The sequence below is a fragment of the Cricetulus griseus genome, chromosome 3, assembly GCF_003668045.3.
Source record: "Cricetulus griseus strain 17A/GY chromosome 3, alternate assembly CriGri-PICRH-1.0, whole genome shotgun sequence".
In the NCBI taxonomy this organism is placed as follows: Eukaryota; Metazoa; Chordata; class Mammalia; order Rodentia; family Cricetidae; genus Cricetulus; species Cricetulus griseus.
The window spans coordinates 18,024,526-18,168,704 of record NC_048596.1 but is presented as its reverse complement, the minus strand read 5'-3'; the positions used below and the strand labels follow the sequence as shown (position 1 = coordinate 18,168,704).

Here is a 144,179-nt window from a genome sequence, read left to right as displayed (position 1 = left end):
CTTTTCTCTGGTGCCCTCAAACATTCATAGCCTCATTCAACTTATGTTTATAATGGTCTTTTATGTGTTCCAGAAGTTGTTTTAAAAATCAATGTTATTTCTTTTAAAGCTTTGCTTAGAGTCTTGAAAAATCCCATAGCTGGCAAAAGGCAGCTATTAGTAACAACAGACAAGAAACAATATTGAGTTCTATTTTCCACAGAGGTTATTAAAATAGTGACAATGACACAAACACTTAAAGGCATTTTTCAAGCGTCAGGGATGTTATTCAGTTCTTGGGAAGCAGCCTAGTACACTGAATTAAATATCAGGTAGTAACTTAGATACCAGAAAAAATATTAAAATATTATTGTTATAATACTGGGAAATATTTGCAATTATAAAATAAAGTAGACATATCTGCATACAACCATTTACATTTCTAACACCTAGTTAGAATACAAGTATTAAATTATGCTCTTCTATTATCCAGTCATATTCTTTAAATTACCTGGTCAATTCTGAAATAGGACAAGGAGGAGAAGATGGATAATGACTGCCATCTTGTGGGCTTTTACCTAATTACAGGGAAAATATTTCAAACAAAAAATGACATTGTTGGAAGTTTTTTACCCTCATTTACGTAAATCAAGATATCTCCCAGAGGTAGAAATAGTATAAAGACAATCTATATATGTATGTATTTATAATATTATAAAGCCCAAATATACACATGCACACACTCATAACACTCAAGGGATACAGAGCAATTTTAATCATTTAAAAAATATGAACATATTATGAAGGAAAAATGTTCTAAGACCTGTCAGTGCTCTTTTCTTTACATGTGTGCAGATAAATTTGATGTCTTACTGAGCACTTATAATACACTGCAGAAATAAATTTTACAGTTTGTGACACAAAAGCAGACTCAGTTTCTCTTTTACTCCTTTTTATGTACAGAAGATTCATTCTAACCACACCAACATCATCAGATGATTTTCTTCCTTTATTAAGTTAAGCTACTCACTTACAGGAAACATCTCAGGATTTGTCTGAATTGTGGGTATCAATACACTTGCACTTTGAGACCACTATTAATAAAGTAAAATATGGTTACCTAACACTGTTACACCACAACCAATCTGGCAGCCCAGTGACTAAGGAGGGGGTGGCAGTGACACATGCAGCTGAGACACGCAGCTGGACAGAGGGGGACTCCGCCCTGTGTGGAACACCATTAGAACTTACTGTGCTACTCAGAACAGCATGGGATTTAAAATGGGAACTTAACCACTAGAATTTTCTGCTTAATATTTCCAGATTTGGTTAATCACAAGCAAGTGAAACCACAGAAATGGAGACCACAGATAAAGGGGCACATATGTGATATGCAAGGTAAACAATAATTAATGAAAAACAAATTAGTTGCACAAATTAGAATATCAAGAATCAAAGACAGAAAAAATAAAACAATCACTGATTTCATTTTTGGCTGTTTAATTATAAAAGAGTAAAATAAGATATTAATATCCAGTAATATAGCTAATTTTGGCCAAGAATATAATAACAGGCACTTCTCATCTATTTCTTTTTTTCATTTCTTTTTCAAGGCAGGGTTTTTTCTGTGTAGCCCTGGCTGTCTTGGAACTCATTATGTAGACCTGGCTGGCTCAAACTTACAGAGATCCACCTGCTTCTACTTCCCAAGCTGGGATTGAAGGTGTGCTTGACCACTGCCACACCTTATCAACTTCTAGTAGACAAATAAAATGATATAATCCTTATAGGAGATAAGTTATCAATATAGCTAAGGTACTACATATTCACACTTAATAAATTTTGACCAATTCCCATTAGAAAATTATTCTACAGAAATAGTGATATGTTAAGTACTTATGGACACACATAACCACCAAGCATTATTTGTAAGTTGTAAATAATCTAAACACATAAACAAAGGAAAGGTTAAATAACTCATATTATGTCCACACAGCATAGAAACAGAATCTTACCCCACTTTCACAGCTCACATCAAGAACAGTGATAAGGTAGAGACCTTCTAGGAACAGAAACTACATCAAAAAAGACCACGTTAAAAAAAAAATGTTCTGAAGACTTCTTAGCTGGAAAATGAGCTATTTAAAAAGAGCTATTTTGGAATATAAAATGATATTAAAAATAAAAATGGCAAAAAAAAGAGTTCTCATAAGATACAAGAGTGGTTCCAAACTTTATACCATATTTAACAAATCAAATATACACATATTAGTTTGTTTTTGTTTTTAATTTGGTTTGGTTTGGTTTTCTGAGACAGGACTTCTTTGTGTAGCCTCAGCTAATCCGGGACTTGCTCTGTAGACCAGGCTGGCCTCAAACTCACTCTGCCTCTGTCTGCCACCCGAATGCTGGGATTAAAGACTTGCCATCACCACCCAGTCTCCTACTAGTTCACTAATCACATACATTTACTACCTCAGAAAACAATGTGCATTTAAAATATACAAAAATATAGCTGTAGCTCAGTACCAAAATATTTGCCTAAAATTCAAAAGGCCCTGAACTTAATTCCCAGCACTGGCCATCCTACTTTCCCCCCTTCCACTCTACCCCCAAAATATATGAAAGCATGGAAGCATGAGAACAGAATTTAGATTCCCAGAACTCATGCAAATACCAGTTGAGTTTAGTAATCCACCCACAATTACAGTGCCCAGAAGGCAGAAACAGAGGAGCCCCTAAAGGGAGCTGATAACTAGACAAGCTATACTGGAAGAGTTTGGGATTCCGTTGAAGGTCCCTGTCTCAATAAACAAGGTGGAGAGTGACAGAGGGAGACTCCTGACATCAAAGGCATGCACTACCACCGCCTGGCTCTTTTCTGTATTTTTTAATGTTCTATTAAAACCACCTACTATTTGTATAACCAAATATAAATAAAAACACTGCAACAATTTTTAGAAATTTAAAGCACACAGTAACTCTAAGAAATAAAATTTAATTCATAATGTCAAAGAAGAGTAAATTAAGAACTTCAAAATTCCAATTTTATTCTAACTATTACTGCTCTAGTTTTGTATATGTTCTGTTAAGGCCTTAAGGCAGAAATAACGTTGTTAAGTTGGGTATGGTAGCTTAAGCACTTGGAAGGCCGAGGAAAGTGGATCTCTGTGAGTTTGAGGCCATCCTGGTCTACAAAGTGAGTTCCAGGATAGCCAGGGCTACACAGAGAAACCCTGTCTCAAAAAACAAAATAATAAAAATGAAAATGATGTTAATGCTATCAATCCCTTCATCTTTAGTAGATAGCTTGGCATTATTAGATTCTTTGTCTATCGCATTGTTTTTAGTGCATCATAAACTCTATGCTGGGTATGGAGGCTCACACCTATAATTTTAGCATTTGAAAGATTAGGGCAACAGAATTGCACGTCTGAAGCCTGCCTGGGTTCACAGCAATATCCTGTCTAAAAGAACTGTAAAAAAATTCCAGAAGTGGTGACCCACACCTGTAACCAACACTCAGGAAGCAAAGGCAGGAAGGTACAAGGCCAGTTTGGGCAACATAGGCAGACCTTGTCTTTAAAAAAGTCACAAGGCATTTTATTAAAAAGGAGAGGTATCTTTCTTACCAAAGACTGCTCAATAAGACTCCTTTGAAAGCTTAAAAATGCATGCTGTAAGGGCTGACAGATTTGAATTGAAGTCCTAGCTCTGCCATGTACTAGTTGATAAAATACAAATCACTTAAACTCTCTAATCTCCAGGGATTTTTTTTTTCACTAGCAAAATGGTCATGAGAACAGTAATATCTATATCCATGGAACTGTTTGAAGAAAACTTGAAAATAAAATGCTCAATCCAATGACTGCAACATAGAGATCCACCAAAGTTGCTGTCCTTTTATTTTGATATGTTTTATATTATTTAATTTACAAGATTTTGTTTGGTCTATACTGTAAATATACTTGTTACATGAAATAAGAAATACCTCTAAATATACTTTGTAGAATTTGTCTTCAGTCCATAGCCTCATGGCAACCAATGCTTCTGAAACTTTAATACTCCCACAAATAATCTTTGGATTTCCTTAAGATGAAGAATCTGATTCTAGGTGTCCACTGTTGTGCCTTATATACTGTGATTTTTATAAACTCCCAGAGACCACTAATGCTGGTCCACTCACAACACTTACCACATCTACTTTCCAAACAAGAATGAGAAAACAAAAAAGAAGAAGAAAAGACAAATTGTGACTAAGTCAATCATTTCTAATTGTGCCACCAACAATTCCTACCTCTACCTCATGATCACTCCTAGCTCATCTCCTAGCAAATCAATAGTTAGGGCCCATAAAGATGGCTCTGCTTCATCTTGGCTCAAGGTTCAAACTATTCAAAACTGCCCTTAATAAATCATAAGACCTAAAGGTCTAAGGCTTGGCTACTGTAGGATGTTTTGATCTTGGTAGAGGATGTTTTATCTAAATAACAACAGACTTGGTCTGAGGTGTGTTTACTCTTGACCCTCAAGGCGGGATAACAAGTAATTGAGTCTAAGGGGTGGTTACCAAATGCTTGGAGGATTAAGGGAAGAAAGTCTGTTCCTTAGACATGATAAAGAAGTCTTTTGCCATGTCTCCCTTTTGGTTGGGGTACTTAAGAATATTGAAGAATAAACTTGGGAGTATTCACTGGATTGCCCTCCTGACTCTAGCCTGTGTCTCTGTCTTTTTCTTAGTGTCTTTACCTGCCATTTCTCAATCCACACTCCCCCTCTCAGGTACAAATGGGGCCAGCCGGCTGGATCTGACTGAAGCCCCACAATGATAGGTTACAACAGATTGGTACTTCAACATGGGGTTACTATAGATGGCTTTGACAATAAATAAAATTGAGTTTTATCTATTAAAAAGAAAACATGGTAAATAACGGAATTACTGACCTTAGAAGTATTACTGAACAAATATGAGTTTAAATCCAAGTTCCTAGGCTGGGAGTATAGTAGTAGGGAAAGTACTTGCTTAGTATGTATAAGGTCTTAGGCTTGATAGCACCAACAGAAAAAAATAAAAATAAATAAATGCTACTATGGTAACTTTGTGACCTTGAACAAATTGCTTATACTTGCTAACCTTCTATTAGTCCATCAGTAAAAGTTAGTATTAAAATAACCACTTCAGATTAAGACTCTGTGGGACACAAAGATCCACATGCCCTCCTGGGGCTCTCTGCCCCAGGCTGGAGGAGAAACCACAGAAGTACCAGGCACCTTTTGGTGCAGGGTGGTCTATTACAATGAGCAAATACAGGGTGGGATATGGAAGAGAAAGAGACAGACAGAATGGTTCATGTCCTGTGGAGAAAGGCAGATCCACAGAGGTGAAGGTGGTAAGGAGTGGAATGATGATATCATTCCATGGGGATATCACAGTCCAGGCTGCTGCCAAGTGCCATGTCTGGGTCTGTGACTCTACCACAGCCATGGTCTGTGTTGATGTTCCTGGCTCCTGTTACCCTGAAGGCCAAGGGGATGCCACTGCACAGAGTCGGCCATGCCTCTCACTGGAGAACCAGCCCTGCCCCTCACTAGCTGCAGGGAGTCCTGTGTCTCACCTGGGCAGCAAAACAGAGCTGACCCTGTTGGAGGGGCATGGGTGAGCAGGCCCTGAGTACAGGAGAGTGGGAGAACTGGCCCTGCCTCCTTGTCTGCCATGTGGTCGAGGTAAAGATGCCCCCCTCGCCCCTCACCCCTCACACCTGAGTCAGGCAGAAGAGCTGAGCCAGCCCCTCACCACCTACAGCACTAAGGAGAAAAGGCCCTTCACCTTGCCTATGTAGCACAGTAGAGCTGACCCTTTTGACAGGGGTGCAAGTGAGTGAGCCCCTCATCTGCCATATGGTGGTATGGACACAGGAGAGAAGCTCCCCACCCATCACCACCTGTGGCAGGTGGGAGAGTAAGAGAGCTGGCCCTGCATCTTACCAGCTACCCTTGCACCTCATCTGGGTAACACAATAGTGCTGGCCCTGGTGGTGTTGGCATGGGTGAACTGGCCCTGGGGACACGAGAACAAGAGAACTGGCCCACTCCTTTGCTGCTTACTACATAGGGTGAGCTAGCCAGGGCGGTGCTGGAGAGCTCATCCTGATGTTGAGGATGAGGGAGAGCTGGTGGGCTCACCAACCCAGCACCACTCAGGACCAGAACCATGGCTATGAGTTGGCCCATCCCAACATCCACCCCATCTATGAGCTGCTGGAGCATGTGAAGGGACAGACCCAAAGTCACAGGATCTCCATGACACAGGACAACAATAGTATATCCAAGAGGAGTCCCAGTGAGGGCCCAGGATCAATAGTGTAGCAGAAACCAGAGGTCTTGAACCAGACCAATGACTCATTGCAATGAACACTTGCAAGTAAGATCTATGGACTAAAGGGTAAACTGTGTGACTCACTGTGTCACATTATAGCTTCCATGATGAGATTTTTCTTTCTTTTTCTTCTTTTCTTTTAAATTTTATTTTATGGGGGGTGGGGGGGGCAGGGAGGTTGCAAGGGCAGAGAGTGAATTCAAAATGAGAGGGAAATAAGTGGGACCAAGATGCATCATGTGAAATCCACAAAGAATCAATAAAAAGTTAAATCAGAAGAATTAACAAAAAACACTTTGTATATTGTTGAGATTAAATAAGTTAAAGTATATAAAAGTAGTTGTCACACAGCATAGTAAATATTTAATAAAAGAAAGGTTTGGCTTCTACCGGGAGTTCATTCCCAGAGAACATTCTGCAATGGAGAGAAAAAAAGAGTAATCATGAGATATTTAAAAGAGGCTGTGTTGTAGGCATATATTCCCTTTTTAAGTATATCAAACTACCACAGCTGACTAAGTGGTAAATCTGCAATTTACAAAACTATATTTCTTTCCTAGTAATTGAATTCATATGAATTCTCTAGATACTTATTTAACATCAGAAAAAATAAATATTTCAGAACATCAGACTTAAGCAATTAATTATCTTTTTAATAGATAACAGAACCAAATAGAAAAGCATAAAAAATGGCTCTTTTCCTAAAAAATTGCATTATTCCTTACTGATATCATGGAAAGCAACAGCACATTAATAAGCTATCTCAGAAAAATGATACAAGAAAATTATATTCAGAAAGACAGGGTGATTCTGGAGTTTGAGCTCAAGAACATTCTGATAGAGATTGTGTCAGCATAGAAAAAAGAGTGGGAGAGTTTAGATTCTCAGTAGGAAAAAAACAGAGGCTTTTATTCTTTGCCTAAGGGACTATACTTAGCTAAGAAAGATTTCTAATTTATAAATAAAATCCAGGATCTAATCTTATACTGTAAGTAAAAGTCTAGAATTTTATGTTGAGTATTCTGGTTCATCAGACTAGCCATGAACCCAATTTTTAAGTGGTAGGTTTTTGGAAACTTCAAATTTAATGCACAGAGTTACCTCATAAGTAAATGTGAGTGCCCAATACATGTAAAACAGAAGCATTTAATAATATCCAGCTTTGTCCCATATGGGGCTAACCCAGGACTCTTTCATTATGGGAAATCAAACTATGACAAACAAAACCCATGGGAAACTTAAAATGTGTTCCTCCCCACTAAGAGACTGGCAAGTCACCAGGGGAGGCAGACTAAATAAATTCTATATTTGCATACTGCTGTCAGGGACTACACAGAGTAAATAAAACAGACGTGACTTTCTTTAAAAATCCCATACTCTGTATATGAAAACTCACACAAGCACATATTTTAAAGCTGATGTCAGAAGAGATCCACAGGCCTCTTAGCATATCCTGTACATACTACTTCTAGCAACCCAAAACCAGGCAGAGTAGGGCTGTCTGCACACAAAGCCTCACAAGTCTAGGATATTAACTAGCATGACTTTGGACACACACAGGAGGCCTGTCCCTTTCCGAAAGGAGATGGAGGAGGAGTGGATGAGGAGGGGGTAGGTAAGAGGTGGGGAGGAGATGGGAGGGAAAGAGAGAGAGGAAACTGTGGTCAGTATGTAAAATAAATTTAAAATTTAATTAATGAAAACTAAAAACTGTGCCTGTGCATAAAAGAATGAAGCTAATATCTAAAATAAAGCTCAGTGGGTCAAGTTTTCAAACATACATGAGGTCCTAAACTCAGCCCAACACCACCAGACTACCTTATGCCACTTAAACTTAAAATTTTAACTTAAAATTTTAACTTAAAATAGTTAAAACTCATCAAAAACATAAGTGTAGGAGTTCAAAGAAATCTCTTAGAAAAAATAACGGGAAACTCTTAGAACCTTCAACTTGGCAATGCTTTCTTGATTATAACCCTAAATACTCAAGCAAAAGAAAAAGAAAATGAGTAAAATGTATTTATTTACAATGAAAAACAATTGCATAGTAGCAAGAAAGTGAAATGACAGCCTAAAGAATGGCAGAACATTTTGAAAGTCACATATCTAATAAGAGTTCACTGTCTGGAATAGTCAAGGAACTGTTACAACTCTACCCAGTGTATAAATGGATGATGGACTGTTGCCAGTACTTTTATACACTTTTTAGTCTTTTGGCTCTTTCGGGGTCTGCCACCCAGCTACCAAATAAATACACACATGGAGACTTATTATTACTTATAAATACCCATCCTTAGCTTGGTTTATTTCTAGCCAGCTTTTCTTAAGTTTTTTGTTGTTGTTGTTGTTCGTTTTTCGAGACAGGGTTTCTCTGTGGCTTTGGAGCCTATCCTGGAACTAGCTCTTCTACAAGAGGTCTGGTAGACCAGGCTGGTCTCGAACTCACAGAGATCTGCCTGCCTCTGCCTCCCAAGTGCTGGGATTAAAGGCGTGCGCCACCACTTCCCGGCTCAGCTTTTCTTAAATTATCCAGTCTAGGAAATCAGTATGGCAATTCCTCAGGAAAATGGGAATGAGTCTACCACAAGATCCAGCAATTCCACTCTTAGGCATATACCCAAAAGAAGCACATTCATACAACAAGAACATCTGTTCAACTATGTTCATAGCAGAATTATTTGTAATAGTCAGAACCTGGAAGCAACCTAGATGCCCTTCAACTGAAGAATGGATAGAGAAAATGTGGTACATTTACACAATGGAGTACTACTCAGTGGGGGAAAAAAAAACAATGGAATATTGAAATTCACAGGCAAATGGATGGAACTAGAAGAAACTATTCTGAGCGAGGTAACCCAGTCACAAAAAGACAAACATGGTATGTACTCATTCATATATGAATTTTACACATAGAACAAAGGATTACCAGTCTACAATCCACACCTCCAGAGAAGCTAGGAAACAAGGAGGACCCTAAGAGAGACATACATGGTTCCCCAGAGAAGGGGAAAGGGACAAGATCTCCTAAGCAAATTGGGAGCATGGGAGAGGGGAGAGGGAGTTAGGAGAAAGAGAAGGGGAGAAGAGAAGGGGAGAGGAGGACATGAGGGAGCAGGAAAGTTGAGTCGGGGGAAGAATAGAGGAGAGTAAGATAAGAGATACCTTAACAGAGGGAGCCATTATAGGTTTAAAGAGAAATCAGGCCTAGGGAAATATCCAGAGATCTACAAGGATGATACCAACTAACAATCTAAGCAACAGTGAAGAGGCTACCTTAAATGCCCTCCCTTGATAATGAGATTGGTGACTGACTTATATGCCATCCTAGAGCCTTCATCCCAAAGCTGATGGAAGTAGAAGCAGACACCCACAGCTAAACACTGAACTGAACTAGAATCCAGTTGCAGAGAGGGAGGAGTCATGAGCAAAGAGGTCAAGACCAGGCTGGTGAAACCCACAGAAACAGCTGACCTGAACAAGGGGGAACTCATGGACCCAGACTGATAGCTGGGAAACCAGCATGAGACTGATCCAGACCCCATGAACATGGGTGTCAGTGAGGAGGCCTTGGAAATCTATGGAGTCTCTTGTAGTAGATCAGTACTTATCCCTAGCATAGGAATGGACTTTGGGAGCCCATTCCACATAGAGGGATACTCCCTGAGCCTAGACACATGGGGGAGAGCCTAGGCCCTATCCCAAAGGATATGACTCTGAAGATCCCCCGTGGAAGGTCTCACCCTCCCTGGAGAGCAGAAAGGGTATGTATGGGTTAGGTAGGGTGTTGGGGGGGGGGACAGGGGAGGAGAGGAGGGAGAGGGAACTGGGATTGACATGTAAAACAATCTTGTTTCTAATTTAAATACAAAATGGAAAAAATAAAAGCCAAATCTAGCACAGTAAAAAAATAAAAATAAAAATAAAAATAAACTATCCAGTCAACCTTTTGTCTCTGGGCTTTTATCTTTATCCTTTACTCCTTTCTTTACTTCTTACTCCATGGCTTGCTGTGTAGTTGGGTGGCTGGCTCTTGGGAGTCCTTCTCTAGCTCCTAGTTTTTCCTACTCCCAGATTTCTCCTCCTATTTATTCTCTCTGCCAGACCCACTGAGCCTTTCTCCTGCCTTGCTATTAGCCACTCAGCTCCAATCAGGTGTTTTAAACGGGAAAAGTAACACAGTTTTACAGAGTTAAATAAATGAAACACACCTTTGCAACATGAAACAAATAGTCCACAGCATAATCAAATGTAACACATCTTAAAATAATGTTCTACAACAACAGACTTTAATTTCTCCAAAATAATAATATATAAAAGTAAAATAAGCAAGTGAAGAGATGCTCAAATTATTTATTAGAAAATACAATGTCAAGGCTGCAATGAGACACCACTTCACACCCATTAGTATGTATATAATAGCAACAATGGAACAGAAATCAAATCCTGGCAGGAATAGAGAGCAGTTATAAGCTTCAGACATTGTTGATGGGAAAGAAAAATGCAGTTATGGAAAACAATTTGTAAGTTCCTCAGAAAGTTAAACATAGAACATATGATCAACAGTTCCACTTTTATATACTGAAAATAATTGGAAACAGAGATTCAAAGGGACTGCTACACAAACGTTCACAATAGCCAAGAGGTGAAAACAAGTGTGAGATGATAGATAATTAAATGCATTCAATGGAATATTCTCAGTCACAATAAACAAGTCCTGACACTAGGGAGATAGCTAGTGGTAGACCATGTGATCAACGTGCACAAGGCTCCAACAAACCAGCTATGTGAAGAGAAACCATTCATTCAGTCAAGCTTTGGTGACCTTCACAGTTCATCGAGCTCATTGTCAGCTTGACGGGATTTAGAATTGCCATGTAAGGCTTCAGGATATATTCTTGTGAAAAACTTTCTAGACTAAGTGAATTGAGGTGGACAGCACCACCCCAAGGGCTATGGCCCCTGGATGAATGAGGAAGAGAAACCCTGCTGGGTACCAGGAATTCCCTGACTGCTGCCTGCAACCTAACTGCATATGCAGTGGAGCAAGCTGCCTCAAGCTCCCGCCATGACTTCCCCACCATAACACACTCTACTCTCTAAGTGCAAGCCCAGCATAACCCTTCCTTCCTTCCTTCCTTCCTTCCTTCCTTCCTTCCTTCCTTCCTTCCTTCCTTCCTTCTCTAAACTGCATTTTCCAGATATTTTGTCCCAACAGTAAGACATACAACTAATATTGTACTAATGTTAAATATTAATGATAAAGGAGCTTATCCCAAACATTGTCAAAGGTTTCATCTAACCTGTCCTGTAGCTCTGGGTGATAGAGTTATTGTGGAAATGTGAGACATAGGACCTGATGTCCTGAAGTTTTCTTTAGCTCCTAGCTCAACAAACCTGCAGATTCCTAATGCCTAATTAGGAAAATTGAATCCTCGGGGTGCTGTAGAAATGGTTCTACAGTTACAAGCACATACTGCTCTTGCAGAGAATCCAAGTTTGGTTCCCAGCACCCACATCACACAGCTTACAACTGCTTATAACTCCAGATCAGGTGACATGATGCCCCTTTCTATCTTCCAATGGCACCAGCAATCAAATGCACATACCCCAACAAAGACACACACAGTAGAAATAAAAATAAAACAAGGATGGGTGTGTTGGTTCACTTTTAATCCTAACAGAAGTAGATGTATCTCTCTGAGTTCTGAGTTTGGGCCCAGTCTGGTCTAAATCACAAGTTCCAAGACAGCCAATGCTACATAATAGAGAGACCCTATCTCAAAACTCAAAGTAAAATTAAACAAATCATTTTGAAAAGGAAATTAATCCTGAGAGCACTTACTTTTAGCAATCATTCAAAATGAGGTTTCAGTCTGATATAAGTGAAAAAGGCTAAAAGTAATTATTGAAAAGAAAAAGTATTTAGAGTTAGGTGAGCCCTAAAGAATCCCCTTGCTTGTGAGTATACTGTTCCCAGAACGAATACTGTGAAGAAAATGACTTTAAATATGATTAAAGGGTAAAAGAGTTCATAAGGTCAATGTTAGAACAACATGAACATAGAATCACAGAGGATGGCTCAAAACCCATAGATTTCCCAACCTGAATCCACTGTAGCCTGATACCCATTTCTGCCTTCTCTCACTAACGGCTGGAGAAGAACTGGATGCTGTTGCCAGGAAGAGCCACAGGGATCATCTAGAGTCCTGTTTCCTCATTTCCTTCAAAGCCTCAAGAGATGTTTTCTCAAAAATCCCATTCTTAGGGCTGAGACCACCACCCTGATTTTCAAAGGATCTGTGGGGCTGTGGACTCTACTTCATGGCTTGAATCCTTACTCTAGTTCTCACTATAGTATTTGGTTATGAAAGGCAATAGCCTGTAGGGGGGTTCCAATCTGTCAAGTATATCACATTACAGGAAGGCCCACTAAAAAAAAGACCTATGCAGGTGTCTGAGCAGAGACAGGAAATCTAGATTTTTTTCCACTCAGCCATTGGCAAATTCCATTCTTCTTCAGTGGAATTCAATGGAAATTATAAGGATGAACAAAAAACCTAGAAGTCAAAAATGTTTCTAAAGAAATACAAGGTTGCTAGAGTCTACATACCATTGTTGGTTTGAAGAAGTTCAAGAAATAAAGGAGTTTAGAGGGAAAGGGGTAGAAAGAAGAAAGGAAAAAGAAGAGAGAAAGAAAAGAAAGAGACAAATAGCCAGCCATATTACACTGGAAGTATCTGAAAGCCAGTGGGAACTGGCTAAGAACAGAGGAAGTAGACAGTTGGCTGGAAATTTCCATGAGAAAGCATTTTTCTTTCATTCACTCACCTAATAAATATGGATTTTTGTTTTGGTTTTTGGTTTATGGCTTTTTGAGACAGGGTTTCTCTGTGTAACAGCCCTATCTGTCCTAGAACTCGCTTTGTAGACTAGCTGGCCTTGAACTCACAGAGATCTTTCTGCCTCTGCCTCCCAAGTGCTGGAAGTAAAAAGGCATGTGCCACCACACCTGGCTGTACTAAATATGTTTTGACTGCCTATTGACTGTGTTTGTCACTCTACTAAACCTAGAACGAGACACTCAAAATATTAAACTGAGTCCCAAGTCATTAAAAGCTTCTAATCTAGTCAGAGGGAGGACAACACATGATTAAACAAGTGTTAGGGGAACACTCACTACACTCTTGGCCCTGTGCTAGACAGTACACATACAGAAACAAGTGAGACAGCCCTGCTTCCAGGAAATTAACACTTTAGACCAAAGTTAACCAAAATAAATGTGAGTGCCACAAATAAAAACCAAAGTGTAAGTTTAAACTCTCTACTAGACATTCTTTTCAGTTTTTCATTCAATGTTTTGATCATATTTCCCCTCCTCCAAGTCCTCCAGATCCTCCCCACCTCCCTCTACTTCATGTTCTCTACCTGTCTACTGATAATTAGATAGATTGATAGACGGATAGATAGATAGATAGATAGATAGATAGATAGATAGATAGATAGATAGATAGATAAGATAGATGCTAGATGTCAAAAGAAGATAAACAAAAAACAACAAAAAAAGTCAAACCATAACCAAAAAAGCACACAAAAAACACGGATTCCATTTTGTATTGATCAACTACTCCTGAGCATGAGGTCTGCCCTGGAGTTTCATTGACATACCCAGAAAATGGATTTTCCCTCTTCCAGCAGACATTGATTGCAAAGAGCATCTTAGTTAGGGGTGGAACTTTGTTCCCACTTCCCCTTCTCCATAGCAGCCATGTTAAAAATAATAATTGCTTTTAGCAATATGCTTTATTGAATATAATATGGCCAAAGTATTATTTCAATATGCAATTAATCCAAACATAAAAATAATTTGTTTTCCATTGGTTTTTTTTTCTTTTTTTTTTTAACCTGGCTGTTACTCTGACTGTCCTGGGGCTCACTCTGTAGACCGACTGTCCTTGAAATCACAGCAATCTGCCTACCTCAGCCTCCCAAGTGCTGGGATTAAAGGCGTACCCCACCACAGCCTGGCCCATTCCTTTTTCTTGTAAGTCTGAAATCCATTGTAATTGCACATCCCAATTCACTCAAGCCACATTTGAGGTGTTCAAAATTAACTATCTTGTTGGTGGAAACAAATTTAAACTTCTATTTTAGGTTTGTTTGTTCCTTAGAAAGGGTCTTAGCACTAGCATAGGCTGACCTAGAACTCACTCTGTAACCCAGGCTAGCCTCCCATTCAACGTGATCCTCCTATAGAACGCTTCAATTCCAGGTGTCATCCACCACACTCAGTTCAAACTTCTTGATAGGACTTTAGTTGTTTTTGCTGTTATACATTTCTAAGGTTTCTGACATGTATTTCTTTTCTGCTCCTGATGGCCTTCAAACTTTGTTCAAGAATAAATTCCATCTCCATTTTTACTTCTCCCTTTCTATAACCCAATCCAAATCTGTAATTTACTGCTTTTCCAGGATACAGGAGACCTTCTTCTCCTATGTCTGACAGGCTGCTCCCTGCTACCCATCTCCATTATTCACACTCAGTATGTATTTAGGAACTGTCATTAAATCTAAAGATGAATCAAATCAAAAATAAAATAGTCATATATAAAATGAATAGCTAAAAGGAAAATAGAGTACCTCTGTAGACAGTCATGATCATATATATGGTGCATGCTCAAGGTTAGAATCAAAAAACACCGTGTAAGTCAGAACTACACAGTGAGTGAGGGGCGCCTTTAATCAAACACTGAGACTTCACCTACAGCTTGAAAGAGAGTATGCACAGTGAAACAATTTTAAAGTGCTTCATATTTGCCCTCTAAAGTAAAAATCTGGATAAATCATGGCTTAAATTACATTTTAAACATTTTTCTGAAATTGAAGCTGGGAACATGGCTCAGAGAACTTAATGCCCAGTGCCACCTAAAAACAATTATTGAGTTTGTGTGCCGACTGCTAAAATAAATCTTAGAGAAAGGTATGGAAATATTTGAACTTTTTATAAAAGTGAAGAGTAAGGTCAATTAAAGGTCATGTTCAAGTGAAAACACTTTTTTTTACAACTGCCTATTGTAAAAGAAAATACAGACAATGAAACTTGTGACTTTTTAAATCTTAAAACAACTTACAGGGAAAATTACTAAAAGTCACAAAACAGAACATTATGTTTTAATCAGTAAATAATCCCAGACTATAACCAACTGGGAGCAAAGAGAAGAAAATGTGTACAAGGTTGGACCAACAGATGAAGGTATAAGTGACATTAAGTCCACCAGCCAAAATGCTTTTATAAATTTGTAGGAAAATGCTTATACTGATCCAACACTAACAGACAATGCTAATTTATACATAAATCCAAAACAGGGTGCAGTTTCTTCCTCAATCTCTACCACTTGGCAAAACTACTTAGGTCAAGAATATGCCTTCCTTTGGAATAGTTATCTCCGGGAAATACAATAGTATTATCTGATAAGAGGATTACATTTTTAAAAGCATAGTCCATAGAGCTTCACATGAAGCCAGACTTCATGCTGTGTGCCTATAACACTTGGGAAGTGTAGAAAATCAGGAGTTCTAAATCCTTCTCAGGTATATGAGGCCATTGTGAACTACATGCAACCATCTAGAGCTGCAACAGACCAGTCTAAACTATAGGATACCTTGTCTTAACCTGTTCCCCCTACAAAAAACAAACAAACAAGGAAGTATGCATTTATACATTAACAGCTTTCAAGAGTTACAATGGGGAAGTAATGAAGTTAGGAGATCTCAGCATTAGACTGTCCTTGTTTGTCTCTCAATCTGATAAAGAAAAATGTGTGTGTGTGTGTGTGTGTGTGTGTGTGTGTGTGTGTGTGTGTGTGTGTGGTGTGTTGAACCCAAACCTTCAAGCATGTTAAGCACATGCTTTGTCATTATGATACACCCCAGTCCAAAAGATTTTATTTTTAAATATGTACATATATCATTGATATTTATTACACTTCACCAACAGCACACAAAAAGAGCATAACTAGGGAAGTAAATTGTAAATCAGTAACACATTTAAAAACCAGACAGGTGCTTCAAAAGCTTTTAAAAAACATTTGATTCTGTTCCTAGAAATCTACTTAGCTAATGTATTAGTTTATTTTCCTGTTGCTTATGATAAAACACCCCAACAAAAAAAAAAAAAAAAAAACTTAAGGAGGGTCAGGGAACATTGGGAAACAGGAAGCAGAAACATTTTAAGAGCCAAAGGACCAGGAAGTCTGCTCTGAGGTTATATTTCCTAGAAATGACAAGGAAGCTAACCCCCAACACAATACCACAATACAGTTGCCTAAACAAGACCAAACAGTGACAACACTAATAGACATGCTAAAGTGTAAGGGAGAAACATGAAAGGGCCCACACTTAGACAAAGAATGGCAAATAATGACTACTGAAACAAGAATTAGTCTTTCCCAGGGAGGAGACCCCTAATTAGTAATAATATCAAGTGGCCAGACCTGAAAACATATACATACAATCAACACTGAATGAATTCAGCATGCTGTTTTTATATATTTAGATGTGTGTATGTGTGTATGCATGTATAAAAATAATAAAAGTTTCAGCTCAGGGACCTCTGAAGTACATGGTGTCTTTAGCAATGGGGACTTCCTTCCGCTTCTGAGGAGCAGCCCAGGGCAATAGCAATAGCTTGTAATGGGAGTTTTACTTAGACAACCCTGACAAACAACTCAAAAGAGAGCTTCTCATGCTTGGTGTTAGGGTTTTTGTTGGATGATCTTTGTCTTGGAAGGAGCCCAGATAGAAATGTTTCATTAAAATTTATAAATTTACACACCATTTCATAGCTATTGTGAATAGTGTGCATGGTACCAGAAGGTGTCATGCAAGCTTATAACAGTCCTACCCAGTAAGACATCTATGAACTATAGTGACAACCAGAATGGCACTGTAACCCTAATGGTACAGTCGTGGCATGCGATAACCAACAACTTTCTAATTGGACTTAAAGCCCTATCTGTCAATAAGAGTGAAATCATGAGACCTTGTTCCTGCCTTATGTACCTCCCTAATGCTGGGGTTAAAGGCATGTGAACTATAATTCTCTTTTAAACTGATTCACTCTTGTATAGATCTGGGTGTCCTTGGACTCAAAGAGATCCACCTATCTCTTAATCCTGAGTCCTAGAATTAAAGGTATGTGCCACCACCTCCTAGCTTCTGGCTGCTGGTATTGAAGGTATGTTCCTGGCTTCTATGGCTTATGGCTGACATTGTTTTCTAAATCTTCAGGCAAGCTTTAATAAACCATGAATAATATATTACTACAGGATATAAGGGCAAACATTTAGAATGCAGTTAGTGATTATGCTGGTTTAGTAAAGGAAGTAGTGGTTGTAGGCTCTCCTCCAAGATCCATGGTTTCATTAGCCATAGGTAGTTGGTGAGGTTTCTCGTGCCAGGAATAAGGGATTCATTCTCCAGTCACACTGAGAATAGGAAGACACTGAAGTCTCAGGATTCTCCAGCTATGATGAGGACATTCAGCCTGAGGTAGTGGGAAGAGCTAGAAGCCCGCTACTTTGCTTCTCTGATAGTCAGCTTGAAGTTCGAACCCCAATATCAGTCTCTGGGTCTTTTATTTATTAAGGTTAAGTTTAGTCCTCGCCCCTCATCAAGGAAACTTTCCTTTGCAACAGACAGAGACCATTAAGGAAAACTACAACCAATCAAAATGGAGAGTTGTGGAGCCCAGCCCAGATTGATATGTCTGCAATGCAGGCTCCACACCTAAGGCTGAGGAGTCTGTTAGTGGAAAGACTTAAGATCCAGAGGAACTGAACAACAACAACAATAGACATGATAACATGGAAAGCCCAGGAGGCCTCAATCCTATACAAACAACTACAGCAACTAAAGAATGCTGAGTTGGGGCTAGAGAGATAGCTCAGTGGCTGAGAACACTGGCTGCTCTTCCAGAGGACCCTCATGGCAGCTCGCAACTGTCTGTGACTCCAGCTCCAAGGGATCTGACACTTTCATACAGCAATACATGCAGGTAAAACACCAATGCACATAACATAAAATAAGTAATTGTTTAAAAAAGGAATGTTGAGAGCAGGAAAAAAATTAGTATTCCCTATTGGGAAGAGCACACTAATTGGTTACCCAGTACCAAATGGTCATCCCTGAAAACACATATAGAAGTAACAATACAGACTGAGCAGATTGTATTTATGTATTTAATGATATACATATATCTAGATAGATAGATATGTAACAACAGTTGGCCATGAGTGAAAGCAAACAAGGAGAGGTGTATGGGAGGGCTTTGATGGAGAAAGAATAAGAGGGTAATGATGTAACTATATTATATTTTCAAAAAATAATTTTTTAAAAAAGGAGTCCATGAATTTGAAAAGCAGTAAGGGAGAGAACATGGGGAGGGTTAGAGGGAAGAAAGGGAAGAGGAGAATTACATAATTGTATTGTAATTAAAATTTTAAAATAATAAAGATAAAAGCAACTTAAGATAGAAAGGGTTTACTTATTTGGGGTCACAATCCAAGGGCACAGTTCACTATAGTGAGAAAATCGAGAAAACAGGAAATTGAAGCAACTGGTCATATCACATAGGCAGTCAGGAAAAAAGACAATAATAAATGCATAGTGTTGCTCAGTTCCCTTTCTCTGTACAATCCAGGATCTTGGGCCTGGGGATTAGTGCCACCCATGGTGGATGGATCTCCCATTTCAACTCACAAAATCAAATCATTCCCACAGGCATCCTCAGAGACCCATGTCCCAAGTGATTCTCCATTCTGTCAAGTTGACACTTAACACTAATAATCATTGATAAGTAGTCAAAGTCCTACAAAATCTGTAAGAACACAGATATCTATTATACCATTACAGATAATGGTATAACCTCAATATTTACCAGTGTAAGATTGACAGTTACACAGCTTTTACTCAAATAGCAGTTACTTTCTATTAGGCAATATTCATTTGTCAACTCTCCCAGCCCTCTCATCACATAGGCACTATTTTCTCCATTTAAAAATGGAGAAGTTGGAGAAAAGGAGATCCCTCAATTTGTAAACTGCTTGCCACTCAAACATGAGGGCCTGAGTCCAGACCCCCAGGACAAATGTAAAAAGTCCTGGCACTGTGCCTGTGTCTGTAACTCATGCAAGCCAAGGAGATGAAGCTAGACAGCTCCGTGGAGAGTACTGGTTAGCTATAACTGCAGTTCCAGGGAATCTGACTGCCTTCTACTGGACTCTGTGGGTGCTGTACATACCTGGTGCATTTACATACAGGCAAAACACTCCGGCATAGACAGATGACTGATGGATGATAGATGATGGATGGATGGATGGATGGATGGATGGATGGATGGATGGATAGATAGATAGATAGATTTTAAAACATAATTTCTTTTTTAGAAAGTGAAGGGGTGGAGGGGCTGGAGAGATGCTCAGAAAGGTCAGAGCATGCCCTGCTCTTCCAGAGGACCAGAGTTCAGTTCCCAGCATCCATGTCATGGACTCATGGTCACCCATAACTCCAGCTTCAGGGGATCTGACTTTATCTTCTAGTATCAGTGAGCACTTGCACTCAAATGTACAACCCCTCCCTGCACACACACAAAAAAACTTAAAAAACAAAATAAAATAAAAAATAAGGTGAAGAACAATCCAAGAGACACTAGACATCAACCTCTTGGCTTCTCATACACAAGCCCTCACAGGAACATGTACGTACACCACATATACATATGCACAAAAAATGCTTAATTGAAATGGAAAACTTGGAGCACCTAAAATTAAGTTGTTTACAGTTATACAGATCAAAAACAGAAGAACCAGGATAAGAACACAGATAATCCGGAATCTGTGTTTTTAACTGCCATATTATACAGCATTTCAGAAGGTCAGAATAATGCCAAGGTTTATCTATACAATAACTTATTAAGTTATGTTTATGGATGCTACATTAAAACTGGAAACATTTATTATAAAAACCTGAAAGAAACTTCATCACCTCAAGAAAGATCTGTTCTCATCTATAAATGGGGATATAAATTAATCCTATGGTTAGCCTGGAGATAAATAAGATGATTGAAGTAAAAAAAATATTTGGGAAAGCAACTTGATACAATTTTCAAATTTTGGGCATTGGTCAAAATAACATTTATGTTATCATCTTAAACAAAACTGCCTCCAAAAAGTGTCCCCCAAGTCTCCAAATCTAGTTTCTTTAACGTTGGCTTAGTCTTTGCAGGTCCCTAAACACAACACATTCCTTATACTTCAGTAGTCTATTTAATTACTTTCTGTTGGAAGTAGAGCTTCAAAAGTTTGCTTACAGTATCTTCCAAAAGACTTATTCTAAAAGCACAAAGCTCCAAACATTTGCCTTCCCATGTAGAATTAAGTAATCTGAAATAGATATCCAGCACTCATAACTAAAGCTGGATAAACACCAAACAGTATTTAAAGCCACAAGAAAACTGCAAGTGCAATAAGGAATATAGGGCAAAAATCCAGAGAACAGAGATATTTTTAAGAGCACTTGCCAGTTCTGAACATGAGCTAGTTGGTGAGACCTGTAATTGGAATTAGAGAAATGACAGAATAGAGATACAGCAAACCTCAACTACAAATTTTCCCCACAAAGTTTTTTCTTAAATCTGAAATCAAAACTTTACATAAATAAAGCAGAAGTTTCTAGAATCTATTGATACACAGGATACAAGTCCTTGGTGGGACAGAGAGCCTTGAGTAAAATCAGTAAGAGGGAAACCCCTGGAGATGATACTAACTAACATCTGCTACATTTTTCTTCACATTTTCACCACAGGCACCTGAAGCCAAGGATCCACACTTACCAGGAGGCAAATAAACCAGGAGAGTTTTACCAGCTGTATGATCAGAAACTTGAGTGACCCCAACCCACAGCCATTTCCTCCTCAAAACATCTATGGACAGATGAACACAGTATAGAGTGTCTGGAGTTCCACATACTCTTGGGTTTTAGGCTCAAGAATCTTTTGATCTTAGGAATTCAAAGCTACACATCAAGGTCCCATCTCAAAATATTCTTAATTAGTGATACAGTATTAAATACATTATTTATACCCAACCTAGCTCACAGACCACCAAATTTCTAAGGTTAAGAATTCCTGGTTTAGCAACAGCCAACATCACACTAAATAGAGAGAAACTCAACATGATTCCTCTAAAATCAGGAACAAGACAAGGCTGTCCACTCTCTCCATATCTCTTCAATATGGTCTTGAAGTTCTAGCTAGAGTCTACAACAACAAAAGGAGATCAAGGGGATTCAAATTGAAAAGGAAGAAGTCAAACTTTCACTATTTGCAGATGATATGATAGTTTACATGAGTGACCCGAAAAATTCTACCAGGGAACTCTTACAGCTGATAAACACCTTCAACAAAGTGGCAGGATACAAGATTAATGCAAAAAAAAAACCAGTAGCCCTACTATATATAGACAATAAATGGGCTGAGAAAAATATCAGAGAAACATCACCCTTTACAATAGCCACAAACAACATCAAATATCTTGAGTTAACTCTAACCAAACAAGTGAAAGACCTGTATAACAAAAACTTTGAGTCTTTAAAGAAAGAAATTAAAGAAGATACCTGAAAATGAAAAGATTTCCCATGTTCTTGGATAGGTAGGATCAATATAATAAAAATGGCAATCTTGCCAAAAGCAATCTACAGATTCAATGCGATCCCCATCAAAATACCAGCAGACCTTGAAAGAACAATACTCAACTTTATATGGAAAAACAAAAAACCCAGAAGAGTCAAAACAACCCTGTATAATACAGGAACTTCTGGAGGCATCACCATCCCTGACTTCAAGCTCTAATATAGAGCTATAGTCCTGAAAGCAGCTTAGTATTGGCACAAAATAGACAGGTAAACCAATGGAATCAAATTGAAAACCATGATATTAACCCACACATCAACAAGCACCTGATTTTTGAGAAATAAGCTAAAATTATACAATGGGAAAAATAAAGCATCTTCAACAAATGGTGCTAGCATAACTGGATGCTGACATGTAGAAGACTGCCAACAGATCAATATCTATCACCATGCACAAAACTTAAGTCCAAATGGATCAAAGACCTCAACATAAACATGGCCACACTGAACCTCTTAGAAGAGAAAGTGGGAGGTGCCCTTGAATGAATTGGTACAGGAGACCGCTTCCTGAACTAGTGGCACAGACACTGAGATCCACAATTAATAGATAGACCTCCTGAAACTGAGAAGCTTCTGTAAGGCAAAGGACACAGAATGGGAAAAGATCTTCACCAACCCTACATCTGACAGAGGGCTGATTTCCAAAATATACAAAGAACTCCAGAAGCTGGTCACCAAAACACCAAATTATCCAATTAAAAAGTAGGATACAGAACTAAATAGAGAATTCTCAATAGAAGAATCTAAAATGGCTGAAAGACACATAAGAAAGTGTTCAACATCCTTATTAGCCATCAGGGAAATGCAAATCAAAACAACTCTGATATACTGTCTTGTTCCTGTCAGAATGGCTAAAATCAAAAACACCAAGGACAGTTTATCTGGAAAGGATGTGGAGAAAAGGGAACACTCCTCCACTGCTGGTGGAAGTGCCAACTCATACAGCCACTTTGGAAATCAGTATGGAAAATGGGAATCAGTCTACCACCAGATCCAGTTATTCCACTCTTAAGCATATACCCAAAAGAAGCACATTCATACAACAAAAACATCTGTTTAACTATGTTCATAACAGCATTGTTTGTAAAAGCCAGAACCTGGAAGCAACCTAGATGCCCCTCAACTGAAGAATGGGTAAAGAAAATGTGGTACATTTACACAATAGAGTACTACTCAGCAGAAAGAAAGAAAAAAAAAAAAAGGGAATCTTGAAATTCGAAGGCAAATGGATAAAACTAGAAAAAACCATCCTGAGTGAGGTAACCCAGTAACAAAAAGACAAACATGATATGTACTCACTCATATATGGATATTAGATATAGAGCAAAGGATTACCAGCCTACAATCCACATCTCCAGAGAAGCAAGGAAACAAGGAGGACCCTAAGAGAGACATACATGGTCCCCTGGAGGAAAAAGGGAAAAGATCTCCTGAGTAAATTGGGAGCATGGGGGGAGGGGAGAGGGAGTTAGGAGAAAGAGAAGGGAAGAAGAGGGGAGAGGAGGACATGAAGGAGCAGAAAGGTTGTGTTGGGGAAGAATAGAGGAGAGCAAGAAAAGATACCATAATAGAGGGAGCCATTATAGATCTAAAGAGAAATCTGGCACTAGGGAAATGTCCCAAAATCTACAAGTTTGACCCCAACTAACAATCTAAGCAGTGGTTAAGAGGCTACCTTAAATGCCCTTCCCCTATAATGAGATTGATGACTACCTTATATACCATCCTAGAGCCTTCATCCAGTAGCTGATAGAAGCAGAAACAGACACCCACAGTTAAAACGCTGAACTGAACTCCTGGAATCCAGTTACAGAGAGGGAAGAGTGATGAGAAAGGGGGTCAAGACCAGGCTGGAGAAACCCACAGAAAGAGCTGACCTGAACAAGGGGGAACTCATGGTCCTCAGACTGATAGCTGGAAAACCAGCCTAGGACCAATCCAGACCCCCTGAATGTGGGTGTCAGCAAGGAGGCCTGGGAAATCTCAGGCCTCTAGTAGTGGATCAGTATTTATCCCTAGTAAACAAATGGACTTTGGGAGCCCATTCCACATAGAGGGATACTCTCTCAGCCTAGACACACGGGGAAGAGCCTAGGCCCTGCTCCAAATGATATGACAGACTTTAAAGATTCCCCCATGGGAGGCCTCATCCTCCCTAGGGAGCAGAAAGGGGATGGGATAGGGGGTTTGCGGGGAGGGGGGAAGGGAGGAGGGGAAGGGAGAGGGAACTGGGATTGTTTATGTAAAACATGATTGTTTCTAATTTAAATTAAAAAAAAAAGAATTCCTGGTTTAGGACCAACAATATGGTAAAGGCATCTTGCCAGCAAACCCTGGTGACCCTAGTTTCACACACACCACCCACATGATAGAAGGAAGGAACTGAACCCTTCAAATTGTTCTCTGACCTCCAGAGCGCAGTGCGACACCTACCCAGAGAGAGAGGCATGCACGCACAAACACATAATTGACAAAAGAATTCCTGGAGTGAAGGAGGAGACAAAAAGGAAGGACGGGCGGGAGGAATGCAATGGTGAAGTGGAGCAAACACGGAATTAATCTGTCTGGGCTCGGGCTCAGGAAAAGGCTTGGGCTGTTTCTACGGTGACTTTATAGTACCAGTTTGTGGCCAGGTGGTTAGGTCGGGTCCTTGGCTTTCATCTACCCTCAGTTCCACAAGTCCCCTGGCTGTAGCTACTGAGGGTCCTCACAGAGGGGAGTACTCACCTACCTTCTGGCCACCTGCTCCTCTCCGCCCCTCCCAACGCCGGCATGGAAGCCCTTCGGGCTCCTCCTCTCCCAGGACTCGGGCGTCCCAACTGCCAGAAGTGGAAAACTACATTTCCTTGCTTGGAGACGGAGCCCTGGGTTTTCTCCTCCTCAGGAGGCCCCCACGGAGCAAGCACGTAGGCGGGCGCGTGGCAGGCCACTCTCCCCGGGGGCCCTGGTCAGCTGACCCCATTCCTGCACCGGCTTTGTCAGCGGTCAGGCCCGCCAGCTCCAGTCACCGAGTCAGGATGACACAGGCCCAACACGTGCTTCCAGAAGCGCTGCACATGGACGACGACCTGTGAGGAAACTCCCGGCGTGCCCTGCGGCGGCTCCGGAAGCGGAAGCTCATCTTCCGGGATGTGGGGAGGCTCCGCCAGGCACTGCCTCAGCGGGCGCTGCCCTCAGGACAACGATGTCTCCACCCTCTGGCCTCACTGTCCTCACCGCGGCCTAAGCAGTCCACCAGCGAAAGGCCACAAAGGGGAACGCCGGTGGGAGCAAAGCAGCCGAGATTCAACCAGGCCCGGAGGTCCCCGCCTCCTTCCCTGAAGTCTAGCGGTAAATCAGGGCTTTGCGTGGCTGCCACAGAGTCAAACAGGGGAAGACAAGATTCCCTCACCCACAGTTCCCTTCCCCTTCAGTTCCTGAAGACTCCATGGAGTAGAAGACCCCAGTCAGAAGTTTGGGGTCTCGTTGTTCATACAGCACGCATTTTCTCGGTGCCTAGCGCTCGTTAGGAATGTAGAGAAATAAACTGGCATCTATAATTCAGACCTGCCCCATGGCTATGAGGTTATGTCTTGTTGTTGTTGTTGTTGTTGTTGTCCTTTATTTATTTTTTATGAATTTTTATTTAAATTAGAAACAATCTTATTTGACATACCAATCCCAGTTCCCCCTCCCTCCCATCCTCCCCTGCCCCCCACAACCTCCCGTCCCACCTCCCATCCCCTCCCCAGGAAGGGTGAGGCCTTCCATGGGGGAGTCATCAAAGGCTGTAACATCATTTGGTGCAGGGCCTAGGCCCTCCCCGTGTCTTTGTTAACCCATATAAATTGAAATTTCTGTAGAGTGAGATGTGTTTAATACACTTAATCTGTGGGATATCAGTTTAGCGACATAGTACAGCCATAGTGGATGTGAATGACCAGCACGGAGAGAATCATGCTGTCACCACTAGCAAGAAATACAGCTCAGTAACACCTGAAGTCCGTCTTGCAGAGTACACCTCAGAGCATTTGGTGGCCTTCTCTCAGGTGCATATGTGTCCTCTATATCCTCCACAGAAGAGTCTCAGGAGGGTCAGGGTCTGATTTGAACCAGATGTCCCCAACTGTCTCAGGCATTTGAATACTTGGTGTCCAGTTAGTGGCACTTTTTTGGGTAGGTTTGAGAGGTGTGACCTTGCTGATGACGTATGTCACTAGGGAAATGTCCGACCGCCTGGACCAGCAAGGATGACGCAACACCGGAGCTCTTCTTGCAAGCAGTTTATTCAGAACCTTGAACAGCGATCTCTCACCTCGGGCAAGCCTCTCCCAGCCCTTAAATAGGCATGGACCACCAACCCTGGATTGCCACGTGGGCACCGACCATAGGTCCACACATACGCAAGCGCTTACGATCATCTGGCCTTAGCCATATATGGAGTTGTTTTTCGAAGAGAGCGCTCGCTTTTGGGATCGAGGAGGGTGGGAGCCAGCGCCATCTTTAAAGCGCGGCTCCACGAAGCTCTCTACGGGGAAAGGCGTTGAGGTATCAAAGCCATGCACCATTTCCAGTTTCCTCTCTCCGATTTATGCTTGTCATTCAAGATGTAAGTCTTCAGCTTCCTGCCCCTGCTGGCATGCCTTCACTCCATAATCATGGACTCTAACCCTCTGGAACCATAAGCCCAAGGTAAATATTTCTCTGTAAGTTGCCTTGGACATGGTGATTTGTCCAGCAATAGAAAAGTATCTAATACACAAAGTGAGACGATGAGTTTATTGGTCAAGGCGAAACACAAGAGGCAGTTGGAGTCAAACTGAAGTGTGGGAGAGGAAAACACAGAAATGCCTCAGGTATGGCTCGATTGATTTGGGGCTTTGAAGGTACCTAATCTAGTACTCATTTTGGATGTTATAAAGTATGTGCTGGTAGATTCTTTTTGCTCTTCATGAAGAAACATTTAAGTTCATTGTGTAGGCTTACAGATGCAGACAGGAGAGCTAGAAGAGATGAAGCTTCTCAGAGGGTTCCTTACGTGCACATGGATCATAAAGAGGGTTATATCATAGTTCATGTGGACTTAAGACATAGTTTGTTATCCATTTTAAGTCTTGTTTATAATGTTTCTCAGAAAGGAGGTGTCATACTTTTGCAGGCGGCCTGCCTAGTTATGCTGAAATTCCTGCGTGTCTGCCAATAAAGAAAATGATAATCAGAACTTTTCCACATCCCCCAGGCAACTGTCCTGCCTCAATGCCACTTATTGCTAGCCCATAAAATTAAAATTCAAAGTGTACTAAGCAAACATGATCACTATATGCCTCTAACCCCAGCACTTAGCAAACTGAGGCAGAAGGATAAGTTCAAGACCAGCATGGGCAACATAGCAAGACCCTTCTCAAAAAGAAAGAAAGAAAGAAAGAAGGGAAGGAGAGAAGGAAGGAAGGAAGGAAGGAAGGAAGGAAGGAAGTCATCCTAATGAACAAGTGTATCACCTTTCACCACCATGAAGTCAAAACACCATAAATTGAACTGGGATTAACGAATGGTAGATACCAGGAGTTGGAGGATCTGTTGTAACATAAAGCACAGGAGTTCGACTTCAACGTGAGGGAAATCACCGAAAATATCTTGTAGAAGCTACCAAGATGAGATCTAAAGGATTGTGGAAGCCCTTTTGGTTTTTATTTTTTGGAAGATTGCTTTTTTTTTAACATGAGTTCCGGATAAGTACGAGAATCGTATTTACAAACTTGTTCTTCACAACAGCAGGTAGCATGCAAATTGAGATGTAATCCCTGCTGGCTCCTTCATCAAAATATGTCTTTCTGGATTTATAACAGGGTTGTCCTTGACTCCCTTACCCTTGCTTCCACAGATAACAGACACAGAGACATTTAAATGTTCAATGAAGAAAGGCCTTGGGAAGACCAAGGATGTGGCTCAGTGACAGCTCACATGTATAGCATGCTCAAGATTTGGGTTCAATCCCCAGATTGTTTTGTAAGTCTCAATTTTTGGAAACACTGTAGTTAGTCTGTTTCTCCTAGTTAAACAAGTATTTCTCAGTTCTCACTCCAAAATAGTTATAAGGTCATGTTTGACTTCTGATAATTAAGCTCATATAAGGTGCCTGTTACCAACCTCTTTACACCAGCCCCACTATCCACTTCCTAATACACAGGAGACACAAGCCTTGTTGTTCATACCTCTCCCACAACTGTATCATACAAGCCCAACTCTTAGTCCTTCAGATGTTCTACATCTACTCTGGTTCCCATTGCTCTTGCCTCAACTATGCTGCCCCTAAATTTCCTCATCTTCCCCAATAGGAGTGATTGATGAATTCCCCAATATGGAGGGGAATTCTTTGCTTGAATTCTTCCCTGGGGGAAAGATAGTATATAACTATACAATTGAGCTTCGAACCCTGGGCAGCTCGTTCTGTCTAGACTCAATCCTAGCTCTGCCTCCTGTTTTCCATATGTCATGGCTAGCTATGTTGGAGCTAATGACAGTGCTAGTGCATAGGATTTCTGTGAGTAATAAATGGGTTGATTTATGAGAAACAGTGAATAAAAAGCAGGAACATTGTAAGAATAGAATATCAACTATTGCCACATGCTAAGCCCTGGAATCAGGAATTAGTGAGATAGGAAAGGTCTTTTCTCTCCTGGATTTTATACTCTACTAGAGAAAAGGTGACAAAGAAATAAAAGGGAACACTACACATTGTGATGGTATTACACACAGGATTGTGGAACAGAAATGGAGACTAGAAATAGGATGTGCAGTGCATGAAGAAAGATGGGAACCCACAAGGCAAGCAGCTGGCCTAGGAGGAGGAGCTTGTATGGATAAAGACCGAGTGCTTGGGGTGGAGTGATAGAAGCTAGAGGTGACATTCAGGTAAAGGCCACATTCAGCAGACCCTTCTGAGCCCCTGATAGATGGATGCATGGATTTATTTAAATGCCATAGGAAACTATTGAAGTTTCTAAACAGTTAAATAATATTAATATGATCAAATCCGTGTTTTGAGAAACTTTCTAAATGTCTGTTCAACTCATAGCCCAAGAGTAGCATGCCCTGCTAACAGAATTTTAGCCTAGGAGCTTTCAGGTCACAGAAAGTCTCTCCAAAGTCCCTCCCAGCTTCGAAACCAGTGACTCTACACTAAATTTAAAATGAAGAAGCTTCGGTTTTTCAGCCACACATGCTAAGCACAGAGCTATATTCCTTTATCCCTCTGCATCACTGGATTTGAATGGGTGAGTCACGTCTAATAAATGCTTTTAATGGTTTTTGTTTCTTTCCTCCAAATTCCCAAATGCTAATCAACAATTTTTCTCCTAATGAAGTGTCCAAAACTAAAAGCAGCGTCCCAGGCACTATCTGTCACCACGGTCAAGCAGAAAGAGCCATTATTTCCCTGTTTTATGACAAGAGGCCAGTGTCACATTTTTCTCACAATATTACACAGCAACTGTGTATCTCAATTGCTGCTCAGCATCACCCTTGGGTCTCTGCAGCCATTACTATGTTGCAGGTATTGCTCTCCCTATAAAAGTTTTTCTTTGCAGTTACTTTTCCCCCAAGTACCTGTACTTGGCATTTTTCCAAGTTGAGTATCATTCTCTTTGCCATATTGCTAATGTTTAAATTTCTTGGCTTGTCCTAGGTTCTGCAGCACGTCTTCTTTTAAAGTCATCTGAGAATTTCATTAATGTATTTGTGAACAGGATGTAGCTAAAAAAAATTGTTAAGGGATCTTTCTTCTGTTTATTAATTACATACTGTTTCTAGAAATGTTGAACAAGAAAAAAGAATGAGAAGAAAAGACAGAAGGAGCAAAGAGGGAGGGGAGAAAGAAAAGAGAGAACACTAAAATTAGAGAGAAGTTGTAAGTGCAACCATGTAAAACTATATGTCATTGAACAAAAGTATAGTAGGTAGTTGTAACATAGTATAAAGTACTGTGTGTAATGAATAAATCTTGAACAACCAAGTATTTAATCACTCTGTATCTGAACTTCCTCTGCTACAAATGGAAATTGTAATGATGCCTACCTCCAAAGATTTTTCTGAAAATTAAATGTTACTTTATACCTAATACATAGTAAGCCTCTGTCAAAGTTGCCTGGATTTACCATACCATATTCCTAACTTTAATTTGTATTTGCATTTATTTATTTCCTCCTCCCCTGCTTTGTGTGTGTGTGTCTGTGTGTGTGTGTGTGTGTGTGTGTGTGTGTGTGTGTGTGTGTGTGTGTGCACTTAAGCAACAGCTTGCATGTGAGTTCAGGGGACAACTGTCAGGAGTCAAGCCACTCCTTCCACCATGTTGATTACAGAGTTTGAACTTGGGTCTTCAGACTTAACAGGCTTGCTGCTAAGTTACCCTATCTTACTAACTTTTTATATTATGGTTTGTGCATCAGAGAAACACACATTAAAAGTACATTAAGATTCCATCTCAGCCCTGTCAAGAAGTCAAATGACAAATGGTGTTAAGGACACTTAGAGGGTTGGGTAGAAGGGTGTAGTTGGTTATTTTACCCTTTTATTCTTTAGTCTTTGTTCTTTGCTCTTTAGGGGACCCTCCACCCAACTCCCAAATAAATACACACATGGAAACTTATTCTTACTTATGAATACCTGACCTTAACTTGTCTTATTTCTAGCCAGTTGTTCTTAAATTATCCTAAGTACCTTTTGCCTCTGGGCTTTTACATTTCTCTGTTCTGTACATCTTTTCTTTCCTTCTTATTCCATGTCTGCCTGGGTGGCTAGTCCCTGGCATTCTCCTCTCCTCCTCTTCCCTTGTTCCTTGTTCCTCTCTCCCCAGATTTCTTCTCCTATTTATTATCTCCGCCTGCCATACCCGCCTACCCTTTCTCCTGCCTTACTATTAGCTGTTCAACTCTTTATTAGACAAATCAGGTGTTTTAGACAGGCAAAGTACCACAGCTTCACAGAGTTAAATGAAACATAAAAGAATGCAACACATCTTTGCATCATTAAAGAAAAGACCCATAGGATAAACAAATGCAGTGTATCTTTAATATTTTACAACTAGGAGATATGCATCTCTGGTGGGAATGTAAATGTATAGCCAAATGGAAATCTAGATATATACCCAAAGGTATCTAAGTCAGCATATCACAGAAATTCCTGAAATACCTGAAATCAATGTTTTGTCACTGTTCACAATAGCCGTGTGTAGTATCAGCCTAGATGCCCACTAGTTGATGAATAGGTAAATAAAATGTGGTATCTGTGCATAGTGGAGTATTATTGACTTATACGGAAGAAAATAATCTTGCCATATATTGCATGTGACTGGAGAGCATCATGTAAAATAAAGTAAACTAGACACAGAAAGGTAAATATCACATTTTTCTTATATGTAGAATCTAGATTTAAATATGCATGCATATGTGACATTAGAAACAGAAGGAAACTATTTGGAGTCAAGAAGAGGGAAAGGAAAAGGGTAGTCAGAGAGGTTAATGGGGAAATTAAATCTGAGCAATACACAATAATACACACATATGAAAATATACAAATAAAATTCATTATCTGTATGCTGATTTAAAAAAAATCAGGTGGAGAGATGGCACCATGGTTAAAAGCATATATGTCTCTTGCAGAGGACCTTAGTTCTGATTTCCATCACCCATCTCAGGTGGCTCATAATCACCCATAAGTGATGAGTCCCAGGGAATCCAACATCATTCTGCCTCTACAGGCACCTGCACTCAGGTGCACAGGCTCTCCACAGAAGCACACATGCACAAACACTAAATATAAAAAAGCAATAAACTGTAGGCTTGGGGGACAGATTGTCAAGATAGTTCAGCAGGTAGAGGTGTTGCCACCAAGCCTGACAGCCTGAGTTTGATGTGAGGAATCCTCACACCGCAAGTGGTTCCCTAGTGTCCATTCGAGCACCACAGCATATACATCCACCCACATACGAACACACAAAAAGATTTTTTCAACTGTAGACTCAATGCAGACTCACTAGTGATGTAATTCACAGAATCACCCAATCAAATAGTTTTTCATTTGTTATGAAGGTTGTTAAGGATAATGCACCTGGTACAGAGCAATATGTGTTACAAACTGTCATTAGGAATGTCATTAATATAATTTCACAGTTGTAAAAGTACTATAAAAAGAAATGAAAGACACAAGACAATAATTTTCTTGTTCTCCAAATGTATAAACTTCTATTTTCTCTACATCTCATTTTGAGACATCATTTCCTAGACTCTTCTCTCTAGATGGGCTAGAAATTATACAGCCTCATGTACTTTGAAGATCTCCTTAATTTAGTAGGTAAGCAGTTTCTGCTCATGACTGACTGTCTTCCTAGTAGAATCTAAGCTCCAGTGCCTGACACTTTGTCAGTTAACACATTTTCAATATGAACAAGCAATGGCAGAAGGCAAAGCATTCTGCTAAGTAGATTCTGAGAAAGCACATTTATGACATTGGAGGCAAATATTTTGTCCTCCCTCTCTCTAAGAAGTGTGGGACTGTTGTCTTATAAACTAGGAAGAGAGTGAACATTTGATTTCTGGAAGCTATTTTTGCCAGCTCTTCCTTTGGACAATCACGCTAGCTGAACCTGTCCCCAGGAATCCTTGCTGTTACAGCAGAGCTCTGGAAACCCAGTACTTTTCCAGGACCTCATGCTCAGCAAAAGGAAAAGTACTCAGTGTTTCTAGCTTATCTTCACCTGGGGTTCATTAGCCCTTACACTCTGATTCATTTCACAGATGAGACACTGGGCTCAGAAAACTAATTGATTCTCTAAGCCTTTCACTTGTTTATAGATCTGATGCAATTGAGAACATGAAGATTCTTATTCCCCCTGCCTTTCCCTTTATTCTCACTATAAACTTACTTTTATGAAGAGCTAAGATGTAACTAGGTAGAAAATCCACCCTTCATATGCCTGAGGCATTGGTGGGGAACTTGAGAACAGGGGAAGGGGTGGGTAGGAGAAATATTATTTTTGGAAGAATTTTCAGTTACACCAGAGGAAAAGATCTTGATATGTTAAGCAGCAAAGCAAGGGCATATTTTGTATATAACTAGAAAATATAGAAAATGCAGGGAGCTCGGTATGTGTGTTTTTCTTATTTATCTATATATTAATTTTAAAAAGAATATGGTATACATTTATCTCTGGTTGTCTTATAGCTTATTTTATTTATGCTCTTCTATGTTAAATTTTTATTATCATGAGTGCATAATCCTTTTTAATCAGAAATTTAGGCTTTAAATTCCTTATCTAATATTTTGGGATGATTTTTTTTACTAGTCCATTCTGCAAGATGGAGGAGCATCAGTACAGATTTCCAAAAATGTTCTACTAGCCATTTAATCTACCCTGTAAAATGGATGGAGTTATTTCTACTTCACAGGGCTCTCCTGTGCATCTAAAGCTTGGTAAAAGGTGTTAGGTGATGCTCTTGTGATAATCAAGTTCTTGGCCTAATAGAGGTGCAAGAACCCTTATGATAAACTGGTGGCTTCCTGTTGGAAGTTTCAGTTGAGAAGGAAAGAAATTTGCCTGGAGAGACATGAGGAGATTTTAGTGAAGATGTGTAACTTTGGGAACACATAGAAAGCTTGGGAAATAATCCCTCCTTGCCTCCGGGGAAACACACACACACACACACACACACACACACACACACACACACACACACACACACACACGATGAAAATAGGAGAGTTTATGAACTTGAGGAACTGGGAAATCTTTTGTCTTCTATTTCTTTTTATATTATTTTTAATTTCATATATGTGGGCTGTATTACCATCATCCCTATCTCCTTCCACCAACCCCTCCTATGGCCATCCCCATGCCCAGCCTGCTCCCTCTCAAATTTGTGGCCTCTTTTCCTTTAGTTATTATTGTTACATATGTAAACAAATAAATCTGTAAATACAACTTGCTGCATTTGTTCAATGTTGCTCTTGTGTATATATGTGTTTAGAGTTAATGGGGAGGGATTGGCTAACCTATCAGGAGGCTCATTCATGGGGAATCAACAGCCATTGATTGTCTGTTGCTCTTCATCTAAGGGTAGGGCCTTGTGAGATGTTCTCATATACACTGACATGTCAGTTGATGCTGTCATTTACAGATTTTGTTTAGACAACTATATTGTTGAGATGTCATGGGTGCAGCTTCTCTGTCATTTGTAGGACACACTAACTTGAAGCATGCTCTTGGTCTTTGGCTTTTACAATCTTTCCTTCCCCTCTTCTGTGATCTTCCCTGAACCTAAGTCAGGTGTAGGGGTTGTATTGTAGATGGGCAACCAATGCATTTTGACATTATTATTATTATTATTATTATTATTATTATTATTATCTACAAAAAATGAATTAATATCCCTAGTAATAAAATCTGTTATCAGATGTTGGTGACTTAGGCTGTACCAAGTACATTATCCCTTATAGTCCTCATCATAGTTGAAAACAATGAGACTCCAATTGGGCCCTATGATAAATGGGTGAGGGGGCCCAATTAGAAGAGGGAAGAGGGGGGCTGGAGTGGTGGCTCAGCAGTTAAGAGCACTTATTGCTCTTGCAGAGGACCAGAGTTCAGCTCCCCACACCACGCAGAGCAGCTCACACCTGTCTATAACTCCAGCTCCAAAGATCTGACTCTCTCATCTAGCCTCCAGCTACCCCATATGCATACACACAGACAAGTACACAACAGAATCATACAGAATCTAAAAACCCGCATACAATCTACAGGAAAAGTCAAACTCCTGGGAGTAGAGTGGAGTGGTGTTTATCAGTAGCTACTGAGGAGGCTGACCTCAAAGGGAGACAGTGTTCCATGGTTACAAAGTGACAGATGGGAGGAATGAGCCTGGTGCTGCATGGTGCAGCAAGCGGATGACAGCTAATATTCTGGACACCTCTACATCGCTGAGAGAGGATTTTAAATGTTTCCATTTCTACAAAGGTATTTGAGGTAACAGGTACCGATTACCTTAATGTGATCATTCCATACCTGTGGTTAATTATGATTTCATCAACTGGAAATAAAACCAGAGCTGTAGTAGATTGGCTACTTAGCACTCAAGAGTCCCTAGGTTTAATCCTCAGCATCAAAATAACTAATATAGAAACAAAACTTTAAAAATGTGATTTCAGGAGGTGGAAAGACAACTCAGTTAAAAAGGTACTTGCCAAGCAACATAAGGCTTGAATAACATCCCCAGAACCCAGATTGAAAAGAAGGGCCTGGTGACATTTGCTTGGCAACCCAGTGCTGGGGAAGTGAAGATAGGAGAATTCCAAGGGCATGCTGGCCAGAGATCCTAGCAGAATTAGGCAAGCCCATGAGAAACCTTACCTCAGAAAATAAACAAACAAAAACAAGGTGGATAGCACAGCCACACACATACATGTGTGCCCACATAGATACACACTTGCGCATGCACGTGTCTGTATGTGTGCGCGCACGCGCGCACGCGCACACACACAATGTGACTTCGGAGTATACAATTATTTAAATGATGCACAGATCTATGGTATAGTCACTTAAGGAATGAAAACTGCTAACAAATGTCTACAGTCTTTATTAGAATTGCCAAAAAGGGAAATGATCCAATTATTCCTTAACCAGATGAACAAAATGTGACTTGCTCACATAATGAAGTATACTCGTCTACAAACGGATGGGCTATTGGTAAGCGCGACTTGGGTGAATTTTCAGTATGCAGAGTAAGCTCCCAGATGCTGCGTACTTGCTATTCATATGGCATTCTGGAAAAGAAAACGACAGAGGAAAAGGAAAACGGTGAGACCACCCTCTCCCAGTGCGGGTGGAGGTGGGACCCAGGGCCTACCGCACCCTAGGCAAGCTAGCGACACCCCCGGTTCACAGACAGAACCACTGTTCATTGTGACTGGTACATGAGTATGCATCCATCAGAGTGTACACAGCATTGCAGGGTGCAGTGGTGCACATGTGTAATCCTGGAATCCAGAGTTCAAGGTCATTTCAAATTCAGTGAGTCTGGCCTGTGCTACATGAGACCCAGTCTCAAAACGCAATGAAACTTATATAGCAATATAACAAAAAAAGTGAATCTTGCTACATACATTTAAGAAATGAGGCATAAAAATAAAGCGATACTAGCAGATGGTGGACACAAATAACATGAGCGATTCGGCGGGAAACCCTCCAGATCTTGTTGGGGAAAGAGGAAGGTGTGTATCCTTACTATGGTGGTGGTGGTGGTTACATAAATTTAGATATGACAAAATGATATGAGTTCCACACCAGTGTTAGTTTCCTGATTTTGATGCAGACCGTGGAAGGAACTGGGTGAAAAGTAGAGATACTTCTGTGTATTATGTGTTGTAACTTCTTGTTAATCTATAATCAAGAGACGAATCCTGTTATTACCCTTCTTGTGCATCATTTCCTTTGAAGCCTGATCCTGGAATACACGAGCTTGTGTAGAAAATGTATTCATGAATATTTTTTAACAAGAGTGGCATATTACATCACTGTTCTGAACCTTACACATACATTGTATCTTGCACAATCTTTTCCTGGATGTATAATACTCTATTCCATAGTGGTACCCTAATGCATTTCAATTCATTGATGAACACTGGTATCTTAATCAGGTGTTGAACTCAAATTCAATTTGGGAATTTTCACAATATGAAAGGCTAGCTAGAATTGAGACCAAGATTTTTCACAGATTCGGGACTAACCACCGGAGTATCTTTTAATTAGAAGGAAGATGACAAGTGACAAGAGAAACGCTGGGAAATTTCCTGGTTCACACATGTGAAGCAGAGAGCCTGCAGTTCAGAATTACTACCCGGTAGGAGTTCGCATAAGGGCAGTGGGTGCAATGAGGGGAGGAATGACCGATGTGGGAGGCCATGCTCCAAGCCAAGCCTTCCCAGGCCTATGGCACAGATACACTTAAGCTTGTCCAGGTTAGGCACTGTGACAGTTCGTGCCCATCTCCAGCCTCCCGCAGGGGACCCCTCCCAGGCGGGTTCCGACCACCCCCTCTTCTCGCCCCCACCCCACCCCCGCCTCCAGCCCACGCGCGCAAGGGGAGCACACGTGGTGACCTGCCTGGGGCCGGATTCCCGGCTCCAGCTCCTCCTCCCTCCAGCTCGCACTCGGCTTGCTGCAGTATCACGTGCAACCGCGCCGGGTGCAGGATGGCGGCGGCGGCCGCGGCGGCAGCAGCGCTGGGTGTCAGGCTCCGGGACTATTGCAGCCGGGGCGCCGTGCTCCTGCTCTTCTTCTCCTTGTCACCTCGGCCCCCCGCCGCTGCTGCCTGGCTGCTGGGTCTGCGGCCCGAAGACACTGCTGGAGGCCGCGTGTCCCTGGAGGGGGGCACCCTGCGTGCGGCCGAAGGCACCAGCTTCCTCCTGCGGGTCTACTTCCAGCCTGGGCCGGCTGTCCCCGCGGCGCCTGTGCCCGCACCCTCCCTGGCCCCGGGGGAGAACGGCACGGGCGACTGGGCCCCGCGGCTCGTGTTCATCGAGGAGCCCCCGGGTGCGAGCGGCGTGGCGCCCAGCGCGGTCCCCACGCGTCCCCCGGGACCGCAGCGCTGCCGCGAGCAGAGCGATTGGGCGTCGGACGTGGAGGTCCTGGGGCCCTTGCGCCCCGGGGGCGTGGCGGGCTCGGCCCTGGTCCAGGTGCGGGTGCGGGAGCTGCGTAAGGGCGAGGCGGAGCGCGGCGGCGCGGGCGGCGGCGGGAAGCTCTTTTCGCTGTGCGCCTGGGACGGGCGCGCTTGGCACCACCACGGCGCGGCCGGCGGCTTCCTGCTGCGCGTCCGTCCGCGCCTCTACGGCCCGGGTGGGGACCTGCTGCCGCCCGCGTGGCTGCGAGCGCTCGGGGCGCTCCTGCTGCTGGCCCTGTCCGCCCTGTTCAGCGGCCTGCGCCTGAGCCTGCTCTCGCTGGACCCGGTGGAGTTACGGGTGCTGCGGAACAGTGGCTCGGCCGCCGAGCAGGAGCAGGCGCGCCGCGTGCAGGCCGTGCGCGGCAGGGGGACCCATCTGCTCTGCACCCTGCTCCTGGGCCAAGCCGGTGCCAATGCCGCACTGGCGGGCTGGCTGTACGCCTCGCTGCCGCCGGGCGTCGGGGGCCCCGGGGAGGACTATGGCGAGGCGGGGGTTCACTTCCCCTGGTTGCCCGCGCTCGTGTGCACCGGTGCGGTGTTCCTGGGAGCCGAGATCTGCCCCTACTCGGTGTGTTCGCGGCACGGGTTGGCCATCGCCTCGCACAGTGTGTGCCTGACCCGGCTCCTCATGGCTGCCGCCTTCCCGGTGTGCTACCCGCTGGGCCGCCTCCTGGACTGGGCGCTGCGCCAGGAGATCAGCACCTTCTACACGAGGGAGAAACTGCTGGAGACGCTGCGGGCCGCGGACCCTTACAGCGACCTGGTGAAGGAAGAGCTCAACATCATCCAGGGCGCCCTGGAGCTGCGCACCAAGGTGGTTGAGGAGGTGCTGACCCCCCTTGGGGACTGCTTCATGCTGCGCTCCGACGCTGTGCTTGACTTCGCCACTGTGTCCGAGATCCTCCGCAGTGGCTACACGCGCATCCCGGTGTATGAGGGCGACCAGAGGCACAACATTGTAGACATTCTGTTCGTCAAAGACTTGGCCTTTGTGGACCCGGACGACTGTACCCCGCTGCTCACAGTCACCCGCTTCTACAACCGGCCCCTGCATTGCGTCTTCAATGATACCCGACTGGACACGGTGCTGGAGGAGTTTAAGAAGGGTGAGCAGTGGTCTTTATCCTTCTATCCCCCTTCAAAGATACTGCCTTTCATAACCACGTGAGGCTTCAGGTACCCAAAGCAATACCTCTGATCTACCTACGGAGCCAGAAACTCCAGGAAGGCCTGCTATTGGCCCCCTAGATAGCTCATGATCGTCTGCTTCCCTTGCAGCTGGCTGAGCCCCACGCCTCTTCACTCTACTTGGCTCACCAGCTAAAGTATTCCTCATCCATTCTCTCCCACCCGTAATTCTTCCTGCGGTCTACCAGGCTCCAGGTATTGTGAGATTGAGCCCAGGAGAGCCTTGGGAATTTATTGCATACCTCCCCACCCACTACAGGGTTCCCTCGACAGAATCCCATAGCCTCCGCCTCAAACGCCTAGAGTTGGAAGCTCATCACTTCCAAAGAGAGTGAACGCCATTGCTGGACAGCTCCAGCTGCTGGCAGTGTCTTCCACATAGGGAACAGAAACCCAGGTCTCCAGAGCCTCCCAGGTCTTCAGAGCCTCCCAGTTCTGCCCTTTGAGTGAGGCAGAACAAACAAGGCCTCTTAGACATTCTTCTCCTCTGTAACTTAATAGCAGCCATTCATCTGACACACAAAATGGCGGCCAGGTTAGGGATTACCAGTTAGCTGGAGCAGTATTTCCAGGGGCTCTTGCTCCTCACAGTAGAGTAGCAGGGGGACTTAAAGAAATATTTCTTCAGAGTGAAGACCCCAGAAAACTTCCACCCAAATGAGTGGGTTTCTTTCAACACCATCACCATGTCCCCATCCCTACTACCCTGAAACACGGTACCATGGCAAGCTACATGATGGTTGACTTCATGTATGGGGTTTGTCTTTGGAGACTGCCTTCTGGGCCTACGTACAAATTCACTCAAGAAAAGTCAATTTGGATACTTTAGAGTTGGCCCCCTTGGCCTTGTGTTTGCCCTGCCCCTTGTTTACCAGATCTGCCCCTGGTTTTTGTTTTTTAATCCAATTTATTTACAGGGGTCACCATTGAGACTATTCAAAACACTGTCTTATGTTTCCCTGTCTCCCTCATAGCTGGCTGAGCCCCAGGCCTCTTCCACTCAGCTGAGCTCACAGGTTGCCATATTCTGATTCATTGTCTCCCACTTGTGCTTTTTCCCTGAGGCTTAACAAGACTTAAGTTTCTGCTGAAAGCAACTACAGTTAGTTTGAGAAAGTGTCTCATTGTCATGGCGTGCCAGAAGACATTTTTGAAAATACTTTTACTAATTCTCTGGTGATTTTATACAATATGATCATATTCACCATCATTCTTCCTCTTAACTCCTCCTGGATCCACCCCCTACTTACTCTCCCAATATCTTGTCTTCTTTTCCCCTTATCAACAAGAGTCCAGTCAACCTTCCAGAGGCTACATCCTGAAAAAAAAAAAAAACTGATTCTTCCTGCCCCCCAACCATCAATTGCCTGTGGCTCTTTGGTTTAAGATGGCGACCTTTCTGAACCCCAACCCCATCTAAGCTTGAGTGTGTTGACTGGCTTGATCTTGTGCAGGTCTTGCGCAGGCAACCACAGCTGCTGTGAACTGATGCATGCAGTGGTCCTGGCATGTCCAGGAGACACCATTTCACTCTAGTCCTCCCCAAACTCCTAGCTTTCACAGTATGGCTGCCCCCTCTTCTGTCCATGAACTTTAGGGCAGGTGACATAGATGCCCCATTTATGGCTGAGCAGTCCACTAATACTTATTCTCTGTGCTTTGACCAATTGTAAGTTTCTGTATCAACCACCCTCTATTGCACAAAGAAACTTCTCTGATAAGCTCTGAGGGCTATGCTAATCTATGGGTAGAGATACAAATTTAGAGGGCAGTTTGATATTAAGTTCATTTAGCAGAAGAATTAGTGGTAGGTTTTCTCTCCCCCACCAGGGCCTGTGAGCTCTCCAACCATGGGTTCTTGACCAGATTAATAGTACCAGACATGTTTCCTCCTGTGAAGCAGGCCTTAAGTCCAACCAGAAAGCAGTGTGTTACCCCACTAACATTCATGCCATTATTGAGGTCATGGGTATATCTTGCCGTAACAAGTCATTCTTTTGGTTCACAGTGTTCACAGCTGGGTCAGACTGTTGATGACTCTCTTCCCTCCAGCAATCTACATAGCACCTTCCACACTCTGAAAGGAACCTGCAAGGAAACCTCTTAGTCAGTACCAACTTGATTCCTCCATAACTTGAGACCAAAGTATATGGTGTCTTCAGCAATAGGATCATATCATCAAATGCTAAGGGGCAACCAGAGCAATGGTAGTAGCCTGTTATGTTTTGGGGAGGGCTCCAGGATACCTTTGAATAAAGACTCAAGGGGTGGTATCCCACTAGATGTGCTGGAATTTTTAGATTAGAAATGTTTTTAATGAGACTGTGATTTCTCTCATCCATCTGTTGATACACAGTTTTAGGTAACAGTGGAGGCAAGACTCCACTCAGGAAGTTAACTGTTTATGGAGTATATAATGTTAATAAGAGCTGTCTTAAGAAGCAAACTTTGTGTTCCAGAAAAAGTTGTTCAAAATAGTTGATATTGATTTAAAATGAGCCCATATGTAGAATTTCAAGGCTGGTCTGAAACAAGCTTGCTCATATTCTATTAATAGTCTGTTATTAGGTAGATCGTTAAAGAGAAGTGGGCCATGACAATAAGCACTAGGCCAACAAAGGTATTTCTGTCTTTTCAGAGCCTTGCCGCTTCCTTGGAATGCCATCCTTGAACCCAAGGCATTCATCTCACATGGGAGCTTATTGGCTATGCAGAATTTCATGCCCTACTATAAATTTCCTGGATGAAAGTCTGCATTTTAACAAGTCCTTGGGTGACTCGAGTTTATATTAAAATTGGAACGGAATTAAACACCCTCAGAGAACCCTTACTAACAATGCTTGGTAGACCTACTTTGGGTAGGAGACAAGGAATCATTAACAAGGAGGTTATATGCAGGCTTTAAGCCACAGAACAGTGGCCAACTTCTATGACTTATGCTTGCACCACATGTTAGGAGAAGCAAGCCAAGTTAAGTTGCTTTTCTTTATATTTAAAAACTTTTAAGCTAGTCTTTAATAGCTCTTCCATTCCACTCACTTCTTCGAATCTCAAGTAACTCAACCATCTAAACAAATCCCTTAGGAGGTGAAAGAGGAAAATGATTATATTAATAGGAGCAACAGTTGCCATTAATTGAGTGACAATTCTGCCAGGCACCACGCCAAGCCCTTTTTATATTCAGAACAGCCCTCCTGGGTAGGTATTATTAACTCCACTTTGAGGATGAAACAGCCAAAGCTTAGATCAATAGCGTGGCTTACTCAACTTCCTGTAGGTGATAACCAAACTATGATTGAAATAGGTTTGTAGATGCCCAGTGCCTGTTTGTCTGCCACCCTGACTCTGTTACTCTAATCTTGTCCCTCCAACCTGGAATTTCTGCTGCCTAGTGTGGTGGCAAAAACTGGCCTTTCTTTTTTCCTGACCGTGGCTTTGGTCTTTGTGGATTAGGAATGTATCTTTAGTAATTGTAACCACTGACATGTCTATTCCACGTTAGGATTCTACCTACCTTATCTGATTCTAGTTATATGAACCAACCCTAAAGACCCACATCATCACTGAGCCAGTGCAACCAAATTCAAATGTGGATCACATGACCCATGTAGGATACTACCCCTGAACTAATTGGCTGGTTGCAAGTCCTTAGGGATAGGGAGAAGGAAAATAGTCTTTCCAGTTGGATGCCAGCTTCACAAAGGGAATAGTATTTCTTCCCACAGGACTGAGTTCCTTGATGGTGGAGAATGAATCTTACCACTTTTCTCAGAACAAGCACAAAGACTACCATGTAATTATAAGTAAACATTGACTGAGTAAGTAGTCATAGGTCAATTTCCTATATCTGTGTTGGAGTGAAGGTGAACCCTAACAACAAAATAATTTGGGCTTGTCTACTGACCACTGCAAATATCTCTTCTTTTTCCTCCAGTAGAGACAGCATGGTCCCTGCAGTATGCTAAGGCAGTAACCTCTCCATTATTGCCATCCTTGTCATATTAACCTTTGTCTTGGTGTGTTCCTTGGGAGCTGCCATACCCAAATACTATAGACTGTGGTGATCTAAACAACAGAAATCCCTCTGCCCACTGTGCTAGATGGTAGAAGTCCCAGCTCAAGGTTCTGGCTGTCACAGTTCCTGGTGCAGGTTCTCTTCCTGGCTTGCATCTACCTGCCTCTTTCTGTGTCTGCACATGGCCTGTCCTTAGTGAGGTGTGAAGAGAGAGCAAGAGAATTCTGGACTCTCCTTAGGAAAATACTGATTATCAGCATCCAGATTCTTGAACCTACATGATTGAGCCCACTCTTTCTTCCATATAGAAGATGCGTTGATTTTATAAAACAAGTAATTACTTTGTGCCGAGGGTGTAGACATGGTGAAGAATGCTGCCAATGTGAGTCCTTGTCTATATGAGGGTTTTGAGTCCAATAGAAGAGATGGACGTTACACAAATAAGGCTGAGATTCACAGCAGAAACGTGGTGCCGGTACTGGCTTAGTATTGGTCTTGACCAAATTGCTTATCTATGTCTGTCTCATTAGCTGTACAATGGAGATGACAATAGTATTTGCTGAGAATATTAAGACCGTTACATTATCATGCTTATTTAGTACCCATCACAAGTGCTGTGTTAGCTGTGGTTACCTATTACTCATTTGTGAAAATGTCTCCTAAAAAGTTATGCTTCTTCAAATCATTGTTTCCCTACAGTCTTCCCTCTGTAGTGTCACTAAAATAACCTCTAGGTTTTCATCTTCTCTTTAAAACCCTTCAGCAGCCTCTTCCAGCCAGAGGGTACAGTCTAAGCAAAGATGGGGTTGTGGATGCCCTGGCGACTGCTGGCCGACCACCTGTACAGCCCTAGGACTCCCCACTCTCTGCCACCTGTAAAGCCCTAGCACTCCCCACTCTCTGCTGCAGCTTTAGGTGCCCAGTGTCTTGAATTCCATAGCAGCACAGTGCTATGAAATCTTTTTTTTTTTACTTGTTTTTATTGAGCTATTCATTTCCCCACTCCCTTTCCTCTCCTCCCCTCTCCCCTTTCACCCTCCCCCCCTGGTGCTCCTAATTTACTCTGGAGAGCTTGTCTTTTTCCCCTTCCTAGGTGGATCCATGAGACACGCAGTACTAGGAAATCTTATCTGTCCCCTTCTCACACTGTGTGAGAGTCTGATGGGCTGCATATGTGTGTCTTCACTAAGCCAGCATCAACTCCCTCTTCAATACTAAGGTTTCAGACCACCCTTTCTGGAATCATCTCTTGTAAACCTCAGCTGTATCCAAACCCATTGTTCTATATGAGTGTGTGTGTGTGTGTGTGTGTGTGTGTGTGTGTGTGTGTGTGTGTAGGTGAGAGACAAATTTGGATGTCATTCCTCAAGGACATTGTCCACCTTATTTTGAGGACAACATCTCTCATTGGCCTGGAGCTCGCCAATTAAGCTAGGCTAGCTAATCCATGAGGCCTGGGGATTCGTCTGCCTCCCAGCACTGGGATTACAAGTGCAGGTCACCATACTTAGTTGTTTTCTGTAGGCGTAACTATTTAAGTAGGGCCTTGGGGTAGAATTGAGGTCATCATGCTTACAAGGCAAACATGTTACCAAATGAGCCACCTCCCCAGCTCATCATATGTGTTGTTAAATGAGCAATATGAACACAGAATCTTCCTGTGTCGGCCTTCTGCATTCTGAGATTACAGGCGTTCGCCATCATGTCTGACTTAGTACATTATAAATGTTTTGAAAAGAATAGGTAACTGTGGAGCTAAGCTATAATATATAATGTAATAGATAAGTTCTGCAGAGCTCTAGTAAATGAATCTTTAATTGTCTTTAACCTAATAGCTTTGGCCTATAGAGCAGGGCATATTAAACTTTAAATAGTAGAGGAAAAATACTGCCTATATTGTTTCTCTGTCTCTTTAGAAACAACTGTCACAGTTGTTCTTAATATTCAAAATGTTGTTCTTAGGCAAGACAAGGTGATGCACTCAGAAGTAGAGGCAGGGTCTCAAGTTCTAGGCCAGTCTAGACTACGTAGACCAGGTATATGAATTACAAAATCCACTCCCAGAAGCCTAAGTCCAAGAATAATATTCCATTCCTCTCTGCAGGCTAGAAAGCAGGTTAACTTGTCTTTTACCATGCTTCCCATGACATTACAAGTCAGGAGTCATAGCTCAATATATAAATATATGTGTAAGACAAACCTATACAAAAAATATTGAGATAAAATGTTATATAGAAATGTAAGGATGCAATAAGAACATGGAAGACAGAGCAACTGATTAAATAGTATATTTTCCTTTCATAAAAATTATACTGAAGTCTATAGATTTCTATACTTTGTATAGAAAAGTTAGACATAAAACAATAAGTCCAGAACATGTGAAAACATCCAAAAAGAACCCCACTATCATGAAATAACTTTAAGATTTACTTAGTGAGGTTGAGAATGAGCTGTGAACCTTTAAATCACCAGAACAAACAATAGACAAAGCAGAGTCTGTCATGCACAGGGAGAAAATAAAGACAAACAAGAAAGATGAAAATAACTATGTAAGATGACAAAAATGTAGGTTTATTTTTCTGTCTTAATATTTTTCAGTGTGGTTATTATAATGTTTTTCTGCAGTATTCTCCCTGCCCGTGCTGCTCTCCCAAACTAGTCTGGCAAAAGAAATGGATAACATAATCGTAATCAGAGCCCAGAGGAGCATTAAAGAACCTGAGTGGAATTCTAATTCCTGGTGCTTTCTTTTTTTAGACTTAGCCTTCCTTTCCAGGCCATGCCAGCTTTCCTTGTCAAGCTGTCTTTTTATCTGATCTAAATCCCACAGGCTGCGGTTAAATTCAATTTCTTCTTTTTATCATCTCTCCTGGGTTCTCTCTTATTCGAAAGATACTGTGTATTACTGTAGCTCACCTCAGTTCCATTTTTGAACCCCCAGATGTATGTGGCCATGCTTCCAGCTTCTTTTGAGCCTTCAGGTTTCTAAGAGAAGGGTCTGCATATTCTCCTGGTATTCTCTAGGCAGACTCTTAGGAACCCCGAATCTTCAATCCTCTCATTTTCCAGTTTGTGTTCCTTGTCAAACTGAGATTCCTTCTCTTTCTTTCCTGCCCAGCTTCCATGTATTGGTGGGGCTTTGTTCTGTATGGGGACATAGTAAACAGGTAAACATCATTGTGGGCTCTTGGGGCTTGCAGTTAAACACAGGAGAGAACACTGGCTGACAAACTATTACAAAATGGGATGCAATTTGAAGAAACAGAAAGTGGCAGGCAATTTCAGCTGGTTTGTTCGTAAGGGCAGACTCCTTACTCCCCAAATATTTGAACTGAACCCTGGAGGATGAGAAGTAGTTTCTCCGGGCAAGAGGTCCCCAGAAGATGGAATCAAATCTGGAAAGGCTCTGAAGAGGGAAGGGAGTAGCAACATCCAAGGTTCCCTCTGAGTTGTGTTCCACTGGTTAAGGAAACCAGCCTTCCCTCTGCCTCCCTGTGGCTGTTGACACTAGGCAGCTCAATTCAGTACCATTCTGCATGGCACTGGGGCCATGGCAGACAGACAGAGGTGTAAATGTGGGAACACAAAGGGAGGAAGCATCATGATTAGAGGCAGCCTGGGAACAGACAAGGGCATCTGTGGGTGAAAAGAGAAAGGAGCAGTGAGTCCTTGGGTGATCTGAGAAAATTTCTCTCAGGAAATACAATTTTAACTTGGCCTTGAAAGAACTGTGATCAGCGATTATGAAAGAAAAAGGCGTTCCAGCCGAGGCAGGAGTCTGAGCTAGAAAAAGAAAGGCAGAACAGAGCCAGCAATACATCTTAATGCTGCTAAAGCAATTCTCATAAGCCTGAATCTCTTCTACCAAAATCAGAAACTAGGAAGAATGAAGTATTCGTCACATGTAATTTTTATTCCTTGTGAATGCCAAAACAGCATGTTTTATCATTTTGATGGTGGTAGTTCTAAAATCACTTGTACCCACTCTTGCCTTAACTAAGGATCCTAAACAAAACTCGATCTTTTTCTTGGTGATGCAGGATCATGGTCATGAGAATATGGTATTTTCTGCTGCATTCTAACCAACTCTCTGTCTACTTCTCATAGTTTCCTGTCAGCTGTTAGTTCTCTCTGAGTCCATCTCGGGCAAATCCTGCCCCACCACACTCCAGGCAGAACCTCCCTGGATCTGTCCATCATCTCACAGCTTTTCTGTTCAGCTGAAAATCCAAGTAAACATGTATGTTATCAAACCATCTGCCTCCGATGCAACAAGCTTTGATAAACGCTGGTTAAGCAAGTGATCAATTAGATGATGACTGTGAGCCTCATGTTCAGGTTGATGGAGAGACCTGGGATAGTTCCTTCCAGAGCCAGATTCCAAGCTGCAAACTATGCAGCATCAGACCTCCGGATAATGAACCCTTACTCTGCTATATTTGTAGTGTTGCTTAGCAAGCCAAATTGCCAACTGGCTTTGATGCCAGTGACTAACAACTGTTTTTTCATGCCCTAGTGATGTTGGTTACCATGGTACTCCGGATGACACAGTTGGCTTTTTTATAATTGCCTTTTAGTTGCTGAAGAGATTTTGTGTGCATGTGTGATAAAGGCGCTGATTATTCTTATTTCTCTAGAACAAGATGGTGACTTCAAAATGTGACTGCAGTCCCTTATTATTTTTAAGCAGGAAAAGAAATGAGTTTTATTTCTTCAAGTTGGTGTGTGGCTGGTGTAGGATTAGTGGGGGAATTTTTTGTGTTGTCTTCCAGATTTGTTAGAAGATGGATGAACATATGGAAATGATAAGAGCCCTCGGCACAGTAGTTCTTCCTTATCTCATTCCTGTGGGGTGCTCCAATATTAAGATAAAAACATTAGGTGCTCAGAGCTCACAGTTAACACGGAAGCTGTAATTGTTGGCACAATGACATTTCTGGGGTCAGTAAGATGTCTCAGCGTGTAAAGGTGCTTGCCACCGAACCTAATGGCCCGAATTCCATCCCAAGGATCCACATGGTGAAGGATGAGGCCCAACTCCCGAATGTTGTCCTTTGACTCTGCACCAGTTAACTGCACCATTGTGAATGCACACCCATGTCCCTCCCTCCCCCAGTCAAACAATCAGTAATCAACAGTCTTTAGTCTCATGAAAACAATGCACCCTGTAAAATCAAACTGTTCTTGCAGCCTGAGATTATTTAGGCCCAGTATAACATTTTAGAAGAAGACCTTGGTCCCAACTTTAATTTTTAAACCTTATTTATTTGGATTTTTTTGAGACTGGGTTTCATTGTGTTGACCAGATTGACCTTGAATTCCAAATCCCCAGTGCCTCAACCTCCTAAGTGCTAGATTTACAGACATGCACCACCATGCTTCCCCAACCTTTAATTTTAAGATAACAAAAACTGAAGCCTTGAAAGAAAAATGATAAAAATAGCAATTATACTCCTTCATAGTTGCAGAGCTTTTACATTTGTAAAAATCTTTTCAGAACAGACTCCTTTTTACTATGACCATGATGTCAGCATCTATTTTAAATCTCTATTGTGTGTATGAGGCACATGGTCCCAGACAGTCAAGTGTCTTAGTTAGGGTCAGGCCTAGGGTTAGTTTGGGCCAGTTTCTCTCATACTCAAATGTGTGTAAGAACCATCTAGGGGTCTCAGTGGAATTCAGATTCTACCTCTGAGGACTAGGGTGGGGCCTGAGCTTCTGCAGCTTGAAATGAGTCTCCAGGTGCTGCCGGCTTTGTGAGCCAAGGGCCACACATTGAGTGGCAAGTGTTCTTTTAGATTGTCTGGACCCCACCTCACCCCCAGATCCTGACTCTATGCACCAGAAGTGGGGGTGCCAGAACAAGCACCCAGGTAATGGTCATGCTGTTGCTTTATGGAACATTCACAGTGGCAGCAAGTCGCAGGGTGCCAGTACCAAAGGCTTTGGGGATGCTCGAAAGAGCCTAATGGAAGCCTCTGGGTTTTACAAGGTGAAGGTCACAAGTGCAGCAGGAGCCATGAAGTGGCTGCTGCTTTCCTATTTCTGCTCCTATTGCCAGGCAACGTGTCCTCCCCCAGCTTCTACTTCCACCTTTCCAGAGTGCTGCGGCTATTTCTGAAACAATGAGGAGTCGCATCGATTACTGGCTGTTTTCTTGTGGCTAAGAGGAAGTATGCTAACACGGTCCACGAAAGCTCGCTGAGGTCCAAGCCTAAACCGTCTAGAGCAGAGCAGAGAACCCTACCCTGAATATTGGGGTTTCTATCTCGAACCCCAGATTAGGCACAAACCCCACCCAAACATCTGTTTTCTCAGAGATCCTTGATTAAGCATGGAAGAAAAGTTAAAGTGGCTGCTTTCTGACTCAGGTAGAAAACCAGCCACAAATGACCTTGAAGGTGTGATTTTTAAGAGAAAAGGGGGAGGTCAGGGTTAGAATAGGCTAGGATGTGGTCCTATGTTTTGATTCAGCATATTAATTAGGTGAATCAAAGGGGGCTTTTGGTTGCTGGACTTTAATACCCTGATAGCTAGACCTTGGTAGTCAACCTTGGGAGGAGGGAGTGGCCAAATAAGGGAATAGACCTTGGTGGCTAGCTTTAGGAATGTAATCTAACAATTTTTAGCAAGGCAGTGGGAATGGGGGAGAAGGGCTAGGCCTTCAGTGTCCCTTCAGTTAAAGCCTATGTCAAAGCTATGTCAACTTTTTCCAATACAAATGTAATGTAATGTTTCTTTAATTACCCAGCTTCCAGTCTCAACAGTGTTGAATTCTGGGGCAGGATAAGGCTTTGTTGGCATCCAGGGAGCTGTTTTGTGCATCATAGGATGCTTAGCTTCATCCTTGGTTCTACTCACTAAATTATAACCTCTGGTTGTAACAGCCAACTTGTCTTTGAGCATTGCCAAATGTTATCTGGGGGATAGGGTATATGCAAAATTGTCCCCAGTTGACAATCAGCCTTTAAATGTACTGTCTTAATAAGTAGTCGACTGTCGATGGAATCTGCCTTGTACTTTGGATATTGATGCCAGGTGATGGTAGAAACTCATACAAAGAATTACCAGTACCCAGTGTTAGGAGCACAACTTGAGTTTCTGGGGGGGGGGGGTAGTTGACCTACAGTAGTGGGGAATTTAATTAACCTCCAACATATCAAGAGCCTAAGAGGGTGACACTTCAAGCCTGTCTCAGAGGTGACTGGCATAAAAGCCACAAAAGATGTCTTCCTAAGCCGAACATTGACGTCACAAACTACTTTCTGCTTTGTGACAACAAAAATATTGCAAGCACCCCGTGTCATGTGAGAGAATGCATTAGTTAGCCATGGCTTCAGCCATTCTCTGTTTCAGTACGTTCGTCTCTTCCTGTGAACTCAGCACCTTACGGCAGATGCACTGAAGGGGGCTAGAGTTTGCTAGACATCTCAGCAGCCACCTCCCTTTTACATAGGTGTCAGACAAATAACTATAGAGACACAAACCTTTCCCCTGAATTGGTGTTTCAGGCTGTATTAAAATAACCTATAAGGCTTATTGAACCACGGGAGTTCTGATTCAGGGGATCTGGGCCAGTACCTCATAACTTGTTCAGTGACACTGATGCTGCTTGTCCATTAATTAAACTCGGAACAAGGTTTTTATAAACAAAAATAATAGTTTTCGACTTTGGGCAAGCAGAGATCACCGGGGGAACATTTTGAGCATTGAGTCATGGTCTTTGTGTGTGAGCAGTCCTGGAGGTAGGATGTCTGGCTGTGGGTGTAAGCAGACTGGAGCTAGGATGTCTGGCTGTGGGACCCTGGGTGTGGGAACTTTTGGAGTAATTCTAATGCAGAGCCAATCAGGAAAGGCACTGAGTGAGATCAAAGGGTTCCAAGCACTGTGATCGAAGGGGTCTTACCTTCGATACTATTTAATAGAGAGAAGGCAGATCACCATAAATCCTACTTAATCCTAGAGAAGTGTGATTTAAGCTCCTTCAGCTTCATTAAGGTTTTCTTTTCCCAACAGCACCACCCTGGTGCTGTATTCCAAGTAAGGCTCAAGCTGTAGGTGCATTTCTCTACTTTGTGTCTCATTAGAAAGTGGGCTGCATTGAATCTAGAGATTGTAATGAGAGAGAGGAAAGAGGATTCGAAAAGCCATTAGGACAGGAGTAGGCTTCTGTACTGTATGGTTACCAGTTTAGAAGTAGGATACCAGTGAGCCCAGAGTAAAATGTACTCCTTAGAATCCAGGGACAGATATAGACTTTGTTTTAAGAAAGTCAAAACAATCCATTGGAGAAGCAGACAGATCTCTGTGAGTCTGAGGCCAGTCTGGTCTAGAGAGTGAGTGCCAAGCCAACCGGGGCTACATAATGAGATTTTGTCTCATGATAGATAGACAGACAGAAAGATAGATGAGAGACAGATAGATGATAGAGATAGGGAGAAGGAAGGGGAGATAAGAACATTGGCAGGACTGGGGAGATGGCTCAGTTGGTCAAGTTCTTGCTGCTCAGACATGAGGACCTGAATTTGGATCTCCATCACCCACATGAAAAGCTGTGTGTAGCTGTGGCAGAGAAGAGGATTCCTGAGGCTGGCCCCTAGGCTTACTAAATTGGTAAATCCAGGTTCAGTGAAAGACTTTGTCTCAAAAGAATAAAGTGGTCGAGAATGGAGAAAGACTCATTGTGACCTCATGAGCATGCATATTCGTGTGTACACACACACACACACACACACACACACACACACACACACACACACACACACATTGGGGGAGAACATGAATTAGCATAAAACCACTGTTTCTTTACCTTTCAGCTCAGCCTAGAGGTTTTCCATTCGTGTCACAGTTGTATGCTCTAGGGACATGTAAAAATGCTTCAAATGTCGTAACTAGCATTGGAGCTTTGTGACTGAAGGATTACTCTTGCCTCTGATGTATCATAATGAGATACAGTGTGCCCATGGTCTTAGCTGACTTAAAGACTGTTACATTTTTAGAAATGGAGGGGGTAATTGTGCCAGGCCCCATTGCTTTGAACACGGATGGCCAAGGGTGTGCGGAGCAGATCATTTAGCTTAGTTTGCTCCTCCACAGCTGCTGCTCGGCATGGTTTTGCTGTTCTGCACATGGCATCTTGTTAGCAGTCATGATTCTAAAAGAACACTGCCTGCCCTAGGAATATGGCCACCACGTGAGAGGGGGGCTTTATAATGAAAGTTGAAAGGGGAGCTAACTTGTTAAAGAATATACATAGGACACATGTGTCTCAGTGGGTTCGAAAGCAAGCTGGGGCCTATAAAATCATTTCTCACTCGCTCCTTAGGAAATCCATGAAGTTCTCAAGAGCATCTCACCCATTCTAGAAAGCCTCTTGGCAAACTGGAAAGTTCTGTATAATTGTAATCATGATTGATCTAAATTGCCTGACAGATATGCCCCTTTTCTACAAAGTTAGGAACAGACAGGAAGGAGCTTGTAATGGTGTGGAGACATTTGATAGTCAATAGAGGGTGGCTGCAGCATGATGTCTCTTTGGTCTTAATAATAAAAACTCGGAGTCAGCTATCAGGGAGGCAAAAAGTGAAGGATCAGAGAAGCAGAGCAGCCAGCCACTGGAGTTCTTACCTCTACCGATGCTCAGACCAAAGGGGCCATCCTGTCCTCAGACTGCATCCTCAGACTGCATCCTCAGACTGGCTGCTCCTTAGAATGCATCTATGAATCCTCAGACTGCGTCTCTTGTCTCCTCACGCCTTATATTCCTCTCTCCTCCCAGTCACATCACTCCTGTCTCCACATCCCTAGTTCTGGGATTAAAGGCATGGGATCCCAAGTGCTGGGATCACCGTTGTGTGAGCTCTGTTTCTCTTTTAGACAGATTCAATCTCATGTAGCCCAGGGTGGCCTTGAACTCAAAGAGATCCACTGCCTCTGTCTCCCGAGTGTTGGGATTAAAGGTGTGTGCCATCGCTGCCTGGCCTCTATGGCTAATTAGTGTGCCTGCTGGGATTAAAGGTGCTTGCCACCACTTCCTGGCGTCTGGCTAACTAGCCGCTTAGCTCTGTACTCTGATCTTGAGGCAAGCTTTATTTGTTAGATCACCAACAAAATATCACCACAGGTGACTCAGCAGAAGAGATCACAGTCCAAATTCATGGAATCTCATGGGGCAGCAGGAGAGGGAAGTAGGCAAATGTAAGCCACTCTTCCAAGTACAGCGTTGACCCACTGAAGTAGAAATAATACAGATTGAAGACCAGCATTTGTTGAGAAAAAAAAAAAATGGACACATTAGGTTATTAGAGCCCTGTTACTCCAAGCTTGCCTCAGTCTGAGTTTCAAGAACCCTTTAGTCATCTATGAGAGCCAATGAGACCTCTGATAACAGAAATGACCCTCCTGAGGCCCAGCTTTACCACTGCTTTCAAATTCTCCCCCTGCCATCTGTGACCAAGCCCATGTCCCAGTTTGTCATTCCCCCATCTACAGAAGAGCAGAGATGGCATCCCCTCCTGTCTCTAGTCTCCTATGGCCTTATTTACGTTCACTTTTGGTCACCACATCCCAGAGCACTAAATGACAAAATGCTGTCAACAACACTCACCAGCACAGTTCCCCAATCCAAGCCACCATTACTCTTTCATTTCAACGCATTCCCCTTATAAAGCCACTTCTGCCACACGCCTTCATATGGTCATATGTTTTTAGTATACCCACAGAATTGCCGGGGGCCTCTGGCAGTCAGGGCTGTGGGAAGGGCCAGTCCAGCCGGTCACTTCCCAGGGCTGAGCAGGATGGTGAGTGTCGGCTACTCAGACCCCCTCTCCTGGTCACTGGAAAGAACCACACTGAGTCATGGGGACCTGTCCAAGCAAAGTCTCAATTTATTGTAACAGGCGTGTGCTTATGTAGAGTTGAAAAAGTGGGTGGGGACCTCAGGATGGGGTAAGGTGTAAGGGCCAATAATATTTCACTATGCCAGCAGTAGCTGGGCAGAGGCAGTTTTGCTGAGTCAGGTCGCCAAACTCTAGCCAGGCTCAGGAAATTCCACTAGGCCTTGCATCTGGGCCTTTTTAGGCCCAACACAGAATTATGCATTTCCTCATCCCAGGAAGAAATCTTGAACTCAGTAGCAATTCCATTTCCTTCTTTCTACCACTTCTAGAAGTCATTAATCTATTTTCTGCAGATTTGCCTATCTTGGAAATTTCTCATGAATGGAGTCATACAGCAAGTAGCCATTTGTGCCTGGCTTCTTAGACTCACTGCGTTTCCAAGGCTTATCTGTTTTATAATTTTACTTTATTCTTTTTTGTGGCCAAACCATATTCCATTGTATAGATTTACCACATTTGTTTAGAAATGTGGGTTGTTGATACTTTGGGGCTATCATTAATAATGTTGGTCATACATTTTCATTTGTGTTGGAGTGGAATTTGCTGGGCACGTGGTAATTTATATTTAATATTTTTAACAACTTCCAGAGTACTGCAGCAGTGATAGAGGATCCCTGATTTGTGATTTGTTTTTTAATATAGCCATCCTAGTAGGTACATAGTGATAGTTCTTTCCCAGTTGATTTGAATTCCCCTAATTAGTATGATTATTTATTATATATCTTCCTTGGAGATGCACCTGTTAAAATGATTTGTAATTTTTAATGACTTGTCTTTTCATGAGATGTAATATTTCTTCATATATTCTAGAGACAGGTCATTGTAAAATGATGTATACCCAATGCCTGGCACCTACAGTGTATCTGATAAATAGTGGATTCTGTAATAGTAATATTAATAATCATTTTCCTAACTGTAGATGAGAAATATTCATAGGTTATTATGCCAGGAAGGAAGTGGGTGAGTAAGTTTTCCATGTCTACAGATTGAGACATAGGAGACCACCTACAACACTCTCTCCTGGGGGCCAAAAGGAGGATACAGAGATGGGGCTCTGAACGGCCAACTTTTGTAAGAGAGGAAGGACCTTAGGTGTGTTTCCCATGGACGCAGCTGGTTGTCTCCCTGTTGTATTAGCACAAAACAGGGTTTATGATTGTCATCCCATCTCCTACCCAAGTCTGTCCCTAAGAGAGGCTGCTTCCTTCATTTGTTTGTCAATTTCTATGACTGTGAAGGGAAATTTTTACCTTTTTATTCATGTATCTTAACTGTTCAAAAAGATGGGCTTCATTGTAACTTTTTATATAGAGACATTACACATAGTCATATCCACAACTCTGAAGAGTATCTCAGAGGATGCTTTGAAATGTTTCTAAAAGAATTACATAGGTACTGTGTCTCAGTATCTTGAATAGCATATAAATAAAGCTTAAAAGTGCTCCGTGATCCTCAGATCACCGGGGTGGCTATGCATATCTTCCTGTGTATGGAGATTATGGCATGTGCATAGAAGTCAGAGGACAACTTTGGGTGTCCATAATGTAGAAGCTATTTTTAAAATAGTAAACGCTGTTTGTTTATTTAATTCTAGCATCTGAACAAACCACATCAACTGTGGAAAGTGTGGCCATATTGTATGCATTCTGAGCTCCACAGCACAAAAGACATCCAATTATAGAAAACAATTTTAAGAAACCAGTTTTCCTAAATTATCCATGATGCTAGTCATTTGTTTTGGCATCTGCTAGCACATGCTAGTAGAAAAGTGAGAACAGGTGCCATAAGTTTAAGAAAAATGTGTTGGAAGGGTTTTTTTAATCTTTAAAGTGCACACATTCTAACAATTAGCATAATCTAATTTAAGCTACAAAACACTCAGTCCAGTTGGGTAGGATACAGTTGTTTCATAGGATAACTTTCTAGAGCACTGAGGCAGGGTTGCAATCTAAATTTAAACCTATAGTATACTATCAGAAATTAAAGGTTCCTGGTAACATCTGCCATACCAGCTTTGTGTTTTTATGTGATCTTCAGCCTAGTTCGGTTCTCAAATATTTATTTATAGGTGAAAGAACCTATTTAAAGATGTGACCCTTTGCCCTGAAGGAGCTCACCCTCTGAGAAAGTTACTCTAATGTAGGACACACGAATCACTAGTTACAAGAAGCAGAAAGCTACAATAGAGCCAAAGACTTCAGAACCGCAGGCATCAGGAGATGGGTTCCAATTCAAAATGGGGTCAGTCTGGGATGGCTTCTCCTGAAGCTGTAACCTGAAGGGCCAACAGAGATGAGGTGGGGAAGGCCTCACTGTGAGCTCTTAGGAAGGGTACCGGGCAGAAACTTAGGGGGTGGGTTTTGTCTGCCATGTCCAGAGGGTAGACTTTTGATAGCATGTAGCAGAGAAGATTGAATATTGGGAAAAGCATCAATGTACAGTCTTGATGTTACCAAACAAATTGAACTCAACTCCACAAGTACTGTTTTAGTTACTTTGTGTCATCTGTATTAGTTACTGTATTCTGTTACTATGGCAAAATGGCTGACAAGAGCAGTTTAAAGAAGGAAGGGTTTCCTTTGGCTCACAGTTCCGGGATACATATGTGTCCACCGTGGAGGGGAGTCGAGGCCACAGGAGCTTCGTGCATTTGGTCACATTGACTTCTCAGTTGAGACACAGAAAGTGCTAAATGCTGGTATTTAGCTCCTTTTGCTGTTTTATTTTGTCAGTAATTAGAGTGGCTCTTCCCATCTGTATGCACCTATCCAGATAATCTCTCACAGACATACCCAAACGCTGGTGTTTCATAGACCCTGTCAAGTTGACAGCCAATATTAACCATTATATGGAGAGTTCTCTTTTTTTGATGCCAAACAAGCTTTATTATCAAAATACCACACAAAAAATCCAAAACAAACAAGAATGAACAATCAGTGGTCATTAATATCCCTCAATATTAATGATCTTAACTCCTATAAAAAGACACAGACTAGCAGAATGTATACGAAGACAGAATCCATTCTTCTGCTGAATACAAGAAACACACCTCAACTTCAAAGACAGTATCTCAGAGTAAAGAGTTGGGAAAAGATTTTCCAATAAAATGGACCCACAAATTACCTGCCACTAGTACACCTAACTGAATGTTTGCAGGTATCAGGGAAGCAGAATATGAGCTATATGGAGAGTTCTTGAGCATGACTACGGCAGAGATAGAAGTGTAGAAATAGATCAAAGGATAGGGAGAAGGTAGGGAAATTTTAGAGACCATTCATAGGTGGCAAAATTACCACCTATGAATTAAAATTTCATTTCCATTTAAAATCCCAAGCAGTGTCTGTGTGATAGTTAATATCGGTGATGCTTAATCCCAATTGCCAATTAATGAAATCAGGGATTACCTGGGAGATGGGCCTCTACGGTTACCTGTGAGGGTTTATCTTGATTGGGTTGATGGTAGTGGGCAGAGCCACCAATGGGTGGCACCATTCTCCAGGCTGGGGCCTGAACTGTCTAAAGGGGAAAGTGAGCTAATGCATCAGGCATCTTTCTTTGCTTCTTGCCCAAGGATACAGTTGTCCCCAAGGTCCCGCTGCTATTACTTCCCCACCTTGATGGGATAGAAGCTGAAAGTGTGAGGGGAAATAGACCCTTTTTCCCTTAGGTGGTTTTTGTCAGGTATTTATCACAACAACAAGAAAGTTAAATGACAGCTAATTATGCTTCTGGAAAACTGACCACTTCTTTTTATTCTTGAACGATACTTTTAACAATAAGCAAGCAAAAGCTGCTTTGGGATCTTTTTCAAGACCAGCTCATCTGAGTCAGTACCTCAGATTTTCTCTTTATAAATGTCCTGTAACTAAGAAAAAAGAACCACTTGGGTTTGCATTTTAGAAACAGAAATTACGTCTATACTATAAAAGGAGACAGACTAACATGATGGAGTTCTATTAGAAAATACTTCAGCCAGGCCTAGCTGCAAATGCCCATAATACCAGCTTCTCAGAAGGCAGGAACATCACAAGGTCAAGACCAGCCTGGGTAACTTGGTGAGCCCTTGTCTCAAAATAAATTTTTCTTAAATATGGATTTTGGACCTCCAAAAGATAGCTGACCCCCATGTTGACTGTGGCATCATTTAAGTAGCCAAGATGTGGAAACAATAGACAAGTAAGTAGATTAAGATTCTCTCTCTCTCTCTCTCTCTCCCTCTCTCTCTCTCTCTCTCTCTCTCTCTCTCTCTTTCTCTCGATGGGGGACATCCTTCTGTATGCTGTGAATATAGCATATTGGTTGATGAATAAAGGCTAATGGACAGGCAAGATGTAGCTAAGTAGGAAGTATAGATGGGACTACCAGAATAGAATTTTGGGAAGAGGAACAAGAGAGTGAGTTGAGAGAGAGATACCATGCAACTGCCAAGGAAGCAACAGACCCCGGCATCACCAGTAAGCCAAGACTGTGTGGAGATACACAGATTAATAGAAATGGGTTAATAATTAAGAGAGAACTAGCCAATAAGAGGCCTGAGCAATAGGCCAAAAAGTTTATAATTAATATAAGCCTCTGTGTGCTTATTTGGGACTAAATGACTATAGGACCAGGCTGGACAGAAACTTCCATTTCTACTTTCTCTTACACACACACACCACAAAAAAAAAAATGTTTATAATCAAAATAGGCCTCTAAGTTGTCTATGAAGATTATGCCTAGGGAAAATATATACTTACACTCAGTCTTTTTTTTTTTTTTTTTTCTGAGACAGGGTTTCTCTGTGTTACAGCTCTGGCTGTTCTGGAACTAGCTCTCTAGATCAGGCTGGCCTCTAACTCACATAGATCCACCGCCTATGCCTCCCAGGTGCTGGGATTACAGGTGTGTGCCACCACTGCCCGGCACGTGAAGTCTTTTTAACATGAGCTAAACTTCTAAGACTAAGTCAGCCCCTCCAAAACTTAGAAAGTAGTTACAACACACCCTTACTCTCATCCTAACAAACAAGCCAGAAAAGTTGCAAAATGATAGTGGCTGTGTTTTCAATTCATCTGAGAACTGAAGACACAGGAAAGGAAAGAGAAAATTCTGGGAGGGGCCGGAGAAATGGGGGGTGAGTAAGGAGATTACATATGAAGTGGGCATGTCCATATGGGTTATCCTGACAGCACACCCTCAGCGTTCAACACCATAGTCTCATAGGATCAGGTATTATAAATAATAAAAAGAATATACATCTAATGGGACTTGGGGACAGAGATCAGCAATAGAATGCTCTCCTAGCACATGTGAACTCCAGATCTGATTCTATCAGGAAAAAGAGGGGGAAGGGAAGGCCTCAGGTTAGAACCGAAGCCAGCAGTCCAGCTCTGCCAAATTTAAGCTGTGCAACTTGAGGCCTATCACTAACCCAATTTGTGCCTCAGTTCTTTGAGAAATGAGTGTAATGCTGCTACTCATCTCAGGGCTCTTTTAAGGATTAAATAACTTGAAGTGTGTCATGTGTTTCAAACAATGTCTGGCATGTAGTAAAAGCTCAATAAACATTAGCGGCTGTTAAGTCATTAAATAAAAACAAGACACCTGCAATGTTAGTCAGACTGCTCATCTCTGTGACAAGTTCCTGGTATAAACAACTTAAACAACAAAAGATTTATTTAGTTCATGGTTCCATCCTGTCTCTGTGGGAAGGCCTGGTGGCTGGAAGAAAGAGTAGCTTCCATCATGGGGCCAGGAAGCAGAGAGAGATGACTGTGGACGCAGGCTTTCTCCTTATTTCCCTGCTGTCCCATCTGGCCTGAGGCATGTTGGTGGTGCCACAGGCGTTCAGAGTAGATCTTCTTCCTTCTGTTAATCCCTTCTGGAAATGCCTTCATGGATATACCCAGAAGTGTGCTTTAGTAACCTCCTAGATATCTCTCAATCCAATCAAGTTGATAACCAAGATGAAACTCAATCTGCCTGTGCTGCCTTACTGTACAAAACCTTTGACATATCCACCAGCTGCATGGCCACTTCCTGGGCACTGGTTATTCTAGTTCTATTATTGCAAACAAGATACCCCAAAACAGGTAGGAAACAGTCCCCCTTTTATTATGCTAATGGCTTCTTTGAACCAGGCCCTAAGAAAGGTACAACAGGAATGACTTCTCTCTGCTCTCCAGTGCCCAGGCCACTGCTAGAGAAGACAAGAAAGGCTGAATCAACCCACTCTCACCATGCCTTCTCACACTATGGTGGCCTAGGGATAGTCAGCAGGCTACTCACGGGTTTCTACAGCGGAAGTCGTTGCCTTTTATCACCCAGGCCCAGGACACCTCCAAGTCTTATTGGTTCAAGTAGTCGCAAGCCCTCCCAGGTTCAGGGGCAGGATGTATTAGCCACACCCTTACATGGAAGCAGTTGCAAGAATTTGGCAGTCTTGTTTTTTAATCACCACCTTTACTAGTCCCTGATTTTATGTGAGAGATGGCAACTCAGTGAAAGCTAAATAATTTGCCCAAAAGCAGTGACTTAAACAGGAAGACTCACTTCTAATTCTTCCCCAGTCTTGCTCTTTCAATTAGATTATTCAGTCTCCTCCAGCTTGTTAGTGTGTGAAAGTCCAAATTAAAAAATATGAATGTGGATATGTTAGATAGCTTCCCTAAAAGGAAGCATAGGTATAGAAGGTTTCCAGAAGCAAGGAGAAATGGGAGGAAAGCTAGAGAGAGGGTGGTTAGCTGGTGCAGTGGTGTGTAGACAGAAGAGTTTCTTCTAATGGCTCACAACACAGTACAGTACCCCACTTGACAACAATTAACCATGCATTTCAAAACAGCTAGCACACACAGACCTGATGCAAGACACGATGAGAATTGAGGTGGTAGACATTCTAATTACCCTGATCGGGCCATTATACTTTATGTAAATGTTCTCAAATGTCACACTGTACCCTATATAAATGTGCCCAACCTATGTACCAAATACAGCTATAAAATATATTCAAGTGCCACATGGTGATGTTCCTGCCAACAAGAGACTGTGGAGAATGGTCTTCTCATAAAATTTTCACCTGGTGATGTCATCTTAGTTTGCATCTTAGTTTGCATAAGTGCTATCTTAGTTATGGTTTTTATTGCTATGATGAAACACCTAGACCAAAAGCAAGTTGAGGAAAAGGGTTTGTTTGGCTTACATATCACATTCCATTGTGGGAAGCCAGGCAGGAACTCAGTGCAGGAACCTGGAAGCAGGAGCTGATGCAGAAGCCATGGAAGGGCGCTGCTTACTGGCTTGCTAGGACCACCAGCCCAGTGGTGGCACCAACCGCAATGGGCTGGCCCCTCCCGCATCAATCACTAATTAAGAAAATGTCCTAGAGGTTTGTCTACAGTTTGATCTTATAGAGGCATTTTCTCCATTAAGGCTCCCTCCTCTGTGATGATGCTAGCTTGTGTCAAGTTGACAGAAAACAAGCCAGGGCAAGCATACTCTGCAGTGGTCACACAATGAAACTGTGAGAACTTGCCCCTGTCACTGAGTAATAAACAACTGTATTTCATCCAAGTACCAGGCTTCCATTTGTAAGAGCTTGCACCCAGATTTCCTATTTTCAGATGGTTGTGTGAGTTCAGTCCTGATACTAGTCAGACAGAAACTTTGTATTGTTTTTCTCATGAGCAGAAATCTCTGAAAGTGACCTGGATGCCTAACTATGGTTTCATTTGTTCTCAAGGAAAATCTCACCTGGCCATTGTCCAGAGGGTGAACAATGAAGGCGAAGGGGACCCTTTCTATGAGGTGATGGGCATTGTCACACTGGAGGACATCATAGAAGAGATCATCAAGTCGGAGATCCTGGATGAAACTGACCTCTACAGTAAGTATGCCCTTGGCTATTCTCCCAGGTCACCCAACTTTCCTGTGATGCTCCCAGAAGTGCATCGGTTTGATAAGCAATGTGAAAGGGCATCAAGGCAAGTCTGTGCATCCCCCTCTACCTGGTGCTAGCATGGCAAGATACCCTGGTTCAGACCTTCCCGAGTCACTGAGAACATGCTGGCAAAATGTTACCAGAAGGGAACTTCCCTGAACACAGAACTGGGAAAAGAGAGCCTAGCCTTCAAATGGGAAAAAAAATGACTAAGGGAAATACAGTGTGTCCAAGAAGAGGGGCTCCCGTGTTGGTTCTTTATTTACCTATTTGCAGAACCCAGCTCCCCTTGGAACTCCACTTACTCAGTGGTGGAACAACCACCACTTAGCAATGAACACTGTCATGGCATTGCCCTCTGCCCAAGCCAAAAAAAAAAAAAAAAAAAAAAAAAAAAAAAAAAAAAAAAAAAAAAACAGTATTAAATGCTCCTTGTCCAATACTGGTCTTGTCCCTCATGCCTTTAGAGCCCCCCAAGTCTCCCATTCTCCTTCCTGCCCTCTGGATCAGGTCCCTGTGTGGCTCCTATTGTTTCTGCCTCTGGGCTCTTCCTCTCCTCTCACCCCCCAGGAACAATGTGGACTCGACTTTGCAGAGTGACAGTTTTGGGCTTGTGAGCCTTATCAAAGTTTTGCTTGCCAGCCACACAAGGGCTTGCTTTGTCTATGGAACTGGAATGTTATCTAAGTCCATGGGAGTCTCTGGCCAGGAAATGTTTCCTCTTCAGAGTTTCATCTCCTAAGGTAGCTATCCCCTGCCCTTCCCAGGGAGAACTCATCTGAGATGAGCAGCCTCAGTTTGCCAGAGCAGTCTTCCAGAAACTGGTTCCTCACAGCAAAAAGCTTTGATACCATATGGCAGTGACACCTTTGGGCCAAGAAAAGATCAAATCTAAAACATGGGCCAGCCCTTATCACAAATAAGCTGAGTGTCACAGCACCTCCCTTCAGGGACCTGGTAATGCTGTACTGAGCATTTTCAAACAAGGCAGAGCTCAGAAAGGATCTCTCCCATTCCAGGCTCCCTTCTTTCTCTCTGCCTACCACTCCTGCTCTAGAATCCCTGGTATCTCTGAATGTAAAGTGATGAAGACTAATACTAAAAAGTATTAGTAGCTGGTAACAGGCTAAATAAGCAGTCTCTTCCTGGGGTATGGATTTAAATACCCCTAATGCTTCAAATGCCCACTGTTAAAATCAAAGTAAAAAAGGGAGAGGTCATAGGAATGTCTCTACTAGGAAAGGTTAGTGACATGCTGACAGACACATAGCAAATAGGTCATGTAAGCCAGAACACTTCTCACTAGTGAGAGCACAGAAAACGGGTCCTAAATCTCTACTCAATGCTCATTTTCTGGATGAGGCTTTCTAGAAGGAAGAGCCAGGGGTTCCCATGCCTGTAAAGAATCCAGAGTCAGGTGCCTGCAAAGGCCCAGAGTCAAAGGCGGGCCCACAAGAGCTTCAAAGATGGTGGAGAATCCAGGGGCCTGAGAGAAGTCTGCTCCAAAAGAATACAGGAAGAACAGGAGACAAGGAAGCTAGATTCTGGGGACTGGGTCCACTGCTGTGAGGACGCAGTCCATTGGTCCCTAGTGTACCTGGTCCGCTTGTACTACAAGCCCCCTGAAGCCCTGTTGTTTTCAGGCTGAGTTTGAGAACAGAAACACATCACTTTCCCCCTCTCCTCAGTGAAGTGGGTTAACACTTTCGTTTCTTTTTAACACTCAGGGGAAAAAAAGTAAATACTTCCTCCACTTACAAAAATTCTGTGTGTATGTGTTCACACGTGCATGTGTATATGTACAAAAACATGTGTCTCTACGTGTGTGTGTGTGTGTGTGTGTGTGTGTGTGTGTGTGTGTGTGTGTGTGTGTGTGTGGTTTTCCTTCTGAAAAGCAAGTTACAAATAAATTGGAGAAGCCGGGCATTGGTGGCACATGCCTTTAATCCCAGCACTCGGGAGGCAGAGGCAGGCGGATCTCTGTGAGTTCGAGGCCAGCCTGGTCTCCAGAGTAAGTGCCAGGACAGCCTCCAAAGCTACACAGAGAAACCCTGTCTCAAAAAACCAAAAATAAATAAATAAATAAATTGGAGAAAGTAAGTTTCTCTGTGAATAAGTTTCTCAGAGCCCAGTGTACAGGCTCTGAGGTTCCAGGCTCTGCCTGGGTCCCCATCTGAAGAGCCTGCTTTTATAAAGTATATATGCATTCTTTTTTTTTTTAAATTTTATTTTATTTTATTAGTTCTAGTTAGGGAACAAGCTTATTTCAAGTCCCTTCTCCCTCTCCCTCCCCTCACCCCCAAACTTTCTCCCCCACCCCCAGCCCATCCCCCCAACCCCATCCACCCACTACTCCCCAGGCAGGGTAGGGCCCTCAACGGGAGCTCAGCAAAGTCCACCAAGTCTTCCTATGCTGATCCTGGGCCCTTCCCCATGTGTCCAGGGCCAGAGTGTAACTCTTCATATGGGATGGGCTCTCAAAGTCCCTTCTTGCACCAGGGAAAAATACTAATCCACTACCAGAGGCTCCCTGGAGTGCAGAGGCCTCCTTATTGACATCTATGTTCTGGGGTCTGGATCAGTCTTGTACAGGCCTCCTGGACAGCATCTGGGGTCGATGTGCTCTCCCTTGTTCAGGCCAACAGTTCCTGTGGGTTTCTCCATCCTAGTACAGACCCCTTCGTTCTTCATTCCTCCCTCTCTTCAACTAAATTCCCGATTTCGGCTCATTGTATATCTGTGGATGTCTGTCTCTGTTTCCATCAGCCACTGGGTGAGGGCTCTAGGATGGCATAAAGAGAAGTCATCAATCTCATTTTAGGGGGAGGGTTTTTAGGTTATCCTCTCCACCATTGCCTGGATTGTCAGATCGTGTCATCCTTGTAGGTCTCTGGAGATCTCCCTGGTTCCTGATCCCTTCTCGGGCCTACAGTGGCTCCCTCTGATATCGTTTCTCTCATCTTGCTCTCTTTCCTCTATTCTTCCCCCAACTCAATGTTTCTGCCCCTCCATTTCCTCTCCTCTTCTCCTCTTCTCTTGCTCTTATTGTAGCAGCTCCTTCCCCCCCCCACCCTCATGCCCCCAATTAGTTCGGGAGTTCATGCCACTTCCATTCCTGGGGACCATTTAACCCTTAGAGTCCTTCATGTTTCCTAGTTTCTTTGGTGAAGAGCATTATATACTGGTAGTCTTTTGTTCTATGTCTAAAATTCATATATCAGTGAGTACATACCTTGCTTGTCTTTTTGTGACTGGGTTACCTCACTCAGGATGGTTTCCTCTAGTTCCATCCATTTGCCTGCGAATTTCAAGATTCCATTGCTTTTTTCTGCTGAGTAGTACTCCATTGTATAAATGTACCACATTTTCTCAATCCATTCTTCAATAGAGGGGCATCTAGGTTGTTTCCAGGTTCTGGCTATTACAAACAATGCTGCTATGAACATGGTTGAACATATGTCCTTGTTGTAAGTACATGCCCTATTTGGGTATATACCCAAGAGAGGAATGGCTGGATCTTGAGGTACACTGATTCCCATTTTTCTGAGCAACCGCCATACTGATTTCCAGAGTGGTCTTACAAGATCGCACTCCCACCAGCAATGGAGGAGTGTTCCTTTTTCTCCACATCCTCTCCAGCATAGATTGTCATTGGTGTTTTTTATTTTAGCCATTCTGACAGGCGTGAGATGGTATCTCAGAGTTGTTTTGAGTTGCATTTCTCTGATGGCCAATGATTTTGAGCACTTTTTTAAGTGTCTTTCAGCCATTTCAGATTCCTCTGTTGAGAATTCCCTATTTAGTTCTGCACCCCACTTTTTAATTTCGTTGTTTGGTGTTTTGGTGGCTAGCTTCTTGAGCTCCTTATATATTTTGGAAATCAGTCCTCTGTCAGATGTGGGATCGGTGAAGATCTTTTCCCATTCTGTGGGTGGTCGTTTTATCCTACTGACTGTTTCCTTTGCCTTGCAGAAGCTTCTCAGTTTCAGGAGGTCCCATTTATTAATTGCAGACCTCAATGTCTGTGCTTCTGGCGTAATGTTCAGGAAGTGGTCTCCTGTGCCAATTTGTTCAAGGGTAGTTCCCACTTTCTCTTCTAGAAGATTCAGTGTGGTTGGATTTATGCTGAGATCTTTGATCCATTTGCACTTAAGTTTTGTGCATGGTGACAGGTATGGATCTATCTGTAATTTTCTGCATGTCCGAATCCAATTGTACCAGCACCATTTGTTGAAGATGCTGTCTTTTTTCCATTGTATAGATTTAGCACCTTTGTCAAAAATAAGGTATCCATAGGTGCGTGGGTCGATATCAGGGTTTTCAATTCGATTCCATTGGTCTATCAGTCTATTTTTGTGCCAATACCAAGCTGTTTTCAGAACTATGGCTCTATAGTAGAGCTTGAAGTCGGGGATGGTGATGCCTCCAGAAGATCCTTTATTGTAAAGAGTTGTTTTGGCTATCCTGGGCTTTTTATTTTTCCATATAAAGTTGAGTATTGTTCTTTCAATGTCTGTGAAAAACTGTGTTGGGATTTTGATGGGGATTGCATTGAATCTGTAGATTGCTTTTGGCAGGATTGCCATTTTTACTATGTTAATTCTACCTATCCATGAGCATGGGAGATCTTTCCATTTTCTGGTATCTTCTTTAATTTCTTTCTTTAAAGTCTCAAAGTTCTTATTGTACAGGTCTTTCACTTTTTTGGTTAGTGTTACCCCCAGGTATTTTATGTTGCTTGTGGATATTGTGAAAGGTGATGTTTCCCTGATTTCTTTCTCATTGGATTTATCATCTGTGTATAGTAGGGCTACTGATTTTTTTGAGTTAATTTTGTATCCTGCTACCTTGCTGAAGGTGTTTATCAGCCGTAGGAGTTCCCTGGTAGAGTTTTTCGGGTCACTAATGTAGACTATCATGTCGTCTGCAAATAGTGAAAGTTTTACTTCATCCTTTCCAATTTGTATCCCTTTGATCCCCTTTTCTTGTCTTATTGCTATAGCCAGAACTTCAAGTACAATATTGAAGAGATATGGAGAGAGTGGACAGCCTTGTCTTGTTCCTGATTTTAGAGGAAACGCTTTGAGTTTCTCTCCATTTACTTTGATGTTGGCTATTGGTTTGGTATATATTGCCTTGATCATGTTTAGATATGTTCCTGTTATTCCTGTTCTCTCCAAGATCTTTATCATGAAGGGATGTTGGATTTTGTCAAAGGCTTTTTCAGCATCTAGTGAGATGATCATGTGGTTTTTCTTTTTAAGTTTGTTTATATAGTGGATTACATTGATGGATTTTCGTATGTTGAACCATCCTTGCATCCCTGGGATAAAGCCTACTTGATCATGGTGGATGATTTTTCTGATATGTTCTTGTATTCGGTTGGCCAATATTTTATTGAGTATTTTAGCATCGATGTTCATGAGGGATATCGGTCTGTAGTTCTCTTTCTTAGTCATATCTTTGTGAGGCTTGGGTATCAAAGTGATTGTAGCCTCATAGAAAGAGTTTGGCAATATCCCATCTGCTTCTATTGTGTGGAACAGTTTGAGGAGTACTGGAATTAGCTCTTGTTTGAATTTCTGGTAGAATTCTGCAGTGAAGCCATCTGGCCCTGGGCTTTTTTTGGTTGGGAGGCTTTTGATTACTGCTTCTATCTCATTAGGGGTTATAGTTCGATTTAAACTGTTTATCTGATCTTGATTTAATTTTGGTAAGTGATATTTATCCAGAAAGTTGTCCATTTCCTTTAGGTTTTCCAATTTTGTGGAATACAGGTTTTCAAAGTATGACCTAAAGATTCTCTGGATTTCCTCAGTGTCCGTTGTTATGTCTCCCTTTTCATTTCTGATTTTGTTAATTAGCATGCTCTCTCTCTGCCTTTTGGTTAGTTTGGCTAGAGGCTTGTCTATCTTGTTGATCTTCTCAAAGAACCAACTCTTTGTTTCATTGATTCTTTGTACTGTTTTCCTAGTTTCTACTTTGTTGATTTCGGCTCTCAGGTTGATTATTTCCTGGCGTCTACTCCTCCTTGGTGAGTTTGCTTCCTCTTGCTCTAAAGCTTTCAGTTGTTCTGTCAATTCTCTAATGTGACTTTCCTCCAGTTTCTTCATGTGAGCACTTAGTGCTATGAACTTCCCTCTTAGCACTGCTTTCAGGGTGTCCCATAAGTTCGGGTATGTTGTGTCTACATTCTCATTAAATTCTAGAAAGTCTTTGATTTCTTTTTTTATTTCTTCCTCAACCAAGGAATGGTGCAATTGGGAGTTATTCATTTTCCACGTAAATGTAGGTTTTCTGCAATTCGTATTGCTGTTGAATTCTAGCTTTAATGCATGGTGGTCTGATAAGATACAGGGGGTTATTTCAATACTTTTGTACCTGTGGAGGTTTGCTTTGCTGCCAACTATGTGGTCAATTTTTGAGAAGGTTCCATGTGGCGCTGAGAAGAAGGTATATTCTTTTGTGTTTGGATGGAATGTTCTATAGATATCTGTTAAACCCAGTTGTGTCATAACTTCTTTCAGATCCTTTGTTTCTTTGTTAAGTTTCTGTCTAGTAGTTCTGTCCAGTGGTATAAGGGGGGTGTTGAAGTCTCCTACTATAAGTGTGTGTGGTTTTATGTGTGGTTTGAGCTTTAGTAATGTTTCTTTTACAAAAGTGGATGCTTTTGTATTAGGGGCATAGATGTTCAGGATTGAGACTTCATCTTGATGGACTTTTCCTGTGATGAGTATGAAATGCCCTTCTTTATCTCTTTTGATTGCTTTCAGTTTAAAGTCTAATTTGTTAGATATTAGTATTGCTACCCCAGCTTGTTTCTTGAGCCCATTTGATTGGAAAATCTTTTCCCATCCTTTTACTCTGAGGTATCGCCTGTCTTTGAATTTGAGGTGTGTTTCTTGTAAACAGCAGAAGGATGGATTCTGTCTTCGTATCCATTCTGTTAGCCTATATCTTTTTATGGGTAAGTTAAGACCATTGACATTCAGGGATATTAACGTCCATTGTTCATTGGTTCTTCTTAGTTTTGGATTTATTGTTGGTGGTATCATTGCGTGTGGATTTTGCCCTTCTGTTTCTTTTTGTGTTTGGTGAAATTCGATTAACTACTGACAGTGTTTTTGTGAGTGTAGTTATGTTCGTTGGGTTGGAGTTTTCCTTCCAGAGCCTTCTGTAGTGCTGGATTTGTTGATATGTATTGTTTAAATCTGTTTTTGTCGTGGAATATCTTGTTTTCTCCATCTATAGTGATTGAAAGTTTTGCTGGGTACAGTAGTCTGGGTTGACATCCATGCTCCCTTAGTGCTTGTAGGGTATCTATCCAAGACCTTCTGGCTTTCAGAGTTTCCATTGAGAAGTCGGGTGTGATTCTGATTGGTTTGCCTTTATATGTTACTTGGCCTTTTTCCTTTGCTGCTCTTAATATTTTCTCTTTATTCTGTAGATTTGGTGTTTTGATTATTATGTGTCGGGGCGACTTCTTTTTGTGGTCCAGTCTGTTTGGTGTCCTGTAAGCTTCTTGTACTTTCATAGGCATATCCTTCTGTAGGTTGGGGAAGTTTTCTTCTATGATTTTGTTGAATACCTAGTAGACCGCCAGCAAAGCCAAATATATGCATTCTTAATCCCTTTCTTTTCCCTCGAGTTTCCCATGATTCTTTCTCCGAGGGTCTGGGGAGAAGCAGGAGAATTGTGAGTGGTAAACAGTGACATACCTTAGGTACCACTCACAGCATGGCTTAAGCCCACAGGAAAGAGAATGTTTGCGCCCAGCTCTGGGGGATGGAAGAGGACAGAGGGAGAAACCCCAAACCCCTTAATGCCAAGAATACCAGCACCTCATGTTTGTATGACTTTGTATGAACGCACCGTGTATAGTTGCTTATTGAGATCTTGCATTAACTACACAGGTAGAAAAGCTACTAAATATCAAAGCTCTCTTGTATGGATTAAAACAATCAAAATTGCTAATGCATAGAGTCTGCACAGCTATCAGGTAAGGGAGCCAGTCCTAGAACTCTGGGCTTAGGAACACGCCCCCCCCCCAGCAGCTTTTTCCCTTTTCATCTACCAACTAAGCACAAACAACCCCGAACCATCTGCTGCCTGCCTGTCTCCTACTGGGAGAGAGTGGATCATGCCTCCTACAGTTGGCACTGCAGAATGTGGGGGGTCCCAAAGAGTCTGTGTAAGCCTCCAAAGACCAACAGTGATTCTGAGTGTCAACTTTCCCCTGTGCCCCTATAGCTGACAATCGGAAAAAACAGAGGGTCCCACACCGGGAGAGGAGGCGGCATGACTTCTCTCTGTTCAAGCTTTCAGACTCGGAGATCAGAGTGAAGATCTCACCACAGCTGCTGCTCGCCACACACCGCTTCATGGCCACAGGTAGGATCTGCCCCACCCACCCCCTGCCCTAGCACTGCTAGCAGAATCTAAGGTAGCAGCAGGCATCACATATTCTAGTGCCCTCTGTCCCCATTCCTGTGTGCCCCTGGCACTGAGACACACTGTTTGCAGGAGAAAGCTGCCTCCTGTAGTGTGACATGGTAAGCTCCCAGCTCCCTCCCTCACTGTGTTGTGGAGAGGAAGTGAGTGTTCTCGTTTCTGCCAGAAAAGGGCTAAGGAAACCACTGTGGTACTTCCATTTCCCTGCTTACTTCCTAGCTCGAGCCTGAGGCCATCCTCCGTCCTGATGGAATCGGGGTGTCCCGGAGGGAAAAGCATTATCCTACCAAGTCACAACCCCCTGTGTTTCGGTCCCTTCCAGGAGTCATGTAGGCCTGTGAACTATGAATCCATAAAATAGAGAACTTGATTGAGAGTCCTGGTACCTTTAGAAAGAAAAGCAGAAGGATCAAGCTCCTTCTTTTGAAAAGGGCAGCATTTGCCTTTGAACTTTGATGTCATTCAGCCCTAATTAATATGATGACCTAGAATGATCCATCCATCACTAAGTTCCATTTTTACTAATGTAACATGTATTTATTGAGGCTATAATGAGTGCTAGTTCCTGGTGCTGAAAAGTGGGCAACTGTTAAGGTAGAGCCTACCTACAAAAGAGTTTTCAACATATAATCTTGTACTGAATATAAATTTCTTTTCATCACAAACCAATTTCCCAAAGCAAAGCAGCCTTACCTTCTTAGTATTATACTGCAAGTGTCAATATATAATGTCTATTAGTAGTTAAGTATGATATTTTACATTATTGACAACTTAATATTTAAGTAATTCCCGGGCTCCATTAACCCAGCGTTGCATTTCACCCAGCAGGTGAATGTTATCCAAAACCAGACTCACTTCCCTGTGTGGAGCTGTACTGTAAAATTAAAGATCTTTATTGTGTCTGTGGCTCAGTTGTCTAGGTACAACTCTAAATAAAAACAAGGAGGAAGTTCATAGCAATACTGATGTTTCCCAAATGGTGACCTGAAGGCAGGGGTTTAAATGAGTTCACCAGACCCTAGATAAATGACGAATGTATGTTTACTAGGGAAGGACTCACGCAGGTAAGAGTAAATAGCCACAGAGGTCTTCCTTCTCCAGAAGATGCTCTTCTGACACTCTCCAGGCCCCAAGAGAGCCCACGCTAGCTCCTCCTCTATCTTAAGGGGGTCCTGTCTGCACCTGAAAACACACCCAAAGGTTGTGGCCACTACTACAAGTTCACTGGCAAGGCAAGATGCCATTAGAGTGACCTGTTTTTCCTGAGATGCCAATGAAGCTACAGTAACCCCCAAAAGGCATAGGTAGGGAAGGCTCCAGGATGCACACTGGGAACTCAAATTCCTCAAGCCAAGGAATTTTCAGAACCCCCAGCCTAATTAGCAGGCTTGTTCTAGATGAAACCCTGGTTGCTGCCCTTGCTTCCTCCCAGCTTCTGTTGCTGGAATGGGGGAGGTAATGAAGTGCTGACATCCACCATCACCACCCCACCCCCTGCTGCCTTCTAGAAGTGGAGCCCTTTAAGTCTCTGTACCTTTCGGAGAAGATCCTGCTCCGGCTACTGAAACATCCCAATGTGATCCAGGAGCTAAAGTTTGATGAGAGGAATAAGAAAGCCCCGGAGCATTACCTCTACCAGCGCAGCCGCCCCGTGGACTATTTTGTGCTGCTTTTACAGGTGAGTGGCAAGGTCAGGGAACTTTCAAGGGCAAGAGGAAGGCATCTGAAGGGTGAAGGGGAATGGCCCTGGCTGTTTCTCAGTGCAAGATGCCTAGAGAACAAGGCCAGTGGGGTAGGCATCCTGCATTACATCCAGGAAGGCACCAGGCGTGAACAAGAGGTATCCTGGGAGCCGTAGTTTCTTCAGTGGATCTTTCATCTGAGCACTCAGGCGTGTTTGGAGGAGTGTGTATGTTCAGTAAAGGCATTCTGCTTCTGAATGGAAAGAGCCCTGTGGGATCCTGGTATTTCCCGTTGTCTGCTTGGGTGTCCCCGCACTGCCTCCTGGGATGTATGTAGACGATTCTTGTTAAAAACCTCTCTACCTCTCAGCATCTCTGGTGCCCATGCTGGTCCTCGCTCTGCCTCCTGGAGCATGTGGAACACACTCATTCACTGTGACACACTCCATTCCTTGTGGTTCCCTGAAACATCTCTCTCTGAAGAGGACCAGGAAGGGAGGCAATGACTGGATGAAATAAATAATCACCTCCCCAGGACTTTCATAAAGATGCTTGCCTGCCCTAGATATCTGAACAGGCCTGCCAAAGTATGTGTCAAAGCTGGGCATGGTTTCACATGCCTGTAATCCCAGCACTCAAGAAGCAGAGGCAGGAGGATAGTTATGAGTTTTAGGACAGTCTGATCTACATACTGGGTTTGGGCTATGCAGAGCCACTTGGCAAGATTCCGTCTCCAAATTAATTAATTAATTAACTAATTAATTAATTAATTAAATATAAGTAGTAACCATCAGGCCTGGTTCCAGCGGAGCACAACTGTCCTGGCCCCCACCATGAGCTCTGTCACTGGCTCCGTGTCTCTTCACAGCACAGTGATGTGTTTAAGATCTCAGGAAAAATCACATTAAGTTAGTAGACTCTGTTACAGCCTGTCCTCCCAGACACAGTGATTTGTCTCGTATACATCGTTCCAAATGACCTCAATAAAATGATCGTTCTTCCCCCAAAATGGGGTCACTTTCTTCATGGTTAGAAATGGAGATGGATCCCGTTACATTGTTTATGTAATTCAAAGACACATGCAATCCTTCATCTAATGGTTAACAAAAGCTTTCAAATAAAGAGCTGAAGGGAATAAAACATGGCAGAAAGAAGGTGGGCTCAGGAATTAAGAGAGATTTGCCGTTAAGATTTCATTGTTTCCTCGTGCTAACAAGCTCAACTAAGCCAGTTAACCTCTCTGAGCCTAAATCAATGCATCTGTCAACTGGACATAAAAATATTACATGTTTGGTGGAGCTGCAGGGCTGGCAGTGAGCATCCACAAGGTGTACATAGCGTTATCAGATTCATCGATGTAGCCATACACTCTCATATTGATAATCACTGTCACAGACGATGAGTTCAACACGATCAGATTCTGTCTCATCCAGATTTGGAAATGGTCTCATGTGAGTCTAAGTCATTGAAGCTGCTCGAAGGGCTCTGGCTTAGCTGCTGCTGTAGACCTGTGTTCTGGGAAGACCGCTACAGTGTGTCCAGAAAGCTTGGTCATTCTGCCCAGGTGCTACTCTAGGATTGCTGAAGCATTGAACTCACTGCAAAGGGCTTCTGAAGTGGGAGGTTCTGTTCTGTCCCATGAATCAGGGCAGCATTAACACTGCTCTGTGAGAATGCTAGTCCACTTGTCATGCACAGAGGAGTACATAGGGTCTGAGTGGATACGAAACCTGGAAACGCTCAGCACAGCCTCGGTACACTCCTGACACTCCTTCTTTCTCCAGGGTAAAGTAGAAGTGGAGGTTGGTAAGGAAGGCCTTCGCTTTGAGAATGGAGCCTTTACCTACTATGGTGTTCCTGCCATCATGACCACTGCTTGCTCAGGTACTCCAGTTCCCAAGCCGGAGCTTGTCAGGGGAAGCAATGAGATCGCCCAAGGAAAACCTAGGCTCAAGTTGTGCCTCTTCTTTTGACTCCTGTTAAAGGCCCTCCACTTAAGCTGTGTAACGTCCTTGGATCTGGTTTCCTTCATGCCAAATGGACATAAAAATAACTTTTCATTCAGATTTTGCTTAGCTTTAAAAATAAGAGGAAATAGCAGGGTGGTGGTGGCGCAAGCCCAGCACTCTGGAGGCAGAGGCAGGCGGATCTCTGTGAGTCCGAGGCCAGCCTGGTCTACAAAGCTACCCCGAGAAACCCTGTCTCGAAAAAACAAAAAAAAGAGGAAGACCATTGGGTTGGGCGGGACAAAGGAATCATGTAGCAGTGCTGGGGATGGAGAAAAATTCTTTCTTCAGTATGAAAAGACAAGTTGTTTCACTCTGTACCCCTCTCTCCTACCCTCCTGTTTGATTGCCTGATTTCTGCAGGGTTAATTGGTGCTGGGGTGGAGTGGAAGTGGAGATTCCCATAAGAAGTTATGTTTTCTGAGTTACTTCTGAAACCCACTGCATCCTTCTGTCCTTAGATAATGACGTGCGGAAGGTTGGAAGTCTGGCTGGATCCTCCGTCTTTCGTATGTACCTCTCAAACCCCTCCCTCCCTCGTCTTCCCTGTCATGGCCCTGCCTCTGCCCACTTTGGGAACCCGAACCAAGCTGTTTGAACATGGGCTGGGCTAACACAAATGCTGGCAGCCTTTTTGTAATGCTCTGCCAGACCACTGCCTTCCACCAGGTACCCACACAACCCGGAGGCTTAAGTTGTGTGTGTCTGGAATGTGGGGCTGTTGTGGCTTCTCTGTTCACACCCAAGTGATGAATGAAGTAGGTGTGTGGTGTGGCTGGGGACACCCAGAGTGGGTTTCTACCTGCTGGGGAATGCAGGCAGCTGATCTGTGTGCTCCGGTGGTGGTGGTGGTGGTGGTGGTGGTGGTGGTGGTGGTGGTGGTTCAGTCTTCCCTTCACTGCAGTACTAATTCACCCTGCCCTTTACCTGGAGTGCTATGATCTTGTCTGTGACATTTGTTTTCAGGGAAAGGTGACTGTGACATTCAGTGTTGTAAATCAAGGCTGGTGCAATCTGCTACTTAGCTGCTGCTCTTTCCTTGCTTACAACCTCTCTGCTGGTGCTGAGATGGCTGCCAGTTGGCCGTGCATGCTGCCTGGGGGCGAGGGCTGGCACAGGGCTGACAGCTGGCTCGATCTGCCCTCCTGTGCTGTACCTTCTCGCTGTTCTCTGTGCAGAGTTGGTGTGTTAGTGTGTAGAACGCATGGCTTCTATTGTGATGCAAATATAGCCCAGAAAGACTTTCTCTAGGTTTCCTTTAGATTCATTGGTTAAATTTTGCACTGTGGTGGCCACTTCAATTTCAAATGGGATATTTCTTTTAATCATAAAAAAGAGTTTACATAGTATTTCATATTGGAATTTATCAGAGGATTTTGGAACTTGATATCCCAAGAATGGAGCAAGGTAGATGTCACTTCAGAATGAGAAAATGGGGTTGGGCATATAGAGCAGTGGTCAAGTAGTTATCCAGCATAGACAAGGTTCTGAGTCCAAATTACAGCACCACAAAAATAGATAAATAAATCAATTTATTAATTAAAGTTTTAATAAGAAAAGTCAAAGAAGTAACTTGTTCCATATCACCTAGCCAGTCAGTGACTTACTTAGATAGGGCCACTCCCGTGTCATGACTAGTTCCCACAGCACAATAGAGAGATTTTAGGTCCCTGTTCCAGAGTGCAATTGCTGTATGGAAATGATAGAATAACTTACCATGTCATTTACTTTCTAGCTTACCAGATGGCTGAAATGAAGTCTTAAGTATCTATTCTACCCACAGGGTTATAGAACTTGAGTAAGGAGATCTGGGAAGGGAGGGATGGAGGGAGAAAGAAAGATAACAGAAGGAAGGAAGGAAGAAAAGGAAGGGAGGAGAAAAAAGAAACTGATTCAGTATGGTATTTATGTCAGCCAATGACTGTCAAGCAGGCTTGATAAAAGAGGCATCCGTACTCAGCATAGACAGGTGAACAAGTGAAAGGCAGTTTCCAGGACCGGGGAGCCCTTCGTTCTCAGAAGGAGGTGCCCATGCATCACAGTGGAAATGCTCCTAGCACTCTACGATGCTGCCTAGAAATACTGGCCTCAAAAAGAGCAGTGGGAAGAGAAAAAGAGAGCTTCATAAGTCTCCCCAACTCTCCCCTCCCCACTTCATATGACTTTCTTTATAAAGAGGGCCAGCAGGAGGGCTCAACAGGAAGGACACTAACTGCTGAGTCTGATGGCTGAGTTTGTCCCTGGAGCCCCTGGAAAAGGAGGTCACTGACTTTCACCCACATGCTGTGGCACAATTTCAAGTAAGAAGACACTGTCTGGCTTCCTCTGATCCTAGTTATATCAAAAACCCTTCCATTTTATCAGTGAAAAAAAAAAAGAGTAAGTTTGCAATAGTCATCTTTTTTCTTCATAATTTACTAATTTCTTTTTTTTTCCTTTGGTTTTTTTTAAGACAGGGTTTCTCTGTATTGCTTTGGAGGCTGTCCTGGAACTCACTCTGTAGACCAGGCCAGCCTTGAACTCACAGAGATCTACCTGCCTCTGCCTCCCAAGTGCTGGGATTAAAGGTGTGCACTACCACCATCCAGCTATTTTTATTAATTTTTTAAGTTACCATAGAAAATAATGGGTTTTATCATGGCATCTTCAAATCCATGAGTCATATACTTTGTATTCAATTTAACTAACTAAAGAAAGCATTAAATTCTTTTTCCCCTCCCATGCTTCTGAGCCCTTATACATCTTCAGGAAAGATAATATCATTGGCCAGTAGTGGGAAAGAGTTGCTGTCCACCCTCCAACAAGTTCTTCCTCCTGAGTGAAGGGTGGACCAAGTGCAAATCACCCATACCCCACGGTTGTTCCCTACGTTGGTGCTGAAGTCAAGTTCAGAGGCTCCCAGCTCCACTTTTTGCTGGCCAAGAGCATCATGTGCAGTTGGAGGCAGAGCTTTAGCCTAAACCACCTGGCAGTAAACTCTTGTAGGGCCTTGACCTAGCAGGCTGAGCCTTTCTCCGTCATTGAGGCTGAAAGTGAAATGCTTTGTGGGGACACCTGTGAGCTGTGTCTCAGAGTTGAACTCAAGTTACAAAGAATTCTCCCAGGTGTCCCTGAGTGGGGCACAATCCACACTCCATCCACCACCACCCCTTTTTTGAGACAGGGTTTCATTATGTAGCCTGACTAGTCTAGAACTTACTATGTAGACCAAAACTCATAAAGATCTGTGTACCTCTGTCTCCTGAATGTTGGAATTAAAGGCATGCCTCTGTGCCTGGCTCATACTCTACTCTTTATCTTGATATTGATTGCCAGGAATCCAGGAGCCCATGATGAGGGAGCCCTGTTTTCTGGAGGATTCTCATGTGAGCTCAGGTAGAACAGGGGCACACAGAGGTATACAGATGGAGAACTAGCCTGCGATCTGCTTAGCAGAACTGAGACCAGTGTGTCTCAGAACAGAGGCCAGTTCAAACACTCCTTAGCATCCTATGGTAGTATTAATGGTTGTCAGATAGGCTAAACAAACAAACAACCCTCCTCTTCGCCTGCAGGGATAAGTAATTTCAAAACAGAACTGTGACACAGAAGAGGAAGCTGCAGAAGCCTCCTGTATCGGAGTGCCTTCAGCCTGAAGATCAGTTTCACTTGGGTCCTGGGAAGGGATTCTGAGAATGGTCAGACAGACAGACATCCTGTTTAGCCCATCAGTATTAACATGAAGAAAGAACTGGAGTCCTGCACAGTCTGCTCTACCAAGGCCTGAATGATGGCTGCTACCATTTCTGACTCTGGGGAAAGGAGAAAGGGAGAGAGAAAAGAGAAGAAAATAAAGAGAGGGAATGCTTGTGATTTCTAGAAAGTAACTGTGATTTGATTTATAAAGTTGACTCACAGTTGAGCTACTAGAAACTGCCCTGCCTTTGCCCTTGCCTCTAGCAGTGCACAGCTCCTTACCAGCACTGTGCCCATAGTAGAGCATCACCTGGGAGCCCAGGCAGGATCCAGCCTCCCAGCATGCACCTGGCTTCCTGGCCTCTGAATGTCTACCCAAGGGCTCTTCTGTATGAGCAGGCTATGTGTGACAACTGGGAGAGCGGAGGGCAGGGGACGGTGCTGGGCTCTAACATATTTGCTAGCTCAAGGTGGGCACCTCAGAGAGAAAGCTGCTTCTGTGCTTCCTCCAAGGGCACTGGCTGGGCTAGTCAGAGGCTTCTGCGATTCCCCATGAGATTATTACATACCCTTTCGGGAGGCTTTCAGTCAAGTTCATTTTATTTTGTCTCTCCGGGGTGACTTGGTAAACACTCCTGTGTTTTCCGAAGCAAGGTTTATTTTTTGCCATGCAATGTGATATTGTGAAGAACCAGGAACAGACTGTCTCACCCTTTTTGCTCTTTGTCTCTCTTCTTTTGTGTCTATCTTCCCCTTCGCTATTCACATATCCTTGCCCCCCCCCCCCGACTCTTTAGTGCCCGTCTCTGTGTCTCGTACCTTCGCCTTCAGCAGAGGGGACTCTCTGGCAGGCTCCCCAGGTAAACATGCATGAGTATCTCGGGTCTCTGTAGATCCAGTTGGGTTAGCAGGAGGCATCTGATCTCCCTCACTGTCCTGCATGAGAACTGGTCTCGACCCAAAGGCACTCCAGTGACTAAGGCAGAGTGCATTGCACAAATAATACTCATTTGCACAGCAGGCCGGCTCAACAGCTTTCGTTAGGAATTTTCCTGCCAGGACATACCTGTGTATACATGGAATACTGGTTGAGGTGATAAGTAGTGTGAGTTCTCCCACATAATTTGCTCTGCAGAGTGGAGGGATGGAAAATACAGGAGGAAATGATGGGACAGTGTCCTACGTTCCTACCACCTCTTTTTCTTCTATGTAGTTAGCTGCTAACCCATCCCCCTCTTCCAAGCAATCTACTGAGTGGTAGTTGTATTTCCTGTGGTTCTGCTCATACAAAGCCTGCTGTATGTGAAAATGCCCACATTGCTTTTCGTTACATTTAACTCCTCATGCTAATGAAATACAGTTGGATAGTTTTGTTTTGAATCAAGTAAAGCCTAATAGAGTGCTCAATAACCCAATGACTGAGTACAGTAAATCTGAATAATTAAGTAGCCGTTTGTATATTGTCTGTGTCTTTAGAGGTTGATCTCTTCGTACCATGGAGTGAGGCCCCAAAGCAGGAATGTATTAGTTAAATTTTCCTGCAGCTAAAAAGTCCAGTTCCCTGTGGTTTCTTCATCTATGTCTCCCTACCCATCTCCACCATATCTTCCACAATCGAAAATTCAGTTGTGTCTGGTCGGTTGACCTTCTACATTGGAAAGACCATGCCCTGAGATCTCAGACCCCATATTCATAGCTTCAAACATAGTTGTTTTAACTGCTTTCCCAAATCACGTTTTTCTATCCCAAACCATCTGGTTCCCATGTTTATCTGTTCAAGACAAGTTAACCACCTTCTCAAATTTCACCAGAGTTTTCTCTCTGTGTGGATGGTAATTTTCCACTAAGAAATAAAACTCATCTCCCTTTGTGAGAGAGAGTTCATGCCTTCCCAATGGCTACAGGCTAGAGCAGTCCATGTGAGATGCCAATCTGGTATCCACACCAGCTACGTGGTCTAACCCCACATGCCAGCAAAATTAGAAAGGACCACATCATGGACCTTCAAATCTTGGAGAATGCCAAGAGCGCATTGTGACTGTGCTGCAGAAAGCAGGGAGAATGTGCATATTTTTACAAGATTTTAAACTAGACGAATCAAAGCAGGCATGTATTTTTCTTTTTAATTAACCCTCAGCTAGCCAGACAACCCAGTTAGTGGTAATTTCCCAGTGTAAGGGATAGTGGTAGTTCACCATATTTATTAGGAAAACCTTCATGTAGCCCAATGTCAGAGAATAAACAGACTCAACCCTCTGTGTAGCCCTTCTCCCACCAGAGGCAGAGACTTCTCTTACTGTGGCTGATGTGTGCCCCAGAGGATTCTTTCAACCTTCTCGCCATTATCTATGACTGTGGATGTTCAGTGCAACAGGAAACCATGGTAAACGAGTTGAGAATGAAGTCATCCTTTTCCAGTTCAGTTCAGCTCTGCGGGGTGGACCAATCATAGATGCAGCAAGAGAAATCAAGCAGCCAGCACCTTCTCCTCTGCACTTTTCTCCATTCTCGTTGCTGGTCTCTGTCTTTAGACAACCACCAGCCTCCACGATAACTGGGTGGCATTCTCAGGACTCCACACTACAGCAATACCTATGTCACTCTTGTTTCTGTCCCATGTTAGCAAAGAAGTCTGGGAGTTTTGTGACAAGCCTAGGAGGTTTTGGCAAGAAGTCTTGGGTTCCTTCTGGTCCCAGTCTTGATTTCTGCTCCAGAAATATAAACATATACATATACTAAGTAAGCCTTAACCTGTCTTGCATAGGGAAAAAGATAAACCCTAGAAACTTAAGAAGTTTAAAAACAAATCAGAGTACTGGCAAGTGAGGTCATAAGAGCACTGGCTGCTCTTGCAGAGGACTCAGATTGAGTTCCCAGCACCCACATGGCAGCTAACAAGCCCCTGTAACTCCAGGCACTGGGGACCCAGTGCCCTTTTCTGGCCTCCATGTGTACCAGGCATTCTGTATGGTGCACGTACATACATGCAGGCAAAACACTTGTACACATAAAAGTAAATTTTAAAAGTTAAGAAGGCTGGGTAGTAGTGGTGCACGCCTTTAATCCCAGCACTCAGGAGGCAGAGGCAGGTAGATTTCTGTGAGTTGAAGGCCAACCTGGTATACAAAGCGAGTTCCAGGACAGCCAGAGCTAAACAGTGAAACCCTATCTCAGAAAGCAAAAAATAAACAAAAAGTTAAGAAGAAGAAATTTCTAAAAAGGAATCATTTCTTCTTACTCCCCACAGCCACTTTGGGAGATGGGTAGGAATTACTATAGGGAAACAGACTCGCAGAAATTAAGCCATTTGGTCAGTCTTCTATGTGTAATAAGAGGTAGAGGGATGAGGAATCCAGGTCCCTAGATCCTGCTTTCTCCTGCCTGGGACAGTTACCATCTCCACATGTAGGCATTTTGCACCCCCTAGAGGGCTTCGGTGCATCTGCATTCGCCACACTAATGAATATGGTACTTACATTGGACTGAGTCCAAGAGTCCTTGTACCAAATATTTCAAAAATATTGAGCATGTGATTGCAAATCATTATCCATAGGGCATTTCTTTGAGTTTGGAGTAAGGAGAGCTTAGTGGTCCATGGATCACCTCCAGAGTACAGTGCAATTAGCTGACTTTGCAGGTGCTTTTGTTTAAAAATGAAGCTTCCCATTGGCCCCACTGCAGTTATCATTCCCTCCGTTCTTCTCCTGATGGAGATAATATTGACTTTCCCATGGCAGTCCTCCCAAATCCACAAGAACACAGAGAAGGAGAAACATCACAACTAAGGCTTCGATTGTCTGTCCATAGTGTGCATTGAGATCAAAGACGATGGCGTTTTCTCCCAGAATATACAAGGAGTCCCTAAAAATAATCTTTCAGCTTTGTACAATGTGGCAAGTGGAAATATTCCTTGGGGTTGGCTCTTGTGTAGTAAACATTTGGGAACCATTAAAACTCCTTGAAACGTGAGCAAGTTCATCTGGGATCGTAACTGGGGCTGACTTGCAGAGTTCACATGGGGCTTGATGGAGGGCTGGCTCTTGGCATTTGGTTGTCTGATGTTAAAAAACTACCAAAGAATGATGAATTTTAATAATCTTAGTTTTTACTCTCATAAGCCTGTGTAATTAAACCCCACCCCCATCCAATTTGGGGAACACAGATGGCCTGTGGTAGTAACCATGACCAAAGGAAGTTGTTCCCCCTCGGTCCTCTCTGATGTCCCAAAAGATGTAGACAGGGAGGCACAGAGTCCTTCTGCTCCCCAAATCTTCATGATCCCAAGGGGAGTCAAGCATCATACTTGTGAATTTGGAGTTTAGCTCCCTGAATAGGGATGTGAAGTCTCCCTAGACACAGGTAGGTATGAGTGAACAACAGGTCCAGAACTGGGTGGCAATCTTCAAGGCTCCTGTATAGTAGTACAGAATGAAGGGGATTCTTCCCAGCATCAGTTACTGTGTAAAATCTTCGTCCATGCCTTCCTCCACCTCCTACTCTCCCCCAGTTTCACTGCAATGTCTTTTCCCCCCAACCCCAGTCACTCTGAGCTGCTAGCCAGGACAGACAGCTCTTGCAAGATGACCACACACTGGCTGCAGGACAGGATTCTCCCACAGTCTTCCAGAGCAGTGAGTGATGCTGAGTAGAAAATGGAGCTCCTTTCTACCCAGTCACCCCAGAGCCAGCCACATGGTGCCATATAATACCGAAAGCAGGCCAAAGGCATGTTGACCCCTTGACCCGCCTCCTGTTGGTGTCCCTGTGGTCAGCAGTGTTATGCATCGCTGTTTGATCTGCTGCTTGCAGACCTCCTTGCACTGCACTTAGGATTTTCCACGTTGCTTCATTCCCCCAAGCCGTGCCTCTGTGCTCTTAGGAAATGCCAAGGGGAATTAGACAACTTGAACTAGTTTGCCATGCTGCTGGGACACTCGTCTGTTACTGATTTCTTCTCTTTTTTTATTAAAAGCATTTCCGTTTCCATTCCCCTCTCTCCAAAGCCTCAGAGTGTGTGTGTGTGCCCAATTACCAAAGTGCGGAGTCATCAGCATCCTACCTATTAAGGAATGTCAGGCTCTGGGACACTAAAACATCCATCTTGCACAACATTCAGATGAGCTGGGACTTTATTTGTCATGAAATGAGGGTTCTTTTTTTCCTCTTAAAAACTCCTTTTACAAGACAATTGTTTCTTTTGGTGTTGAAAATCTTTGGGATTTTTTAAGTAAATATCCAATGGTTTATTTACTTAAAAAATCAAAAATATGTTTCTCCTTACAACATGACAACAAAGTGTATGTGTGTTTTATATGTGAATCCCAGAGTAAAGGCAGAGTGACCTCCTTATCCTAGATTCTCATGTATGGTGAAAGCTTTATGGGGAGCTAGGATGTAGTTGTTGCCTCTATTCCGGACAAGGAGTGGAAGTGATTCAGGTAGAAGCTTCTGTGGGTGGGAAAAGTTCAGTAGATAAGATAGGTCTGTTTCCCTATCATCCTTTTCAAATATATATAGAAGCATGACCTAAGATAAGGATTCAGGGCAGAAGCTGTGGGCTGTGAAGCCCCTGTCTGGTCAGGAAAAGTGGAAGATATAGCGATGCAGTCTCAGGGTGGATAAAGCCACAGAGAGCTCAAAAAGAGTCTTCTTCCCCGAGTTGTGCCCAAACTGAGTGGAAGCCAAGACCCATGGAGTCAGGGTTCAGCTTTCCAGACCCTAATCATATGCCAAAGTAGCTGTCCTCCAGCAAGACTACCTGCCATTCCCACATCTACCCCAGAGGAGAAAGTACTGGCTTTCTTAGCCAGCTGCCACCCTGAATAGCTACCAAACAGATTTAGCCAAGCCAGAATTCATCACTTTGTTTCCAAGGGCTCAAGACTACAGTCTTATAATTCACAGTCAATAGTGCTGCACTAAATCTTCTGCCACTGTCTTGTCAGTCCTTAGTCACTCTGGAGGATCTGGTCCTCCAACACTGTGAATAAGCAACTTCCACAGGCCTGACTCCAAGACCTCCTGTCTTCTGTACTGTTATTTACAGGCAGGTATAGTCCTTGTGCCCTTGGCCTCTCTCCTAAACTGCTGGCCAAGGCCTGGGACTTCTTAGATTTAACTCCATCCAACTGCACTTCTGGTATCCCCCTACCAACCCTAGCTTCTTAGAGGAGGGGGTCCCCCAGACGACTAAAGTCTACAGAGGAAAGGCTTGGGGGGTCCCAAGATCATTTTTGGAGCTCTAAAACCTCTCTTTAAACAGAATTTAGGTTCTAAATTAAAATCCCTTCAAGGGATGTTAGGTACAGATTTTCCCACTCTGCATTTATATAGAGTGCCGACCCCGGGTCAGGTTCTGTGGATATATTGATGGTGACCAGGAAAGGCAAGGTCTCTTCTCTCACTGAATTTAGAGTTAGGCAGATATAACAAGTGTGTAATTCCATTTTTGTGGAACGAACGCTTTAAAGAACTGGAAAGGGGTGGTAACAGTGAACACAGGAGAGTTTCCCAGAGTACCCAGATGAGGTCTTCAAGATACATGAGCCTCTCCAGTGATAGCTAGGGGTTGAGAAGGAAGCAACCTTGGCAGACAGGGCTGAGAACCAAGGGATTGGCATCTTCTCAGGGACAGACACTCTTGTGACCAGAGGCCAAGAGAGGAGAAGGGGGCCCAAGAGGAAATCTATCAGGAAGTGGGGACCAGCAAGGAGTCTGGGTTTATTCATATAGAATCAGAAATGAATTTATGGAAATGGATCTCAGTAGTCTCATTTTATTCATACTTCCATTTTTTTGTGATTTCAGTCCCCAGTGACAATCAAGATCCATAAATATTAAATAGAAAATCTAAGAAATAGGCAATTGTAATGTATGAGCAACTTCTATATTATAGTGCACATTATTATATTAGTTAATACATAGTGATAGGTGGTCTCTTATTTGTAATTTAAAGTTTATCATATGTATGTGTGTAGGGAAACAGCATGTAAGTTGGGTTTGTACTATTGGAGATTCAGGCATCTCCTGGGAGATGGAAGGCTGCTGTTTGAGATTAGGAGTGAGGGACCAGATTGTGACCCAAGCAGTGGCGATGGTAACTGTCTTTGATTAGAAAGAGACAGAGAGAGCAGAGGGCTGTTTGGGTTAGAGGCCAATGGCAGGTCTGGATGTGGTCCTTAGGGAGTAGAGGAGTCAAGGCTAACTCCTGGGTTTCTGGGAGTAAATAGCTGCTTACAAGTAAATGGCGTTTGTAGAGACAACTAGGATAAAAGTGGGATCCTCCGTTCTATAACCATAGGAAAGCATCGATTCTTGTGGTTCTAGAGAGAAAGTGATCCGACCTATGTTTACTTGAATGTCTTCTCCATGGTTTGCCAAGCTGTAATGGCTTGGCAAATAGACAAATCATCCAACTCTGTGACTCACTCCAGGAGGTGCTAGTCAGACATCCTGACTGACACCAGCATCATCTCAGGGTCAGAATTACACTGCCAGGTTTCACCCTGAAAAAAATCTTTGAAGAATTTGAGTCTTCACTTGAGCTCTCTGAAGTAGATCTGAGGTCTGAGGAGCCTACACCCTCTTAGCCTCTGGGGAAGATGGGCAGAGTCACAATAGTTGGGGAACAGAGGGATAAGAAAAGCTTTGTATTCTCTCATTAGGGTTGTCCCATGGTTCTGATCACCTTCAGCTTCCTCATCCTTATTGATCCTAGGGAAGGTAGCTCACTGTCCAATTAAAACCAAATGGCATAGTTTTTTACTGAATTTAAAGATGCTATGGAGACATTTATGTCTTTGGCAGAAAGTTTATGGGTTTCCCCAGGCTTTGTTTATGTTAGAATGAGCCTTTCCATGACCCACATTTTCAAGGACCACTGTGGCTCTCCTCATTGCTGCATCTCTGGATGAGACAAGACGTTTGTAAAAGTCAAAGGGAGTTAGGTCCTGCTACACATCTCAAACATGCCTAGAGTTCCATGACCAAACATCCCTGAAAGATACTGAGCCCAGAAGCCTTAAGACCAGAGTGTGGTTCACCCCACACAGCCCTGTTTCTGCCACAAAACTCAAGGAGTTGAACCTTGCCTTGCAGGTTGGTATAAACAGTTGTGAAAGGCAAGAATAAAACATCTTAACTGTGTATTAACATGCTGTACAGCTTGTAACTATTTACCCTTATGGCTTGTAGACCTCTGTTTACACTCTTGTTCCAAGGCCTGCCACTGTTAAGGCAGACCTGAGTTAGCCCCCCTAAAATATGGCCATGGTGAAGTGACAGGAAATTGTGAAGACAAACCTAAGAACTTGGTCTTCCTTAAGGGATTTGTCATTGCACTGTGTACACTGTCTTGCCCCAATAGAGGGGTCACTACTGTGAACCATGGACATAGCACTATCCTTGTGTATTGGGGGTCCTTCTGCACCTAACTTGAAGACCAGAGCCAAGACAGATTCCCACCTCTGCCCACCATCTAAGGCTTCCTCCCTGGGTCAGGCAGAGCCCCACGGGAGGCAACACCTACAAGCCACTCCCTTCTTGGGCTCTAGTGGGGTTGTGGGCCCTGTCCTTGCATTGCCACCGCTGCCTGGTAGTGCCATGGGATCTCTATAAACAGCGCCTTTTTCTCTCTTCCTCCTTCCTCTTTTCCCCCACCCTCCATCTCTTCTCTCGCTCCCCTCCCTCTTCCTCACCATCTGCAGTAAACCGGTCCCCTTCTCGCTGCAGCGGCTTGAATCGCTCTGAGTCTCCAAACCGAGAGCGCAGTGACTTTGGCGGGAGCAACACACAGCTGTACAGCAGCAGCAACAACCTCTACACTCCCGACTACTCGGTGCATATCCTCAGCGATGTGCAGTTTGTGAAGGTAACTCTTCCAGGAGGGCAGCCGGCTGGGGCAGTGGGACAGACCTTTGTACACATCCCCTTCTCCTGCCCCAGGGTCATTCTGGGTGGCGATTCCTCCCTGGCTGTACAAAGCCCTGCTTTTAGTAAGCTCGATGGCTACTGTTTATTATTGCTGTTGAAGATGCTGATCATCTGTCACAGTCAAGACTCCCGGTCCTTTATTTCATGTGGAGACGCTAAGGCACAAATTGAAGGGAGATGAGCTTGCCTGAGATACATTTCTAGGCAGAACTGTCTCTTTTGGATCCCTGCCATTGACACCAGAGTGATACTAGTCATTTATCTCAAGGTCAGTCAGCAAAGGATAAACAAGCTGAGCAAATAGAAAAACCACGATGATCCTCTACGGAAGTATATTGTCTTACATGATAGTATTTCTAAACCATAATATTAAAGTGGGTCACCAAAGAGCCACCGTGAGGTGCAGCCTGGACAGAGGCACTTGAGGAGAATGGCTGGTGTCTCTTCAGATCTTTCCTTAGGGTTGCAGTGCCCAGGAATCCTTCAAATTTTCTCCCTCCCTCTTACTCTACTGGATTTCTTTTCTTTTCTGACACCCAGCAAACCGTTGTAAACTTGGCCCTGAGACCTCAGTTAGAGCCCCACTTATCCCAGTCCAGCGGGTACACTTGGTAACTGCCAGACACTGAAATCACACAGTGGAAGGTCATTTCCTTCCAGAACACTGATTACTTCTGGGGCATGCTGGCCCGTTTTCCGTGCCAGGACTCTGCAGATATGTTAGTGATAGCCAATAAAAGTAGCCGTGGAAAGAAGAAACCATTGAACATTATCAGCTAAAGGGGCAGAACAAGCCAGATGGGGCATGTGGTGGTTGGAATAGGAAGGGCCCCATAGGGCGTGGCACTATTAGGAGGTGTGGTCTTGCTGGAGTGGGTGTGGTCTTGTTGGAGGAAGTGTGTCACTTTGGGATGGGCTTTGAGGTCTCAGACACTCAAGCCAGGCATTCACTTCTGCTGCCTGTGGACCAACATGTAGAACTCTCTCTCCTTCTCCAGCACCATGTCTGACTACGTGGCGCCATGCTTCCCACCATGACGATAAGAGACTAAACCCCTGAAACTGTAAGGCAGCCCCAATTGAAACCTTTACTTTGTAAGAGTTGCCGTGGTCATGGTGCCTCTTTTTGGCAATAGAACACTAAGACAGGGCAGGATAAGGACTGCTGGGTAGCGAACACCCTGCAAGGATCCTTACTGTGAGTCCTTTACCACCACCCTCTGAGATAGGTGCTACTGCCATTCCCACTTTACAAATGACTTGGAGGCTTGAATGCAAGATCATCTGGCTAAAAAAAAAAAAAAAGATAGAATCGCACTTCTGTCTGCTTCTGGAGTCCAACCCCCCAGTTCACTGGACTTCAGGGAGAGTTGTGGAGAGTTCTCTCAGGGAGAAGCAACCACAGCCTGGCTGAGAACCACTCGGGTATGACTGGACATCTAACAGGCCTGAGAGCAGAGAGGCTCACCTCACTCCCTGTGGCTTCCAGCCTGAAAGACCTTTCAATGCTAACACAGACCTCCTCAGAGGTGAAGGTAGGAAGAGGGACCAGGGTTCTAGTTCTGCTGCTTTGAGGTATTAGGCTCATAACTTCAGGACACAGTTTGTCAACTACCTCACCACCGTCTGCTTTGTGCTTAGCATTGATGAGATACTGTGCCTTTGTAGAGCTTATATGCCAATAGCAGGGGTGAGGGAGACAGGTTAGCACATCACAAACCAGGTAAGTTCAAGTGGTGAAGACAAAGCCATGGCATAGAGAGAGACAGGGCAGAGAGACTAGTCGGCTACTTCTGAGGTAGCCATAATGGAGGGCTGAGGGAAGGACACTTGCTGAGGGCCGACAAGGGAGGGAGGAGGATGCCCAGAATAGAAACCACAGTGCTGGGGGTGTCAGGGATCTGAGCACTGGCCTGTGAAGAACAGAGGCAGGCACCGATGTCAGGAACAGAGCATTGGAAGCAGAGCCCCTGGGCCCTCTGGGGCAGCATATGGAGTTTGGATTCTATTTTTAGCACATTACCCCAGCAATTGGGGAAAAAAAAAAAAACTGTTAAGTAGGATTAACAGTTTTCGGAAGCCATGGGTTTAAAGGGCGTTTAATTGGTCACCTTCTCAATTTTAAACATTTAAATGGGGAGAAAAGGGGAGGGTCCTTTTTTTTTCTTGGGTTCAATTCAGGAAGTCAATTCATGCTACTGTCACAAATGACCATAGTATGTCCACCTTACACTACTACGGGCTGGCAAGCCCAAGGTCAGGGGCCGGTAGATCCAGTGTGTGTTGAGGGTCCACTTCCTCGAGACCTTTGTGTCCTTGGATGTTAGACTGCAGACAAAGGAGGCAAGCCCTCATAGAAGAGAAGCCACAGCACCTACCACCCTTAAGACACAATCCCCTCCTAATCCTCTCCAGAAGCCTCCCCTCAGTGCCCTCTCCTGGGGCAATTAGGTGTCAGCATGTAGTGTTTAGATTTCTGGCATCCTGTGGCACAATTTATGGGTGAAGCTCAAAAACAAAAAAATCAAAATACAGTTTGGTTTGCTGCTGTGGAGTGAGTGACATTGATCCATCGGGTTTAAATAAGCAGCTGTGGGGAGCAGATGGGTTGGAGAAGTGGTCCTTGTCCTGACCAGATAGATCAGATAGGACAATCGGACGTGTACATGACAGCTCCTCAGAGGAACGTACTGAGAAGGGGATCTCGGAAAGAGGAAATTTGTGAAGGTTTTCCTAAAATTTGTCCCCATTCCTAGACCTAAGAAGAGGGAACTTTCTACAAATCACAAGGAAAGCTTTCCCAGCCTGAACCAGAGGGAGGTAGAACCCCGAATCCAAGGCCGATTCTCAAGGAGAACTGAGAATTGGACGTTCTTTTTGTCACATCCAAGGATCGTGTTCTGGTCCAAGCTGCCTGGAAACACCAAATTTATTCCGTTTTTTTCTACCTAAATGTTTTAAAATTGAGAAGGATGTCTACTTAAAGCATCAGTCAAACTCTCTTTAAGCCTGTGACTTTAGAAAACTCTTAGCTCTACTGAGGGGCAGTTTTTAAATTCAAGACAGATGGTAAGGGTTTGGTTTTCTCCTTTGCTGCGCAATGCAAGATCTTTCTAAAATGTAATTGAAAAATCACCACTTCCCAATTCGGAAGATGCTCTGGATGTGCTGAGGCAACCTCCCCCACCTTCCTCTCCCAGCTCTGCCTTCTCTTTAACCTGAAGTGTCTCTGCTCTCTTATTGGTTTTGTAGTTAGTTCTAAGGATTGACCTGGGGCTCAGGCACCCCGGCAAGTGCTCTGAGCCATATTGTCCCTGTGGACCTAAAGGGAGCATGCACAGAGAAGTGCTTCCCCAGGCCCAAATCCCAGCTGCTGATGCAAGAAAGGTCCCCAGTGACCCTCCTTGTCCAATAAACTAAAGTCCCAAATTATTAAGTTCAAGAGAAATATGACTTCCAGACAAGTTTAAAATGAGATTGGTGGGCACATCTTACAGTTTTCTGGGAAAGGATTTAAACAAAGCCATGATTCATTCGTAGACAATACATTATAAAGCCACCAATCCTGGTGAATTTTGTTTTGGTTTTTGGTTGGTTGGTTGGTGGTTTTGTTTTGGTTTTGGTTGGGTTTTTTTGTTTTGTTTTGTTTTGTTTGGGGTGTGTGTGTGTGTGTGTGTGTGTGTGTCTGTCTGTCTGTCTGTCTGTCTGTCTGTCTGTCTGTCTGTCCTGTAGGCATCTTTGTTAAGCTAATAATGTTTGGCGGGTACCTTGCAGTGTTAGTTGTATGACTTTGACCAAGATCTCCATCACCATCTAGTGGTAAAATTCCTAAATTGCAGGATCGTGTTTTGAAGGCTAATCAACCATCCCCAAACCACAAGTTCATGAAATGGCAAGAACCATCCACAGCCTAAAGGTTGACTTGACTGCCAAGTCAAGATGCCCAAAAGGGAAAAGTTACCTTTTGTAAGTTCCAAGATAATAATTTAGGAGATGCTTAAATTATTAACTGGCCAAAGTATGAAAAAGCAACCTAAACTCAAGTTATTGCTAAGACATGGTTGCATTGCAGCAAGCAATGAGAGAAAAAAAAGAGAAAAACATATTGTCTCTTGAAAATTAGTTTGCTTAGTTTTATGAGCCAATCAGCATGCATTTCTTAAGCATTATCAATGTTCTTTGGCTACTGTGCAGTGCGTTAAATATATCTGAATTATTATAAGATACAAATATGGGAGCTAGAGAGATGGCTCAGTGGTTAAGAGCACTAGCTGCTCTCCCAGACAACCTGGGTTCAATTCTCAGAACCCACGTGATAGTTCAAACCATCTGAAACTCCAGTTCCACGGGATCTGGCACTGTATTCTGGACTCCATGGGTACCACACAACACATGCTACACAAACATACACACATACAGGCCAAACACCCAGACACACAAAAATTTTTAAACTAAAAAAATTCTCAAGATATAAATATGTAAAATGTTTTATATGAAACAACTTCGCAAATGGTTAAAAGAGAAAAAATAAATTAAATAATGACTAGTGCCAGCACCAAACTATGTGGCATATTTAAAAGCCTATATTATCTGGAGAATGTATGGACCTTTAAAAATTGGGAAGGAACCAGAGCATGCACACACACACACACACACACACACACACACACACACACGTAAATTAAATTTGAATTAAGAATAAATAAGATAAAGATAATTCTTTAAAGAACACAGCTATGGGAGGGCAGCTGCTCTCTTGGGCTATATCAAGTATCATGTAAGAAATTTCCACGTGGAGCATGACTTCAGATAGCTCAGCGAGGGAAGTCGGAGGCAGGGGCATGGGGCATTCTCAGCAAGAGCACTGACTCTTGAAGCTTTGGGCAGATGGTGGTTGAAACCCACATTTCCGCCTGAAAACTACCAAAGCCAGTTGTAAGCTCAGTGCTGCTGTGTCCTTCAAAATGGTTTTCATGGAAAAAAAAAAAAACTGACACAGAGCAGAACCTGTGCCTCATATTAACTAGGTCTCAGTCAGTGGCCCCCAAGTGCCACAGTATCACTAGCCTTCCAATGGAACTTGCTAGAAATGCAAATTCTGTTTCAGACCCTGAGCTGGTAAGTTAGAAACATTCTGAATTGGGCCCTGAAGCCTGGATGTAACAAACCCTTCAGATCTGATACTAAGTTGTGAAAATCACAGTTCCCTTTAGCCCACATCCTCTAGTTTGGATATGGTTTGAGTGTGTCCCCAAAGGTTAACAAAGCCCCCAATGTAACAGTACTATGAGGTGGATCTTCCAGAGGTAGAACCTAGAGAAACGTGAGTAGGTTATCGGGGGAGGCAACACCTTGATGGGGATTAATATCATTTCCCTAGGACTGGATGGGTTTTGTGAAATCAGGTTATTGTGAAACAAGGTTGGCCTTTGTATTTAGCCCTTGCTACAGCCTGACATTTCCCTTTATGCTTCTGTCGCATGCAATACAGCCAGGGAGGCTCTCAGCAAACACCAGCTCCATGCTGGTCCAGGCTTTTGAGCCCAATAAACCTCTTCTATAAAGTACAAGACTCAGATACTTTGCTGCGGCAACACAGAACAGGGCCATGTGGTTTCTTCCCAGTATACTTTGAAGTCTAAAGCCAGTAAAAATGAATCGTGGGACTCAGCAGTCCACAAGTAAAGGGCCCTTCATTGTTCTTCCCCTGCAGCTTGGCTAGGACTCCCACTTGGTGACATCAGACCTCAGACCAGGCATTCCAAAGCATCCCAGTGGAGCTGCTTGTTGTGACTGAGTGTCTACATAGCTCATCTGAGCCTCTGTCCTCTTCCTTCCAGATCACACGGCAGCAGTACCAGAACGCACTCACGGCCTGCCACATGGACAGCTCACCTCAATCCCCAGACATGGAAGCCTTCACTGATGGGGACTCCACCAAGGCCCCCACCACCCGGGGCACACCCCAGACTCCAAAGGATGACCAAGTCCTCACACTCCTGAGCAACAGGACCAGCTTGCCGTGTGAGTCAGATGGGTTGGGCGGCTGTGGGATAGGAACAGCCCTCCCTTCCCCCTCCACTTCTGCCTGGCAGCCATCTTATGCCTCCCAGAGCCCCAGGTCTCCTCCAAGGCACAGTGGTAATATCCTCACTGTCCTCCCTAGGCAGCCGCTCAGATGGTCTGAGAAGCCCCGGCGAGGTCGTGTACCTCAGGATGGAGGAGATGGCCTTCCCCCAGGAAGAAATGACCAACTTCGAGGAGCACAAGACACAGCAATTCTCGCTGTCCCCTGCAGCTGTTCCCACATCAGGTCAGAGCTAGGTCCAGAGGAGCAAGGGAGATCACCACTCTTGGACACAAGTGTGGTTCAGAACAAGCTGGATTGGGAGAGCCCTGGGACCCTATAGCTCCTGTATCACACACACACACACACACACACACACACGCACGCACGCGCGCGCGCGCGCGCGCGGGGAGCGGGGATGGGCTGTCAGCCTTTACCAAGCACCTACCATGTATCTGGCCCATCTAATTCATCTCTCAATAGTAGGAGCTGTTTTCTGCCTGGCTTCAGACCCTTAGCCCCTCAGTGCAGGTTTTTGTTTTTTTAACACAAAGTCTCATGTAGTCCAGGCTGGCCTCAAAACCTACTTTATAGCAGAGGATGACCTTGAACTTCGGAGCTTCCTGCCTCCACCTCCCAAGTGTTGGGATTACAAGCATGCACCACCACACTGGATTTTGGAACTATGCAGTTTTAAACAAATTACTCAAAGATATAGTTTTCTTATCTTAATGGGTAAGTTTCCTTGAGTGAGTTAATAAGTATAAATAATGGTAGTTATATGGCAAGGCAGTTTCAAGTATGAGTGAGATAATGTCTATATAGGGCATACCAGTGCCTGGCATCACACTCTATAAATATTAGAACTACCCTACAGACAAGTACAGTGTGCTGTGCTCTGGCATCAAGATGCAGCTTTGTACCAGGCAGTGGTGGTTCACACCTTTAATCCCAGCAGTTAAGGAGGCAGAGTCAGGCAGATACTGTGAGTTCAAGGACAGCCAGGGCTTCACACAGAGAAACCCTTTCTGGAAAAACCAAAAAGAAAAAGAGGAAGAGGAGGAGGAGGAGATGATGATGATGATGATGATGATGATGAAGAAAAGAAGAAGAAGAAGAAAAGAAGAAGAAGAAGAAGAAGAAGAAGAAGAAGAAGAAGAAGAAGAAGAAGAAGAAGAAGAAGAAGAAGAAGAAGAAGAGAACTGGCATCATCCATCGCCCCCACTGGGCTACAGAGCAGGCAAAGTCTCTGGAATTTCCCCTGCATTCTTGGATCCCTTCATTTGAGGTGCAGGGTGCCTCTGCCTTGACAGTGGAGATACTCAAAACTCCCTGTGTCCCTGCAGCGATGAGCAGTACCAGTTTTCCTCGATAAAGTAGACAGCTCCAAGCTTTGGGCTACCACCAGGCCAGTAATTCCTCTGCCCAGTGTTTCAAACCTGCCCTATTCCACACCAAGTGTACAAAGATCTGAAAAGGCTCCTGAGTCTGTAAGATCAGTGAGACAACACGTACCAAACCCAGAAAGATGGTGCATACAGTCACCAGTTCAGGATTTGAATTAAAGCGTGTAGTTAGGGGGTGGAGATGGGTAGACTCTGGAGACCATCTAGCCCACCTCTTAGGGGGATATGTGAGGACCCATGATGTTGACAGAGGGGAAACAGCTCACCACACCCAATGACTGTGTTAGAAATGGACTCCACCTCAGGGCTTTGGGTGCAGGTCAGTTTCCAACACAGCATCCTGCCTCCTAGCTTGGACCCTTTTTGGGCTCTGAGATTCTAGGAAGCTAAGGCATATACCCAGTTATTGCTGAGCCCTTCGTTCTACAAGTGAAAGAAAGTGACATCAAGTGGCCTCAGGTGTCCTTTTTGTCTGGCACAGACACTAGGCAAGGCACACAGTATGTTCTCCTTTCTTGCCAGATGGCATCTGAGGAGAGAGGATTATTTCTAACTCAGATTAGACTGTTGGATTGCAGCTCTTGTTGTCTCTGTTCCTTTTCTGGCAGTAAAAATGCGGTTTGGTAACTAATAAACAACACGCTTTAGGACACACAGTCTCTCTCTCTCTCTCTCTCTCTCTCTCTCTCTCTCTCTCTCTCTCTCTCTCTCTCTCTCTCACACACACACACACACACACACACACACACACACACACACACACAGTCACACACACAGTTAGACCCTGTCACTCACTGAGAGGTATCACTCCGAATCTCCTGCCGGGTCCTGGCATTTAGGTTGGAGACCTGAGTTTGCTCTCCTTTCAGCTTCAGAGACGGAATGCTGTAACATCCACCTGGAGCCAGAGGCCAGCCCCTGCAGCAGTGACTGTGAGGAGACCATGGGCAAGAAGCTGCTAAGAACCTTGAGTGAGTATCTCTCTCCCCGACCAAAGCTCCTTACCAAGTAGGGGGCAGAGCATGTTAGGGTCCTTCTCCCAGGGAAAGGCTTGCAAACCCTAAGGAGACACAACTCTGGAGGCCCACAATAGGGACTGAGCCAGTGCCACACCTGTGATGCTGTTCAAATCTGTCCCTTTCCATTGGTTATCTGATGCCAGGAGTCCGCAGACATGCCCCGAGGTCAAATTCTGACCTCCTTCTTTCTCCTGTTTTTTATAGGTAGAGATCTTTGGATCATAGACCCTTTTGTTTTATGTGGCCCCAGTGGCACGGTTAAACAGTCATGACAGAGACCTTAGAGGCTGCAAAACCCATAATACTCACTGCATAATCCTTTGAAGAAAAACTGTGTCCAGGAGACTCCACAGAAAGGAAAGCAGGGGCCAGTGAGATGGCTCGGTGGGTAAAGGTGCTTGCTGCCAAGCCTGAGGACCTGAGTTTGATTCCCAGGGCCCACATGGTGAGAGTAGAGAACTGACTCAGTGGTGGTCTGACCTCCACATGCATATCATGGCACTGGCACAACCACATACACACGTGCAAATGCGCGCGCACGCGCGCGCGCGCACACACACACACACACACACACACACAGAGAGAGAGAGAGAGAGAGAGAGAGAGAGAGAGAGAGAGAGAGAGAGTAAATGTTCTCAAAAAGAGAGCAGTAAGAGCAGTATCCTCCTTAGACAGAGGTCAATGGCAGAGAGAGGACGCAAATGTTCCTCTAAAAACTGCAGAGCTGCAAACAGGTGTCTCTTTCATCTTTGAGAACATTTATATAACCACTGTCACCTGAGCAAGAGTGGGCAGGAGCTGTTCTGAACCTGAGCCCTTAGGAATGGCTCCCAGCTCTACCAACGAACTCCAGTACGGGACATCAAAGACTGGGAAACTAGTACTCTTTGGGGGTGTCTGGCAGTCACTTGAGGTGGGGTTCTCCAGAGAAGGGAGAGAAGGCATTTCAGGGCCTACCCGAGTCTCTTCCATGAACTCCCCGTCATAGGCGAGTGCCTGGGACTGTGGTTTTTCCGAGAGGTTCCTCTTTGGGGTAAGTACTCCAAGGTGTAAATGTGCCGATGTCAGCACCATGGTGCAGGAGGTCCAAAGCCCTCTGCCGCATGCGGTTGAGGAGTCCTCAGCCCACTGAGAGCATCCTCCCTAGCTACAGACTGATGCTGACAACCTGTGTTTCAGGTGGTCGGAAAAGGAAGAGGTCGGCAGACGGAGACAGAGCCTCTGAGGAAAACTCCAATTTAACACCTCTGATCACATGATGAGGGGAAACCTGATTGGCTGGGTGTGAGATTCCAAGGCTTTGGGGAAAGACCCACCCTCCCAACACTTGCTTCCCCCAAGGCCTCCCACCAGTGACAAAACATTCTGCCCTCCACCTCACACCCCTCTCAGTCAGTTTGGCAAGCTTTCCCGGTTGCCTCCAGTTTGACACAGGAGATGCCTGTAATGGAAGGTGCTAGGACTGGTCTTGACCCCAACTGACAATGCCACTCTGAGGCTCCCAGTGATATTCTTTATTCTTTGGTGTCCCTGGGTCACAGGAGACCCATGTCCTGGAATTCACCACCTTTTCTTCCAGAACAAAATGGATGCTCTTTCCACCATAGTCCACGCTTAGCATTAACTCGGGAGGTGACGCAGGCAGAGAAGTGTGTAGAGTCTAGAGGGGAAACTGTGAAGGTTAGTCCCAGGAATGGACACGGATCCTTCTACCAGAACTTCAGAGTGTGGGACTCGCTGTCAGCGCCCGGATTCTCTCCGATGCCTGGGGAGGGGTGAGCCAGGGAGCCTTGAGTCACTATCTCCCAAGGGCGTGTGCGGTTGGGCTTCCAGTGATTAATCACTCCACAAGCCTGCTTCAGAAGAGGAGGGTCAGAGAGCACGGAGACCAAGTTGTGAGCCAGACATGGAACTTCAGGTTTTAAGTGAAAATCAAAGCAGGAAAACAAACTTAACAGTTGTTACAGTGAGTTTAGCCATGGAAAACCAAAGAGTGCCCCGGTCAGCCAGGAAGGATGCCCCGTGCTGTCACGGGACTTCAATGTGCTTGACACAGGAATGTTTAACGCCTATTTTTCTTTTTCACAACCCCCATCCCAGACTGCCAGCCTCTTACTATATCCCTTGCTGGTCAGCTAAGTATTCCAAAAACCTACCACTAAAACAGGGGTTTTAGTCCTGGGCTTTGAGGCAGATGCAATTCCAATCACAACCACAAGATGGCAGAAGGACCATGCATATCTAATCCGAAGAATAATAATGTAGGTATTGGGAAACAGCCAGCCTAAAGGAAAATGTAAGTCAAGCTGGAGTTTGAATTTGAGTTTCTGATTTATTTCCCACCCCTTATATACCTCCTGCCAGTATCCAGAGATGCAGTTCTGCCTGCTGTATCTCCAAGCCACTCCCAAGCCACCTCTTCCCCTCCCCCACTTAGTCAGGCAGATGGACAGCTGATAATTCCTCTATGTTATTTTCGTCTCAAAGGAAAGTGCTCGCCCACAGGAACTTTATTTAACTCAGGGGTTGTTAACCTGGGGCCATTACCCCAGGGGAGTTTGTAGTTTGACTTCAGAGGGCCTATGATGCCCTTGAAACTGTTGGAACTTAGTGTTGTATGTGTTCCAGAGACTTGGAGCTTTCTTGCTATTCTCAAAGTTCCCAGACCCACAAGGGTTTTAGTAGTTTTAAATAGTGGAACTTTCAGCCCGATGTTTCTGCAATGCAGAGTGAATACTGGACACTTTGAGAATGGAGATTAGTTATAAGTGGTCAGGCATTCTTGTCAGTGGGGGAAGGTTGGCACCCACCGAGACAGGGACCTCAGAAATCCTTGACACACCACACAGTATGATTCAACCTACACCCCACATAACGCTTGCCCACCGTCTACCAAACCACAGTTGGCATTGCCGAGAGGGCTACAGACCTTGAGAGGGAAGACTGGAGCCAGGGCTGCCTCTTCTGTGTGTCACTGACTTCACATGCCCTTGCTTAGCCTGGCTGGCCTGAGGCTCAGCCATGCATGTTTTCTAGCTAACCCACCGCCACCACTTGCTGCCTGCTCCTGCCTGGTCAGAATAGATGGTGCCGGCATTCAGTGCTGGGTGTCTCAGACCAAGGCCAGTAAGTGATGAGTTTTGAACAAGAATTGGCAAGGGAGCCTGCTGGACAAAGGAAGCTCCCTCTCATTGTCCCTTAGGCCACCAGGCCCAGACCACTGCTGTTGCATTATACCTTCCCCACTGCAGAACCTCTAAGGAGCCTGTCACCACCCCTTTCCCCACCTCCCAAAACCCCAAATTTTCTTCAGGTTAAAATAAATTTTAAAAAAAGATTTTAAATAAAGTATTTATGAAGGCTTAATAAATTGTAAATAATTTTTAAATAAAATGAAAATGTGTTTCCTGGACTGTGGCCACTTTAATTGCCCATGGAATTTCGGAGTTCTAACGTGTTTTCATCCGTGATGTGTGCTAGACAGTGCACAGATGTAAGCATGTCACATATGGCCCTGCTGCTGGGAGCAGCACTCCACTGGAGGCAAGTGTGGGGCTGGGGTAAGGTGTAGCGGGAATTCTAATTGTTCTTAATAATAAAAACCCGGAGTCAGATATCAGGGTTAATGCTGATGATCAGAAATGCAGAGCAGCCAACCACCAGTTCTTACCTCTACAGAATCTTCAGACTGAATGCCCTGAGCTCCTGTCTCCTCCCACCTTATATTCCTCTCTCTGCCCAGCCAGATCCCTGTCTATGCCTCCTTAGTGCTGAGATTAAAGGCGTGTGACTCCCAAGAACTGGCTCCTCTCTTTTAGACTGGATCAATCTCCTGTAGCCCAGGGTGGCTTGAACTCACAGAGAGATTCATCTGTCTCTGGGATTAAGGGTGTGTGCCACCACTGCCTGGCCTCTATGGCTAACTAGTGGCTAGCTCTGCACTCTGATCTTCAGGCAAGCTTTATTTGTTAGATCATGAACAAAATATCACCACAGTAAGGTTACAGGAAATTTCGGGTACTTCACTTTAGGAGGCCAGATAGGTCAGATTTTACAGGAATGAGTGGCAGATGTGGGAAGTAAGACCTGAGCCTGGGTGTAAATGGAGACGGAGGGGTGTTAAGAGGGTAATGAGAAGGGCCTGCTGAACCCATGTGACTGTGAGAAATGTTCAGGATCTTGGGGACCAGACCCAGACCTGCCTGAGACTCTGCTGCTCACACTGGCAGCTTTCTGCAGACACCTGGGAAGAAGTGGAGATGCCATGCTTCCAGCAAAGGCCAGAAGCAAGGTCAGGGAAGAGGGCCAGCTGTAAGCTAGCTCTGGAGGGTAGGACAGCCAGACAGCTGGCAAGGTGCGTAACGGCACTGTTAGTGGGCTACGCCAGAACAATCAAAGATTCCTCTCGGAGACTCCACAGAGGCTATTCATTCCCTAATACAGTAACAATTGTTTGGCTCTGGGTTTTCCTACCAAGTGTTGTCATAAGGATCCATTAGCTTATTTCTCAAAGGTGCTTGCTGAGAGTGCTTGATAAAGTGGATAACTTCTTAAGGTCGCCCGGACAAGAACTGGCAAATCTGAGTGTCCTGTTTGTGAACAGACAGAAGGTGTGACACTAATCCCACCTCTGAAGTCCACCATGTACCTTGTCTGAGAGGTCCTACAGCTTTCCCCAAATGTGCAGAGCCCCAGACACAGTATAGGACCCACAATTAAGGCCAAATCCTCATTTGACATTTTTTTTCATACTAAAAACATCTTTAGCACATTGGTACAGGCACTTGAAGCTGTTACCTTATTTTTAATGGTTTTAGTACTTTGCCTAGAGAAAAATTACCTTTCCCTAACAAGAAAAATTAAATACATCCTAGCAAAAGTTAACTGAGTAGGACTACATTTTGAATCAAGTGGATTTACATGTACGCCATATATAAATATATATACAAATATATATATATATATATATATGAATATACATGCATGTATATATATACATATATACCTATCACTGGAAACCAGAGGAGGGTGTTGGATACCCTTAACTGGAATTGCAGGCAGTTGTGAGTCACCCGTGGGTGCTGGGAACCAAACCCCAATCTTCTGCAAGAGCCACAAGCAATCTTAACCCTCAGAGCCACCTCTCCTGCCAAATCAAGACTCTTTCACTGTCAACAACCAAGCCTGACCCTAGTGAAGATACTGCCATCTGATGGCTTAAGCTACACCTAGGGAGAACAACAGGTAACTCATTCCACTCATGGCAACATCTTAAAGTTGGAAGAACAAATGGTAATAAAAGGTGCAAAAGGAAACAAAGAAATGGCAAGCCAACATCTAACCTGTACTTCATTCATCCACACGGACCAGCCCAGGCGCACCCACAGGGTGAGTGCCAGCAGAGCGAACTGTGTAGTGAGGGAGGTAGAAGGCTTTGTACAGAAAGCCAGACCAGAAATAGCCACTGCTGCTTTCATGAGGTACTGAGGAGGCCATTCCTCTTCAGTACCAATGGCCTGTGCCTAAGAGGGATGGGGGAACAAAGCAGACCAAATCTTGGCTCAAGGTAAAAGACTTTTTTAAACTCAAAGTCCTATGAGCAGAAATGGAGTGCCTTGCTAAGCTTGGAAAGAATTCCTCCCCACACCAGATGAAAGGGGGTGAGTCCGGGACAACATGAAGCAAACTGTTTCACTAGGGGAGAGGGCTGGACCTGGCCGCTTCCAGGAGCCAATCATCTTCAAAACTATAGGATTTTATACCTCCTGGGAGTCACAAGAAATACTGAAAAGCCACTTTGAAATATTTTCCAACTCCCAAGTAGTAATTCTGTTGCTTAAAGTAAGACACAACCTTACCAATTTTCCACAACCACCACTGGCAGAGTCCAGGACTCTCTGGAAACAGTGATGTGTTTACACAGCTGTAATTTTTCCAATATGCCAGGAGGTGCTCCAGTTGTTATGGGAAGGGCTGGTATTCTAGAATTACTCTAAATGTGACCTCATCCTAGTTTCTTAAGAAAATGGCTGGCCTCTGGATGATAAACCCATAAAAGCAACATGGATTTACAGCCATGATCCTCCTGTTTCATGATCAGCCATGTTTCAAGAACACATTGGGAGCCAGGCATCAGTGGCACTCGCCTTTAATCCCAGCACTTGGGAGGCAGAGGCAGGTGGATCTCTGTGAGTTCGAGGCCAGCCTGGTCTACAGAGCAAGTTCCAGGACAGCCTCTAACGCCACAGAGAAACCCTGTCTCGAAAAACGGAAAACAACAACAACAACAACAAAAATACACTGGGTTTTGTTTTAGCCATTAGCAAATCCCTCTACGCCATTCATTCTAAATTATGGGTCATAACTCATTAATGGAACACAAACTCAATTCCATATGTCTTGATCAACATCTTTATTTTTTAAAAGACACAAAACACAACACAATAGACTAAGAAAATATCACAATTTGTGCAACACATCACAAGCACAAATACCATTTAGTGGGACTTTCATTTCAGTTAAATATGTGTATCCATTTGTGTGTCATGATGTAAATATTTGCCACAGTTGCTAAAAAAAAAAAACTAATGCCTCAGAATTGGGACACAACCATGCAGCAGGATCAGGGAGACAAGAGACTCTGGGTGGAGATGATGAGTTTTAATGCCCCAGCCAACACCCACAGTCACACCTGGCTCCACGGACAACTTGATCTTTGGGACTGGACTTTGTACAGAGTCAAACAACACACAGAAGCCCATGGCTCCATGGGCAAAGCTCCTGCAGGAGGCTAGAGGAAGGCAAGGTAACTACATCTCTTAGCAAAGTACTTTTTATTCTTAAATAACTTTGATTTTCTCTGGTTTCCAAAAGGCTCTGATCCCTGGCCCCGGTTCATTTCAAGAAATATCTTCTTCATGTGGGGCCAGCTAAACAGCGGCCGCCTCACCAGGGCCATCTCTAATCCAGGACATGTGTACACCTAGGTTTGCGCAGGCAGGGAAGACGTGACAAAGAACCGCTTTGGTGGTGTGGACTACGTGGTGCTTCTTCACTGGATTTTGGTGACAGCTTCATGGATGGAGGCAGCGACATAATCTAGGTTTTTGGTGGTTAAGCCACACATGTTGATCCGACCGCTGGGCAGGAGATAGATATGCTTCTCATTGACCAGATATTCAACCTGCTTGGCTGTAAAGAAGATAGGAGAGCAGCACGGTGACTTAAGCACTGACACTCAGAGACCACAGGACAGTTGCATTCTACCCTCTTTAACACAGACAAGCAAAACAAAAGGAGCTACTTTGTCCTTTTGTCCAACCAACAAATAGAAAACCTACTTATTAGATCCTGGAAAGACTTGTCAGTACTTCATGTTCAGTCTTCAGGATGTTCACAATATGGCTACCACGGAAGAGTAGCTAGGAATCTGGGACGACCTCCCAACCACACCTTGTATATTAGACAGCCCTCCCACTGAGAATAACCATCAGACATAAGCCCCTCCCACTGAGAATAACCATCAGACATAAGCCCCTCCCACTGAGAATAACATCAGACACAAGCCCCTCCCACTGAGAATAACCATCAGACATAAGCCCCTCCCACTGAGAATAACATCAGACATAAGCCCCTCCCACTGAGAATAACCATCAGACATAAGTATACTGATAGGGAAAACTGGTTACACAATGTCCCCTTTGTGTCTTCCCCAGTATGGCTGCTTAGACCTCCATTCAGCATTTCACTTCACAATACATCTGATAGGAGCCCATCAGGATGTACAGATAACTGACATGTGAATGAACCAATAGGCTGACCCCGTGACCTACACCATCAGATCCCCATTCACTCCTCAGCCTTCCTGGATGCAGAAGGGATTCCATGTTTGCAGAAAAGCATATGAAAGAGGAAGGGCACGCCTGCACTTCCTCAATCCTACAACCACCACAGTGATTTTTGCTTTACTATAAAACTGTGACAGAATTCTAGCAGGTTTTTGCTTAATTAGCACATTAAAGGCACAGATTAGAACAATAAAATCACACTAGTCGCTGAGCAAACACAACATGTTAGGCAGCGTTCTAAACACTTCGGTATTCTTGATAATCTTATCATCCCCATTTCACAGATGGGGCATGGGAAAAGTTGAGCCGCTCCCTCATCTGCCTCCCAAGTTTGGGAATTAAAGGCTGTTCACCACCACACCTGGCTCAGTATGTTTGCTTAATAAAATGAGAGGAAGAAAAAACAGCTGTTGTTTAAAAACAATGAATGATGTCAAATGCTGAGAACAGTCAGGTCCAGTCTATTCCTACCACTTTTCAAGTTACAATAAAACCACTTTCCTACTCTAGTAGTAGAAAGAGGCTACCTTGGAGCGGGGGATATCCCATCTTGTGAGCTTTTAGGGGATGACACCCGATGTTCATTTCCATATCACTATTTTTATGACTGCATAAAGATGACTTCTCAACCAACAAACTCTCTATTTCACATGAGGACACCTACACCTAACTGAGCCATTATTCTTTCTGGGGCAGCCTCATTTCAACACAAAGTGGTTCAAGGGGTCTATAATACTTTCTTGATCTTGTCTTTCTAGTTATCTCCTTTGTTTTTTTGTTTTTGGGTTTTTTGTTGTTGTTGTTTTTTTCCCTCAGCCCATTTCTAACTAACACTCTGACGGCCCGATGTGACACTTGGTTGGAGCACCTACAACAGAACCCAACACATAACCATCCTCACTAGAGCCACCAGGAGGACGGGTAGGCGGCCACTCTGTACCAGGCTAACAGGAGGTGTCCAGCAGAAATCACTTATTAGATAAATGGCTTCTCTATCATAAGGGACTCTGCTGGTAGCTGGCCAAAATCACGGCCACTAGATTTCCAATCAGCTTTTAATCCCAACTACCTATCCAACTTTTAAATCCACGACAAGGAGGGATAACTTGCTAACATCCTTTTCAGGGTACTACCTGGAAACTGCAAAAGGCCTGGTAAGAATTTTGGTCCTTCCAGGCCTTGGTGGCGCACGCCTTTAATCCCAGCACTGGAGAGGCAGAGGCAGGTGGATCTCTGTGTTTGACGCCAGCCTGGTCTACAAAGTGAGTTCTAGGACAGCCAGAGCTACAGAGAAACCCTGTCTCAAAAAACCAACAAACAAATAAAACAAAAGAATTTTAGTACCTAAGGAATCATATGTAGTATTTATGATTAAGGTAAATGATTAAAGTAAAGCCAAAGGCACTTGACAATTTATGAGATGCTGGTTATAAATTAAAGATCCAAGTTACAAATCCTGTTATTTCCCAGCTAACTCTGAGTCACTTTCTAACTCATAAAAATGAAAATACCAAAATCTTGGTCGGGAGAGCAGACCACAACGATGCTCTTGAGGTTCGAGAAGCTCAGGAGATATGACTAAGAAAATCTAACTTGTTCTGATCCAAAGTGGCGTCTGACCAATTGGCAACAGCTGGCTAAGAACGGTTGCATCTGAGTGCATACATGTGTTTAAGAGGTTAGGGGCCACTTACGATTCAACCCAGTAAAGCTGAACATTCCAATCTGCTCAGTGATGTGTGACCAGGTCCCAGGAGTCTTGAGAGTTTCTAATCTTCTTCGGAGTTCAGATCTCATGGTCAGAATCCGGTCAGCCATTGTCTTCACATTACCTGTCCTGAGGCAGGGACACTGGTGTCAACACCCATTCACATAGACGAAGTCAGTTCACAGAAATACATGGGCTTAAAAACTGTAATTTAGTCAGGCGGTAGTGATGCACACCTTTAATTCCAGCACTCGGGAGTCAGAGGCAGGCGGATCTCTGTGAGCGAGGCCGGCCTGGTCTACGGTTCCAGGCCAGCTAAAGCCACATAGGGTGACCCCGTACCCAAAGCAAACAAAAAGCAAAACGTTCTGCAGTTTAAACTGAAAGTTTAATGTGAGATTTGAACCTGTGTACTATGGAACCTATGGTGCTGGACAGATAAAGTAATATCCAGAGACAAGGTCACAAGGAAGCATCAGCAAGGGCGTGCTTACTGATGGAGTCCAGTGAGCTCTGCAGTACTCCGGCTGTAACACACCAGCAGCCCTTTCAGGCTTCACTGGGCTGCTGGCACCAATAGGATCATGTACTCCAGTAGGCCTAATTGAGCCATTAGCGATTACATGAAAGCCGAGTCCTCTCAAGGTAAAATACAGGTCTTCGCCCTTAGCTACGGTTTCACTTCCTGTGGTCTCAAATCATCTTTGGTTAACCACGGTCAGAAAACATTAAGTGGAAAATTCAAGAAGATTTCATGAGGTTGAAGCAGCTGTTGTTAAAGTATAATGTTATAATGGCCCCACTCCTTTATTCATTTATTATTATTAGCCTTTTCTATTATGTCTAGTCTATAAGCTAAGACATAGTCTATAAGCTAAGACATAGTCTATAAGCTAAGACATATAAGCTAAAAGCACAGGAAGAAAAGGGCGAGCCCCAAATTGGACACACTGCCTTGAAGTCAGACAGTCTATTCTTTTGGGAATTCCTGTCCTCCCGCTTTATAAAAGGAAGACTGGACAGTGAAGGAATGAGGAACTGACATCCATCTCGGGGCTATCCCACACCTCAGATGCGCTACCACACACGTGCCATGGGCACCAGTCCCAGTTTATGGAATACCTGAATTGCAGAGGAGTTAATAGTGTTCTGCCTCTCTGGCAGTCAAAGGACAAAACCTAGGCAAATGCAACAGAACTCAGCTCTGCACGCCCACCCTCACATGGCAGGGTCCAAGCCCCTTACCACTCCTTGAAGAGCTCAGGGTCAGAGAGGGTGGAGGCCACGATCCGAGCTCCCTGGGCAGGGGGATTGGACCAAGTGATTCTCACGATCTTCTCCATCTGGGAAAGGACCCGAAGGATGCTGTCGGATTCTTTTCCCACCACGGTCAGATTCCCCACTCTCTCATCTAAGGAGAAGAGAAGGACTAGGCTTAGCTGCTAAGGCGGTATTGAGGGGGCAGGGAGGCAGGGCAGCGACTCTGGGAAGCACTCACTGTAGAGCCCGAAGTTCTTGGAGAAGGACTGGGCACAGAGGAGCTCGAAGCCTTCAGACACAAAATATCGAATAGCCCAGGCATCTTTCTCTAGGTCTCCAGATGCAAAGCCCTGATAGGCTGAGTCAAAGAAGGGGAACAGAAAACGGTGCTGCGAGGAAGGAAAGCAAGTCAGGGCAGGACGTCCTCCGGAGGCAGCCTCAGACACGGTCCCTTCCTTCCCCACTTGGCGCCTGGAAGGGATCTCTATCCTGAACCATCTTATATTTCTTGTCTGTGTATTTATTTAGCCACCTGCCACTTTGCGTCTAATTCTGTTTTACTGAACAGCAAGCAGCAAACAACCATTGGTCAACCTTTCTTCTCAACAGTGTGCTGCGTTCCCTGCTTTGCCAGCAGGACTTATTGTGAAGCTTGGAGACACTGTCCTGAGTGGACAGACCTCTTCCCTCACCTAAACTGTCCAAACCAGAAGCCTGAGTGTTCCTTTACTCAAACCCTGCAGCTCGTCCGCCACACCTTAGCACCTGATTCCCGCCAGCCAGTCTGCCGAGGAGCCGCTGCATCTCCCTTTCCCCACAGCACCTACATCATTTGGTTGCTAGTAACGCCGTCTTGGACACTGGCAACATCTAATTTCTCCCCCAGCTGTCTTGCAGGGAGCTGTGCTCCAAACGGCCCTGACATCACGTGGCTCCTGGTGCCATCTCATCTAGCTTCCCTCTGACCTATTCCACACTGTGTTATCAGGGTGACCTATTTTTGAGACAGGATTTCTCTGTATTGCTTTGGAGGTTGTCCTGGAACTCGCTCTCTAGACCAGGCTGGCCTGGAACTCACAGAGATCCGCCTGCCTCTGCCTCCCAAGTGCTGACCGCCAACACCCAGCTCCAGGGTGATCTTAAGGGTCTCTAGACACATCGCTTACCCTCCTCCTCAGCCCCCCAGAACCCCAGGCAGTAACGAGAATGTCCTTCACTTCCTTAAATGGACATGCTGTCTACCTGGGTGGGGCTGAGGTCATGATTCCCCCCACACACACCCTTGCCAACTTTCCATCAGTTCCTGTCAGACAACGTCTTCTCATCTCTTCCTTTCCAAGACTCAGCATAGAGACCGATTCTTCCAGAAAGGCAATAAAATCTGGGCTGTGCATACCACAGAACTCACCACACAGCATCTCACAGCGTCACAATTGCTCCAATACTATCCTATTCTTCCCAAGCAGGCTCTGTGCTCTTCAGGGCAGGGGCTACACCTGCTATGTTCACTACCAGCCCCCAGTGCTACCCAACACCTACAGTTGTCAGGTAAATACCCCATTAACCATCCCATAAATGCACTGATGGAAAAAATACACTTTGAGCTAGAAATTCTCATCTGGAAAGCAATCCTAAAGAGATAAAGTTTTACTATGTAAATAAATCAATTCAAGAAATCTGAAATAGGGCTGGAGAGATGGCTCAGAGGTTAAGAGCACTGGCTGCTCTTCCTGAGGTCCTGAGTTCAATTCCCTGCAACCACATGGTGGCTCACAACCATCTGTAATGCGACCTGGTACCCTATTCTGGCCTGGGCAGAACACTGTATACATAATAAAAAAAACAAATAAGTAAATATTAAAAAAAAAAGAAATCTGAAATAAACCTAAACATTCCTCAACCGATTTACTTATTCCCCAAGATGGCAAATTCATGAAAGGATCAGATGGCCATGAAAACTGATGCTATAAAACATTAAAGAAATAAAAGGGGGAAATGCTTCGAAATAATATTAACAAAATGATTCCACCTTTGTAAAATATGTGCATTTTTAAAAACACACAAACCCTAATATTCCACCCACCAAAATACTAGTGTTGTCTGGTAGGGTAATAGGATTTACAGTTAATATCTATTTTCTTCTTTGGGCTTCTCTCAATTTTCCAGCTCCTTCAATAAGCAGGCTGTGCTTTAAAATAACTAAGTATAACAACTGAATAAATTAAGCCATGCATCCTATGTAACAGATGCTCTGGGAGAGCAGTTACCTTCATGACAGCAGCGATCTGCTTCCACTCCTCTGGAGTTGGGTCGGTCCCGGTTGGGTTGTGTGCACAGGCATGGAGGACAATGATGGAGAACTCGGGAGCGTTCTGCAGAGAGGAAAGCTGCTTCAGCTCTGACACGGCAGAGAGCTCAGACGGCCAGCAGCACACGGGTCCCAGTCAAAGAGCAAACAGCAACCACAGTCCCAGCCTTTCGCCCTCGTACGCCTTCACTCTCTGACATGCTATTTCAGATACACTATCTGATTTGGAGAAAAAGTCCCAGACTCTCACTTAACTACTGGTCCAAAAGCTTTCTTTCCCTGCCGCTCCTGACCCCGCAGAGTTCCCTCCTGTTCTCGATCACCCACCTTCAGATCCTTCAGGAAACCCTCGAGGTCAAGGCCTCTCTTCTCTGCGTCCCAGTACCGATAGGACCGGATGTCTTTAAAACCAGCCGCAGAAAACACAGCATTATGGTTCTCTGAAAAGCAAAGGCACAAATGTTAGGAGCTTTTACAAACACCAGGTGGTGGTGTAATCAGAAGGAACACAGGTGAGCCTCAGGCTCTCAGGCCCAGCGCCCATGGGGCCTTGTGGAGGTTAGCTAGCTACTCTGTTACTAGTACCAGGAACAGGTTAAACCAGTTACAAGAACTCCTACAGTGCCACCTCCTGCTGGAAACCCTCAGCACAGGCTAAAATGCAAGACTATGGAGAACTTTGGGAAAGAGTTCCTGGCTGGAATGTGAGCAACAGCTTTCTGCAGATGCTGTTATAATCCTGTGTTAAAAGTCTCCTGAAGCTGCCTTCCAAACTGTTGTGGAGTGTCCTGGGGCCAGCCCTCCCTCATGCTCTGCTCTCCTCTCCTGGAGCTAACAGGCTCACCCCAAGTTGGCGACGACACATAGACAGGTGTGTCCTTGTTGTCTATGCCATTGTACCATCGCCCTAAGAAATCAGCTCCGATTCGAAGTGCACCTGTTCCTCCCAAAGACTGCACACTTGCGACCTGAGAAAGAAGATTTGGGGTGACAGATTAGCAATGGGGACATCAGCCAATATTCACAAATGTAAGACAATAATAAGGACTTACTTTGTGCCTGTTCTTTGCAAATCCCTTAATGTTCATCAAAACTTCCAACAATTACCCAAGATCCTATTACCCGATCACATTCCCAAGTGGGGAAACAAAGACGGAAAGGTAAGAGATGAAGCCCCTGCTCTGTCACCAGCCAGTAAGCAGGGTGGCCAGGATCAAGCTCATAGTTCTGACTCCAGGAGGAACTTCCGTTCTGAACAAAGGTAGGAGAAGGACTTAGGCCACATCAGCGAGTGCCTAGGACAGGAACGAACCCCTCTGTTCACAGCACCCATCCATCCCAGAATCACCCCTTCCAGGAGTGCTGGCCCTTGATGCCATTGAGCTCCAGAATACCGTTTATTAACCCCTGGAAATGTGTTCTGCCAAACAAAGATAACAGGCAGATTCTTCTCCCTTTCCCAGTTTCCTCCCTTTAATTAGGATTAAAGCGTCCTAATACAGTCAATACTAAAAACCCTGCTTTTACCACATACAAAAATACAGGGTCTTATATGGTCCTCATATACTCTACAAAGTAAATTCTATGTCCCCAGCTGACAAATGAAGAAGCAGATTGAGAGAAATAAATGGTTCACAAAAGGACAGGCAGCTGGCTAGGGTCCTGGGTGGGCATGAATGAAGACGTCCCACCCTGGAGCTGGTCACTCTGTCTTCCATATGTCAGTCCATCTACCTCTTTGATTTGACCCTTCAAATTCTAGTGAGGCTTCAACATAACTCTTTCAGTAGAGAAATGACATAAATTAGATGTCACCTAATATGTCTACAAGAGTAAGGAGAGCCGGGCGTTGGTGGCGCATGCCTTTAATCCCAGCAGAGGCAGAGGCAGGCGGATATCTGTGAGTTCGAGGCCAGCCTGGTCTTCAAAGAGTGTTCCAGGACAGCCAAAGCTACACAGAGAAACCCTGTCTGTGTGGTCACCTGTACGGTCGCTGATGGATACTAGCAAAGTACCTGGCCCCTCTGGCAAGCAAGTGAATGACTAACTCAAAAATCTGGGACTCTGAGAAGTCTCATTAGCTAACTAAGCTAACACTAATGTTCAAAGATAGCAAAGGGAAACAGTCCCATTCGCTAACTAAGCTAACACTAATGTTCAAAGATAGCAAAGGGAAACAGTGGGGGGCAGGGTGGGGGGGGGGCGTTGTCCTGACATTATCCCAGCCCTCCCTCCTGTTCCAGAAGCAAACAGAGTCAGAACACAGGTACACAGGACTGAAAATGCTCCTTAAAAACATACATCCACTTCACTAACATGACTACCATGGCACTCATGACACAGATGACATGTGAAATACCAAACTCTCAAATCATCATGCCCTGAAAATTAAACATGAGACAGCTCCAGGCAAACGTAAGTTACTCTAAACACCAGTAATTAACAGAAACTGCTTTTTACGAATAAATAAAGTAGCAATTTGGTCATTGTAGGAACTAATTTTTTTGGTCAAGAAAGTCCTATAATTAATACCCAAGGAAATAAGTTCAGGGAATTCGTGGAGCTAGTCCCCTGAACTCAAGTTGATACATGACAGGGGTATCAAGACAGAAAGACAGGGGTATCCAGAAAGACAGAGGTATCCAGACAGACAGGAGTATGCAGATAGACAGAGGGTATAAAGACAGATAGGGGTATGCAGAACAAGGAGACTAATGGTTACAACTGGACAAGACAACCTCTGCATCTCCTACCTATGTTGACACTGCTCTACAGGAAAATGGACATTTTGTTGGAGTCCTAAAGTCTGAAAATGGAAAAGTAATAAGAAGCAGTGAGAGTCCCAGAAACTGGGCTAATGTTAACCCAGAAAGGGACGCTGTACAAGGAAGATGAGGTCACTGTCCGACTTCTGGCTCATTCTTCATGTCTTGTCTCCACTATGCCTCCTCCTATCCTGTCCACTCCAGTTAAAACTGAATCCACCCTCACTCCCTCCTCGGTGGCTAGCATGCCTCCCCTCCTCTCTTTCTACAGCTTCTGTCAACTTTAACACAGTCAAAAGCTGTCTGTGTGGTCACCTGTACGGTCGCTGATGGATACTAGCAAAGTACCTGGCCCCTCTGGCAAGCAAGTGAATGACTAACTCAAAAATCTGGGACTCTCAGAAGTCCCATTAGCTAAATGTGGTATGTGTGCAAAATAAATAAGCAAGTCATCATCCCTGGCCAGGATCACGCATTGTCAGAGAAAAAGCCTTATAAAATCAGACACTATAGGGTGCTGGAGACACAGCTCAGCAGCTGCTGCTCGTGCAGGGGACCTGGTTTCAGTTCCCTGCACTCACATGGTTGGCTCTGAATAGCCATCCGAAACTTCAGTTCCAGAGGATCTGAAACATTCCTCTGACCTCCATGGACACCAGGCACACAGCTAGCTCACATATACATGCAGGCAAAACACTCACACATAGAAAATAAGGATATTTTGTTAATGAGACATTATAGTTAAAACACAGTGAGCTCTGCTAATCCGAGACAGCAAACAGTCACACCGTAATTCAAAAGAACATGAAGAATGGGCCACACCTGAGAAAGTGAATGATTCAGCACAGAAGTGACCCTTGATCAGGTCTTGAAGGTCTTAGAGGTGGGGACTAGAGAGCTGGGGAAGCAAAGAAGGTCACTCTACAGAGGAAAGGCCAGGCAAGGGTTCTGAGGCCTTCGGGGCTGAGGAACAGTAATGCTCTTAGGATGGCGGGTCCACGTTCTTGAGGCAGCACTGGAAGTGCTCCAGGTGGAGGACGGAAGCAGGTGGCACAATCAGCTCTTTTTATAAGAAAGGTCTCTCTAACTGTAGTGTATAAATGCACTGAAATTAAAAGGAGACTAGAGCCAGGCAGTGGTGGCACACGCCTTTAATCTCAGCACTGGGGAGGCCAGCCTGGTCTACAAGAGCTAGTTCCAGGACAGCCTCCAAAGCCACAGAGAAACCCTGTCTCGAAAAAAAAAAAAAAAAAAAAAAAAAAAAGGAGACTAGAGGCCAGAAGGTCAATGAGGCTATGATGAGACTGCATGAGCTGATGGTGGGCTGAACTATGACAGTGGCCCAGGCAGGGAGAGGCTCAGCACTCAGGAGCAGCTGGTACCTAGGGAAACGCAGCTGCTGGGAAGCATCCCAGACCATAAAGACTGACATTTAAGTTTGCTCTGTAATCAAAACACATTGTAGATGAACTAGACCAAGACTATATTCCCAGGTCAAGGCCATGAGCCCCAGCCCAGGCTCTTATAGTCTTAAGAGGTCAAAACCCAGATCCACGGACAGAGGAACATTGCCAACAAAGTAGTGAGAATGCAGACTTCCTAGAGAAAGCAGCTCCCCAACATGGCCTCTCATCTGCCAGCAACAGCCCCAACTAATTAATCTATAGCACATGCAGAGACAGCCACACCTCTCGAAGCTGTTCACTTTCAAACTTCATTAAGATTGCCTACAACTGGTCACACTGCAGAGAGTAAATGTCAGTGGAGTGTTCAGCCACAAACAGGACACACACACACACACACCACACACACACACACCAGGCTCAGGGACTGCTGAAGAGGCAGGTAAAAAAGGAGTCAGAGGTTAGAGAGGACCGGCGCAAAACAGTATGTTCTGGACATGACAGGCCCCCTGCAGACATGGACTCACTGCGGCTGTGGTCACATTTAAAGACCACGCCAGTCAACATTCTAGAAGTGGGAAGTTCATGAGCCCCCGCCCCTAACTGAGGCACTACTGAGAGCTGATAGCTTCTGGAGGAAGAAAAGGTTGGTTTTGCTTCAGGCTGTGGCCACCAGTGGGTGGGCAGCATGGTTGGCCCCATGCTTCAGTGGATGACCTTACATCCACAGGTACAGGGACAGCACAGACTGGACTCCATGTATTGTCTTTTAAAAAGCAAAGGCACAAAGTTTGGGGGTGGATCTGAAAGAAGTGGGGATGATTTGATCAGAATACAATGCACGAAATTCCCAAAGGATTAATAAAACTATTACATATTTTTAAAAAGACTGTCCACTTTCTGTCTGGGGAAACACTGGGCAGCTTTTCCATGATACCCCTCCCCCTAACACTCATATCCCACACCTTCAGTTCCCTAGGGCAAGTCAAAGCCTTCCATAGAAACCTAGCCCAAACTTGGATTAATTACTTGTCTAATCAGTGACCTGGGCTCCAAGACCTTCACCGGAGCCTCCCTGTGTCAAGACATCTATAGGAATGCCTGTGTACAACCTTAGCTTCACCTTGCCACTCAGCTTATCAGGGCATCTGGAGACGGAAAACACCTCACATGACTCCACAATGTGGGTCTTTTAATGTGTGAACCATGGCCTGCATTACAACGTGGCCTGGAAGGTGACGAGGATGGCCCGGTTTCAATTGCACAACACCTGACTGGACTATTGCTCTTGCCTTTCCCACCCACCCAGCCAGGTTAACTTTTTCAAACAACACTTTCATTAGGAAACCCCTGCATAAACTTTAGTCTTTAGGCAAGTCTCTATACAACCTAGACTTGCTTCTGGCCACCTCTGTCCCTGGGCCACTCCCCCCCACTCCTGTCCCAAGAGCAGTATTGCTGACTTCTTATCATCTCTACTTTGTGGTTTTCAAACCTGGGTGGAGTCAGTGGGGGCACATTTTAAAAATAATCCCATTGGGGTTGTGGGGAAAAAAGAGGGCTGTGCCCCTCCAGGATTCTGATCAAAATGGTTTGGCATGGGCTTCACAGGGTCCAGTTTATAAACTTGAAGATAATACTAATTAATATACCGCAAGATATGAGCATCAGTCCTGACTGAGTGAGTATACATATTCTTCAAACTTAGCTCAAGTCCCCTCAGCTCAAGGTTCTCTCTCTCCATCACCACTTCCTACCATAGACACCCTATCTCACAAGGTCCACTTCTAACACACACTATTTTTCCATGTCTGCAGTTGTAACACAGGCAGTTAAATGAGAGCTACTTAACGAAAGACTAGAAGAATTACCAAACATAAGGCAGGGCAGGGAATTCTGGCTCTTGAATGCTGAGGGGTCACAGACAACTTCTGAGAGTCTGGTTAAAACTAAGAAAACGTTCCCCCAGAAATAAGCAAAATTCTGCATATAATTTCAGAGAAAGCCCCTACCAAGAACTCCTAATTTCTTTCTAAAATGAAGATACAGAAATCAAGCAGGTAAATGACTTGCTTATGGCCAAAAGCAGTGGCAGAGACGAAGAGACGAGTCTATACACCCCAGACTCCTCAGATTCCATTAACTTTCGTTTGCTGGGTATCCCCAGTAACTACTTCAAAGCCAGCAGCTGCCTGATGATGTACTGGACAAACTGAACAACTGAAGCTGAGCTCTGGATATGGCCACGTTATCTGCTCACACTAAGTAAAACCATATTTGCTGAGCTGGAGTGACGATGGCTCAGGCCTTAAGAGCACTGGCTGCTCTTTCAGGGTTTCGATTCCCAGCACCCACATGGCAGCTCACAACCATCTGCAACTCCAGACCCAGAGGAATCCAGTGCCCTCTTCTAGTTTCCTTGGGCACCAGGCACTCAGAAGAAGCACAGACACAAACACAAGCAAAATACCCACACACATACAAAATAAGTAAATAAATAAAAATTTTAAAGGTCCGTTTGCCTTCAAAGAAATAAATAACAAAAATGTATTTTTCTGACAACTCTCATAATACCTTCAAACAAATTGAATTTTCAATTTTTTTTTATTTTTTTAAACATGGTTCCTTAACAGAAACCATCCATACTCCAAACTCACCCGTTTTTCCTGGAGAGCTGGGCTGTTGTCCCCAAGCACGAGGCGAGTAGCACAGCTCCGGAACTCTGCCAGGCCTAGGATGGGCAGGTACTCATGGTTGAGGCTACTGTCGCTAGCAATCTTCTGTTCCACCTTCCTCACTACTGGCAAAACCCAGGGCTGAGAGTCATCGGTGCGGTATGCTGAGTACAGAAAAAGAGACAGACATGAACCTCAGGCATCACCCAAGCCAGAGTTTGGAACTGCGAACAGAGAAAATTCCACTGCTTTCTGTGAACAGAGAAAACTCCACCACCTTCCAGCCAAAGGAGAACAGAGACAAAAACAAAAAATGCATTCACTTGCTGGGCCAAGTCCTGGGTTAGTACTGGGCACACAGGACAGCCCCGCTTTTCCCCCTGCACACAGCTTGTAACGTGATCTCCAGAATTAGAATGCTGAGATAAAACTGGGACGTCACAGACACAGGTCACTCCAGGGAGGGAAATGTCTATGAACCGAAGCCATCTCCGGATGCTGCAGATACCAAGAGTCTCTATAACCACGCCTCCAACGGAGTTCCAGAAAAGTCTAGGTCAGGTGTGTCAAAACTGTAGCCTACACCCTGCAGGTGTCTCAGGATAGCTATGAACATGACATGACCCAACAGGTTTGTAGACAGTGACAATGCCATACTGCAATGCCAAAGGCTGGATCCGTGTGGCTTGGAACTACTTCACAAACACAGAGAAAGGAAAAAAAAAAATCAAAGAGCATTTGCCTCCTCCAGTTGTCCCAAAGATGCAGAAGCATGTCCACGGGAAGTCAATGTCCTGGGCCTGGTGTCCAGCAACCAGTTACACAATGACCCACTTAGCATCTTTGTCCTCTCTGTGTATTTTGAAATCCGCCAATGTTTACCATTTTCACTGTTCATGCAAACCAGCTGCCTCACGTAGCCTTGTACTGATCTAATTTTATCTATTTCACGGCATCTAATCAGGCTACACAGTAAATCCGTAAGCATTTCTTTACCATTCCAGTGTTTAGCATTGCCTTAGGCCACTTTGATCTTTCGTACTTCCGGTCTCCCTGCTACTCTACACAAAGGTTAGACTGGACTGCAGCTTCGGCAGGCAGCTGCTTTGGCCTTGAACCACGCCAATAATCTCTCTGAGCTGATGGCTGACAGGGGTCACTTTCCTCTCTACTCCAACGTGTAAGTCAGTCAACAATCCTACACCTGAGGTGAGACCAAATTCTAACAGTGATACTAACTACATTTTATCTTGTTAATTTCCTCCCAACATCAGTCCCTGTCTTTAAAAAAACAGAAACTCGTGTTTTAGGGTATCTTTCTTACTGTACAACACACATCAACTGTGAAAAGTTTAGGTTAGCCTAAGTGTACACAATAACGACACAGTGAACAACACAATCCCAGCATTCCATACAGGGGCAGGAACACACAACCCTCTCTTTGTCGCCAGTGTGCATATTCTTTTATAAACTATGAATCGTGCCATCACAGGGCTTCCCGACATTTGCCTTTGTTCCTCACTTGAGCATATTTATCATCAGTAACTATTCTGATAGGTAAAAATCAGGTTTCTCTTGACTAAGTAAACTTCTCACATTTGCTGATGGGAGTTGGTTTGGTTATCTGAACGCTATCAGTCATTCTCTGAGACTGCTTCACTGACCCAGAGGCTGGAGGTGGGTAAGTGGCTGTCCCAGTTTGCAATCCAGTCACATTTCCATTATGCACTGACACATTTCTCAGACTTACAGACGTCACATATTTGGAAAATAGAGTCAGCTGACCAAATAGAAAATATACATATAACTTAAAATGAGCTTATAATTATAAAGTATTTTGTTTGTCGTATACATTTTGGCTTCGTAGTTTTATACTTAGAAGTATTTTTCTATGAATATACTCATGCCAGTGATATCGGAATACTCAACACAACGTTTCTAATAGCAGATAACTGAAATCATGGCTAATAATTAATAGTTCATACATAGGAAAGAGTACCATCTCACCCCATGGTGATGTTGTAAATTTCCAGTTGCATTTATTTATAGTAAGAAAAATGCAAATGAAAACCGCCTTGAGACACAAAGTGCACATTTATACCGGGAATTTACTTGGTGAGGCTGTGGGGAATCGGACACTCCTCACATTGCTGTTTCGAATGTAAATTACTGATGTCTTGTAGAGCTGTGGAGAGCAACTTGGAAGTATCTGTCCAAATACACATACATAAGCACTGCCCTTTCAAGCCTGCATCTTACAGATGTACTGCCAACACTTGAGATGCTGTATGTTCTACTGTTTCACTAGCCTATGTTTGTAAATAACTGGGATGTCCAATGTGAGACTGGCAAATAAAATCTGGTTTATTCATCAGTTAGGCAGCTGAGGGAAAGGACAAAGATGCTTTCTATGAAGAGCTGGCCACGTGGGGAAAGCAAGTCACAGAACAGTGTATAGTACAGTGAGTATTTCCAAATGTAAGAAGCTATATTTGCCACATGTCATGGCAGAATTCTGGAGCTGCATGCTGAGAGGGGAACCTGGAAACTAGGCAGATGAAAAGGATGGACTGGAGACATGAAGACAAATCACCCATCAGAATAGTTACTCGTGATAATAATTGCTCGTTGTCCACTTTTTTGGCTAAAGTAAAAAGAAAGACATAAAATACTACCTACTTCTTAGGAAGAGCTATTCTTGGCCCAGATCACCTAGTCAGATCCCAAGGCTATCTCTGTCGAGTACTCCTGGAGGTCTCTGGGGGACTTGATTTTAGAGGAGCTGCCATTACTGTGAATGTCCTCAATACTACCAAACCTTTGTCCTTTGAAAAGCAATTTAATGTTGGGAAGTGTGGAACTTACATCAGTCTCTCAGAGAAGAGTTTTGAACAAACTGCATGGTACGTAGGAAGACAATTATGAAGAGATGGTCTCTTGTGGGAGCCCCACCACTCAAGACCATTTCAAAAGAGGGCTCCCAGAGTCCCGGAATGGATGCATGTCTGGACCACACAGAAAGGATACCATCTAGACTCACCAAATGTGAGCATTTTTACAAAAAGTCAGGCTTTTAACTTCATATCTGTGACTAGCTATTACAGACAAGATAACACAGATATGCTGTGTGTGTGTGTTAATATTTATGGTAATCTCATTCCTAAATTAATATGAAACATGTAGGAGAAATAAAAGGCCATTATAGTGCTGTTCTTACCATTGATACATACTCTAAAACCCTAAAGAAACCAACCTGCAATGTTTGAGAGGGAGCTAGGGAGTGGCGCTGTTAACTGTACTGAGACAAAAGGTGAATTTCCCAATCTAGCAGCTCCTTTCTCATTGCCAAATTTCTCCCAGGTTCAGTTCTAGACATACCCTAGTGTGCTGCTTATCTTAGTGAAGCAAGGCTGTAGACCACTCCTAAATGACTGGAGCAAGGAAGACAAGCATTATGGATAGCCACTTTTCCTCTCCCCTGGGGAGCTATTTTATTTTTTTTAATATTTATTTATTTATTTATTTGGTTTTTCAAGACAGGGTTTCTCTATGTAGCTTTGGCGCCTGTCCTGAAACTACCTCTTGTAGACCAAGCTGGTCTTGAACTCACAGAGATCTACCTGCCTCTGCCCACCAAGTGCTGGGATTAAAGATGTGTGCCATCACCACCCGGCTCTCCTGGGGAGTTCCTATTCCCATCCTGTTTTGTTCCTGCTGCTCACCCTCTGATCATTCAACAAGCACTCACTGCCTAGACCAGGCAGTGGCTAGCAAAGGCCACACTGAGACAGCCTCTGTGTTGTAGGAAACACAGCACACCAGACCTAAATTCTCCATGATGGGTCAGGGAAGATCTTACAGGGGTTGAAGTGTGAAAGGTGAATAAAGAAGGGTTTAAAAGGTAGACGACAGAAGAGGGACCCTCCAGTCTGAGGGACAACTGTGCAAGGTCCTCAGAACAGGAAGGCATAGACATTTGAGGCTCTGCAATTTCCTGCCGTGGGAGCACGCTCTGTGGAGGACCAGCAGGGAGTTCACGGTCTGGGGAGTTTCTTTCAAGGATCTCCTGTTCTAGTGGAAACATCCAAAAGCAGTGACATTTTAACAGAGCCATCTGTGTGACACCAGGAAAACAGACCCCGCAGGACAGAGAGAAGGGTCTAAGTCAGAAGGCCCCCAAAACGATCCAGAAGAGAAATACTGAAGACGTGAAATAAGGCCGTGGTGACTGGGAATAAAGACAAGGGAAGAAACAGAGATGGACTTCTGAGGAAGCAAAACTAGAACCCAAAGACTAAGCACACACAACAGGGGGCACCAGTGACAGGGCTGCTGGCGATCCCAATGCCCATCTAGTCTGGATAGTGAGTGGGTGGTGCGTTAAGGAGCTAATGGAGACACAGAACATATGGCGGCAAATAAGAAGGGTACTAGGTGAGGAGATCCAGGACGGAAAGCTCTCATAATTATAGACACTAGTGGAAACTGAAGGCCCGGTAATAACAAGGATTTACTAAATACTCTGCACATTTCTTTCTTCTCATTTAATTATTTTAACAAACCACAAAATAGATGGGTATTAGGAATCAGGAAACTGAGGCCAGAAATTATTTGCCAAAGATAAGAAGAGTTAGGCTGACTCTACTGAGTCCAACAAAAGCTTGCTTCCTTTCTTTTTGATTTTAATAGGTGATGCCCAAGGGAATCGAGAAGCTCTGAGCCCAGAGCACTTTATCAGGACCCATTTTATCAGCCGTGCTGCTGAGCTCTGCTCTGTGGTCCATGGTCCTTCTTCCTGAGTGAGCTTCAGGGCAGTCACGCAGGCTGTAAGCAGGCCCAGCAGTCTCGCTTGGGAGAAAGGCAGAACAGAGTTGAAAAGTCCAACTCTCACCCGCATCTCCTCCTAAAGGCTCCACTTCCCTCGCCTATCCACACCCAAGAGCCCGTGCACATATGCCTCTAAGACCCCTCTCCACCCTGAGCTCTGAGAAACACCTAGTACAGCTCATTTAACCAATAATTAACATCTGGAGATGGAGAAGCCACACTGAAAATAACTGACTTAAACTAACCAGACCAAAAGAAGGATAAGTTCACTTTAAAAAAAAAAAAAGGGGGGGGGGGAACTGGGTGCTGGAGAGACAGCTCAGTCTACCGAGTGCCTACCACACACCCAGGAGACCTGACCAGATCCCAGACACCCACATAAAGAGCTGGTACAGAACAGAGGAGACAGGCAAATCCCTGAGCTCACTGGTCAGCTGGTCATGCCATCAGTGAGCATTGGGTTCAGTGAGAAACACTGTCCCAGAGGAAAAGGTAGAAAGCAATAGTGCAAGACACTTAGTATCAACAGCTGGCCTCCATGTGAATATATACCCTCACGATGCACACAGAAAAAGACAGAGAATAAACAAATAAATAACAAACAAACAAGAGATTTTGCTTCAGGTTGGACTTGTGTCTCTCTGTCCTTAAAGGCACTACAGTCAGAGGCTTTGAGAAACACTAAGCCCATCAACTCCATAAGCACTGCGCTTAACATTGAAGAATATGACACACTGCTCTGTTTAATGACAAGAAAACTATTGAAATCAGCCCAGCAAGAGGAAACATCTCTGAGGAAACTATCTGCAAATGGGAACCAGCTCACGAGATTACAGTAGCAGTTCATTCTAAAACTGTCCAGCATTGCTAAAACCGGAGTGGGGGAGTGTCCATTACCTTTGACCTTGGGAGGAAGCATCACTCTCACAGTAATTAATCTCCTTTACAAAGGTATGTATGTGTGTAAGTAAACAGGACATGTAGGTGCAGAACGAAATCATTTACTCCTCCTCTCTTTTGTGATTAGACTCCTAGCTGCCATCTATCACCCACACACAGCAGGTCACAGCAATGACCAAATAGGTTTATCTGAAACACCTTTCACTTACATATCACATTTCACAATTAATTGTTCTTTTACTCCATGGTCAGTAGATGGGGTCAATACAATTATTCCACACTGCATAATTACAGAGCGTGCTGGGCAATCCTGGAGTTGACTTTTGATAGACTGTAATCATCATTCAGGCCTGATACCTCATTCTACCTCAGCTTCAAGGGCATTAATTAGCCCTCATTTGACCACACAGGGGCCGGGTACCCAGGCAGGGAGCTCCTGCCTCTTCTCCCTGTAGGTTACTGGCTACCCCCAGGCCAGCTGAAAGTATCCCAAGCAGAGAAGCTGCCAGAGACCCTGAAGCCTGAGACCTGGCTAGAGTCCCAGGTCTCCCACCTAGGGGGTCAAACTATACTTTCTCCCAGGGCTTCAGCTTCCTTCCTTGCAAATGGGAGAGAAAACAACTCCCAGAATTGCCGTGGGCACACAGTGCACTTACATGCACAACTCATTGCTTATGTTCTTAGGTTCCTGGAAACAGTGATGGGTACCTGAGCTAAAGATTGCTTTGGGCTATCTGGACTGGAAGCCATAGCAGGGAGGATTTTGTGTGCATGAGCGCTTTATTTCTGAACCAGTGTCACAAATTATTTTGTTTTTCAGTTTGTAGGCTGATAATTTTTATTCAACTTCTTTTTAAGAGACCCACTCAAAGAAATGCCAAAACAACAACAGAAATAGCTACCATTATATAACTCCTGCTTATACTCCAGACTTCAGTCAAAGCCTGTGATGGCGTTTAGTCTCCGCAAAAACCCTGTAAGATGGGCCAAGAAGATCAACCTCAACAGTTCTTCTACATAAATTAGGCTATAAAGAAACACTTGGAGCTTCTGCACTGGATTTAAATAGAGAGCTTTTTTATTTTTATGCAAGACAATCAGTATTTCTCCTGCTCTGCTGGCTGCTAAAATAAAAAAAAAATCATAGTTCCCTCCATTGGAGGAACAACTAAACACTGGTTTTTTAGTGCTTTATTTTGAGAAGTTTCAAACATACATAAAAGTTGAGAAAATAATGTATATCATTTATGCCCATCACCCACCATCAATAACAGCACTTCAGGATTGTCTCTTGCCCCCTCCTATTCTTTGATGAAGTGTGTGTCTGCGTGTGTGTGTCTGCGTGTGTGTGTCTGTGTGTGTGTGTGTGTGTGTGTGTGTGTGTGTGGTGTGTGTGTGTGAGAGAGAGAGAGAGAGAGAGAGAGAGAGAGAGAGAGAGAGAGAGGATGGAGGGAGGGAGGGAAAGAGACAGAGGGAGGGAGGGAGGGAGGGAGGGAGGGAGGGAGGGAAAGAGACACAGAGAGAGAGGGTGGGTTATGTACAATTTCTTATAAAGATCTTGATTCCGAATCCCCTCGGCACAAATCTTTCAAACCTTCTAGCGCCTTTAATTCCTCGTCTTACTCACTTTTCTCTCCTTGACTGGCCTCTGTATATGGACAAATGTAAACCAAGCTCCCTGGAGCGTCCCACATCAAAGCGACAGTTTTAATAAAAGTCGCCGGAGGCTCCCGTTAAAAGGAGTTTCAGACAGTTTCCAACACAAACCTCCTTAGCAGATTGTTCAAGGAGAACAATCAGGAAACGAAGACCCAGATGTGTGGGCCCCGAGCTGGGCTGCACCTCATCGGCTCCACTCTGAGGATAAACCAAGCCTAGATCTTGCCGGGACCACGTGGTTTGACGGGCTTCCTAACTGGTACCTCCCGCTCACTCAGCCCAGACCGCAGCTCCGTTAGGCTAACAGCTCTTCCTTCCCACTTCCCGGCTGACCACGACCCCAAAGCGACCAGACTTCTCCCTCCTTACAATCCCTGGCCATCTTGCTGCTTTGGAACTTGTACTATAAAGCACACAGGATGGAGAATCAGAAAAACTACGTTTGTGCCCCCACATGCTGCACCTGTTCTGCGTGACCTTGAACACACCACCTCTTTCCAAGGACTCGGTATCACCATCTGCAAAATGGGCAGGTTGGTGGATGCCCCCCTCGTGGTCCCAGCCTTCTCTCCCGGGCCCCCTCTCAGGGAGGCAACAAACTAAGCCTCGGCTCCTCGCCGGGTCCCCCATGCTGCTGGCATTCCAGGGCACTACATCCTTACCTCCCACGCCGAGGTTAACCTTGAGGGGATCTGGATCCTCCCGGAAGTCTGCAGTGAGCTTAAAGACCAGAACTGGAGGGGCCTGCGGAACCTGGGCAAAGACTGACGGAGGCGACATCCTGATGGAATCTGCCGAGACCTCGAGCGCGAGCCCGGAGCTACTAGGTGCGGTGACCGGAGGAGAGGCTCACCTTCACCGGCGGGCGGGGGCAGCCCGCGGCTTCCAATGGCCGAGCCGCGTCCGGAACTTGGCAACGAACTTAGCCAATCACAACCTTCTGACAAAAATGGGTGAGGCGGGACAAGTCTCTATGAGCCAATTCAAAAAGAGAATCTTATCGGAGGCTCGCATGATGCAGCCAGTGAGATTTACACCGGAGGAGGTGTGGGCGGGGGCAAGGGTGATTGGCACAGCTTGTTCCAATCGCTGAGACTTTTATTCCTTGCGGTGATGAGGATGTTGCGAGTGGCTGGAGTCCCCAGAGGACACTCCTTGACCTTCTGGGGCCTGGATCCCTGGAGCAGTGGCCCGCCCATGCGTATTGCAGAGGACAGGTGTCCCAGTGACTCGCTGAGCAGTCCCCGGCAGTGCGCACGTTCCTGAGCTGGCCAGGCCGGGCTGACAGCCAAGTCCCCGGCATTTGTGCGCAGAACTCGAGTGGTCATCCTGGACACGCTGTACTCGAGCGCGGGTGACCTTGATCAGCTCCACTCAGTATGTCCTCGGAAAGAAACCCGGGAGTGCTGTCTGCCTCGATCGCTGGCAGGGGAACTCTGCAGAAAGTAAGGGATGAGCACATGCTAGTTTGAGGATTTTACTCCCGGGTTACTTACAGAGAGGGGGGCCTAGTCCTCAAGGACCTTTAAGGATATGGCGAGGCCTCCGTCTGTAGCCTTCCTCCCACGTGTGCTGTCATCGCTTGGCGGATACCCAAACTGCTGCTCCTTTTTGTCAGGCCGCAGCTTCCCCGAGACTGTTTCTGCCCACATCCTTTCTCCACCTGCTGGTTGACCTTGAAGATTCACATCTGTCAGCCCTCCATAAAACCTTTCCTTAGCCCTCAGTCTGGTTGGAAATCTCTCTTTCCTATGTGCCAGGTGTTTTGCTGTCGACCTTACAATTTTAGAAAATGTTCTGATGAGCAGAAACCTAGCTCTGGAGCCAGGAAAGTTAGGTTTGGAGGCTGGCTGCCACTGACTGCCTTGGGCAGGCCTGTTCCTGCTCTGTAAAGTGGAGATAATAGTGTTTTCCTCGGGGTTGTTGTGGGGATTATGTCAGTTAATACACATAAAGTGTTTAGTTGCATACAGTAAGTGCCCTCTAAATACTAGCTTTGTTAGTGCACATCACCCCCAACCCCTTGCAAATGATAGGCCGCTTTGCCTGGGATCTGGCAAACATCCCTTCATTCCTTACACTAAATATCCAACAAATGCTGGAAGGAGCCAGTTCCTCGGTATTTCGTGAGAAAACAGCATCATGGCTTCCTTAGGAGAACACGATAAATCTTCACCTGAGTTTTCCATCCAGAGGATAAACACAAGCTAGGAGCTTTGAGCAGTAGCTGCTGACCTTTTCTGTCCTTTCCTTTTTTTTTAAGGGATCTGCCCACAGTGAGTATTTCACTGCTTCCCTCTACCAGTCACAAGCTAACCCTGAAGGTCCAACAGCCGTCATGGACTTTCAGTGCGTCCAAAAATCACAGCCTGAGGGCAACTGTGGAGGGGGTAGTTTCCACAGCCTAGCCTTCCTAGAATTTGATTTGCAAGTATGGTCTTCACAGCGTTAGCCAACAATGTCATGGTCACTCCCTGCGTCATTCCCAGAGAGAAAAGCAACCCTAGGTTACCTAAACACTGTCAGTGTGGCTAAGATCAAGTAAATATTTCTCTGAGTGTGTGTGTGTGTGTGTGTGTGTGTGTGTGTGTGTGTGTGTGTGTGTGTGTGTCGTTCTGTTAGGTACAAAGCAGCACATGTGGGGTAAATATGCACCTGTGTGCACAGGTGTGGGGGCCAGAGGTGAACAACAGGAGTCTTCCTCAGTTGCTCTCCACCTTATTATTTGAGACAGGGTCTCTTACTGAACCTAGAACTCACAAATTCTATTAGATTGTATGGTCAATGAGCTCAGAGACTCGTTGCTCATCAATCAGCACAGGAGTTGCAAGCATGCTATCACACTTAGCTTGTTCGTGGGTACTGGGGATCCAAACTCACTTCCTCCTTGCACAGCAAGCTCTTTTCCAACTGAGTCATATCACAGATAAATATTTATTGATGGCCTAAATTGTTCCACAGTCAAACCTGTGGTGACAGTGTCCTGGCTAGTTTTATGTCAACTTCATACATCTAACATCATCTGATGTTACAAGCTAACATAATCTGAGAGGAGGGAACCCCAATTAAGAAAATGCCTCATAAGAGCAGACTGTAGCTGGGTGTTGGTGGCACACTTGGGAGGCAGAGGCAGGCAGATCTCTGTGAGTTCAAGACTAGCCTGGTCTACAAGAGCTAGTTCCAGGACAGCCTCCAAAGCCACAGAGAGAAACCCTGTCTCGAAAAAAGAGAGAGAGAGAGAGAGAGAGAGAGAGAGAGAGAGAGAGAGAGAGAGAGCACAGACTGTAGGCTAGTCTGCAGGGTATTTTCTTAATTAGCAATTGATGAAGGAGGATCCAGTCCATTGTGGGAGGGGCCATCTCTGGGCTGGTAGTCTTGGGTTCTAGACTTACGCAGGTTGAGCAAGCCATGAAGAGCAAGCCAGTAAGCAGCACCCCTCATGGCCTCTGCATCAGCTCCTGCCTCCAGGTTCCTGCACTGTTTGTGTTCCTGTCCTGACTTCCTTCAATGATGGACAATGTAGACCAAGGTAGACATATAAGCCAAATAAACCCTTTCCTCCCCAGGTTGCTTTTGGTCATGTTGTTTCATCACAGCAATAATAACCCTAACTAAGACAGATAGGGACAAAGGAAGTTTTGTGTGCAGTTTTAGTTCCTGTCCCATTACACCTGAATTTTAGGGGATTGGAAAGGTGAGGAAGGAAGCCTATGTTGTGTAGGATTTAAATGTCCGTTTTTTTCCCCTCAGTTATGTGAGTCTTGGAGATTCAGTTCAGAACTCTTCTGTCTTGAGCCTTGTAAGCTACCCCCTAATTAAATACCAAACTTGAAATAAACAAAATGCCTCCCGGGTCATTGCTAATTTTAACACTTTGACTTAGAATTGACTCAACACTGCCTCCTTGCTGAAGAAATAATTCAAGGCTTATGAAAAGCAGAACCAATCATGTAAGGTAGCCTGCAGAGAGGCCAGGGAAAGGGCAGCTGAGGTGAGAAGAGGGAGACCGGGAGTTGCATTGCCTCCCAGCAAAGTTCTAAAGCTGTTCAAGGCAGTCCTGGCTCCCACCCGACCCCCATCAGCTGCATCTGGAATGAATTCCCTTAGATACATTCTTTTGGAAATCTGAAGCCTCTAGGCCCAGCAATTCTGTTGCAGAACACAGGAGGCAGAGCATCAGGGGCAACTACCAGGACCTTTATCCTAATCCACACCTGCTTGTTTTACTCAGCCTTAACTGGGAGCACCCAGGATGCCTAACCTTAGGAACAAGTTAGGACAGAGGAGTTGATCAACCTTCACACTCAAGCACAAAACACTTCGGGCGGTTATATTTGTGTGTATGTATGCATTTACAAATTGAGTTTGATGCTGAATACATATTTCTTTAAAAACCAAAGTTATTAGAGAAGATAGGTTCAAGAGTCTCTGTGTGGCCAAATGGTGGGTGCAATAAATACAAGGTCCCGCTAAGGGTTACAAACCCCGCTAAGGGTTAAGTAACCCAATTCTCTTGCTAAAGAGAGCAGTCAGTTTTTAGTTTCTCCGGATTAACTAGCTCCTATGCCTGGGTGAGCCTTGGTGAAAGCTTAACTCCGTGCTTATCCCCAGATTGTCTTCCTTCTTTACATACAACTGCTCTGCCAGCATATTCCCACCCCACCCCCAACCAAGACTATCTCATGGTCTGTACCAAACCAGGATGTGCCTTGCTGTGTCTTATCTCACAAAAGGATATGCCCAATGAGGCCTGGAACAGACAGGATCTATACTTAGTTCCTGAACTGGATACTCACGTGTGCAGGTTTTATTCAAGGCCCCAAAGACCTTTGTGTTCCAAAGATACCAACAGGCCTGAGTGCTGTGAGTGCTATCATTTGCATCGACTGTAATTAACTCCCACAGCAGCATTTAGAAATTGTTGCGCTGTATAATTTTTGTACTTAAGCATCATAGTACAATGGTTAAAAGCCTGACCTCTGGAAGTGGATTTCCTCTGAGTGTCTCAGTTTCCTTACCTGCAATATGAAGATAATAATAGTTCTACCACAGGGTGGGGAGTGGGGGTGCTGGGAAGATTAACTTTGCTAATGCAACTAAAAGGTTCCATGTGAAAACTCTTTGAAGTGTATTTCACAAGAACTCAACAAATGTTAGCAGGGTTCAGCGAGTGTTAGTAAGACTCGTCATCATCACTAATATCACAGACCCTTTGCTTTGAGAGTTATTTAGGCTTTTTATTGACTGATGAGCGGCACGGGTGAATTATATCTAAGCTTGGACTCAGAATCAGATTCCAGCTTTGCCTCTTACTCATTGAGACATTGAATTACTTAATATTGTCTGACTTTTCCTATTCTTATCTGTTACATTGTAGCGGATAGAAACGCACACAGCAGCATAGTGGTAAAGTTATTATTATTGTCATAGAGATTACACTTTAGTCCCTAGGCAGCTGGAAGGTAATGATTGCACTCTCTTTGAAGTCTGCTTGATCTGACTTCTTGCAGGTACATCCTCTGAGGTATTTTTTAAATGGAAAAGAGGCCAGGTGTGGTGGTGCATGCCTAAAAGCCCAGCACTGAGGGGCTGAGGTAGAGTTTGAGGTCAGCCTTAGCTGCTTCCTTAATGTGTCTTAGAAGTTTTTATGAAGATCCATAATGGCTATGAAAATCTAAAGGAAACAAGATAACATTCAAAAATGAAATATAACATTCAAAAATATAAATATATTAATAATAGCCTTTTATATGTTTCTCTGCAAGAGAAAAAAAAATGTTTTAGAAACCATTCCACAATTCTCTCAACATATAGGGAAACCTTCATTTCCACTTAGGACAGTGGTTCTCAGCTTTCTTAATACTTCAACCCCTTAATACATTTTAATACCTTTAATTTGGTTGGTGAGTCACCTCATGTTGTGGTGACCCCCCAATCATTAAATTATTTTGTTGCTACTTCATAACTGTAATTTTGCTACTGTGATGAATCACAATGTAAATATCTGGATGCAGGATCCCTGGTGGGAAACTTCAGTGGGGTCTCGACCCACACTTCGAAAACCACTGACTTAAAACATACCACCAACAAAAAAGTCACAAAGCATATTGCCTTATCAAAACAAAACAAAAAAAAAGAAGAAAATCACTGCAAAATGACAGAAGAATGGGAAGGCCATAGGCCTTAAAGTCAAAGTATTCTCCTCACATTGTCCTGTTTCTGCCTAGATGTGTTGTAAATGCACTCACTGCTAATGTCATGCGGACCCCTTTGAAGATTTCTTTTAATTTATTGTATTTTCGAGAATATATACTATGTGTGTGCATATGCGCAAAGAGGCCAGAAGAGGGCATCACATACCTTGGAGCTGGAGTTACAGGAGGCCTGGAATAATCTTTGGAGCCGGTTACAGGCAGGCCTGGAACTAGTCCTCTGGAAGATCAGGAAGTGACCTGACAGCTGAGCTCTCCCCAGCCCCAGTGCCTTACACTTTATCTCCAAGTTGTGACGTCCTTTCTCCCCTCTATTTATTTGGACGTAACCTTAAATCCTGCACTTTGGTGCAAGGTGGATGCAAATAAAAAGATAAAGAGCGCATTAAATATCTTTGCTGGGAACACGGTGTCTCTTAACTCCTAGAGCAATATTTTAAGACACTGATGTAATAGATGGTTTTACTATTTTTAGAGACGTAATTCTAACATTTCAGCATACGGCAGTAGAGGGCAGCACTGCACTGTTTTTGAAAAAAATGTTGAGCATCAAGGGAAGGGGTGGGGGACCTCTTAGAACTTGCGGTTTTTGTTTTTAATATTACTTTATCTATACATGTTCTTTTAAATATTATTTTCCTTATTGCTTATGTGATTTTATAGAAAGAATTCAGCAACTTCTATTGCTTAATAGAGAAGACTGAGTAATTGGTGAAAAACAGGTTTTGGGTGTCCTGCCAGGGTGGTATTATATGAACAAAGTAAAAACTTCTGAACTTTCTAGATAGAAGTCCTTCTGGAGTGGGATGTGGCTGTGTGTGTGTGTGTGTGTGAGTGTGTGTGTGTGTGTGTGTGTGTGTGTGTGTGTGTGTGTAAATCATACAGTCACAACCCTGAGAATGGCTTCTAAGCTCTTACTGATTTCATTCTGTGGTGTCACAGAATCACATTTGGGTGGCATCAGGGCAATCGCTGATGGAACACAGAACTGTGACTTTAAGGAAAGATGCTCTACAGGGTGGGCAAGGAACTACTTTACTGAAGCTGCAGTTGACCAGAAGCTGTGCAGAAACAGCCACTGAATTAGTCTTGTATGCTAGCCCCATTCTATTACACTGTGATTTGAATTTCCCTAACCAATAAAAGAAAAAAATCTGTGACTTTTGTACTGAATGTAACTCAATCTCGTCAAGAACACATAATCCTAATTTTAGCAAATGCATAACCGAAGTATTCTTAGCATATTTGGGTTCTGTCCTGACCCTGAAAAGATTTTTGGCAGCATGTCTTCAACTCCAACTTAAACAAACCTCCCAAGGAGTTAGTGGCAGCAGACAGTAAGTCTGGTCCAGGCTCTGCCTTGTGAACCGGGTGAATTATAACCTCTGAGCTTCCTTTCCTCTGCTCTCGAGTAGGGATGCTTCTGGATTTATTAGAAGGGAAACTTGGAAAATACCTATGAGGTCAGGTGGTAGTGGCGCATGCCTTTAATCCCAGCACTTGGGAGGTAGAGGCAGGCAGATTTCTGTGAGTTCTAGGCCAAACTGGTTTACAAAGTGACTTTCATGACAGCCAGGGCTACACAACACAGTGAAACCCTATCAAAAAAGGAGGAGGAGGAGGAGGAGGAGGAGGAGGAGGAGGAGGAGGAGGAGGAGGAAGAGGAAGGAAGGAAGGAAGGAAGGAAGGAAGGAAGGAAGGAAGAAAATGCATATGAAAATGCTTTGGAAGGGCTGGAGAGATGGTTCAATGGTTAGGAGCACACTGGCTGTCCTTCCAGATGACCCTGGTTCAATTCCCAGCACCCACCTGGCAGTTCACAACTGTCTGTAATCCAGTCCTAGGGGACCCAATGCCTTTTTCTGTCCTCTGTGGGCACTAGGCACACAGACATGTTCAGACAAAACACCCATACACATAAAAATAAATTAAAGAATAATGTTTAAATTGGTTTTAAAGCCATTTAGGTCCTAACAAGTATTTCTAGCATTGAAGCACAAACAACTGTTCTAAAGGCCTAAGACTTTCTGTCTTTTCTCATCTGATCTCTCTATATTGCCTGGGGTTGTTAGTTAATTGTCATGTATACTTAACTATCTCCCTTATGATTGCTAGTTTCTTAAGATCCAAAGCCATCAGACCTAACTCTTTGCATTTTCCATGACAGAAAGGCATTTGGTGCATAATTAGAACATAAATATTTGTTGATTGATTAAAGACAAGCTGCAATACAAACTTAGCTCTTAAAAAAAAAACCACGGAGCATGCTATTTATTAGCTGGACCATTTTAAGTACACTATACAGAAGTGTTAGTCATGTTCACATTGTGCCAGAGCTCTAGACCTTCCCATCCAGAATGAGCTCTCCATAACCCTCCCACCTTGCTAGTTCCTATCCCAAGAACCTTCTTCATTGATTGAGCAAGACATGAAAATAACATAGGAGTTTTGCTATGTGGTGGGGTAGGTGTGGATGTGGTCACCCAAAGACTTCCACTCTGCTTTCCATTCTTTTGCTTCTCCTATAGACAGTCTGTTTTAGTCTCTGAGTTGTGGATTAGCCATGGGCAAGAGCCTGGGCAGAGGCACCAAAGAAGGTGCCAATAAAAAGCACTTTCATGAGCTGTTTCTGTCTAGTACATAATGGAACATTTATGAGAAATATCAGGGTAAAAATACAAATTCACTCTCGTAATTATATCATTTTCAGGATAACTGAGTCTTGTTACTTCCTGAAAACAATGGTTTTTTATGTCTATGAGTAGTTTGCCTGTATGTATGTATGTAACCATCTGTGTGCAGTGCCCTTCCTTGGAAGACACAACAGGGTGTTGGATGGCCTGGAACTAGAATTCCAGACAATTGAAATACATGATGTGGTGCTGGGAACCAAGCCCAGGTCCTCTGTGAGAGGAATAAGTACTCTTAACTATAGCACCATAAATAAAAGACCCAGAGACAGATAGACAGTGTGGTTCAAGGTTCAAGTGTCAAGCTGAGGATCAGAGAAGCAAAGCAGCCAAGCCAGTAGATCTTACCTCTGCCCAGCTGAAATGGCAACCCTGTCTCCAAGAATCCTCAAAGGCAAAAGGCTCTGAATTCCTGTTTCCTCCTCCTTATATTCCTATCTCCTCCCAGCCATATAACTCCTGTCTCCACCTCCCTAGTGCTGGGATTAAAGGCGTGTGAACCTAAGTGCTGAGATGACCTTGTGTGAGCTGGTTCTTTTAGGACTGGATCAGTTTTGTGGAGTCAGTCTTGAACTAACAGAACTACCTCTTAATCCAGAGTCCTAGGATTAAAGCTGTGTTGATGGGGAAAGTACTTCTGTGTATGTTTATCTTATTGATTGTTAAATAAAATACTGTTTGGCCAATGAGACATCAAGTAGACGGGACTAGGAGTCAAAGAGGATTCTGGGAAATGTAGTAGAGAAGTGTTTTGATCCAGGCAGAAAGTGACATAACAAGGAGACTCATTTAAGCGAAGGAGAAACAGGAAGCGTCCCTTTTTCCCGTTCACCTCCTCCAGCGGCAGGATGTGAGCCACCTACAAGGAGGGCCGCCAATAAGGCGTCCGATAAGATAAGTCTTATAAAATATATAGATTTATGATAATTGAGACTGAGCTAACAGATGAGAATCCTAGTCATTGGCCAAGCAGCTTTGAATACAAGTTTCTGTGTATTCATTTGGGCCTAACTCGAGCAGGTGGCTGGCGTAAAGCTCACACGTGGCGGTGGGGCTCAGCAGCTTTTGGCAGAAAGATTTATCGTAACACTGTGTACCATCACCACCTAGCTCTATGGCTGCTGTAATTAAAGGTGTGTATCACCACTGCCTGATCTCCATAGCTTGAGGCTGGCTTTGCTTTCTGAATCCTCAGGCAGGTTTTAATAAATCATATATAATATATCACAATACCTAACTACTGAGCAATCTCTGCATATCCAAGCCCCCCAAAATAGACAATTGATCACAAATAAAAACAGTCTCCCCAAATCACCCTCATTATTAAATTGGAGTCATACTAATTTATCAATGTTTACCCACCAGGCTGATAAAAATGTAAAATGTTGATTAGCGTTGGGGAGAAAGAGCATTGGCATCGCTGTGCAGTCAGTGCCGCTTCATAGTCTAATACAAATAGTCAAGTTAAAGCCTGCATGCCATTTCTACTCTAAGAGCTTACCCCAGGGAAACATACACAAGTCTGCAAAGACAAGTAGGTACACAGACATTGTGCAGTGCAGAACTGCTTTGACAGAAAACATGATAAATAATGGTATTATTTTTACAAGCTCTCAAATCATACTTTTGTTGAAAACTAACAGATTTGAAAGGGATTTCATTAGAATACAAATTCATAGAGAGTCTAACAATGAAAATTGGGTAGAAAATAGGAAAAAGTGGAACTGTACTGTCAAACATGTAATACTTTCAAACTCAGAAAATATTTTTCAGTAATGTTAATAGCTGTGCTATGGTCTGAGGCTGGTTTGGAAATGTAGAAATATTAAAAAGCACTTGCTAGCCAGTTATGGTGGAACAAGCCTTGAATCCTAACACTCTCAGGAGGCAAAGGCGGTGGATCTCGGTGAGTTCGAGGCCAGTGTGGTCTGCATAGTAAGTTCCAGGACAGCCAGGGCTACATAGTGAGACCCTGTTTCAAAACCAAACAAACAAAGCCCTTGTTAACAAAGTGATGATTTTTAAAGGTGTAAGCCTAGAAATGGCTCAGCAAGTGAAGACCTCTGCCACTAAGCCTAACCACCTAAGGTCAAGCCCCAAGGTCCACATGGGTGAAAGGAGAACGCTGATTCTTGTAAGCTGCCCTCTGACGGCCACATCCATATTGTGGTATGAGGATACACACACACACATACACACTAATAAATAAAAATAATATGTATCCCTAGATACTCCGTCTCACCATTTAATAGTTCCTGATATCTAGTAGCCAGTCAAGAAGTAATAGCTGTAAAAATAAATAAGTACTATTATAAATAATAAATATTATAAGTTATAAATACTGTAAATAATAAATGATGTACTATCAGAGGTTTTACAAGAGTTGATGCCAATTCTCCTAGTGACCAGTGGCTACCAAGCACACGTGGTCAGTAGATAGATAGATAGCAGGAGTTCAGTATTTTCCTGCTCTATTGGTGCTTCTAACTGCCTCACCCATTGGAGGGCTTTATTTATTTAACAACAGTTATATAGTGCTTACTGTCTTCCAGGTACTGGCTAAGTGCTTTACAAACACTAACTCATTCTAATTGTATAACAACTGAAGTAGGTGGTCTTATCCCATCTAACAGATGAGGTAATTAAGGCAAAAAGCAGTCAAGCAATTCATCCAAGTTGGCACAGCTAGTCAAAATACTAAGGATGTGAGCACAGGCAGTCTGGTTCCAGCGTCCGAATTCGACTTTGCCAGGCTGCCCGCCATGAGACAGAATTCATAGGAGGCATGCGTTACTGGATTGTAAAATCATACTGTGCTTTTGTCAGAGGATCTTGAAATATCTTAGGTTGTCATACTTGGAAATCATTCCCATAACATCCGAGAGGGGAAAAAAAAACTTTAAAAAATGCATTGTAGTATATGATTGGGCCATCTGGCTACTGTTTTGTTATTGTTGTTGTTGTTTTTGTTTGTTTTGAAACAGGTTCTCACTGTGTAGCACGGACTGACTGCAAGCTCAGGTTCCTCCTGCTTCAGTCTCTCAAATACTAGGATTACAAGCAAATGCTACAACACCCAGATATTATGTTTACAAAGAAAGAGGGAGGTCCTGTTCCCGCACAAGATCACTCTATTTGCTTTCTGACGTCATAGTAATTTCAATGATAACAGTTCCAGTTTCTGGACAGAAAAAAAAGCCTGCTGTAGAAATGGAAGAAACATGAGAAGAATTATGTGAGTGTTAGAACTGTTTAGAAGGAGTAAGGTGTGTGTGTGTGTGTGTGTGTGTGTGTGTGTGTGTGTGTGTGTTTCCATGTAACTATTACACAGGGGTTTCTAGTCATCCCTCAGTCCCAAATTTGGTATACTTTTGAAAGCTTACATTTTCTTCAAGTTTAATTTTCATTTTACTCTTAGTTCAATTTCATCCCATAACATAATATCAGTGTTTCTTTATCTTCATGACTTATTTATTCTGTCCATCGGTATTTACCGAACATCTACAATATGCCTATGTTCCATTAGGTGCTAAAAATAACACAATCAGCATAAAAGATGAAGTACCTATTCTCAGATATTCTGTAATATAACAGGGGAAGGCAGATAACAATGACATGGCAAAACGAAGGCACAAAGATACATCTGAGCTCCATGCTGCCTGTCCTCGTGGAAGAAGACAGCTCATGACCAGGAATTAATCCTGCTAAAGCCAATTCTTCTTCCCTAGGCATGCTCCCTCCAGCAGGAGTAGCATCAGTTCTGACTCAGGCCAAGGAGAACTCTGGTGCCTGCATATATTAATCTTAAAGCTCTGCACTCTATTGGGCAGGCAAATGTTTTCAAGAGAAAGCATTAAAAACATATTTAACATGATGATAGTCAAAGTATTATCTTTGGCTTGTTTTGTTTTATTGTTTTTAGCTCTTGTTCTAAAAGACAGAAACACAAAGATATCATGTTATAATTTGTATTGACAAAACACAAATATTTTTATCTGGTTAAGGAATGTGAAGAAGGTTCAAAATATAAGCATGATATACATCTTTCTAAGTTATAGAGAGAAATAGATAGGTGTGGTGGTGACAGCCTAGTTCTCAGGAGATGAAGTCAAGAGAATCAGGAATTAAAAAACACCCTTAGCTACAACTTGAGTGCTATGGGAAACCCTTTCTCAAAAATGATAGATAGATAGATAGATAGATAGATAGATAGATAGATAGATAGATAGATAGATAGATAGACCAGAAGAGAGGGGGGAAGAGAAGCACAAACAGGAAGGGGAGAGTGAAGGGAAAAGGGATAGGAAGAGGAGGCTGGAGAGGAGGCTAGGTCAGTAACAGTGTTTGCTGCTTAAGCCTCAGAATCTGAATTCAAATCCCCAACACCCACGTGAAAAGCTTGGTACAGTGGTGTGCATTCGTAATCTAAGCGCTGGTGAGATGGAGACAGATGGGCCCCTGAAGATGACCAATCAGCGTGGCTGAACTGGTGAACTCTAGGTTCATGAAGAAACCCCGTGAAAAAACAAGGTGGAGAGCAAATGAGGAAGACACCAGACATCAGTCTTTTAGCCCCCACACATGGGCATACCCACATAAACATATATACACACAAAAAAAGAAAAGAGGAGAGAAATACTTATTTGTGTTGATTACTTTTATTCTACATAGGATCCTTAAAGTAGTTCAAAGGAGACTTAATGACCGCCACTGCCCAGAGAGAAGAGATGGGCAAGGAGCCACATGGGGCTGCACAGTCTACTCCAGATCATTGCATCTCAAAGAGCAGATGATGGCAGAGACAAGAAGAGTTAACAGTTGGGATTGCTGGTTTCCCAGGGAAGAGTCTGGCTGTGGCTGGGTCAAGGAAGGCTGGTGGTGAGTGCTACAAGGTCTGGAGGCTTCTATCAGGACCCTCAGAAGAGAAGGTTACAATCAGAGGCAAAATGATGTCACGAAAGCCCCAGCATCATTGATGGATGGTATGTCCTAAATGCCCTTCTAGGATATGCTTTTGTTTAGGACATGGGACTCAAGGGTGATGGCAGCTCACTCTGCTAATGAGGAGGAAGGGCCTCTTTGTTCTCCATCCTTCTCCTAGCTTCTCATTTCACTCCTGCATTATACAAAGTGTTTATTATTTCTGTGACACCTAGAATTTGGAATGTGGTTTCTAGCTGTTCTGAACTCACTGCATTTTATGTAGTGTGGCTTGCAGTGTGGTTCTCAGGGCAGAGCATAATGCCACCCAGGTACTTGTCAGAAATGCAAAATCTTTGGCTAAGTCAGAATCTGAATTTTAAGATCTTAGTTTTTGAACACCAGCACATCATATACACACACAACCAACAACAACAATGATGATGATGAAGTTCTTCAGGTAAACTTAATACACTTTCAGGATTGGTCATCAAGAGAGGAAAAGGCATGCATACACCTTAAATCCTAGCATTCTGGAAGCAGAGGAAGGCAGATCTCTGTGAGTTTGAGGCCAGCCTGGTCTGTAAAGAGAGTTCTAGGACAGCCAGAGCTACACACAGAGACCCTGTCTCAAAAAGACAGAAACAGACAGAGAGAGGGGCGGAGATATGGGTCTAGTGACATGGCTTGGTAGGAAAGGCATTTGCTGCCGAAGACTGATGACCTGAACTTGATTCCCAGGACTGACACAGAGGTAGAAAGAGAGAACCAACTCCACAAAGCTACCCTCTGCCCCTGGCACTTGTGACATGGCACATGTACAAGTACCCATGGGTACATACAACAACAACAACAACAACAACAACAATACATTTTAAGATAGAACCAGAAGATGACTAGACTAAGGTACAACATGTAATAAACAAATGTAAACAGTGAACTAAAGCATGGCTTAAACCTTACCACTGACCCTGCAATTCTACCCCTAGGAATCTATCCTACCAAAACATGTGTCCACAGACATATGTGCATGAAGGTTCTTTGTAACACTGTGTGTAGAGGCAAACATTTTGGAAGCAATTTTAGTGTCTCCTCTTAGTGAATGATTGTACAGTTGGTTCCCCTTTAGGAGGCCATGCTGCTCTGATGTTAAATGAGACAGAACTATGTGTACCCCAGGAAATATCACCCAGATATATAATATTCAAGCAAAACAAACCACAGTTACATAACAATGAGCTGAACATAATCTCATTGCTAGAAAAGCAAAGTGTGAATACATGAGTAGTAAAGATTTAACCAGAACACCGGAGGACACTCAGGGAGTGCTTGACAGTGCTTGTCTCTGGGAATATAGGAGGGTAAGGGACATTTTGCTGTGCAAGCTTCTAAATATTTTACAAGAACATCTCCAAATACCACTAGTGTAACTATTCAGAACACATCCCAGGGTGGTTACCATCTGTAGACCTGGATAAAAAATTATTTCAAATAATTACTATCTTAGTGTTATGATACTAAATGCAGAATTGTATATGGGATGACAAAAATAAAACAAATCTATGTTATCAATTCAAAGTAAAACCTGCCAAGGCACCTCTGACTTTTGTCTTTAAACCTGCTGTATCTTCACAGGGGGACAGCTGGAATGGAGTCACTTGAGTCACTCTGTGGCTCCGCCAGCTCCTCTGGCCCCTCAGCTCTCCTCCCACACATGAGGTTTGCACAGATCCTGACTCTCACTGGTTCTCCAGAGAACTCACCCATTCAAGCAGCTCAACTCTAGGATTTCTATGTCACATTTGGGAAATTCTCAGGGGACAGAAGGCCACCTGCCTGCCTGAGGAGGTCTCTTCCAAATATTTAGGTAGGTGAGGCAAGTGCATGAGGTAAGTTGTAGTGGGAGGACATTAGTCTGTAAAACAGCAAGCCCTGGAAGTGCATAAGGAGAGAAGCTGCTCAGGATTCAGCACCTCTGAGAGAAATCACCCCAAAAGCAGTTAACAAAGCTAGAGCTGAGGCAGGATGACAGAGAGGGAGGCTTCCAGCCCCCAGAGCAGCTCAGTGGACAGTTCATTAGACCCTGTCCTTCACCCTTGCCGGCTCCCCTTTTATTTCAAGTTACAGAGCATGACAGAGCTTGACAGGAAAACTAAAGTTAGTGACATCCCCCAAGGCAGGTGAGTCCTGCTCATCTATCTTTGACAGCTGAGTAGATGCCGCCTACAAAACACTCTCACCTGGCACAAGTACCCCAGGACAGCCCTGTCACTCTCGAAGGGTCCAATAGGAAGATACCATGCCAAGACTCATCTACCACAATTCAGATTTCTTGAGAAATAAACTCAATTTTAAGCACACAGTTCCTGAAAATGGAGTGCTTGCTTTCATTTCCCTCAGAACAGTGCCGCTGGTGCCAAAGAATGCAAAGAAGCAAGGCTCTGATTCCACAGCTCTTATCTCCATTAGCCCCTCTAACTGGCCTTTATGGGCTGGTGGCCATTTAAGTGCTGAGAAATCAGCCCAAAGGTCCATGATGGGGAGTCTGGGCCTTCAATTTTCTCGCTTCACACAGAAGAGAAGTATAAAGAAGCAACGAACACCTGTCCAGACTGCCACAGAGGAGGACCCGCCCACATCGACGAGTCTTCTCGAGATGTCCGTGTCCTCTGATTCTAACATGTCTCAGAAATAATGAAAAGTCCACTTAAAATTCAGAAGGCAAGGGATAGGCCAAGGAATCTGCATCCCAGTGCAAGCTAATTCTGTGTTAGCCTGTTTCTGTTATAGCCTGGCTGGACTCAAACTCACTGAGCAAACCCTTGAATCCTGATTTTCCCGCCTCCAGTTTCTGAGTGCTGGGATTATAAACCCGCATGCATCACCATGCCTGGTCTGTGTAGTACTGAGGGTTTCTGTTCCTGTGAAAAGGTACCACGGCCACAGCAACTCTTAGAAAGGAAACCGTTTAATGGATGGCTTCCAATTCAGAGGTTCCGTCCATCATCATCAGGTGGCACATGCAGGCAGCTGTGGTGCTGGAGAAGTAGCCAAGTGTCCTACAGCTTCACCTGCAGGCAACAGGAAGTGGTCTGTATCACTGGGTGTGGCTTGAGCATATATGGGGCCCCAAAGTCTGTCTCCAGAGTAACACACTTCCTCCAACAAGACCACACCTACTCCAACAAGGCCACACCTCCTAATAGTGCCACTCCCTTTGGGGGCCATTTTCTTTCAAACCACCACATAGGGTCTTACCTTTGTAGCCCTGGCTAACCTTAGTGAAACTTGGTATGTAGACCAGCTTGCCTTCAAACTCGTGGAGATCTTCCTAAGTGCTGGGATTAAAGGCATATGCCACCACACCCATCTTAACAATACTATTTTCAAGGTCTAACTATTACATTGCAAATACAGAACTTCTAAACATTATTAACACAAAATACAACTGCTTGTTTTTTTGTGATTTGTCCAATAATTCTCCATCAGAGTATTCACATATTTTTCCTAGAGGTAATAGATAAAAGAATGCCTGCTTTAACAAAGAGATCTCTCAAATTTTTGAATTGTTATTGTTTTGAGACAGGTTCTTAAACTTCAGCCTCAAACTCACCTGTTTCACCCTCAGCACTAGGATTCAGAAGTGGACTAGCGTACCACAAAAACTTGAACTTTGCAAGCTAATTAGAGGTTATTTTTAGCGGTACAAAAAATAATGTTAATAGTAACTGGTATCTATTAGGCTATTTAATTTCAAGATTAATACATCATAATTAAAATAGAATTATATCACTTTCTACCTTCCCTTTCATCTCTCCAATCCCTCCCATGCTCCCCCAACTATCAAATTGATATCCCCTTTTTCTTTATTATTGCTACATACATTTTGTGTATGTATGTATGTATGTATGTATGTATATGCACAAATACATAAAAAATCTGCTAAGTCTGTTTTGTTGTTTGTTGTTTGAGTCTACGCGTGTATGGTTTCTTTTACTAACCAGATGCTGGTGTGAACACTTTCCACAGATTAGCAGATGAGGAAGCCAAAGCGCGGAGAACCTAACTTGCCAAGGTTTGCACAGCTGCTGAGCAGTGGAGTTAGGATCTGAACTCAGAGCCTGTCCATCTCTTAGCCATTGTTACCTTGATCACATTAGGATATTGGATAACTATTCTGAGACACTGGGACTGCATTAGTGACTGTGCTCTAAAGATACTGAGACAAACCAGACAGCATTGCCCCTACCTTTGGGTCCCACAGTGCAGTGAGCAATCTTCTAAAAGTATAAGCGTGCTGTTAGCTACAGAGTGAGCACACAGCCTAGACAAGGGCTACCAAGGGAGGCCTCTCAGAGAAAGGAAGGTCTAAGCTGAGATCTGAAGATAGGTGTGGATCAGCTAAGAGAACTGGTGAAAAGAGTACAGTTTACAAGGCCTGAATTAAGAGAACAAAGAGCACTTGAGAAAACAAGAAACAACTGTAATGGCATTTTGCCTTGCCAGTGAACAAAAACCCTCACAAGTTTATGGTATGACTAAAGCAGAAAGGGAAGGGGGTGAGTGATGAGCTTGGAAAGACGCAGAGTCTCGATTTTGAAGGACCCTGTAAAGTATAAAAGTTGCACAGGCAGCAGGGTGCACTTGGGAGGCAGAGGCAAGAGCATCTCTGTGAGTTCAAGGCCTGCCTGGTCTACAGAGTGAGTTCCAGGACAGCTCCAACTCTACACAGAGAAACCCTGTCTCGAAAAACCAAAAAGATTAAAAATTAAAAAAAACATTACACAGGCAATTGCACTACTGAAGTAGTGGACACAGCATGTGTCTGCCTGATCTGAAGATAAGACACATATGTGGTGGCTTGCAGTGTTGCCTGAGCCCTGGGAAGATCACAGATCCAGAGAGAAGAGATGGGATCCAGAGACAGCAGCCAAGACAGATGGAAAGAGAAAGAGAAGGCCTCAAAGGAGACCCAGACAAGACCCGAACGAAACAAGACAGGTGACATAAGGTCCCCCAAGATCACACAGGTAGTAAATAGCAACCACAGAGTTTAGAATTCAAACTGTCTCTAATCTTGAACTCAGTATCTCAAATATAATTTTTCCTTAGAATCTAAAATTATAGCAGATATAAAATATCTGGTTTTTTTTTTTTTAGGAGTTCATTTACACAACAAGATGCCTGTTGTGTAATTATCGAGAGCATCTCTGATTCTGCTGAGGAAGTAAACTACTATCTGCTTGCCTGCCTGGCCTCCTCATCCTGTATGGCAGCCATGGCTTCTGCAGAGCTGGGCTCTATGCTTAACCTCAGCATGCCCCCTAGGAGATGCAGCCCATTAACATATACTTAGGGTTTTTCCTCAGAAGTCTTCCCATATGGCACTAGGGCATCTACACACATCCAGGAGTCACTCTGGGTAGCCACAATTCTCCAAGGAGCAAACTAGATGTTAGAGGTGATCTTGTTTGCTATGCCAACGCATCTGTCTCCTTCAAAAGACAGGTTAATGAGTGCCACGGCTTCTGTTGCTTATTGTTTTATTTAAACAAGCTATTCTTATTCTTAAACATGTAAGTGTAGATAGATAGATAGATAGACAGACAGACAGACAGACAGACAGACAGACAGACAGATAGATGATAGACAGATGGATGATTGGCTGGATGGGTAGATAAATGGATGGATGGATGGATGGATGGATGGATGGGTAGGTGGGTGGGTAGATAGATGATAGATGACTGATAGATGATGGATGGATGGGTAGATAAATGATAAATGGATAGATAGATAGATAGATAGATAATGATATATATAAAACATTCCAGAAGTGTATATAATTTTTGAAAAGCTTTAACTTCCCCTTCTACCTGTCTCCCCACCCCACTCATTACTATGCCTTCATTAATCTCACTAGACCTTGTTCTTTAATGCACTTGGGAGTGGGGTACTAGATTTTGAACCCACGGCTTTGCACACTCCATGAAGGCACTTACCACTGGACTACATTCCAGCCTGAGACTTGCTTCTTAAGCTGTGTGATGGTTCATCTTATGCCAAAGGGAACAGCTTTCTCAGCTTTCCCCTTTCCGACAACCAGCCTGTGGGGTAGAAAAGCCCCTGTCTTAACCATCCTGTTGAGTTGTTCCTGGGAGTCTCTGGACTCCTTTTGTTCTGCAGAGGGTGAGGAGCCCAAAGGAATGTTGTTTTGCTAAGTTTTAGACTATGACTTTGCCAGGTTGTCCTTCCCTCCCTCTTTGAGCTTGTTGGGTGTTTCCTTCCCTGCCTCTCACTCTAATCTTGCTGCTACTCAGAATAAGGGATGTTTGTTGTTTTAATGTTCTCTTTACAGAGTCTAGGACTCGGGATAACGTAGGTTCAACAAACAAACTATTGTCCTAATGTAACATTCTTATTCTAGGGGATTTAAAAGGCACTGAAGAAGGTCTCCTGTTATCTAGGAATCGGCTTAAAAACTTTAAGTCATGTTTGAGTTGTGCTTCTCAACCCCTTTAAAGAGCAGTCTACCTAGAGATTGGCTAGCCGTACTTAAATCGAAGCTCTATCCTATAAGCCTCAAAGGGCTGATGCTCTATGCAAGTCTAGTAAGGAGGCAAAATTAGCCTTAGGGAAGCAATTAGAGAATGGTTGGGTGCCCTGCTAGGAGCTACAAGCCCCTGGGCAATAGAGCCGGAAGCCCCAACTTACTACTGCAGCTTGGCCTCCAGGGCATAAGAGGAACTTGAGCTAGGGTTGATCACCATCTGAAAAATTTAGGCAGAAGGTAAGAAGCTTTTCAAGTCCCTGGTAACCAAGAGAGGATTCATATCTTCTTAATATCTGACATTTTAAATTTTTGTTGAGGGCCTGCCTAAGGCAAACTTGATAAGTGCAAAGACAATGCTGTGTTTGTTCACTAATGCATGTCCAGTTCCTGGAGCAATGCCTCATATATAGTTGATACCCAATGGATGGATGGTCGGATGGATGGATGGATGGATGGATGGATGGATGGATGGAGAGTAGACAAATAAACAAATAATCATGTTAAAGTGAGTAACAGTGAGAAGACCAGCTTGTGTCCCTCTATGTTGGTGGGGTATCTCTACAGACCACCTGAGGCACAGTCAAGTGAACTAAGAAGTTTAAAAACTTAGAGACATGGAACCAGTCAAAAGGGATAAGAAAGCTGCCCTTGCAAAGCTTGTCTGTATAAATTGCAGTAGGGGACTTAGCCTGAAATCACCAAAACACAAACAAGACAAAATTATTCTGCAATCTTCAGAACTGTATGCCTGGTCATCAGGCAACAGTAAAAGAGGAAGAAAGGAAGGAAGAACGAAAGAAAGGAAGGAAGGAAGGAAGGAAGGAAGGAAGGAAGGGCAGGGAGGGGGGAGAAATAATTAGATTTGTTCTTGCCCACTCTAATTTCGCTTGACAGTGTCATTTTTATTGGTACCTACTGTAATTGTCTTCTCTATTTAAGCTCATAGAGTCCTTGCTAAGTCATTAACAGCCAGCCCTAATTTTTTCCCATAAACTCATAGGTTTTCCAGTCTATACCTGTGCAACTGATTATTGAAGCAAAATGTGGTGTTTTGTGTTAATTCCCAGTGCATCTTCTTATTGATTTGAGGCCATCTTCAGTTCACACAGTTCACTTTAAACCTTGACCCTGTCATCAGTCACAGCAATAACTCCTTTTCAATCTGTGTGGTCCGTACAGACAAATGATCTGCCCCAAGGATTTGAATGCTAAAGAAAACTAGCAAGTTCTAATGGCATGTTTGCCAACTGACACAGCATCACATGTGAAAAGAGAATGTTTGGAGCTAGGCTTGGACACATGGGGCAAGATCTAAAGGCCTTGGTTGGCAATGGAAGAACTACCAAATTCTAGGTTGAAGGAAGCCAAAGTTGGACTTCCCATAGAAGTAGCCTGTAAAGATTTATCAAGGAAGCCA

The 144,179-nt window shown here is 43.8% G+C and overlaps 2 protein-coding genes across 5 annotated transcripts; one reads left to right on the top strand and one right to left on the bottom strand.

Annotated features, from left to right (window-relative positions):
• The first annotated feature begins 37,318 nt into the window (after positions 1-37,318).
• Cnnm1 (cyclin and CBS domain divalent metal cation transport mediator 1) lies at positions 37,319-96,297 on the top strand. 4 transcript variants are annotated; one of them, XM_027407271.2, is made up of 12 exons: positions 37,319-38,891; positions 61,604-61,747; positions 70,052-70,192; positions 71,761-71,930; positions 73,719-73,818; positions 74,402-74,449; positions 78,413-78,475; positions 86,321-86,484; positions 92,387-92,570; positions 92,713-92,859; positions 94,889-94,990; positions 96,218-96,297. In XM_027407271.2, exons 1-12 carry the CDS (start codon positions 37,319-37,321, stop codon positions 96,295-96,297), a joined length of 2,916 nt encoding a protein of 971 aa, XP_027263072.1. The 4 variants fall into 4 exon arrangements, with proteins under 4 accessions (XP_027263072.1, XP_027263073.1, XP_035298956.1 ...); XM_027407272.2 differs by lacking the exon at positions 78,413-78,475; XM_035443065.1 differs by lacking the exon at positions 92,713-92,859.
• A 5,134-nt stretch (positions 96,298-101,431) lies between these two features.
• On the bottom strand, positions 101,432-123,263 carry Got1 (glutamic-oxaloacetic transaminase 1). The gene is made up of 9 exons (XM_027407270.2): positions 123,053-123,263; positions 114,987-115,168; positions 109,006-109,129; positions 108,489-108,601; positions 108,121-108,225; positions 106,092-106,242; positions 105,839-106,004; positions 104,580-104,722; positions 101,432-102,229 (listed from the first exon to the last, which is right to left on the bottom strand). The coding sequence occupies exons 1-9, from the start codon at positions 123,168-123,170 to the stop codon at positions 102,090-102,092; spliced, it is 1,242 nt and encodes a 413-aa protein (XP_027263071.1). The 5' UTR covers positions 123,171-123,263; the 3' UTR covers positions 101,432-102,089.
• Positions 123,264-144,179: the final 20,916 nt, after the last annotated feature.

Coding starts and splice junctions, on each gene's coding strand:
- Cnnm1 (XM_027407271.2), top strand. CDS start 37,319: ATGGCGGCGGCGGCCGCGGCGGCAGCAGCGCTGGGTGTCAGGCTCCGG. Junction 61,748..70,051: donor GGATGAAACTGACCTCTACA/GTAAGTATGCCC, acceptor GTGCCCCTATAG/CTGACAATCGGAAAAAACAG. Junction 78,476..86,320: donor CTCTCTGGCAGGCTCCCCAG/GTAAACATGCAT, acceptor CACCATCTGCAG/TAAACCGGTCCCCTTCTCGC.
- Got1 (XM_027407270.2), bottom strand. CDS start 123,170: ATGTCGCCTCCGTCAGTCTTTGCCCAGGTTCCGCAGGCCCCTCCAGTT. Junction 106,243..108,120: donor AGATCGCTGCTGTCATGAAG/GTAACTGCTCTC, acceptor CCTTCCTCGCAG/CACCGTTTTCTGTTCCCCTT. Junction 102,230..104,579: donor CAGCTTTACTGGGTTGAATC/GTAAGTGGCCCC, acceptor TCTTCTTTACAG/CCAAGCAGGTTGAATATCTG.